Source organism: Micromys minutus, assembly GCF_963924665.1.
Source record: "Micromys minutus genome assembly, chromosome: X".
Classification (NCBI taxonomy): Eukaryota; Metazoa; Chordata; class Mammalia; order Rodentia; family Muridae; genus Micromys; species Micromys minutus.
In genome coordinates, this window is record NC_137970.1 from 54,353,417 (window position 1) to 54,497,595 (window position 144,179).

General features: G+C 36.8%; 2 protein-coding genes and 1 pseudogene across 3 annotated transcripts; all 3 read left to right on the top strand.

Annotated features, from left to right (window-relative positions):
* The first annotated feature begins 28,383 nt into the window (after positions 1-28,383).
* On the top strand, positions 28,384-99,479 carry SH3BGRL (SH3 domain binding glutamate rich protein like). The gene is made up of 4 exons (XM_080909869.1): positions 28,384-28,509; positions 84,281-84,466; positions 89,592-89,672; positions 97,267-99,479. The coding sequence occupies exons 1-4, from the start codon at positions 28,465-28,467 to the stop codon at positions 97,297-97,299; spliced, it is 345 nt and encodes a 114-aa protein (XP_080765995.1). The 5' UTR covers positions 28,384-28,464; the 3' UTR covers positions 97,300-99,479.
* LOC308415980 (glutamine synthetase-like) lies at positions 94,681-95,782 on the top strand (annotated as a pseudogene). Its single transcript has one exon. The product of its transcript is annotated as a glutamine synthetase-like (transcript).
* Positions 99,480-127,827: 28,348 nt separating the features above from the next.
* LOC308414749 (TLR adapter interacting with SLC15A4 on the lysosome-like) lies at positions 127,828-128,739 on the top strand (the record flags this gene model as incomplete). Its single annotated transcript, XM_080909974.1, has 1 exon — positions 127,828-128,739. The coding sequence occupies one exon, from the start codon at positions 127,828-127,830 to the stop codon at positions 128,737-128,739; it is 912 nt and encodes a 303-aa protein (XP_080766100.1).
* Positions 128,740-144,179: the final 15,440 nt, after the last annotated feature.

Consider the following 144,179-nt stretch of genomic DNA (forward strand, 5'->3'; position numbering starts at 1 on the left):
TATAACTTGCCTCTTTTCTTATTCTTCAAAGTATGAGTGTATTTGATAAAGAGTGAGAACTTTCCATGTCTCTATAGGAAACGGCATAGGAAGAACTCACACTATAAGGCTGAATGGGCAAAAAAGGCAAGGAAAGAAACTGTGTGTGTAGCATACTTCTTTGTATAAAGGAGAGGAGGTAAATAATAATGACATATGCCTTTGTTTCCTTGCATATGTGTAAAGAAATAGACTTAGTATTCATTAATTCAGAGCAGTCAACAAAGGCAACCCAATATCTCCCTTCCTCCCTCCCTCCCTCCTCCCCACCCCGTAAACACGATTATTTTGCTTTTGTTACTTTTAAGAAATAAAAAATATATAAAATATCATTATTTTAAATTGATAAAGTACCCCATTTCCCCTAACATTTTAAGTTGACCTTTATTTTACTTTCATACTATGTAAGGTAGTCTGTTTTATATATATTATTTTATAATACACTTCAAGTCTGCTATAAGTTTGAGTTTCTCTTTACTCATTCCTGCAAAGCTATGAATGATCTTAGTTGTGGAAATTCTGTGTTAATACATCTGTGGTGGTCTCATGAACACAGTGTCTGGCATGTGGCAGGTGCACAGCAGCTTGCATTTTGAATAAGTGTAGTTTCTGCAGATCTTCTTTGACTTAATGAGTATCCACCCACAGCAATTTGCTTGTTTCTATTTTGGTGGGTTTTCTTTCTCATGAACTACACATTTTTACTTAGCATATTTAATTTTATTTATTTTTTTGTCTTAGAGTTTGTAAATCCAGGAGATATAATAGGTGTTCAATTAAGTTGGTGAATTGTGAGACTTTGCAAAAGCAAAAAAAAATCATTTTTTCTACATTTATTACTAAGTTAGGAAATAGTGGCAGTACTGTAATATCTAAGATAACATTCCAATAAAATGAGAGCCTCTCATTGGATGAAATGAATTTTAATCATTATATATCCTACAGCACTTTATTCAAGGACATGTAGAAATGTGTTTGGCTATTAAAAAAAAACTTTTATTTACTTTCCAGAGTTTCAAGGATTAATTTTGAAAGATATTAGCAGCATTCATACAGACTTCCATAAGTTAAGGGTAGAATGACATTAATAAATACAAATCAAGTTACAAGACTGATAATGATATAGCACACAAATGCCAGCAAGGCATGTAAATTGCTTAACCCAGCTGAAATGCATTTACTTATACAGTTGCTCATGTAGTAAAAACTTGCATGTATTAATTTCCGTGTGTGGGGGGCAAGTATATAGATATGCATGCATAGTGAAAGTTGGAGGACAGCTTTCTGAAGTTGGTTCTTTTACTATATGGATTCTGGGAATTGAACTCAGGTCATCAATCTTCAAAGCAAGGGCTTTTGCCTTCTCATCCTACATTTAGAAAACACTTTTTGGGCAACTGTTATTCTTGTTATTTTGGGATAATAAGAAATAAGATAAGGGAGATATAGAGTTGGCTTACTGGTTAAGAGCACTGGCTGTTCTTCCAGAGGACCAGGGTTCTAACCTCAGCACCCACATGGCAGCCCAACCACTTTCTAACTCCAATCCCAGGATAGCCAACTTCTGGCTTCAAGGGCAGTGCACACTTGTGCATGTGTGTGTGTGTCACACATTAGACAAAAATAAAGGAAAAATAAAAGAAGGGACTAGAGAAAGAGAGAGTACTCTTGCTGTAGTTAAGAGTACTTGCTGCTCTGATTGAACGCCTGGATTTGATTGTGACCTTATGGAAGCTCAGAATTTTCTGTGGCTCTACTTTCAGGGAATTTCACATGTTCTTCTGGCATCCATAGGTACTAAGAGCACATGTGGTGCACAGAGATGAATTCAGAGAAACACACATAATGAAAATAAATAAACCTAAAGAAAATATGATCTTTATCTTTAGTGAAGCAGTATGTTACCATTGTTAAAATATAATTTAAATGAAAAAGGCATTTTTTTGGAAACAGTGCTTCTCGCCTTACTAATTACATTATCTTCAAGAAAGTTATTTCAAAAGTATGCTTCAGTTTTAGCCTTTGTCAACTATGGGCAGTTTTAACTGGTTCAAAGGTTGTTAGGAAAAGTTAAATAATGAATATACATACAAAGTACTATACATTGCTCGGAAAATCACAAACATTGTGAAAATGTTTATACTTAATCTTGTATAAAGTTTATTTTCTATAAAGAACCTTTTTATAATAATATCTTCCATATTTATAGGGTAAGTTCCACATGATCCCATTCCATATTCATGTAGATAGAATTAGTATAAAGCTAGCATCAACTGTTTTCCATTATAAAATGATTTTTAGCCTGACATGGTAGTCTATACATGTTCATCATCTTAGAAGTTGGGAAGTTGAAGCAGGAGGATCAGCAGCCTGAACTGCATGACACATCATAGGAAGATGTCTTCCAGATGATTTCATCGCTCTCTCTATCCACCTATCTGCCCTCCTGCCCATCCATCCATCCAACTACCCATCCATCCATCCACTCATCCATCCATCCACTCACCCACACATCTCTGTCTGTCTGTCTGTCTGTCTATCTACATGTGTGTGTTTTGTGATTACATATAGGAAGCATTATCCTCTTCCTCCCTCTTCCTCTGAACCCCATATCCTAGTCTCTCCTACTTTCTATCTTCTTGGATAGAAAGGTAATTGTAAGTATTCTAGTCCTTTTAGGTTACTGTTAGGGGAAAAATCTCTAGTATGGTATTTGCTTAGGTTTGCTGTTGTTGTTCACATATTTGAATAACATAAAGAAGATCTCTCTTTTTATTAATATTACTAATTTTATTTTTTTACAGCCCAGTTCTTGTCCCCATTCCAGTCAGCCGTCCCACAATTCCTCATCCCATCCCTTCTCCCCCTTGCCTCCGAGAGGGTGCTTCCCCTACCAGACCTTTCCATTCCCTGGGGCCTGAAGTCTCTCTAGGATTAGGCACATCTTCTCCCACTGAGGCCAAACAAGGCAGTCCTCTGCTATATATGTATAGGTGGCCTTGGATCATATATATGTTTATGCTGCCTGGCTAGTGGTTCATACCTGAGATCTCAGGGGTTGAGGTTAATTGAAACTGCAAGTCTTCCTATGGGGTCACCCTTCTTTTCAGCTTCTTCCAGCCATTTCCTAATTCAACCAACTTTAGTCCAATGGTTGTGTCTAAGTATCTGTGTCTGTCTCAGTCAGTTGCTCAGTCAGCTGTGTTTGTGTCTGTTTCAGTCAGCTTTGGGCCTCTCACAGGACCTACATACTAGGCTCTGATCTGTAAGCACAACATAGCATCAATAATAGTGTCAGGTCTTGGACCCTCCTCTTTAGCTGGATTCCAATTTGGGCCTGTCACTGGACCTCCTTTCCCTCAGTCTCTTCTCCATTTTTGTCCCTGCAGTTCTTGTAGACAGGAACAATCCTAGATCAGAGGTTTTGACTTTGCAATGGCAACTGTATCTCTCCAGTTGATGTCTTTCAACTGAAGGTGTACTCTACTAATTCTCTCTCCCCAGCTGTTGGGTATTTCACCTAAGGCCCCTCCCTTTGAGTCCTGATAGTCTCTCAACTCCCAAGTCTCTGGTACTTTCTAGAGAGCACCCCCACAAAGTTGCATATTTACATTCCTTCTGCTGGCCCTAAGGGCTTCTTTTCAGTCTCTTTCCTCCATAACTGATTATGTTCCCCCTTTCCCCCCCATACCTTCATTTCTGATGGGTCAGAGTCCTTTGTCATCCTGCTTGGATTAGGTTGTTGTAGTTTCCAATTGACTTTAATCACATGACAGTACTAAGAAATGCCCTAAAGGATCACCTGCACTCCAGATATATTCCTTCTTACCTCCATTGTGGAGAGGCAATTTAATTTTCCCCATGGTAATCTGGATATACCACGCCTCCTAACACTGTTATTCCTTTCTTTGCCTCTTGGTTTAAGGACATTAGAATCCCAAAATGACCAGGGTCAAGTCTGAGCTTCCAATTAAATGGAGTGTTTGTTATGGATTCTTGTGGGAGCACTCCCCTCTCTGGAACCAAAACTTCTAGGCCAGCATAACCTAGAGTTGTGGGGACCGGAAGCAAAAAATTTCCTAGAGGGTCACTAGGAGTGATACTGAGTGGAACTATTCTCTTTTCTCCCCCTTGATTCCTGGACCCTTAGATCCTGGTTATGGGAGAAACTCTACCATATATTAGATGCTGATTCACAACATATACTGCCTTCTGGTGAATTCTCCCCCAACCCTCAATGCTGCTGCCACCTCATTGGTGCTATAACTACTTCATTAAAAGTCCATCCCATCTTTTTATCAGATTAGCTGCTTCATGATGATTGGAAACATGGTAAGACCATTGGATTCCATGATCATGGTCCCACTTCTCTGGCTGTGAAATGTGTTCCTTGTTCAGAAGCAATACTGTGTGGAATACCATGACAATGGATAAAGAACTCTGTAAGTTCACAGATGGTGGTTTTGTCAGAAGCATTACATGCATAAAAAGAGGAAAATCCATAATCAGAAGAAGTATCTATTCCAGTAAGAACAAAGTGTTGCTTTCCATGGATGAAGTGGTCCAATGTAGTCAACTTGCCACCAGGTTGCTCACTGGTCAACTTGAGGAATAGTGCCAGATCTGAGGCTCAGTGTTGGTTTCTGCCATTGGCAGATGTGGCATTTGGCAGCAGCTGTAGCCAGGTCAGCCTCAGCAAGTGGAAGTCCATGTTGTTGAGACCAAGCATAACCTCTATCTTGGCCACCATAGCAACTTTGTTCATGTGTCCCTTGAGCAATGACAGGGATGTCTAGGGAAAGAGGCTTACTGTCCACAGAATGGGTGGTGATCTTACCCCATTGTTGAACTCCTCCTCAGCTAAAGTCACCTTTTGAGAAGCATTTAAATGAAACACAAATATCTTCACATCCTTTGTCTATTTGGAGAGATCTAACTACATACGTCTTCCCCAGAAGTCGTTCTCACCAATTTTACAATTATGATCTTTCCAAGTCCCCGATCATCCAGTCAATCGTTTGGCTACACCTCATGAGTCAGTGAACAATCATACTTCTGGCCATTTCTTCTTCCAAGCAAACTGTAGTACCATGTGTACTGACCGAAGTTCTACCCACTGTGAAGATTTTCCTTCACCTGTATTTTTCAGGGTTGTCCCGGAAAGGGCTTGTAATGCTGCAGCTGTCTACTGGGTGGTGCCTGCATAACATGCAGAGCCATCAGTAAATCAGGTCCTAGTTTTTTTCTTCTTCAGTCAGCCAATCATAGGGAACACTCTTGTGAGGCTATTGGTGCATGCTTAGCAGCAGATGGCATTGTAACAGGAATAGAAACCATAGGTATTTGAGCAACTTCTTCATGGAACTTGCTTATTCTTTCAGGACCTGCTCAGGCTCAATCACATATATACCACTTCTATTTGAAAATAGACTGTTGTTGCCGTGCATGACCTACTTTGTTACTTGGAGGGTCTGATAACACACAGCTCAGGATGGACAGTTCAGGTCATTTGATAATAACACACAGCTCATGATGGGCAGTTCAGATCACATGTTAACTTGATATGCTATTGTCAAACTTTCATTTTCCACTAAGGTCCAATAGCAGGCCAAGGGAGAATAGTTGTCTGTAGATGATGGTAGAGCTGTTCTCCAAATCTCAAAGGTTTCTTCTGTGATTCACCTACGGAATCCTGCCAGAGGCTCTAAACAGCATTTCTATCTGCCATTGACACCTCAAGTACCTTTGGGTCTGCTGGATCATATGGTCCAAAATGTCGAGCAGCCTGAACTTTTCGGAAAGCCTCTCCTGTTCTAGGCCCCTTAGAAAGCTAGCGGCTTTCAGAATCACTTGGTAAATAGGCCTGAGTAACACACCCAAGTGAGGAATGTACTGTCTCTAGAATCCAAATAGACCACTAAACATTGTGCTTCTTTCTTGGTGGTCAGAAGGGCCAGGCTCAATAACTTATCTTTCACCTTAGAAGAAGTAGCTCTGCATGCCCCACACCACTGGACTCCTAAGAATTTCAATGATGTAGATGGTCCTTGAACTTTTGTTGGACTTGTTTCCTATCCTCTGATATGCATGTGTGTTACTAATGAGCCCAAAGTGGTTGTTACTCCATGCTCACTTGGTCCAATAAGCATAATGTCATCAATACAGTGCACCAAGGTGATATTTTGTGGAAGAGATAAATGATCAAGATACCTTCTAACTAAGTGATGTTACAGGGCAGGAGAGTTAATATATCCTTGAGGCTAAACTGTAAAGGTATACTGCTGGCCTTGCCAACTGGAAGCAAATTGCTTCTGACCATCCTTATGGACAGATACTGAGAAGAAGGCATTTGCTAGATCAATAGCTGCATACCAGGTACCAGAAGATATGTTAATTTGCTCATGTAACAAAACTACATCTGGTACAGCAGCTGCAATTGGAGTTACTACCTGATTTAGTTTTTGATAGTCAACTGTCATTCTCCGTGATCTATCTGTCTTCTGCACTGGCTTGATAGGAGAGTTAAAGAGAGATGTGGTGGGAACCACCACCCCTGCATCTTTGAAGTCCTTGATAATGGCAGTAATTTCTGCAATTCTTCCAATGTATTAGTCAGGGTTCTCTAGAGTCACAGAATTTATGGTAGTCTCAAAATAGTAAGGTATTTGTTGGTGATGTACAGTCTGTTGTCTAACTCCCCAACAATGGTTGGAAGCAGCTATGAGCAGAAGTCCAAGGATCTAGCAGATACTTAGTCCCACAATGCAAGCAGGCAAAGAAGTGATCTTCCTTCTTCCAGTGTCCTTATGTAGGCCTCCAGCAGAAGGTGTGTCCCAGATGAAAAGTGTGTAAAACCACGCCTGGATCTGTGACTTGCTTTGTCCCAGATTACCTTGAACTCAGAGATTTCCTTGCCTTAGTCTCTTTGGATTCATAGTCTCTATGCCTCAAGATCTTCATACCAAGATCCAGGTCTAAAACTTGTATCTCCAAGCTTCAAGAATAGGGTTTCAGGTGAGCCTTCCCATTTTGGATATTGTAGTTCATTCCAGATATATTCAAGTTAACAACCAGGAATAGCCACTACACCTATGGTCACTTCATCTTTCACAAAGAAGCTAAAACCATCCAGTGGAAAATAGACAGGACTTTCAACAAATGGTTCTGGTTCAACTGGTAGTATGCATGCAGAGGAATGCAAATTGATCCATTCTTGTCTCCTTGTACAAAGCTCAAGTCCAATGGAATCAAGGACCTTCACATAAATCCAGATATGCTGAATCTAATAGAAGAGAAAGTGGGGAAGACCCTTGAACACTTGGGCACAGGGTAAAATTTAGTGATCAGAACACCCATGGCTTATGCTCTAAGATCAAGAATAGATAATCTGAACCTCATTAAATTGAAAAAAATTCTGTAAGGCAAAGGACGTTGTCAAGACAATATGGCAACCAACAGATTGGGAAAAGATCTTAACTAATTTTACATCTGATAAAGGCCTAATATCAAAAATATACGAAGAACTCAAGAAATTAGACTCAAAAAAACTAAACAATCCTATTAAAATGCGGGTGCAGAGCTAAACAGAGAATTCTCAACTGAAGAACCTAGTGTGGCTGAGAAACCCTTAAGGAAATGTTCAACATCCTTAATCATCAGGGAAATGCAAATCAATATGACTCTGAGATTCTTTCTCACATCAGTCAGAATGACTAAGGAAAAATCTCAGGTAACAGCAGACGCTGGCGAGGATGTTGAGAGAGAGGAACACTCCTCCATTTTGGTGAGATTTCTAGCTGGTACAATCACTCTGGAAATCAGCCTGGCAGTTCCCCAGAAAATTGGATGTAGTACTACCTGAGGATCCAGCTATACCACTCCTGGGCATATACCCCAAAGGACGTTTCAACATATAACAAGGACACTTGCTCCACCATGTTCACAGCAACCTTATTTATAATAGCAAGAAACTGGAAACAACTCAGATGTTCCTCAACAGAATAATGGATACAGAAAATGTATTAAATTAAATACATGACTTCATGAAATTCACAGTCAAATGGATGGGACTAGAAAATATCCTGTGTGAGGCAACACAGTCACAAAATAACATACATGGTATGTATTCACTGGTTATTAGGAAAAAGGTTTGGATTACCCATGGTACAACTTACAGACTATATGAAGGTCAAGAAGAAGGATGACCAAAATGTGGATGATTCAGTCCTACGTAGAAGGGGGAACAAAATAATCACGGGAGTTTGAGGGTGGGAGGGACATGGGAAGAATAAAGAAAGGGGAGCGGAAAAAAGGGGGTCAGGATTAGGTGTGGGAATAGACAGGTGAGATCAACAAAGGGTCAAGAAATTGAGCAGACATGTGTAGCAATGGGGGATGGGAAACAGGTGGTAGCCACCAGAAAGTCCCAGATGCCAGAAAAGCAAGAGACTCCCAAGACCCAGCAGGGATCACATTAGCTGAAATAACCAATAAAGGGGAAAGAGACTCTGTCAAGACCATATCCAGAGGTTAGGCATGGCCCCTGGTTTAGGGATGGGCCACAAACCCTTCACAAAATTTTAACCCAGAATTGCTCCTGTGTAAAGGAAATACAGGGACAAAGAGTGGAGCAGAGATTGAAAGAAAGGCTACCCAGAGACTGTCCCAATTAGGGATCCATTCCATATGCACCATCAAATTCAGACATGATTGCTGATGCCAAGACATGCTTGCTGACAGGAGCCTGATATGGATGTCTCCTGAGAGTCTCTGTTAGAGCCTTACCAATATAGATGGGGATGCTTGCAGTCAACCATCGGGCTGAGCACAGGGACCCCAATGGAGAAGTTAGGGAAAGGACTGAAAGAGCTGAAGGTGTTTGCAACCCCATAGGAAGAACAACAATATCAAGAGACTAATTCCCCTACCCCCAATCTCTCAGGGATTAAACCACCAACCAATGAGTACATATGGAGGGCCCATAGCTCCAGCCGCATATGTAGCAGAGGATGGCCTTGTCTGACATCAGTGGGAGGGGAAGCCCTGGGTCCTGTGAAGACTTGATGTCCCAGTGTATGGGAAAGATGGGGTTGTGAGGAGAGAATGGGTGGGTGGGGGCTGGGGAAGGGTGTGGAATGGGAGGTTTTGGGGGGGGGGCGAACCAAGAATGGGTATAACATTTGAAATGTAAATAAATAAAACAACCAATAAAAAAAAAACAAAAAAACCTATAACAATATTTTATTTTAATATTTGAATGGGACATATGCTAGCAAGAGCAATATATTTCCTCTTTACAATAATTTTATGCATATCTATGAAGTGACTAAAAACAATATAAAAAGGAACTTTATAATCCCCCCAAAACAAAATACCAATAGATATATGAAAAATCATATGCTGTATATAATGACATCTTTAAATATGTTCTTTATATTCTTTCTTGGGGATTATACTTCTTTTTCATGTTCACCATTCTATCAAGTGTTATCTGTTAGGTCCTTGGTAACCAAGCTACAATCCATGCTGCAATAGAGGTTAGGTATAAAGTAATGAATCAGGAGGAGCAGACAGATCTCTCTAGGAAAGGAAAAGAGAATAAATAGTTATGGATGGATGTCTGTGTGTGGAACAGGAGAATCAAGCAGAGAGTGGGGAAAAGGAATAAGGGAGCAAATACTGGGAGAGACAGCTAAAATTAAGGGACTTTTGAGGGTAGCATGGAAACTTAATATAAGAGAAGCTTCCATATATATAAAATATATAGTATATAACATATATCGTATAGAATGTAATATTAGTTACATTCTAGTATCTTTGGTGCTCTGCATGCTACGAAGAGAGAAACAAACATCAACCCAGACACAAATGCTTTGACAAAGGTGTCCTGCCTGCAAGACAGTTTAGTGGCACAAAGCTTTTGAGAAAGACTAAACATGACTTATGATTCCCATACCCTACACTGCTTGGGTGTGGAACCAAGAACTAGAGATTAGATAACCCAGGGACCAAGTGTAAAGTCAAAACCAAATACAACTGCTCTTTAAAAAAAAATCTATAAGATGATTCTTAGTGACATTAAGTTATACTCATAAATCAGTGCCTTTTTCAGCTTTCGTCAGTAGAACTTCCTCATGCAGCAGATAGGGACAGATATGGAGACCTATAGCCAGACATTGTGCAGAGAGTGAGACACCTTGGAACAATCTGCAGTAAACAGGATGTCTTTAAATTCTTCCCTCAGGACTCAAGGAACTCCAGGAAAGAGGAAGTAGAAAGTAAGAGCCAGAGGGGATGAAGGACACCTGGAGACCCTCTAAATCCTCTGATCAAGCTCATCGGAATGCACAGAGCCTGGAACAGCAGAGTCTCCACCAGGTCTTTTGCGTATGTATGTCATAGTTCACAGTTTAGTGGTTCTGTGGGATTCCTGAGTGTGAGAACAAGTAGATGTGTTTCTTGTGCCTCCTTTTCTTCTGACTGTCTGGGTTATTTCTAGATTAGTATTTGTTTATCATATTATACTTATTGTTATCCATTAGAAGCCTGTTTGTTTTCTAATGAGAGACAGAAAAGGGGACAGGAAGTAGGGATAGAGGGAGCAGAATCTGTAACTAGGTTATCTTAGGTGAGGACAAAAATAAATTTTTAACAAAAGGAAAAGAGCATATGGGTTTTTAAAAACATGAGATCCTCACTCTGCTGTGTACTATGTAAAATCTTGGGAAAGTAACTCAACATTGAAAGTTTGTTTCCTGAACCCAGATGATTAATCTGTATTAATAGTGTGTGCCTCATTTAACTGTAGCACTTAATCCAGCTTAAAGTCATAAGACAATCACAATATCTAGATTTCAGAACCCGATCTCTAGAGTCCATAAACTTGATCATTACACTGACAATCTGTAAAATGTAAATGTATGTGCTTGGGAGAGTCTTCAGAAAGACTAAATATGAAGTATTCTCTTTAGAAAATAGATTTTTTCCCTCAAGGTACCAAGACTCTTAATTAGTACTATTGAGAGGAGAAATTAGAAAAATATGAAATAATTATAACTGAAAATTTATCAACTTCCTTTAGCACAAGTCACAATTTTTTGTTTTGTCTTGTTTTTGGAAAATCTCAAAATTCTGTAGTAGTAGCATGGGCTGGCTAGCCTTATGTTAACTTGACACAAGCTAGAGTTTTCTGAATGGAGGGAAACTGAATTGCGAAAAATGTCTCTGTGAGATAAGGTGGTAAGGCATTTTCATAATTAGTGATTGAGGGGTGAGGGCCAGGGCCAAGCCCGAGCCCATTGTGGGTGTTGGCTCATCTGGTCTGGTAGTCTTTCTAGAAGAAAGCAAGCTGAGCAAGCCTTGGGAAGCAAGCCAGTAATCAGCACCACTCCAGGGCCGGTGAGTCAGCCCCTGCCTCCAGGTCCCAGCTCTGTTTGAGTTCCTGTCCTGACTTCCTTTGATGATGAACAGAAATATGGAGTGCAAGCTGAATAAACCCTTTCCTTCCCAGCCTGTCCTTTGTTCATAGTGTTTCACCACAGCATAGAAACCACAAGACATAACAAAATAAATATAAAATTAAACCTCAAAGAAATCTATAAAGTGTGTGGGAGGATGGGGGAGGGGAGTCAAACCAGACTCTTTGGAAGAAATGAAACCTAAAAAGTCATTCTCCAGCATGATGTTATTTAATCTGTTCTTATGGTAACTGAATTAACCTTTTTCTCTTGTGGACTCAATGGTGTTGGTGAAGAGGATTGTACCAATAGCTTTTTAATCTAAGTATCAGAGTTTCTCCCTTCCAAGTATCAGAACATTTTGAAAACTGTTGTTGATTTTGTCCGTAATCCTATTATTTGATGAAACCCTCGATTATAAGTGCTCTGGGACAATGGATGACAGAACATTCAATCCTGTTGAAAATTTGTGCAGAGCTGGTAAAAGAAAAAAAAAATTCTCGAAAAGTCTATGATTTCGTAACTGCCAGAAGTTTCTCTTCCATGAGCCAGTGGTGCCCTCTAGTGATTGTACCAATAAATCGCAATTTGTATGTGGTCAGAACCCTGAACCCAATACTTACTTGGAAGTGTCCTAAGATTGTTTTCTTCTCTTGCAGTCACTTCAGCCCAGGTGAGGAATAAAAGCTAGGAAGTACTCAGCCAAGCATTGTATGTTAATTTATCTGAGCTCTATTGCAGATAATTCTCATTCTCTTTACAGTTGGCAAGAACAAAAGGAGGTCCACCAAAATGTGTGTGTGTGTGTGTGTGTGTGTGCGCGCGCGCGCACACAAGTTGTGAGTGTATGATTCAAATATTTACATGTGATCTCCGTGTGTCACATGTCTTGACCTCCATATTTCAGAGAAAGCGGGAAGAGGACTTCAGGTGTTATGAGTGACATTGCTCTTGATACACGTAATAATCAAGGATTTTTGAAGGACATCAAGATTATTTTTCTTTTGAAACAACTAATGTACACACAAATCTAGTTAAATATACATCTGAAATATGTTTATTATTTCTAGTTTGTTATTACCTGATAAATATGTGGTACCTATATGCAAGGGAATTTTATTCAGCTATACAGAAAAATAAAGGTTTTCAGGTAAATCGATGGATTTAGAACTAATCATTTTGAGTGGGATAACAGCCTCTAAACAACAAACTTTACGTGTTTTCTAGCATATGTGGATCTTAACACTTAATATTTAAATTTATATTTAATTTAGCATAAAACTAGAACCTATGAAAGTAGAAAGAAACCATGGGTGGGGAGCAAGAAAAAAGGTCTTGGGGGAAGGTTGAAAGTCATAGTAGTATGAAGAAAGGGTTGGGGTGTGATTAGTACTTTTTTTTTTTTTTTGAACAAACTTGTCATGAGCCAGGGTCTTCTAGGAAGAAGAAACCTCTATCAGATAGGACAGTAGGCAATTCTGTGGGGAATTCTTAATTAATGATTGATGCAGGCAGGTGAGTAACACCACCCTTTGGGCAGTGGTCCTGAACTGTATAAGAGAGTAAATTTAGAACGACCCAGGAAGCAAGCCACAAAGCAGTGTTTCCTCGTGGTCACTGCTAAGGTTCCTGTCTTGGCTTTCCTCAATGATAGGCTGTGACTTGTGAGCTGAAATTAAACTCTTTCCTCTCCATGCTGCTTTTAATCATGGTGTTTTCCTTTTAGCAATAGGAAGCAAACTAAGATAAATGGAGAAGGAGATATAAGTGGGGAGAGGAATGTGAAACCTTGGCTCATGTCAAGTTTTATTTTATTTTATTTTAACTTACTAATCAAAGCGTCCTGGAAGAGGGGGAGGAAAGAATATGAGAGCAGAGATGATAGGACTGTAGAATGGGTGTCTTGTGTATGTAACAGGGTCACTGCACTCATGAAATCACAAATGTTGTAGTTACTTTCGTGGAAGAGCTGCAAAAAATCAAGACAGCCAACATTTCAGCATGGAGGAGGTGTTGCTTGTCAGTGGTAATGCTTAGTTAAGAAGCTATTGGTTCCTAATAGGCTAATCACGATCCAGTGGATCCAATAATATATAGGCAGTACAAACTGAACACAGTGAGTTAATAAAAAAAAAAACCAGATCATTTGACAGTTGGATGTCTCTGTCTATCTATCTATCTATCATCTATCTATCTATCTATCTATCTATCTATCTATCTATCTATCTATCTATCTATCTATGATTATGTATGTGTGTCTGAGAGACAGTATATGTGTATAAGCATAAGTGTGCATATGTGTGTGATTATGTGTGTGTGAGAGAGAGCATATGTGTGTGTGTGTGTGTGTGTGTGTGTGTGTGTGGCATATGAACATGAGGGAGTTGCATGTGCATGTACATACAAGAAGAGGTCAGGGGGATGTGTTGGCTGTCTGAATCCATTGTTCTCTGCCTTATTCCTTTGAGGCACAATTTTCTGCTAAACCAGAATCTAAAATTGAACTCAGCAAGCTCTTGAAATTCTCCTGTCTCCATCTCTCACAGCAGGAGGCAAAGAGAAATGTGGCCTCCCCAGACTTTTTTTCTCCTGGAAAGTCACAGGTACTTGGATCACAACTCAGGTCCCCATGTTTGCACAGTAAGTGCTCTTACCTAGTAAATAATCTTTCCAGCTCCCCACCCCACATTTTCAATTTAAAACTAATGTTACATAACAGGGTACCTACAGAGAAAAATTCCCAAGATACCTGAAGAAGTCATATGGTGTCTTTATTTACCACAGGTCAAGATGTTCCAGAAGAAAGAGTGGGAACAACCTCGACCACCAACTTGTTTGAGTTTTTAAAGACAAAACCTACAGTTGCGACATATAAAGGTAGCTCTGTACATCTTCTGTAAACAAGTGTTGTTTACAGAAGTGAAGAGATAGCAGTTAAATAGGCAGTTCTCATAACCTTTAGGTCAGGAACACATGGTATAGGAATTTATGGCTGGTCCAAAGACCAGATTACTTAAGGAGTTTATGGCTGGCTCAGAAATCAGATTAGTCTAGGGGTTTATGGTTGGTCTGGAAAGCAGTTTACTCTAGGAGTTTATGGCTTATTTAAGTGACCAGAGACCAGTTTACACGAGACAGTTTTAGCACTTAAAAGTATTCTTAAGAATACTTTCATGAGATGGCATAAATATAGTTCAGTAGCCCACTACAGTTGCAAACAATTTTTAAGAATAGATGTTTTTCTTTATTAAATAAAATGTTTTATTGCTTCTTGAAAATTCCACACAATGTACTTGATCATATTCACCTCCTCTCCATTCCTCTCTTTGAATTCATGACCTACTCTTTTAAAAAATTTACTGAGTACAAATTATGCCAAGCATATATACTTCTAAGAATGAGGATATGCACTAAAATGTGATGACTCTTTCAGGAATAACAACTGTAAAAACTATTTGTCTTGTGGAAGCTATCAACTTGACTCCTCAGAAGGGAAACCTCATGAGCTCTTCTATTCATGTTAGAATGTTGACTATAGCTTGATTCTGTGCAAGTCTTATGCAGCCAAACCCAGCTACTGTGAGTTTGCATGTTGTTGTGTGTAGCATATTCTTTCAATTGTGACATTTTCTCAAAATTGAGACATTGGCTCAAGTAAGAAAGGGGCAGCTCAGTATTCTCAGGTGATAAACAGGAGATGAATATAGGGTCCTGTATCCCATGAGTATGGAAAACAAGTACTTGGAGTATTCCTGGGCTCTCCTAACTATCAGAAAATCACAAGAAATACAGTTCCTTGGCAGAGATGGAAAGAGGAGACTCTGAGCAGCCAAACTGCAGAAAGGAATAATGATATTGAACTGTTAAGCTGCCAGCCAGCTGTGGAGAGAGCTCCAGGGCTGAAGTTTTGGGGGGTTGTCACCCTTGTTGAGGTTAATTTCTGGTAATGGGACTGCTTCTGTGTTACTCCTGCTCCTATTTAGTAACACTTCACCCATACTCTTGTTGCCATCCCCAATTCAAAAAAAAAAAAAAAAAAAAAAAAAAAAAAAAAAAAAAAACAAACTTTGGTTCAACAAATTTTGGTCAATTGACGTATTTTTTCCTAGGGTAAGTAGACTTGTGTGTGCCGCCTCTCTCCAAGAAAATGCCTAGTACATAGTACTTTACACTCCAACAGAAATAGAACCAAAGACACGTTTCAGAGTAGTGATTGCCTGCTTCTGGCTATGGCTATAGAGACATCCAACTAAGGCATAGCAGCCTGAAGTACCCTCAGAGGAAGTTCCAATGCAGATATATAGTGTGTATTAATGTACCTTTGTGCTATGAGAATGGTTTATTAATTAATTAATTAATTAATTAATTAATTAATTAATTTGCTACTGGCAGTGAAATGAGCAACTAAGTCTAAACCATCAGTATTAGGAGCATCTGTGGTAAAGATCTCAGGATCTCAGGATGGCAGTCTTCAACTAGGTGGCATGGGATGGCATGCTTGCACGATGAATGATATTCATCACATGAGTGCAGAGATGTTCTGAAAACAGTTAAAGGTTTGGGAACAAGTTTGCAGTCAGTCATACCCATGGATTGGAATTATTGGTAGACAGGCTCAGAGACTGCCTGGCCACTGTTGTGTATAGTAAGAAATGCAATGGAGGCCAAGCAGGAACTTGTTTGTTTAAAAAAGAAATGACAACAAGAAAAGGGACTTAAAGCTAGCATCCTTTCAGTTAACCTATATTTTAGCAAACAAATTGGATAAATAAAAGAATAAGATAGAGGTGTTGTGCTGGATAGTTTCATGTCAGCTTGACACAAGATATAGTCATCTGGGAGGAAGGAGCCCCAGCTGAGAAAATGACTCCATAAGGTACAGAGTATTTTTTAAATTACTGATTGATGGGTCCCAGCTCAATGCAGGTGATGCCATCCCATGACTGGTGGTCCCAAGTTCTATAAGAAAGCAGGTTAAGCAAGCCAGGGGCAGCAAGCAATTTAGCAGTATCCCTTTATGGTCTCTGTGTCAGCCCCTGCCTCCTGGTTCCCACCTTCCTTGGCTTTCTTCAGTTAACTATGATCTAGGATATGTAAACCAGATAAACCCTTTCCTCCCCAAATTGATTTTGGTCATGTTTTTTTTTTTTTTATTACAGTAATGATTACCTTAAAACTAAGTCAGGTGTTTCCCCATTTCCTAAGACTTGGAGGCTGAAGGTAGAAAAGAGTACAAGTTAAATCTGTGCTCAAAAACCCTTTCTGAGATCCAATAACTTGGAAAGAATTAGAGTGAAGAGGAATAGAACAAGGTAGAGGTGATAGATTTCCCTAGTTTGAACTTTATTGAAAAAGGAGAGAAGGAGGAGGAAGAAGAACAGAAGACAGACAGAAGAGAGAAGAGAATGAAGAGATCTGTGATCCAACATTCTTATGGGAGCCTTACCAATGGTCTAGTACAAGAAACTGTGGTATCCAAAGAATAAATAATCAGCACTTTAATTGATGGAATCAGATAAGACATTTTTATATTTATTTTTATTTTTTCATGTGTGTGTGTGTGTCTGTGTGTGTGTGGGTGTGTGTGTTTTGTTTGCATGGATGTCTGTGTAACACATGTGTGCAGTGCCTACAGTGGACAGAAGAGGATGTTGGGTTCTCCAGAACGCATGTTACAAATAGCTGTGATCTTCCATGTGGGTGCTGGGAATCCAGCCTGAGTCCTGTGGAAGAACACCCAGTTCTCTTAATCTCTGAGCTATGTTCCCTATGGAAAATTTTTAAGCACTGAAATAGATGATCACAGACTGTCTAGTGATGCCTTGGAACATGGAAGCAGAAAGGATTAGTGTAACTGCTTGGAGGCAATACAAACAAACATCTGAGCACTATAACTACCCATCTCTCCATAAGGCAAAAACTGCATAATAGGAGACAATATGGGGAAAATCACGTCTTCATGGACTAGCTTATCAGAGCCATCAGGAACACTTTGTTACACTTAGTTAGCTCCATTTGAAGACCTTATAATTATAAGCAGCTGGAGGAACATGGAGGAGGGAGAGAGACTACAGAGGGAGCTAAGTAAAATAAAGGACACGCATGAGGCCCAGTTCACTGAGCCAGATAGGATAGTATTCACCATAACTTTAAGGGAGAACATGGATCTGGAGACTGATATGGAGCTTTAATGGTTTTGCTGAGACCTTTGGTAGGGAGAACTCTCTATAAAGTAAGAAAGGCTTTGGTGGATCCAAAGAGAAGCAAGTAAAGAATGTTGGCAAGTAAAGATAATCCTAGGAAGGGATAAGAGAAAGGTAAATCTTTTCTTTTTTATCTGAGGAAGAGATTTGTCTGGGTTACTCAAAGACAAATGAAGCAAGATTTGCATCAGGCCAGAGTTCATGAAGAAAAAAAAATATTGGCAGAAATTCTGTGTGCTAAGGAGCTTTTGGAAGACTTTCAAACCCAAGGGGCAGTTTACATAAGACATCCATGATAAAACAATACATGTAGAAAAAAAAAAAGCTGTCCCTGGGGTGGGCAATTATCTACCCCAGCCCATCCCCCAACTGAGAGGGTATATTTTTTCTCCTGCATAAATTTATGCTGAAGGTGAAGGTGATTTGCTCAACAAGGGCCTCCCCCAGCAGCCAAGTGTGGTGAATGGAGTTAGAACAGCTATGGCTACAAGCACAGCACCAACCCAAAGCCTCTTGGACTTGGGCAACCAGCATATACAACAAAGGTAGTGGGGCCACATATCCCCTTAGCCCTGAGGAGAGCATAGCAGCTTGAGTCAGGCCCATAATGTGTATCAGAGTTGGAGAAATGGAGGTCGTGAATGAATTGTTCAGAAAGACTAAGAATTGGGCAGAGCTAAGTAAGTTATTGCCTTTCTAGCCATGCTATTGTACCCAAAATTGATTGGTTGAGAAAACAATTAATACAAATGAATGGAACTATTCAATTCTGTGCTAGACCATGCTGTGGTTGTGTTTAGTATCTCCTTAGCTGTGAAATTCTGGGATCACTTGACACTCAGAACAGATGACAATGGCCTTAGAGTGCTTCCCCAGTTATTTTTGTAACCCCTCTATTTGTTTTGGGATTGTGGGTTCAGGGTGTTGCTTTATCCTGCGCATGTTCTGAAAAAGGTTTGTTATAGAGATGACATCATACTGGTCTCTGAGTGTTTTACAGATGTATAGCGCTATTAAAGCATGTAAGCCAGCCTGAACAAGCAAGCACAAAAGATCTGCTCCCAGAGAGTAAACAGGGTATCCTGTAAGTCTTACAACATAAGAAGAGAAACACATACTCGTCAAAGCCATAATGGTGTTAATTTAAACTCCCAGTACCAGAAGTCAGTTACCTCCCTATTGATTTTTAGCCAAGGAGGACATAGAAGCTCACAAAAGATAAAAAAAAAAAAATATTTCTATCATTGTTGGTTGCATTATAGAATAAAATTGTAGGACCATATGCTGAAGATGTTGCACAGTTTGGTTGCTGGACTAGGAGAAACAATGCAAGGACTAGATAGATTGATCCTCTTCCTGGGAGTTCCCTCCTATTTCCAGAAGCAGCTATTAGGGATGCTGGGCAAGATTAAAGTCGAAAGTTCCACTCAGTTGTGATCTTCCTGCATGTTTCACGATAGAGTAAAAAGTGAGATACTGGTAATAGTGGCACCAGTGGTCAGATATACAAGCAACTTTCTAATTGGTTATAAGGTCTACAGCACAGGGAGAAATTCACTTCTGGTACTGGAACTTCAACAAAACCATGGCTGAGGAGGTCATAGGCCTCAATGGAGAAGCCATTGCTGTTGTTTATTAAATGGATGCGATATGCCCATTGAACCTTGTTCTAAACATTTGCACCCACACCCATGATCACTGCTGTAGTGAGCCTCAACTCATCATATAAAAGATTCTTTTCTTTGTAGATGGTGTTTAATAAGACTCATAACCCAAAATCCAGCTACTCAGAACAAGTGACTGTTGTTTTGGTACAGTGCCTAATAGTTAGTCATAAATGAACATCTGTATCCCCCACTTTATGACTCAGAAAATTTTGTGGAAGGAGTCAGAAAGATTGTTAAGAGCCACAGGAGGGGATGGACGGCATGGTTAACTACAGAGCTACCTGTAATATGTGTAGAAATGTATAAGGTTACAAGCTTTCCAGATTCATTACTTTTGTTGAGGTCGACTTTCTGATGATGCAGCTGCTTTTAAGTTATCCCTCTTCCTAAGTAACCCTTCACTCATATGCTTGCTAGTAACTTCAACAAAAAACATACTGATTCACAAAATTGGACATTGGTGCAATCATCACTTTGGTCTGTCATGTGCTCCCTTTCTGGGGATAGTAGACGTTTGTGTGTTAAATCTCTACTGGAAAAGTCTATTACCAAACATATTCAGAAGATACCTTCTCAAAAGTCCTCCCTGTCTACTGGCTCATATAATATTTCTACCCCTCTCCTGAAATGGTCCCTGAACATTGAGTTTATTAGTTACTTTTCTATTGCTGTGATAAAATACCATTACTGATGCAAGTTATAGAAGGAAGAGTTTATGTGGCTTACAGTTCCAGAGGGATGAGAGTCCACAGTGGCAGGTATTGAGCAGGAAGGTGAAAGCTCACACCATGAGCCACAAGCACAAATCAGAGAGGGCTAACTGAAAATAAGAGGCTTTTATATCTTAAAGCCCAGCCTAAAATGCTATACTTCTTCCAGCAGAGCCAAACTTTCTATACCTTCCCAAACAGTACCAATAACTAGGGACCAAGTGTTTAAAGGACTGAGATGATGGGGACCATATTTCATTTAATTACTTTCAGACAGAGAGGGTATAATATAGTTGTCCCTTTTTGGATTAAATATCCCACAGGTACTTATTCTCTGCACTCTGGCCAGTTTAGAGCTTGTGCTAGCTACTAATCTGTGCACAAAGAAACTGAGGGATGCACTGGTCTATGGGTATAGAGACATGTATTTAGAAAGTAGTTTTATATTGTTTTTATTTAGCAAAATAACAGCAGGTTTATCCCTTGAGTCTATGGGTTCTTTGTTACGATTTACAGCACCATACATGAATTTCCTCTTGTCAACCTTTACTCAAGTGCAATCAAAAAATAGCTCATTACCCCCATAACATTTATGCCTTTTCAGTATACGTGGACAAACTCTGTTAGGCTGGTAATTACTAAGGTCAGCAGGACTCAAAGCTTGAAAAAATCCGTGGATGACATCTTCTATTTAGTCTTACATTCTGATATCGTGAATGCTATCCACCAATGACAAAGCTTCCAGGCCCGTACCAGATTAAATTTTGCAGGTCCTATGATCAAAGGTCTTCAGCGAAAGAAACTTACCTTTAAGTTCTGGACAACAAGCAGGAGGAACAGTAATAGGCTGTATTATTTGGAAGTCCTTTGGCATACCCATTATCTAACAGTTCTAGTTTTAGGGGAGTTATATCAAACCTGGCACTATGCTTTTTATTTAACAACATATGGACTTTGTGTAGAGTAACTCCAACCATGTTTGTGTGTGTGTGAAAGGATAAAAAATAGAGCATAACACCTCTAAGGACCGCAAGCTACCTCACACTAACGGAGCCTTAACCCCCACACCTAAGAAGCCCTGAATACCTCAAATTCCAGATCCTGCTCTCTGCCAGTAAGTAGATATAAGGTCACACCCCTTGGTCTTCCAGAGCCGAGCCGCTTTCTGTATGAAACTGGGTTAAAGGGCGTAGGACAGGCCCTTGGATACGTGAGCCAGGCCTAGTAAGTTAACAGGAGATAAGCTGACTAATAGCTTACCTAGCTTCTGCAAACTGCTCTCACCATAGAAACCACACCTCTCACCCCCCACCCCCGCGCAGTGACGTATCCTGACTGCCACTGTCACTCCCACCCAGGAGACCGCGAAAATACAGTCCTCCAAGACTATAGAGACTATAGGGAACTGATTGTTCCCGTGAGCACAGGCTTAGATAGTTTAACACGATTGGTCCCCGGAGCACGGGCTTAGATGGTTTAACATGATTGGTCTCTGGAGCGCGGGCTTAGATAGTTTAACGCGATTGGTTCCAGGAGTGAGGGCTTAGATGGTTTACAATGATTGGCCTAGAAAGTACGGGCTTATATAATTTAAAATGATTGGTTTATGATTCGCTGGCTTTGCTATGATTGGTTTGTGACTTGCAGGCTTTGTTGTAAACTCTATAAAAGCTGTCCTGATCCTGCACTTGGGGTCCACAGTCCTCTACCCTTGTGTGACATACGACTGTGGGCTTCAGCAGGCTTGGAATAAAAGTCCTCTGGCAGTTTGCATCAAGATCGCTTCTCGTAAGTGATTTGGGGTGTCGCCTCCTCCGAGACGGGGCGTGAGGGTCCTCACTGAGGATCTTTTGTGTGTGTGTGTGTGTGTGTGTGTGTGTATGTGTGTGTGTATGTGTGTGTGTATACAAGTTTCCATATAGACTTTTCAAATGTCCTCAGTATTAGTTAGTTTTCCCACATGATACCATCTATTCTACTTTTCCATCCACTTCTACACTTTATTAGATCTTCTTTGACATTTTCCTTTCTCCTTCATACCACCTGTATTTTCATTTACCCATGTGTTAAGATTCACCTGCCCCAGTGACTTCTTTCTATTTTTCCGTCTTCTCCAAGGTAGAACAACAGTTGCTAAAAGCAATTTAAAATACTACAGGATTTTGAAAATACCAAAGATGAGATGAGAATGGTGGTACACACCTCTAATTTCAGTACCTTGGAAGCAGAAATAACAAATTTCTGTGAGTTTTATGATAACTAACAACCTGGTCTACACAGGGAGTTTCAGGCCATCTGGGACTGCATATTAGGATCCTTTATCAAAACAAACAAAAATATCCAGGAGTGTTGGCGGGTGAAATAGCTCAGCAGAGAAAAGCGTACCTGCCTCTAAAGCCTAATGACCAGAGTTCCAGCCACAGAGCTCACACAGTGCAAGGAGAGAACCAACTTCCACAAGTTGTCCTCTGTCCTCCACACATGTGCCATGGCACGTGCATGCCCACATATACACACATAATGCACACACAAAATAAATAAAAATGTAATTAAAAAAGTACAAATACTGAACACTTAAACAAGGAAGAATTTGGTTACTTCGATTGAAAAACAAAACAAGACAACACAAAGTAAAGAAACAGAAAACTGAGTTGTCTTCAGGACTGTGTCCCCTAATATAATTCTTAAGTTTCAGTGGGCAGTCAAACCCCATCTACATATTTGCAGAACTAACTGGACTTAGTGGGCTAATCCCAGCACTCAGGAGGCAGAGCCAGGCAGGATCTCTGAGATTTAGGCCAGCCTTGTCTACAGACTGAGTTCCAGGGCTGCAGAGAAACAGTTTCAGAAACAAAACAATACTCCCCAAAGCCCAAACCAAACCAAATCAAAACAAAACAAAAGCAAGAGAGAGAGAGAGAGAGACAGAGAGAGAGAGACAGAGAGAGAGAGAAAGAAGGCAGAAAGTTGGGAGGGGAATGGGGACAGGTTTGTGAGGAGTTGAAAGGGAGAGTAATGGGTAGATTTGATCAAAATACATTATAATCATGTCTAAAATTCTCAAGGACACAAACAGATATATACATATGTAGATTGTCCTAAAGCTCTTTTTATTTTAATGTTAATTCCACTTCCACAGAAGTGTTATCTAGTCTTGAGACTACAGCTGAATGGTCCCATTTTAATTAGCAAAATAAAGGAAAGCCAGTGACTGGGCTGAGCTAGGGAGGTGGAGAGAAAAAAGGTCTAAGGTCAGAGGACAAGAGGTCAGAGGTCGCAGGGGCAGAGGAGGTGAGAGGATGGAGTTTAGAGGTCAGGCAACATGGAGCTTCCCAAGGACCAGCTGGACCTAGGTGGGATTTATTGGTGTTAAATAGCTATGAGCATTAAGGATTTTACAAGTCTAATATCTCATAGAGAAGGACAGTTTGTATCTTTGTCTATTTGGTTCAATCTTGTGAAGAGGGTTTGTGGATTGAGAGTTGAATATATAAATCTGTATGAAAAGCTATCTAGCTGTAGAGTTGTGTTTGTGAGGTTTTGGGGTACAGAAATACCCTGGGACAGAGTCAGAAAACAGGCAGTAGAAAACTGCCCAGGGAAGGAAGTTGCATGGACGGGTTGAGCGGTGTTGGCGGCTCAGACCTGTGCCAGAGGAGCATGCAGCCCTGGACTAAAACCGGGCTTGAGGAGTGAGACCGCAGGGCCGGTAAAGAGATAAACTCGTTCTGTTTTTTAATATTTACTGCAACATACATATATACACATATTTAATTTTTTTATTTTAATATGTATAGCTTTTTTGTCTGCACATATGCCCATGTATTGTGTTTATGTCTGGTGGCTGTAGAGGCCGGGAAAATGCATACTCTCTTAATGCATACTCTGGTTCCTCGAATAAGGGCTCTGGCTGCCCCTACAGGAGACCTGGGTTCAATTCCCAGAATCCACTTGGTGGCACATGAGGGTCTTGTAAATCTGTGACTCCAGTTCCACCTATCAGATGCTCTCTTCTGGACTCTGAAGGCTTCTGGCATGCAGGTGGTGCACAAACCAACAGGCAGGCAGGCAGGCAAAATTATCATATACATAACATGAAGAAAACCTTTAAACAAACTCCTTTCCTTATGTAGTTCAGGTTGCTCTCAAAATATTTTTGATTTTTTTTGTTATTAATTTGTGTATATGAATATTCTTCATGCATCTCTTGGCACCATGGGCATGCAGTATTCATGGATACCAGAAGAGGGCATCAGATCCCCTGCAATTGGAATTACAGAGTGTTATGAGCTGGGAATTGAACCTAGGTCCTCTGGAAGAGCAGCCAGTGCTTGTACACTACTAAACCATCTTTTTTGTCCTCATCAAAGCAATTTTTAAAAAGAAGCAAAAGGAAGGAAGGAAAAAGGAGGGAGGGAGGGAGGAAAGGAGGGAGAAAGGGGAGGGTTGCACTCAAAAGGAGATTAGGGATTATTTAAAGCTTCTTCTGTCAAGGTGGTCAAAAGTTTGGAATGAGTAAAATAATAATAATAATAATAATAATAATAATAATAATAATAATAATAATGATAATGATATATCTTTAGGCCTAGCAAGATGGTTCAGTGGGCTAAGGGGTTTGTCACTGAGACTTGGTATCTGATCTGTTTTTGTTTCCTTGGATTTACATGGTAGAAGAAAAGAGTAGACTTTCACCCTACAATTTCATGTCATGTTATGAGTGTGTGCTTATAGTTGCACACACACACACACACACACACACACAGACATACACATAAACAGACACACATACACACTCCCCCCAACAAAGCAGGGGGGCACTCAATAAACAAACAAGTAAATATAGAAAAGGATAAAAGAAAAGGTTTTCTTTTCCCAGGGTGTTTGCCTGTAAAGTTGAATCTCCCTTGGGGTTTTTAATTCTAAGTAGGATATCAAAGTATAGAAATGGTCTCTGCTTGATAAAGGAGACATGCTATCCTGAAGAGACAATCAGTTCAGACAACAAAATGGGAAGAATATTCAGGGAAAAAGATCAAAGTAGGAGGAGAGGTATCTCATTATGAAGTAGACTCTCAAGTGGGTATGGATAATACTTTACTAGGAGTGATAAAATGAAATTTGAAACACAAGGTAGAGTCTCTGGATGGAAGGTTTCCTTTACTTCTTGGTGTGGGCCAAATTTACAAATCGTTTTGCAGAGATTGAGATTCTTCTCTAGAGAGTCCTACTTCATGAGAGAAACCTTCAATTTTAATGCTTTTAAAAATTCAATTCTATTCCCTACAGGCACATGCCATATACCCTGTAATACTCACTGTATGGTGAGATCACTGAAATTGTCTTAGTATACACCTGTACAATCACTGGATCAACAATCCAGGACAGGGAACTAAAATATGTAGTTTAAGAAATGCTACACTCATGACCATTGACACAATGTGATCTACTTCAGCAAATCAAATTTAGAATAAGGAAGTACTAACCTCTACCTTAGAAAAGTGCAGTCAATCTTCAGGTCAATCAAGGGATGTTTGTGGGAGGAGAAGCATGTAGAGTAAGACATGTTAAAAAAAATGTCCTCTGGGCTGACAAGATGATTCAGTAGATGGATGTCCTTGCAGATGGACATAATGACCTAAGTTTGATCCCTGGATCCCACAGTTTGGCAGAAGAGAACCAACTACTACAATCTGTCCTAAGACCTCTCCTCTGTGCAAGCCAGAACCCACAAACACTTATATACATACATGTTCCCTCACCACACACATGCACAGGTACATGCACACCCACAGTACAAATAAATAAATATAAAAGGATTGTATTTAGACTATTCTACGCGGTCAAAACTCAAATCTCCTCAATCCAATAATACTAGGGTAACATTAACCAATTCTTCAATTAGCATTCTTTTTCCATCCTAGTCAACAGTGATTCTGGGCTTATATGATAGTATTGTAACTGTAGTCTCTAGGGTCTATTCAGTTTATCAGCAGTTCAGCATCAAATAATAAAAAAAAGTAAATTGTGTCTATTATTACTGTATATGAATGATGTGCATGGCATGTGTGTGTGGGGTGTATGCCTGTGTATGTACACTTGTATGGTTTCCATGTGTGCATGGTCATACATGTACTATGGTGTATGAGTGGAGCCCAAAAGACAATTTTTAGGAGTCAGATCTCTTGATCCACCCACTTCAGTTGCTAATCAAGAAAGCACACAGAGACTTTCCTACACGCAATCTGATTGAGGCATTTTCTGACTTGACGTACATAATCTTTCCACATAAATCTAGCTTGGGTCAAGCTGTCAAAAAACTAGGCATGACAATTGTTTGTATAACTTTGATATTGCTATAAATTTGAAACACATAAAATCATTCAAAATCATATTTTTAACGTGGGAGAAACATACAAGTATACTTTTTGTATGTAGAATTTTACAAAATAGCATTTTATAATATAATAAAAATTCAAAATACCCTCGCCTTGCATACCATTACCTTTAACTTTTTGTCACCTGCTCTATCTCCTCTAGCTGGAAAAGCTGACCTTTAGCACAGTGGTAATTATCTTTAGGTATCAGGGCTGTAGTCAATTACATATGATCTCATTAAGTTGTTTGTGCTGGCTTGGAACTCCTGAACCAACATAATCTTAATTGAGTAGCAGGGATTATGGGCCCATGGCATGGTGGTGTTCAGTGTTTTCTGAGTTTTCTGCATACTATTTGGGTTTATTTTTAAGTTTTGAAAGACACTGGCATTTGGTTATAATTTTCTAAGGGAATGGATTATAAGTGCTATTTGTAAACTCTTTGATCCAACCCAGTTTATTTGAACTGACTGTGACCTTTCCAGGCAAATAAGAAAAACAAATGATCTAGTACAGTTTCTCTATAGAAAATTTAAGCAGATATGGTCATTCTACGATAAATCCAACTTTGGGTCTTATTGTGATCTATAAGAGAACTACATGTCCAGCCTAATTTCTCTAAAGTATAAATAAAGCCCATCAGATTCTCTGCTAATACTACCATTCAGTTTTCTTGGAATAATTGATTGCATTCAATAGTTTATACACTAATTATAATTAATTTGTTCTTCCTGTTTTTTTTTTCGTTATTTTAAGAGTCTATAAGTCCAAACAACTAATGTAGAACTCCAAAACAAGCTGTATATCGATAATGTAATAAAAACTATATAGTTTTTCAAAATCATCATTATGCTTTTGATTTATGATTATAAAGATTTTTCTTGTCATGTGAATTGGCAAGTAAAATTAGCAATAGTCAAGATGTTGCTAACAAAGATGGTGGCTAGATTAGTTTAGTTTACTGTACTTGATAATTTGTAGAAAGTCTTTTTTAAAATTTGGTTGGTTTTGTTTTTAATAGTTTCATTCTGTAGCATAATCTAGCTTCTAATTCCTGTCAATCATGCCTTACTATTCCAAGCGCAGAAATTACAGGTATGAGACAGGAAGGGCAAAAAGTACTTCCAAAGTATGTTTAGATGATTTTTTTTCCTGCAATTTCTCCCTCTATTTTGGAGTTGTTGATTTTTTTTTTTTTGTCTGCAATTTCCTCTCTCATTCTAGGGTTGTTGACTACTTTTTTTTTTCTTTGTAATTTCCCTCTTCATTCTAGAGTTATCACTTAGGTCTCTGCAAATTCTCACTAAAGGATTGTTCCATAGTTTAACAAAACTCTGAACAAAAAGAAAACCTATTCTGTCCTTTCCGGTTTGGGGAAACTTGAAACTTCCCACCAGCCCTCCTCCTCGAGCAGCAGCTTTTTAGCACTCAATTCCTGCTGCCAACTAAGGTTAAAAAAATCACTCAGTTCATTATTGGTGTCTTAAAATATACAAGACTTTGATAACATGGGTTTAAAGAAATTTAAACTAGTGTCTGGATTCAATACAAAGCTAGCTTTCAGCTGTATTATTTGCATACATTTCTGAGCAGTAAGTAACCCACAAAACTTCTGGTGTTCCTGGGAAAGGGTCCTTTATTCCGAATGAAATGATTTTTTTAACCCCTTCTTTTATTTCTCCTTCGCCCCCTTCCCGGAGAGGGAATAGTCAAAAAGAATTGTTTCAACAGATCTCGCGGTGCTGTTCGAGATCCCGTGTGTTTTAAAAAAAACAATTTAGAAATGATGCAAATGAGCCTGAGCCTTCCGGGTTTGGGGCTGGGACTGCAGTGCTGGAAGCTCATTGAAAGCAGCCGCTGGTGGAGGCGGGGCTCTGGCCAGTTCTCTTTCTCTTCCCCCACCCTCCTCATCCAACCTCTGTTTGGCCCCTAGCTCCGTTCCAGCCTTTGCTGCAGCTGTTTCCCAGCCCTTTCAAGACTCCAGCGACCGACCAGAAGCCCTTGTTTCCAGGATGGTGATCCATGTATATATTGCATCTTCTTCTGGCTCTACAGCGGTAAGGAGAGTGGGAGTCCACCTTTGTTGTTTTCCAACACACTAGTCCTTCTCTGCCCAGAACCGTTAAATTGCAGAAGTTACACTGGAAGCTTCTACTTAGAAGATCCAAGCATCGCCCACAATACCCCCCTTCTTTCCTTTCTTCCTTTGTTGCGTCGATTTCATTTTTTTCTTCCCTTGGAGTTAGCTTTTGTTTGCCTTGAGACGCTAGTGCCACATTTCATTTCTAAAGGAAATAGAAAACTACCAAGTTTAGGAGGTAACTGGTAAAGGGACTTCACGTTTAGGTGCGGTCAAGTAAAATCAAATCAAAACAAAACAAACAAACAAACAAAAAACAAGTGGCTTTCAGGCTTATTGGAGGGAGAAGGTTAACAAATATGCTCTAAGAACCGAGTTCAGGGGAAGTAGTGCATTTCTGTAAAGGATGAGAGTACTGATGGGAAGGGAGGGCAAGATTCCTGAGGTGCTGAAATTATTGTGAAACCACTGGAATGGAATTATTTTGAGGGCAAGCAGGTGGGGTATATAATTTTAAAAATAGAGGAGAAAGTCAGGAATAATGGTAAAAATGTCTTTTTTCTTCCTCCTCCTCCTTTACCTCCTTCTCCTTCCCCCTTCTTTTTTCTTCTTGGAGTGTGAGAGTTTTTTTTTTTTTTTCTCCTTTTAATTTAATGTAGAAGATATGCCCACTCCCTTACTCACATTGGTGCTTATTTTGAGTTTTTCGTTTTCTTTGAAAGATATCCTTTCTAAAATCCACTTCTTCAAGACTGGTGAAAACTGGGGAAAGAACAACATGTGGTAACTGAGTTGCTGCCTCTTCTTAGGATTTGGTTTTCTTCTTTGACTCCTTTGCCAGTAGTTAACTTAGAATAACAGTTTTTAGCATATCTGAGGAGCATTGGGTAAACTGAGGTGAAAGCTGAATGCATACTCCTGTTAAATGAAAGAGCCTCTGTTCCAGCAACTCCAGGAGGAGAAATAAAGGCCAGCAGTGGCAGGAACAGATGTGTGGGCCCAGAAATTGGAATGTAGAAAACTCCTCTAGCTTTAGAGTGGCAGAGATACTGAGTTGTTGGGTTGTTTATATTTACATTTAGTAGGAATTGGAATACAACTAAAGACTATATGATATCACAAGAACCCTGAACCTTGAACTTCGTCTTTTGCCAACATGTGTGGGTGGGTTTAAACTGCGTTTCAAAATATAAGAAAACTTACTCTTAAAGTTATTGAACGCTTTGTTTGAAAAAAAAAATAGAAATGTTTACTATTTTCTTTGGACCGCACTTTAGAAGCATCCTGTCTTCCACACCTAACATTCTGATATTTCAAAGTAAAACATGGGTTACTGAATATCAATCTACTAAAATAACTGTATTTTCAAAAACAGCTTACTGCCTTTGGTTAATCCTCATTAGATTGATCTTCTCAAGCACTGAGATTTGTGTTGTTGTTTTGTGAGGGCATGTAGTTTCAATACTGGTATTTGTTCTTTGCTTTCTTTCTCCTCTATTTTTCTTCCAGGAGAAAACTCAAGAAGAAACTGCTTTAAGAATTTCATCAAATAATATCCTCACACCCCCTCTTTGTTAAGACATAAAATTTCTAAATGCCCTAGAAGAGATTAAGAGTTTTATTAGATTATTCAAATGACAGGTATTTATGGTGTTTGTCTTTTGATTCTTTTGTTTCTATTGATAATTAAGGATTTGTCCACTGTTGAGCTAGTTACATTTTTAATGAAATTATCAAAATTAATGATTTTTTATACTCTTGTAATTTTTGACAAACAATCCTAAAATAATACAAAGATGGTATCTTTAAGAATCATATAAGGTATCATCCTTTATATGAATGGGGTGGTGGCTATTTACTTGAGAAAGGAAATTACAGTTTACAGTACCGAAATTTTCCTTTAAGATAGCAAAAATTCATTGTCTTTTAAAGAAATGATTTAGAAATTTGGGGGCAAGTGTTCTCATGAAATCTAAAAAAACAAGAAAGAAAAGGTACATACCCGTAAGTTGTTATGTGTGTAATGATTGTTCTAAGTGTTTGGCTTTGGCTTGATAATATGTATGTATTGAGTAGTTTGCCTGCATATGTGTACTATGTGAATTTCTGATTCTCATAGAGACCACAAGATGTTATTGGGTTGGTTTGTGAAGCTAGAATTACAGATGGTTTTGTGGCACCATGCAGATGCTGGGAACTGAACCCAGGTCCTTTTTATGAGCAACAAATGCTCTTGATTATTGAGCCATCTCTCCAGCCCTGAATCTATTTTCCTGACTATTACAAACATCAGCAATATTAGGTGGTCAGTTGTTCTAGATATGATCTAGAACAGCAACAATGGACAATGTTGTATCAATACACGAAGACTTCTTATATTTCTCAGCCTGATTAAAAATAATCTTTTAAGATGTGTTCTCGGTTTCTTTTTGTTTTGTTTTGTTTTTGTTTGTTTCTTTTCAAGACAGGGTTTCTCTGAGTATCCATGGTGGTCCTAGAATTCACTGTAGACCTGGCTGGCCTTGAACTCAGAGATCCACCTGCCTCTGCCACCCCTGTGTTGGGATTAAATGTCTGTGGTACTAACACCCACCTCTAGCGGATTCTAGACAGTCTCAGGTACTGTCTTACATTTTCTCAACAATAATGCCATTACTATGTTTCTTTCAGAAAAGGAGATGTAGATATAGAGAAGTTAAGTAGCTTCCCAGTGTCACCCTGCTCCAAAGCCACAGAGTTTTAATGCAGGGAAAGCTGCTTAAGTTCAAATGTGTATAACCATAAAAAAAATTCATGCTGACAGTGATGCAGAGCAGCTACTAGGCATGAAGACGCAAATGTGAACATGACCTTAGATGTTTAGAGAATGAGTAAGTCCTGCAAGTTTAAAAGACTGAACCATCTAGCAAGGATTCAGTTTCCACTTGTTAACAGAAAGTGAATTCTGAGTGTTCATATTTTATTTCTTATCACTTTGTAGTCCAATTTAACATCTGTTCTTAATTTTTTGAGACAAGAACTCATTGCCCAAGTTAGACTCAAGCTCAAAATCCTCCTAGTGCCTTCCAAATGTCTGGACTACTATAGATTTGTGCCACTACATACAGCTTTCTGTTCCCTTGTTTGTTTAAAATTGTTTGTGCCAACTATTGATGTAATTTCATGTAGTAGCATGTGTTTCAATTCAGATAACAATGCCTTTTAAATTTATATTTAGAAGAAAATGGTAAACTAAACCCAGTGTCTACATAACTTAACAAATTTCTGTAATTATTAACAAAAAACAGCATTGACCTTTTGTTAAAATTAATCAAACTGATGAAAAATTGGGAAAGTTTTAGTTGGATTAGGATAATTTTACCCATCTTGTAGATCCATATTAATTTATTTTATGTACTCTATGCATTCTGTGGGCATTGGTATAGAATCTTGTAGGGTACAATAGATGGGAGGTTTCTCAGGATTTCATTTAAGGGCTAGCATATACAATAATTTCTCTTTCTCTTTCTTTTCTTTTCTTTTTGTCTTATAACTACTAAAAACAAAGCTAGTTTTAGGATAGATTCTATGCTGGTACTCACAAGTAAAAAAAGACTGAAATGAACTGAATACTCTTGTTCAAGTCACAACTCCCTAGTCACACTATTTTCATCATTCGGAATTTGTACACAGAGCAGGAAGACACTGTTCTTTGTCATGTGATTCTTCAGTAATTTTATGTTAGGTGACAGAGTTCCTTGCTGTTCTGTCTTTGTATATATAAATTGAACCCTGGCTTAAAGCATGCTTTGGAGCATACCATAACTGCCAAACTTTGTTGGAGTGGTATTATTTAATGTTATTCATAAACTAATTAGAAGATCAAACTCAGAAACCACCAAATGAATAGGTGTACTTTTCATAAACCCCATACTTTCAAGTGCCAAGTGCAAAGACTGAATGAAGAATTAGTACTTTCAGTTTGGTAACCAGTCCCTGAATGCTGATTTCCCTGCAACAGTAGGAAAACCACTGGAATTATTTAGCCCATCTTGAAAACATATTTCCCATCCAAGTACTAATAGGCCTCATCCTGCTTAGCTTCTGAGATCAGATGAGATAGGATGTGTTCAAGGTTGTATAGCCATAGACAGGAAACATCTCAATAATATTGGCTCTCATGACCTGAACGTGTTTAAAAGTCTAAGATCTATTTTATGGCATAATGTATTATGAAAGGCAAGCACCATAACCTCATAGAAGAAAAGGGCAATGTGAATTTATCTTTAGCATAAAGACTCATTATTCTGTTAAAGAAAAATAATATACTTAAAAAACATTTCTCCCAGAATGCTCTGTGTTAAAGTCTAAACATCGTCAGGCTAAATGCTCCAATTCTTTGTGTCTATTTTTAGGTGTGTGTGTGTTTTTTTAAAGAATGGATTGCACAATCAACTATGTATCTTTATATATATATACATATATATACACATTTATATATAAAGTATATATATATATATATATATATATATATATATATATATATTATTCTTTGAGAAGTTTATATATGCATGTGATGTATTTTGTTCATATTCATTCTCTCCACTTGTCCCCTTAACTCCTCCTGGTTCTTACTGCCTTCACTCAAAATGTCTTCACCTTTTTAAGAACAAAATAACCTATCAAGTCAATTTTTTTTTTGCTCTTATATGAATTGATGTGGGTCTTCCACTGGAGCATGGTAAACCTATTGAAGACAGCATCCTTAAAGAAAATTGACTCTCCCTTTGCCAGCAGCCATCAACTGTCAGTACCCCCTCAGCTAGAGGTAGGGACAGATGGGCTTTGCTCACATCCATGTTACAATATTGATTGGCTTGGTCTTGTGCAGGCAACGCCAGCTGCTAACAACTATGTGTCTTTATTGAATATGTTTTACTTTAATCTAAGGTTAATTTTATATTGTGTTTTATTAGTAAAATTAAATAGGTTAGAGGGGATCTGTTCACCTTCAATTCTAACTCGCTACCTTGGTAGAGACCTTTTAAAATTACAATTCTTCCTATCTAGACCAAGATGAAACAAACATACTTTTAAACAAAATGGGCAGATCTTTTATGACAACTGCTTTTGTTAGCATGAGAGACAAAGGAGACATTTAACACTTGGCCAGCCCAGCAGAGTTTTAAACAGAGGAATTGTTTTCTAGCCCACTGCTTTATATTTTGCATATATGGCTGTGGAAAGGACTGTAGACTTGCAGAACATAATAAAAAATTCAAATAAAAATTTAAAAATACCACAGCAAGTTCAGACTCTGTACCCTCAGAGTGTGCAGGACTGGTGAGCTTTTGTTGTCCTTGTTCTACCTTCTTGGTAGCATGGCTGCTCGACATTTGGTTGTAGTAATAGTGACAAACTGGCATTGCACATTCCAGCACTGTGCTTCGAGCTTCCCATATATTATCCCTTAATCTATACTCTTATAGTAGGGAAGTGCTCTTATTAGATCCATTTCTGTGTTTGGACAGATTCTAACTGAGATTCACAAGAAATATTAGCTGTATATTGACCAGGCCCAAAGAGCTAGAAAGGAAAGAGCTGGCATTACAAAGTAGGGTGTTGCCTTCAGAATCCTCAGCATTGTTATTTGAATACCCTCTATGTGTAGATAGTGCATAGGAATTATATCTCTAGCACATTAAAATTTTGATTTATGATTACAAGTAAAACTTCGGGACCAGCCTGGTCTACAGAGTAAGTTCCAGGACTCAGGGCTACACAGAGAAACCCTGTCTCAGAGAGGGGGGGGGAGGGAGAGGGAGAGGGAGAGGAGGGAGAGAGAGAGGGAGAGAGAGGGAGAGAGAGAGAGAGAGGGAGGGAGAGAGGGGGGAGAGAGGGAGAGAGAGAGGGGGGAGAGAGGAGAGAGGGAGAGAGAGAGAGGGGGGGGGAGAGGAGAGAGGGAGAGAGAGAGAGAGAGAGAGAGAGAGAGAGAGAGAGAGAGAGAGAGAGAGAGGAGAGAGGGAGAGAGGAGAGAGAGGAGAGAGGGAGAGGGAGAGAGGGAGAAAGGGGGAGAGAGAGAGAGAGAAAGAGAGAAAAAACAAAAAAAAATCGGAAGAAAGAAAATATAGAGTTTGAGATAGGTCAGTGAATAACAACGGTACTGTTATCTATACTAATGGCCTGAGTCTGAGTTGTAGTTGGAGAAAACCAACTTCTGAAATTTGTCCTCCAAACACCCACCTGGAGGAGCCTACATTCATACGTATACATCACATAAATGCACATGTTCACATCCAATGGGGGAAAGAAAACTACTTAGGAGGTCGTCTTATTGGTAAGTGTATCTCTAACCTGGACTTGAGAAGAATGTGGTTGGGAGATTAGGGCACAAGAGGGAAATAAGGTGAAAAGAGTGAGGCCAGCGCTAGCTTTTTCTTTTACAACTTGATATGCTAACATGCATGCACACTTGTGCTTTCCCAGGGTCATATTTTAAGTACTCTTTACCCCCTTTTGTAGTGGCTGCATAGCATATTAAACTTTGATGATTTTGATTCTCTGTTTCAAAAAACTATCTTGTTTTTTTTTTTCTCAGTATGGCTGTGCAAACTGATAATCATAGCACTGTAGAGTTTGAGGAACATGTATATTAAGTTTGAGGGCAGACTAGGCTCCATGTTCAGAATGTGTGTCAAAAAAACAAACAAACAAACAAACAAAAAAAACAAAAAAAACCCGAAAAATAAAAGGGAAAAAATTAAAAAACAAAACAAAACTAAAACATACCCATCCAACCCCTAATTACAGGAACAACAACAAAACCCTGTATTTTGTGGCTATACACCAGCATGGTAAAAAAAAAAAAAAAAAAAAAAAAAAAAAAAAAAAAAAAAAAAAAAAAAGAAAGGCAGATTTTTATGAGTCTATGATTAAGTTGGAAAGCAGTATATTTATAATTTATAAAGTCTGGTTTTGGATTCTCATCTTTGAATTATATTCTTTGGTTTAGCTCTTCTGTAAATAAGAGCCTGTGACAGAGTTGGGTTGGAGCCAAACCTTTCTGCTTGGGTGATTTCCAACAATGAGTCAAGACTAATTAAACTTCAGTTTTAAGCAGCAGAGAATATCTATCTCAGGTAACAACTACTGTGAAACAATTTGATCTGTTTATGTTGCCATCACCTCTCATACAGGTGTTTTATTGGAAGTGGGACACATTCTCACTGTTATGATTTCATCAGTCTGTATTTAATCAGAGTTGTATGGATTAGGAAATTGTCATCTCCAGTATAACATTTGCAAGTTGACTTTGAAGGAAGACAGGGGTGGATAATTACTTATTGTTTTAAAAATATCATAAAGTAACTTACTTTAATTGTAAGCAAAAATAATTAGTCAGCTTTAGCTGACAGCATTATGAAAAAATAAGCTCAGTGGTAGAATGCTTGCCCAGTATGACTGAAGCATTGGGTTCGAAGCACTGAAAAAAAAAAAGAAAAATAAAGGCTAGAAAGTAATTTTACAAGCTGCCTTGATGCCTTTTCATAGAGAACTTAAAATATACCTGGCATGGCAGCCACAGCTTTATATGTAATTTGTTATTTAGTTCCCTAAGTTCAGAAATGACAGTTCTGTGGTGCCACACCAGGGCCTACCATCCATGTTTTATTTTGACTTTTAGCCAAAAACAATTTTTTTTTCAATTTTTTTATTAAACAACTTTATTTTAAAAAATCAGAGATGAATGTACAGATTTTAAAAGTGTTTTTGTATAAAGCTATGTGAATATACTTTTGTCATTACCTGATTTTTTTTAAAGGTTTGATGGTATGAATTGAAATCTTACTAGTTACAATGATCATAAAGTACATATAAAACAAACCATAATGTGGAAATAGTCAAAGTTTTTTTGGTGTGTAAAGATTAAACATAATGATTTTTAAATGTGGAAGCCTCAGTCCTTCTTAGAAAAAAAATAAGTGTATAGTACCCTCTCAGAGTGTGGTACACTTAGACCTTAAATTATTAATAATTCAAGAGCTAAGAATGTAGCCTTGTGGTAATTCTTGGTATTTAAAAATCATTATGTTCACCATCCACACTTTAATTTGAGGTCACTGTGTAGCACTAGCTCTCCTGGAACTCACACTGTAAAGACCAGGCTAGCATTGAATTCCCGAGAGCCATCTGCCTCTGCCTTTTACAGGTTGGGATTGAAGGCATGCACCATGATGTCTGGACCCCATTATTTATTTATTTTATGTATATGAGTGCTCTATCTGCAGGTACACCTGTGTGCCAGACTAGGGTATCAGATCATATTATAGATCAGCCACACTTGTTGCTGGGAATTGAAGTCAGGACCTCTGGAAGAGCAGTCAGTCCTCCTAACTGCGGAGCCATCTCTCCAGCCCCTTGGCCCCAATCCTTAAGAAACAAAAGCAAGTTAAAAATATAGCAAGGTCACATAACTAGGAACCATTCTCACAGATTTGTCAGATGAGAAGCCATTGACTTTAACCTCTTTGTTAATCTGCCTACAGATTTGCTACTTACAACGACTCACTGTATTTTTCTGACCTTAGAAGTCACTACAACATTTCCTTTCTGCTGGTCTTGAAAAATAATCATGAAAATATTTCATAACTAATTGGCTTACAACAATATCAGGGACAATTAATTCTAAGGGTCCATTGTACCAAGTAAAGAAAGTAGAATTCTTCAGAGCAGAAAAACAAAGTAATGATATCTCAAGAAGGATACTCATCAATTAGAATATAAAATATATAACTTAGGTTATTATCAGAAACTCACCTTGTATTAGCTGTCTTAACAATAGTAAGGAAAAACAAATTGATTTTAGAATGGATTTTATGGATGAGGGGCGTTATTGTTTATTTGACATGAGTAGGCTACTATATTTTTCTTTGTTGTTATTCTCACTAACATAATATGAGCCATGTAAAATGAATGGTACCATCGAAGAAAAGCTTCCATAAATGTTATAAAGAACTCATTATTGAAAGTTATTGAATCTGATCTCATTATTTGAGAAATTTATATATAACTGGCCTTTTTTGTATTAGCTAAATCTTTTGAGTTTCTAAAAGAGATAGTTGAGAAGCCAGTCTAGTGAGTTTCTACTTAAAAATTAAGAATAAAGAGGTTAAATTTAAAATTTCTAAGTACTTTCGAGGAAGCAAAGTTGCTGGTAGTATGAATCTATCAAGTGATAAGGCAGGCATTTCCTAAGGTTTAAGGGCAGTAAGGAAGACTGTGATGAGATGAAGAATAGGCCAAACACATTTGAATTCATGGGACATTATTTTTAAAAGGATGTTGAAAGACATAGATGAAAAGTATATGAAGAAATAGTGGTAATGTATTTAGTTATTATTTAGGCATAAGGAATTTTGATTTAATTTGGAAGTTGAAATTGAATAAAGAATTTTATCTAGTACATTTTTGAAAATAACATTTCTCTTTATAGTTTACGTCATATTATACTATTATATGCTTATATGGGGTGTTTATATTTACTGTATATATTACATTGTATTGTTATATATTTATGTATGGTGAGTTTATAAGAAGAATGTGTATTACATTGGAATTTAATCTGACATTATCAAAAACAAACAAACAAACAAAGCAAAGAATGTGATCACTAAGGGATCCTAACATTACTCAAACGCCAGAGACTCGAATGAGAGGCCTGCCCTGCCAGCAAAGTAGCACCTGTCTACTTTAAAGCCAGTGTTTTTACATTTTGTGAAACTCCAAGGAAACATAAGCTTGGCTATAATTTATGCTTAGATGTTCAAGTAGATTTAGTACAAATCAATATCTAATAAACTTTGAAAATCATTTGTAGAGTTTTTCCTCTACTATTGGGCAGAGAATTCTTAAGAGTTTTGCTTTAAGAATAGTTTAAGCAAAATAATTCAGAGGATACTACTTGTAGTATAGAGGACACAGCTGAAGAGCAACTATTGGAAAAATGCAATGCTATAGCATGTAAAATCAAAATCTAAGAGATTCATGCAAAGTAAACTAATTGGCCTCCTTGGATTCTTCAAACCAGGACTGCTCTGAAAACAGAAGTAAAAGTTCTTAGATGATCTCTTACTATGTGAAGTAACTGGGACTACCCCCATGCTTGAGGAAAGGGTCATCATTTTCTTTTATTTTATGGGTGTAGGTGTTTTGCCTGCATATATGCCTGTGTAGCACATGCATGCATTGCCCACAGAGACCAGAAGAGGACATTGTATCCTCTGGAACCAGGCTTACAGATGGTTGTTAGTTGCTGGGTGCCGGAAACCAAATTGGTCTTTTTTTTAAAGCAAAAAACACACTTAACCACTGAGTTCATCCACAAGGGCTACAATCAGATATCACAAGGTTTCTTAGAAATATTTGAAATTGGAATGCTAGTCTATCTTGTTTGTTTTCATTTTTGATTTATGACAGAGTCTCTTCCTGTGTAACTGAGGCTGGGGGTAACCTTGAACTAATGATCATTGAAAGTGCTCTGACTACCACATATGTGTCACCGTAAATTTCTTGAATTTGTGATTCATCTTATGTGAACTCAGATGATAAAAAGACAGGAGGCATATTGTTTGATATTATTAATTTTTTTTCTAAAACTCTTCTCAAGTTATTGAAATTTCCTTTGTCGTAGTAATGGCTTCAAACCCTAGAAGAAAGGTCCCTGTATCTAAAAGAGCAGATTTTGAGGCTAGGTTAGTACTTTTATTTCTTAGATAGATTCTAGTGATGGCCTGCTGAGTATTAGTACTAGGTTGGAGGGCCCTATTTTGATATGAAACAAAGAGCCATGAATAACAATTCATTTACTTGCTCTACTTCTTATTATCCAGAGTATAATTAGAATGAAGTAGGATTCTAAACATTAGCAGATGCTTCAATAGATGGCATGGTGCAATTCAAATGCAAATAGGCTACCAACTGGAAATTTGTGGTTGGTATTCAGAAAAGTATGATTAGAGTTGAGAAGTAGTGGTTGCTCAAAAGTTAAAAAGTGTAGGAACCATTCCCATTGGTTTTATTTGAAACTGTGGAAAAGAAGGAATTAAGAGGAAGGAATTACAAAATGATAAGAGGGCTGAGGATAAGGTTAAAACCTTGGTGAAAGTTTGCATACAGGAGGTTGTGAAAGGAACAGGCAAAGGAGGAAGATCCATTAAAGAAGAAAAGAGGTCTAGAATGGAAACAATGGAATGGTCGAGATAGAGGCAAGTGTTGAGGGAGCATTGTTTGGTAGTGCCGTACAAACCTTGTGAAAATTGATAAAACTACATTGAATTAAAAGGAGGAAACCTTGGACATAGTAGTTTCAGTGACATGCTGAAAGCCATATTATGATTGAAAGGTATAAGGAATAAAATACACATAGAAGAAGGGATATGCATTGTCTAGTTTTGTACTAGTGTGATAAAAGGAAAGGCTATCCAAATGTACATAATGAGTAACTGGTCAGTTAGGAATATACAGTGAAATACTATTTCAAGTAACAACGGTAACAATAATAAATAAATATCCTTAATAACTTAAGTTTTATAATATATATTGACCATGCAGAGAATTCTTTTAGTTTAATTGACCAGATGTGCATTATTTTTGTAAGAGAAGAAACAAGAAAGTCACAGTTCTTTAATAAAGTATTGAAAGGCTGGACAATTTCCAGTACCCTTACTTGCCAAACCAATTGAAAAAATGACTCTTTAGAATATACTAGTTTGCTGGCAGGGTTTACCTAGTATAAGCAAAGATCTGGATTTGATTCTAAGCAATGAAATAAAAAAAAATACTTGTGCATGTATGTGTTTTACACTTTAAATCTTTTCTAGGAGATGGATTATTTTAGTTATAAATGTAATGTTTCTTTCGTTTGAATCATTTAACATTACTTTCATCCCCAAGGTTAATGAAGTCTTTTTGAAGGCCGCCTAGTATAGTGTTGTGAGATCAGTAAATTGATGCTTCTAAAACCTTAAGATTCGTGGGCTGACTTGAAATTTTATGAAAGAAATTCAAAGAAGACAAAGAAATAAAGGCAATCATTTAGGATTCCATATTAACAAAATGGTTACACTCTAGAGTTGAGAGTTTATTGAGCTTTGGCTCTAAACTTGTACATGGACCTAACATGCAAAACTATACAGACAACTCAGAGACATGAATGAAGAACCTTGCAAAGTGTGGACATTTTGAATAGATTTAGCTAGATTAGGTTCTGTTAGTTCTCAGCCTATGATTTGTTTGTGCTGTGAACATTTTTTCCTTTCATGCTCTAATTCACACATTCATTCAGAAAACATTTATGCCAATCACTAGAATAGATTACAGACCTTGGTTCTCAGGGCCAAGAAAGGACCTGGAATAAATGAAATGCCTCTCAGACTCTTGTATGATCCAGAATGAAAAAAAAATCTGCTATCATTTTGGGGACTAAGTTGCATGATCTGCAAATAAATAAGGAGAATATGTGAGGTGCTCATAGGCTGAGATACTTTTGGGATATCTCTGCTGGTATAGTGATAAGCTCTCACTGGAGTTAGTATCTTCAACAGTTGTTCAAATGCATTTTTGTTTATTTTCCAGTCACATCTCCTTGAATAATTTCTAAAACAATGATAATTTATTATTTCAAATGAACTTTCACCCAGTTTGTTCATTTTTATTTTTGCCATTTCCCTGAAAGGGTGTGGGAATTAGATCCTAAGTAAAATGCACTATTTCAGTTTTTTTTTTTTTTTCTGTACTTGAACTTGTACCAGAGGCACGATTGAGGCCAGTTCGTATTAAAGTCAAATGTAGCTGTGATGACAAGCTGAAAGATTTGTATTTTTTCTGCTGAACTGGTTCTATGAGTTATTTTGGAATTCCAGAGGAAAACACTAGAGGAGTCTTTTATTTTCTGACCAATCCTATCTAGGCTTATCTAGATTCCTTTTACCTTGGGATCCACCTGTCCTGGACAGTTTGTATGAATAATTATGCTTCACAAAAGCTTGGGGTGTATTTGTTAAGTACTTAAAAAAGCCTAACTCCCCTGGTCTAGTCTAATGTTTCCCTCTTTCTCTGGCCTTTGCCTTTCTATGGCTTCTAGGTTTCCCAGTTTTTTGGTTGGAATTTTAGCTCAGGTTTTGTACATCAGTTTGCTTCACTATGTCTACCACTGCTAAATTGAATATATCCTGCACAAGAGTTTACAGAATGGGGCTATCATTTACTATGCTGACTAAATACTGAAATAATTTGTATGTTTTCTTAAGTTTCCACCAAATAATGGGAACAATACATAATTTTATTTTTTTTCTCTTCTCAACATATTTCTAGCTCAGCTTAATGTACTGATTCAAATCTGAGAAAAAAATTGCATTATTCCTGGGAGTTAATACATGTCTGAAATCAGGTGTTTTGGTAGATGGGTTTCCTATTACAACCATATCTGCTTCTTTTAACACAACATTTCAAATATCAGTTTTTTTTGTAAGACCACTGCTCTTGGTAGACTAAAGCAACATTATATGGTTAGCAGCATCATAGATTGAAAGCAATTTCTTTTTTTTTTTTTTTTTTTTTTTTTGTAACAAACACTCCATGACTATTTCATAGATTGTTTGGTGTCTACTGGATAAAAACCAGCTTATATTCTATTATTTTTATAACCATCAAACCAAAAACAGAGTTTTAGAAACATCTATCTAGGTGATGTCATAGAAGGTCATCCAACCCATCTATGCAAGGGACTGCTTGGGAGCTTGCCCAGAAAGATTATGATCAATTTTCTCTTAGTAAACTCTCCAGAGAAGGAAACATATCCTCTCCCATGGCGATACACTGGAGTACTACTCTGTGTTCCTTCTTTCTCTAGACTCTAAGCCTATGATGTGGAAATCTGGCTGACAAGTGAAAGATAGCATACCCTGGGAGACTCCATCTCAGAGACCGGATTTTTGAAATCAGAAACATAGGAAGTAAAGGACTGTGTACTATATAAACATTCACCTAGTATTAGTTGAACATTTTTTCTCAAGTATCCGCTAAAATAATATGCCAAGCCCTTTAAAATTGTTTTGGAAAAGGCCTGTAGCTGTTGAGAAAGTTAAAAATAAATCCCATCTTTCCTTCTGCTTTTCTTTTTCCAGGAAGCAGTCCGGATATTGGCCATGCCTGTCAATCGGTATATAATGAGGTTCTATCATAAAATGACATTACCATTACCACGTGATGGTTATTTCCTGAGGATTTACATAAATTTCAAGATAGATATTTTCAACCTTTTAAATGTGTAGGCCTTTAAAGCTCAAGCACTGGGCATAGTTGAGTGGCATTACTAATAAAGAAAATGACAGGACAAGACTGATTTAAAACCCAATGCAATACCTTTAACAGGTTCAATTGCTAGGAAAAGAACCGTTGTAAAATTCTGAACTAAACTGTTTCAGTTGTAGAGAAAAATACCTGCCTGAGGACTCTGAACTGCAGGCGGTGACTTTTTAAGGTAGTTAATGATACTTTGCTAGCAGTCTTTCATCTCATCATGCCCCACTCAACCAGGAGCCCCCAGTTGAGTCTGGGAAAGGAAGGAGCTTAGAGAGTGCTTTAGCCCCTATAATGACCATTCCTTGTGGAAATAAAAGACCTTAAACTTGCATCCTGGGGAATGCCTAGACTATTTTTTTTTAAAATAAATGTGTAATAGTAACTGCTTTGAATTTTGTTGAAAAAAGAAAGAATTTTACCAGCACTATAATAATTGGTTAAAATTGTTAGCTGAAGAAAATGGCTTTCCTCTTCTATATAAATGAAAAATTTGCCTGTGTTTTTACTCATTGTAGATGTGCCTTCACAAGATCGTCATTTACTTGTTTTATTTGGACATACTAATATTAGCAGAAAAGGGAGGCCTGTTATTTGTTTTCCACTGAAAGTAAATTATTCTCTTGAGGGAAGAGTCTCAATATCCTTTCCTTCTTCCCTCCTTCCCTTTGTTCCCTCTCCTTCACTCCTCCCTTCTTCCTTCCTTCTCCCCTTTCTACCTTATTCACTCTTCTGACTCTCGATTCTGGCTTTTTTTGTAAGATTTCTTTGTAAGAATGCAAAATGTAAGTGGTCCCAGTGGCAATCCTAGAGACAGAGGCAGATAAAAGGGAATGGAAGGAAGTTAGAAGGCAGACCAGTTTGCATAGCTGAATTGCAGTACATCCAGAGCTATTTAGTGAGATTGTCTAAAAACCAAACAAATAATTTTTAAGATGTTAAGAGTACTGGATATTATCCAGAGTACTTTTTTGGGAAGCTCCAAATTCAATCTTCCCAGTGCTTGAATGAAAGGGAAAAGATAAAAATGCATGTTGATTTGTGATTAGTTGAATGTGACATTTGATTCAGAGTTCATGTCCTAAAGAAATTATACTTTAGGAAAGAAAAACAGTACTAAAGTAATTATACAGAGTCATAAAAGTAAAGAGGGCAGGAGAAGGAAGAAGGGGATAGAAGGAGAGGGAGTGAGGGAAGGAAAGAAGGAGGGAAGGAGGGAGGAAAGGGGGAAGAGATGGAATGAGGGAGGGAGATTGGGTCTCCAGAAAACAAACTGCTGTGCTGCTGGTCACAGTGACATTTCTAAATCTTTGTTTTCTGGTAGGGAATAATATGCTATTGAAAACTTGCTACATGTTTTTCATTGTTAGTCTAATTTTTGCATGTTTTCTTTTACATCCTCTATTGCTCCAGAATCTGTTAGCTATTGTTTCATCTCTAATATTAAACATCTTCTCTTGATGAGTGTTTTTCAGTTGCTTCAGGCACATCTGTGATAGGTCTCACTCACTGTAGACTATCTTTAAATTATTTTTCAAAACTTGACTTTCTACTGTACATGTCCTAAATATGGCAACATAATTTTCCTAAGCTATGGCTGGATATTTGTGTGTATGCTCAAACAGAAATGCCTTGGGTTCACTAAGCATTGGGCACTTGTATATTCAGAAGCTGTTATTGTTCCTAATCTTTTCATATCTAGTGCATTCAGTTAAGTACGTTCAGTTGCCCAGAGGTTAAGAAGCTGGGTGCTAGAGAAATACTCCACCACTGAACTACATTCCCAAGCCATGGCTTTTTAAACAGTTAGGCAAGAAGACAAACTGAGGCATAGATCATGTACTTAACCCAAAACCAAACATTTGGAGACAAGGCTGAGGATGGATGCATCACAAATGGATACTAATGCAATTGTTTCTAGTCAAAATTGAACTGAAATTAAGATAATTGGTATTTACTAATTTTATTTTATATAAAATGTTTACTTTGATCCTCATTTATAATTCCCTTATATTTACACTGAACTCTGTTTTTGCTATAATATAATAAATGAACCATGAATCATTCTTTGTTCAGATGTTTTATAGTCAACACTCTGTTTTTTGTTTTCCTTTTCTTCAACTCTGGAATTGGGAATACTTGTAAAGAAAGCTGTGCATAAAGAAACCAGGCAGGGGGAGTGTTACAGCTTCTTCTAAGATAGTTTTTATTTCATGCTGACATGATTGTCCATGAATGTAATTCCAAAGCCTGGGATGCTGAGGCAGGAAGATGGCTTCCAATTGTGAGGCCTGTTTGGGGTACAAATTGAAACTCTATGCAAAGGAGAAAAAAAAAAACTGATTTAACTTTAGACTTTTCTAAAAGAAATGGTTCAAGTAGCAGCCAAATGGATTATATTAAATGGTTAGAATATCTAGCTCCCATCTCAATTGTATGAATACATACATACATACATACATACATACATACATACATACATACATATGAAACTGTATTTCATTCATGAAATTTAGGCCATATCCAGCACCAATTATAGTAATATTATATAACCAAAACTAAGGTGATCACAATAATTATAGTTTATGTTTTAACCCAAAGTATATGCTATTTTATTTTGTATTATCGACTTGGTTATGGCTCAGGTGAAGGCCTCATAAAGAAGAATGTGATACCTTGATCTCAGCATGAGAAGTGAATTCATTTTCATCTGTAGAGTTTCTTTTTTAAAAATTATTGTAACATTTTCTTTGTTTATTCTCTCTGTGTATATGCATGTGTATATGCTCATGTGCATGCCTTATGATGTACATGTAGGGGTCAGAGTAAAACCTGAAGGAGTTAGTCTTTGTCCTTTCACTATATGGCCCCAAGAGTCACACTGAGCAATTTCCCTTGCCCAGAGTTTTGTTTTAAAATAAGCCTTTATCAGACTTTTAGAGATCTACATTCACCTCAGGTTTCTTTTGGATATTCCTTGGGGAAAAAAGTAGATTTTTAAAAAAGTCAGGGTGATGTTTGCTGCTATAATAGTTTCCTTTTAAAGTGGTGTGTGGATTTATATTGATACTGCTAAGTGTGAGAAGGACATGGCTTATGACTGTTAGCCACCATTTTGTAACACTTCCATTGCTGAGAACTACTGACTGAATTGCAGCTGAGTCAACTCTTGAGTCAAGTATTTTCTGAGTTGTTTTCCTCTGCAATTCATCGAACCCAGATTTCATTTAGTAACAAAAAGTACTTTAACCATCTCTAGAGAACTCCATGGATTAAGTGTATTTTACACTCTAGTTGGGTTGTGTTTAAAATTTTCTCTGTTATTCATTTTTTTCCATTATAGTTTTTTCTTACAAACTTGGAAAGTTTCTGATGTTAATCTCTGTTGTGTTTTCAGACTATCACACTGTGCTCAGTCATTGGCAAGTATATAATGAATATACGTTTATGGAATTTGAATGCATGAATAAATGCCTGCATGAACAAAGTGATTTATCTTAAACAGTAATATAGGTGAAATTGTGGAGTTGATGTGGTAATTGCTCATCTTTCTTTTACTTATTAATAGAAATATATTCAACTGAATAAACATGCTCATTCATGCACTAAAATCACCTTAGCTACTGGCAGTGCAAACACTGCACTAAAGGCACTGTTTGATCTAGGCATCTGGCTATATTACTTTTGCATAATCAAATTTTTTCTCACCTCTGCGTTTTTGCAAGTGGATTGTTCTCCCCTTGTGTCATAGTCCTTGATCTTATCCATTTTTAAGCTTTCTTCTCTAATAAACTAATGCAATTCTCTTTACTTTCACTCTTTACCTTTTTTTTTCTTTTTGGTTTATTTCCCTTTATTAGATTAACTATTTAAATTTTTCTGTCAGCTACTAAATTAGTATTTATGTACTATATCAGTGGAGCACTAGTCAACTGTTGCACAGATCAATGTGAGATAACCTTCAGGAGGAAGTTCTGTCGCTAGGAGGTATTAATACGACTAATCAGGAGATGAATTTTGAGTTTGTTCTTGCCCTCACCCCATGTTCTCTATGGCTTGAGGACAGCACAAGGAAAGAGAACTGTTTCCCTAAGGTTTTGGTCTGTACTTAATTCTGTTTCTACTTGTCACACAGATCAGAGTTGGTATCACTTCTAATCTCAGCCTGCCTGTTGAGGTGGTGTCCTCATTACTTTCCCAGGGCAAGGGCTGTGCTTAATGTGATCATGGATCAGTGGTGACATGGAGGCTGACAAAGGGGCCAGGGTCTCCTTGTTGGTATCCTAGAGGACCATCTGGCTGTGGATCTCTTTGTTGCTTGGATGGCTATCTGAATCCCGGTAGCCTATCCCAGACCTCGTTTCCTGGCTGTTGCCAGGCTGGTAGTGATTTGAGTGGCTTTTGAATAATGTGAGCCAGGTGGTGGTGGCCCTCTTGGTCCCAATTGCTGCCATTATCTTCATATACCACCATCTGTTTGCTTTGCCATGGTTTCTATAGAAACTGTCCCCCTACCCCCACGTTACTGTGGTAGACCTAGATAATGTCTGAGGGGATGTTATAGTTTCAGATGATGATAAGCTCTTCTAAGGCCCAGGCTGAGACCTTTGATCCAGGCCAGTACACACAACAGAACAATTTGGGAGAGGAAAACCTGAGCCCAGAAGGGCGAGAGCTTGTGTCTCTGCAGAAGACCGAGGAAGTACAAACCTCCCAGGAAACAGGCCTCCAGAGGAGGATAGAGCAGACATTTGAAGCAGACTACATTGGTGTTTATGGTCTATGAATTTCAAAAGAGGGACTAATACTAATGTCAGTCTTCTCATGGCTATTCAGTAAAACTGTAAAAGTGAAACTGTAAAAATGAGATAGGTAGTTAAACTGTAAAAATGGACTATGTCAGGTGTCATTAGTTGCTAGCTTGGAAAGGATGTTCTTTGGTATTTGTTGATAAACTATTTAACTTTTACGATGATGTTGCTGCCTTAATAGACTGAGTGATATTTGTGGAAACTTGTGTGGAAATACTGAACCTGTTAAGTGTGATTTTAAATCTACAGAATCTTACAGATGAAATGGACCTATAGTATACTCGATTAGACATCTTATCTATAGCTGTGAATTGTTTTTGATACAGGTTTTATTTTCATTTTTTTTTTTTTTTGTTTTATAGTCTAGGCTGGCCTGGAACCCACTGTGGAGCCCAAGATGGCCTCAAATAGACAAGAAGCCTGTGTTATCCTCCTAAGTGCTGGGATTACAAGGCACGAGTACCACCTCACCTGGCAATTTGTAGCCCTTTAAACATTTATTTTCTCTATTCATATTCATAATAATTATTCAGAAAGGAAAGTTTACCCACTGTTAGATAACCTGGTTATTAAAATGATTTAGAACTAAGCCAAAATGTCTTTTGAACCTCTACCTAGTGCTCTGGAATTTTAGATTCTAAGGTCTGAAACGTGACATTTGAACCCTTTATCTAACATAAGACCCTGTCTTGTCTTCCTAAAGTTTTCTTTGCATGTGTGTGTGTGTGTGTGTGTGTGTATGTACAAATGCATGCATGTTTGCATGCTGAGTGTGGCATTTGCATATATAAGTGCATGCATATGGGGGCTGGACGTCAGCCTCAGTGTTGTTTCTCAATAACTTTCTACAATTATTTTTTGAGACAGGGTCTCTCATTGGGACCTGGGACTTTTTGATTATATTAGGGTAGCTGGCCAGTGATGCCCAGGGATCTGCTTGTCTTCTCCTAAATCAGCACTGGGATTATAATCCATTGTGCTTGTCATTTTATATTGATCCTGGGGATTGCACTTCATCCTCATGTTTGTGTGGCAAACCACTTTACCAGTTGAGCTGTGTCCCCAGCATTCAGTTTTTTTGGAAACAGTATTTGATTATCTCCCTGATGATATGGGGCATGTGCTTTATATCCACCATTATAGGTGCCGTGTTCGAATTCATATTCCTTCAGAATTTATTTGGAGATTCCTACCAGAGAACTGCAGTTAATTTTTGAGTTTTTAAAAGATTTATTTATTTACTTCATGTGTGTGAGTATACTGTACACTGTTGCTGTCTTCAGATGCACAAGGAGAGGGTATTGGATCCCGATTACAGATGGTTATGAGCCACTATGTGGTTCCTGAGAATTGAACTCAGGACCTATGAAACCAGAATGTAGTTACTTGTATACTTATGACCAAAAAACAGTTCTTCTCTATCATGAAAGGGTGACCTTGTTGAGTGTGGAGGCATGTGAAAGAGTAGTGAATGAAGAAGGATCCACCAGCAGTGCAGCTGGTTGAGGTGGTAGATGTTGCGAACAGATTGTCTTCATGGTGAAGATTTTAATTCCCGAATGTAACTCCTAACTGCAGTTTCAGTCACTCTCTTAAAATCTTTTAATCTCCCCCCTCTCCTCCTCCCTCCTTCCCTCTCTCCATCCCACATACATAGAGAGAAGGGCTATATTGAAAATTTAACTAAATAAGGAATCACACATATATTGAGGGAGATATACAGAGAAATATTTCATAATGTATAAACATGTATTAAGACAAATGGTGTTCTTGGAGTTTTCCTTATGACAGGCAAAAACTAATGACAATGATATATAGAGTAAATGTTATGGTACAGTAAAGAGTTTTGTCTGTGCATGACCTGCACAGGTTCTAGCCGATGATCCCAGTAATGAGAGGGAGAGAGTGGACATGCGGGTTCTGCCTCTAGCCTAGAAGTTACCTGCAATTTACAGCTACTAGAAAAGTAAACTTCTTGCCACTGGAGTGTCACTGCATCTATCCACCACACTCTGGTCAGCTCCTGTTTTCAGGATTCCCAGGAGTACTTAGCCAATGCAAAAGAAACCCAGTGTATTTTGGTTTTAGTTAGGAGGAAGCATAACGTTGGATGGGTAAGGAGATGGGAAGATTCAATAAGCCATTGGGGGAAAGGAAAACATGGTCAAAATATATTGTATGAACAGTTGTTTCAGTTGAGAGTGGTGCTTGTGATTAGTTAAGTAGAAAATTATTTTCATATATCTTATTTTTTTCTTTTTGACTATTTTTACTTATTTGACAACTTCATACAGATAGATACACAGTTTATTTTGATCTCATCTGACCTAAATTCCCTTTCTTTCTCCCAATGGACCCTCAAATACAAAATTTCCCTTCCACCTTCATTTCCTTGTCTGTAAATAATTCACTGAGTTCCGTTAGTACTGCCTGTACTTCTAAAAGTATGGCTCCATCCACCAATCCTCAAAAAAACCCTGACCTCCTACTCTAACTAGCCATCAGTTACCAATAGCTCTTCAGCATTGGGCAGACCCTCAAAGCACCTGTATCATTTCATGGTTGAATGTTGAACTACTTGATCTTGTGCAGGTCTTCAGGTAATCACAAGTGCTTTTAGTTCATGCGTGCTGTGGTCCTTTCATGTCAGAAAATAGCATTTTATTGAATTCCTCTCCATCCTCAAGTTCTTATATTCCAAACACTCTTATGTACTGTTTCCTGAGCTGCTTTTGGTGGGGCTGATGAGGTAATATAAATCACTTATTTAGGGATGAGCCCTCAATAGTAATTATGCCTTGCACTTTAGACAGTTATAAATCTTTGCACTGGCCACTGTCCACTGCAAAAAGAAGAGGTTGATAATAGGAATTATGTATGCCTATAAAAATAAAATGTTTAGGAGGCAGTTTGATAATGTCCACTAAGTAAAACAAGAGCAGTGAGTTTCCCTTAGGGCCTGTAACTTTCCATAGCCACTGGCTAAGGACTAGATTTAAAGAGGTATTAGTTCCTTCCTATGGAGTACATCCCAGAATCAGTCAGAAAGCAGCTAGTTATCCACAAATACTTGTGCTGGCATTACACCAGCAAGTAGCCATACCTTGTATAGTAGCTTGCTATTGTAACATGCAGATTCCATTGGATAAGACTATTGATAGCTTATGTCCCACGGTGTCCCCACACATTACTTTATGGCACTATGAAAGCTACTCAGCAGAGAGGATATTTCCAAGAAAGGTCAAGCTTTATCTCTGCATGTCCTGCAACCAGAGTGTGGTGCCTTTAGCAGTAGGATTTTATTATCTAGTTTTAGTGGGCAACTAAGAGCAATTTTAATAGCTGTGTTGTTTTGGGAGCCTCTAGGGCATCTTGTCTTAAAAACTTAAGGTGGTGGTAGTGGTGGTGAGGTTATTCCATGTGTGGAAATAAGTTTTTCATTTATTAACCCATGTTTTTTTCCCCATGAGAATACAGTGTCCACCCATGTAGGGGCATTTTTACTTAAACTCCTGATTTAAAAATATATACTTTGTAACTAGCTTAAAAATCTGTGAGCTTTAAGTTTCCTTATCTCCTCAGTTTTAGTTACTATCCTTCTCTTGAAAGCTTAACTCTTTGGTTCCCACACCTACTATCATATTATATATGTTTTACAGTCCTCTACCCTTTCGAGCCTCCTGGCCTCTATGTACATGTACCCCATGTTAAAAATCTAAATCTAAATCTAGGTTTAAAGGATTTAAAATTAAGATCCACTTATGAGAGAAAATGTGGTATTTGTTTTTCCAGACTAGGTTCTCTTACTTGGTCATTTTCTAGTCCTATATATTTTTCCTTAACATTCCTAATTTCATTTTTCTTTGCAGCTGAATAAAATTCCTTATGTATACCATATTGTTACCTTCCATTAATATAGACCGATTTCATTTCTAGCTGTTGTGGATGGATCAGGAAGAAATACAGATGTGCAAGTATCTCTGATATGATATGGATACCTTATATATTCACAGGACTGGTATAACTGGTTTTAGATTTTCCAATATTTCTACACTAGTTCCCATAATGGCTCTACCCATTTCTCTTCCACCCAACAGTGGATAAGTACCCCCCTCCCTACAACCTCACCAGTGTCTGTGCTCATTTGTTTTTTGGTTTCTGTATTTTTTCAAATAAAAATTTAGAAATATTTTATTTTATGTGTGTGGGTGTTTTACCTGCATGCATGTGTATGCATCCCATGTGTACCTGGTCCCACACAGGCTAGAAGAAGTTATCAGACCACTTGTTTTCTTTATAATAGTTCTTGATTGGGTGGGATAGAGTCTCTAAGTACTTTTATTTTCCATTTCCCTGACTTCTGATGATATTGAATACTTGTAAAATCTGTTTATTGGTCTTTTGTGTTTTCTTTTTGGGAATTCTGTACAGTTCTATGGCTCATTTACCTTTTTTTTTTTTTTTTTGTCTCTCCCCCTCACCCCGGAGCTAAGGACCAAGCCAGGGGCCCTGTGCTGGCTAGGCAAGCACTCTACCACTGAGCTAAATCTCCAACCCCCATCTCATTTACTTTTATTAATTTATTTGTCTTGAAGTGTTATTGGGTCCTTTGCACATTCTAGTTACTAATCCACTGTCAACTGGTTAGCTGGCAGAGGAATTTTTCATTCTATAAAATCTATGGTTCTTTTTTATTGTACAGAAACTTTTTAATTTCATGACATCTCATTTGTTGAGTACTGTTTTTATTTCCTGAAAAATTGAGGTCTTACTCAGTGTGTCCTTACCTGTGCCTGGGCACTGAAATGTATTCAGTTTTCCTCTAGAAGTTTTACATCTTGATCAATACCACTTCCTCCATCTTGTCTTCAAGGCTACCTTCTCTGTCTTCCCTTGAGCCATTCTGTTGGTGAGAGTTACCAAGGAGCTCTTTATTTGACTTACTGTGTTTTTCAATTCCATCATTTCCCATTGTTTTTTTCTTCAGAATTTCTATCTTTATTTAGTTCATCTTTTATTTGGTTTTGGTGTTTGTGTCCTTGAACACACTTTAATCTTCCAATTCACTGTCATTAGATGCCACTACAGTAGGATTATTAATGTTTGGAGATGTTATGTTTTTGTGTGTGTGTGTGTGTGTGTGTGTGTGTGTGTGTTTTATATGTAACTACACTGGGGTTTATGTATCTGACCTCATTTCACTTTGTGTGTGTGGATTGGTTATGGTTATATTCTTTCAGTTGAAGCATTCACAGTGGTCAAGCTGTACTTGAATGTTGGCACGCTTAGTCAGGTGCAGGAGCTAAGGGTGTCACTAGCTCTACAATATTCCAAATAGAGTAGAGACTGAGAAAACCCACAATTGCTTGATTTTCACACCATGCCAATGCTATACTACCCTATTTACAACAGTGCCCCATTGCCTCCAATAACTGAGGATAAATCAAGGATAGAATGAAGTACAATGGAGTTTTAGTAAGTAAGTTCAGGATTGGGAGATGAGTAAAGTGGTGGGGATAAGAATAAGTAGTGTATAAACTCTGAAAAGAATAGAAAATAAATCAGGGCAGATGAAGTGCCCTGGAGGGTAAAGCTGTGATATTGCTAGGGTCTTAAGGGTTATAGATTGTTAAAATCATTAAGAAGTAAAAATAAAAGGTGATAAGGATGGTGGGGGAAAAGACATATAAATAAAAGGGAAAGTTTATAAGATATGGGTGAAGATTGTTTAACAAAAAGTCAAAAGAATGTCTTCTTTGAGACTAGGTGAAGAAAGACAGCTATCCTAAAACCTCACTGAGCAATATGCACACAAAAGCAAAGCAATCACCATCTTCATGAGGCACATCTTTAAGAGCGGAGACTAAACAAATCCAAGATAAGAAATAGAAAGGTTGCTTCTGGGATGAATTGCTAGCATGGCTTCAGTGAGTTGAAAGCTGAAGTTCTCCAGTCCTTCTAGCTCTGAAAGGTTCTGCTGTGTGCTGGGTTGGGAAAGGCAATTGGGAACCCTTCACTTCTGCAGCCTATGGATTTTGTGCCTCTATCTTGTGAAGAATCAAAGCGTTAAGGCCTTTCTTGATAGGCCCCTTTCACCTCTGCACTGTTCTGTTGTTTCTTTTGGTCTTTCATGCACTATGTATATGTCCAGAAGCACACTCCCTTTGTTGTTTCTGCTGCTTCTTGGGGTACCGTAATTTGGCTATTATGTCTATGTAAGAGGGCCTGCAGTTGATTTCTAATTTGGCTCTCCTACCTGCGTTCCTACAGGGAGCTCCCTTGCTTCATTTCATTTCCATTTCAACACTTTATCTCACAGTATAAGAGTTTCTTATGTATTATTTTTGACTGTTTTCTTACAACAAATTTCAGTGGTGTGTATTCTAATCTACTGTCATACTCCAAACTACTTCTACTCCACTTTCTATTATAAAAAATAGGGGAATATTATTTGTGTGCATGTAAATGCTCACATGTATATAAACATGTATTTTTTTACATATGTGTATTTGTGTGAAAATATATGGGGATGCCAGGAATTCTTCCCTATTGACTTTTTTCCTTTCTTTCTTTTCTTTTCTTTTTTTTCTTTTTTTCTTTTTTTTGGAGATAGGGTCTAGCCCTATACTAGAGCTCACCAGTGTAACTGAATTGGCTGGCCAGCAAGCCCTTGGGACCCTCCTTGTCTCTATTTCTCTAGCAATGGGCTTACAGGTGCATGCTACAGCACTAAGCTTTTTGTGTAGTATCTGGGGACCCAAACTCAGGTGCTCATAGTCCCACTGGGACACAAAAGAGCCATTTCTCTACTTAGAAAGGGATTTTTTTTTTAATGATCAGTGCCGTACTCTGGTTATATCTATTGGTTAAATTCATTGGATAAATGTTCATAATCGAATATTTCTATACAATTATGGTGGCTTAATTATTAGAGTTAGGGTCAATTGTAGCAGCCATAATAATAGCTTCTGAAATATGTCTGTATCTTAATCCCTGGACCTTGTGATATTATTGTTAATCATAGAAGGGATTTTTTTCAGACATTAAATTTAATGTTTTAGATTACCCAAGAGATCTCAGTATCATTACATGTTCAATATATATATATATATATATATATATATATATATAGAGAGAGAGAGAGAGAGCGCAAAATGTCGTTGTCAGGGTGATAGTACATGAGAAGAAAACCTATATGGGCTTTTGATCTGAGAATGGAGAAAGGTGGCTTTGATCACAGGAATGCCAGTACTCTGTATAAGCTGAAAAATAAAAAAAATATAAGAAAAATTGTTTTCTCTACAATCTCTAAAAAAGAACCTAGCTGCTCTAATACCTAAATTTTAGCCTAATAAGACCAAGATTGGAGAATAGTTCCTCAGAAATTCAAGGTAGATTTGAGTTGTCTGTATACTTTTTACTAAACAACAGAAAACCAATACATCAATGTTCAGATTAATATGTTTCCTCTGCCATACTTTTGGGAATTAAAATCAGAAGGTTTTAGAATCTTACCAGTGTTCATTTTCTAGTTGTCTGCACAGGCCTATGGAAAAATCTCAAGTATTTAATCTGGGATCACATTATTGAGACTTTTTATGACAATGAAACATAAGTTTAGAAACAGTCAATATTTTACTGATTGCCAATGCAACCTAACGTTTCTAACCTAATAATACAGATAGTTATAATGGCAGTTTTGCAAAAAAAAAAAAAATAATAGAATATTGGCTAGTCCCTTCTTCCTCCTTTCAATTTTATGGCCACTTCTGTAATTACTAGTGTTACACACAGGAACAACAGATACCCCCTTCCCCTTTTCTCTCTTTCACACATACACACACATGGGGGGGGGTGCAGAGACAGAGACAGAGACAGACAGACAGAGAGAGAGAGAGAGAGAGAGAGAGAGAGAGAGAGAGAGAGAATACTGAGCCCATTTAGTGTTGAATTTATGAATAGGACTTAAAGTCTCGTGCCATTTTATTTCTTGGGGGAGACTTTTAAGAAGGTCTTTTTGTTTTGTGTGTTTATGATCTTCATAAATAAATTAACATGATATAATTATCTTATCAAAGACAATTGTCATTCTGTATACAAAGGAGTTGATTTATTACTGAATGGCAGAATCTGGGATATTGTTTTTGGAGACAAGTAGCTCAGGCTGGTCTTAAACTCCAGGATTTACTGCCTTCACCTTCCAAGTGCTGGGATTGCATGTAAACATCACTATGCTTAGTCCCAGGCCTAGTATTCTTCCAACTATAGTAGCAGATTGAGGGCTAGAATTTGTGATGGTAAAATGAATATTTTGATTGCATATTATTTGCCATAATAAGAAAATTCTTGATGATCACCTATATTATTCACAGTAACATTTTTTGATTGAAGGTGAAGATTTATTTTTATTAGATTGAGAATCATCTTATCATAACTGATGCTGAGTCATGCTCCTTCCTGCGCAACTCCCCTTTGAGATAGGATTTCTCTTTGTAGCCCTGGCTGTCTTAGAATTTCTTTGTATACCAGGCTAGTTTCAAACTCACAGCAATCCATCTGCCTCTCTGTGCTGAGTGTTGGGGTTAAAGACATTTGCTATCACTGCCTGGCATGAAATTAAATTAAGTTTTATATTTTATTTTTTATTGGATATTTATTTACATTTCAAATGTTATCCATTTTCCCACTCCAGAATTCCCCTATCTCAAACCCCCCTGCCTCTGTGAGGGTGCTTCTCCACCCACTCCCTCCTACCTCCTAACCCTAGCATTCCCCTACACTGGGACATCAAGCCTTCACAGAATCAAGGGCCTCCTCCCATTGATGCCCGATAAGGCCATCCTCTGCTATGTATGCAGCAGAGCCATGGGTCTCCATGTGTACTCTTTGGTTGGTGGTTTAGTCCCTGGGTGCTCTGGGGGGTCTGGTTGGTTGATACTGTTCTTCCTGTGGGGTTGCAAAGCCCTTCAGCTCCTTCAGTTCTTTCTCTAACTCCTCCTCTATTGGTCACCCTGTTCTCAGTCTAATGGTTGACTTCAAGCATCCGCCTCTGTATTTGTCAGGCTCTGCCAAAGCCTCTCAGGAGACAGTTGTATCATGTTCCTGTCAGCAAGCACTTCTTGGCATCCGCAGTAGTGTCTGGTTTTAGTGACTGTATATGGGATGGATTCCCAGGAAAGCTCAAGAAGAAGGAAGGCCAAAGTGTGGATGCTTCAGTCCTTCTTACAAGGGAGAACAAAACACTCACAGGAGGAAATATGGAGACAAAGTTTGGAGCAGAGACAAAAGGAAAGGTCATCTAGAGACTGCCTCACATAGGGAAATTGAGTTTTATAGAGAAGGAAGTTAGTCAGAGTCATGTAGTTCATTGGCTATCAGCTAGAGAACTTATATATGTTTCTGATGTTAAAACTTTATTCCATCAATATGACTCAGATGGAATGTCTGCAGTTATTTTACAAATATGGAAAAATAAAGATATTTGGGGGATGGAGTAGGGTAGAGATAGGGAATTTTCTAGTTCATCTAAATTTATTTTTAAGTTGCAATATCTGAGCTCATTAGATAATTACTATCCATCTGCTTTACTTTTTGGTATATGGCCAGATTTTTACTTACATAATGTAACCTGAACTATTGGCAACCACTTTGAAAGTATAATTTAAAAGAATCTGTATCTACTATGAAAATGCTTTTCTTAGTCCCTTGAGTGTTCATATTTTCATTATTATGTTTTTATCAAAAGAATATTTAAAATTTTACCAATAATTTGCCTTCAAATAGTATGTGTGAGGGATTTGAGGGATAAAAATGTTCTTTTGTGAGAATCCCAGTCACATAGGAAACCAGTAACAACTTACAACAGCCATATGGCTGTAGGCAAAATACTCATGGCTTTGTGGATGCATCCTGTGAGTGTACATCAGTCTATTCTTATTCTGCAGCTTGTTTTAATAATGCCTGCCAGAGATTGCCAGGTCTTAATTTTTGGAACCTGTCTCTGTGTCTTATATGAAAAAGGAAATGTTGAAGGTTTTATGGAAGATTTTAAGATAGGATATTATTTTTGGGTTGTCTATGTGAGCTGTAAATGTAATCAAGTATTCTTATAAGAGGACACAGAGAAATTTATTAATAGTAGGGAAGTAGATGATATTCCTCTGGAGGTTAGAGGATGGAGGATGTGATGATGGGGTCCCAAGGTAGGGAGTATAACTGGTCTCTAGAAATTAGTGAATGTAAAGAAACTAACATTTCCACCAGGGCTGTTAGAAGTTCACAGCTATGGCACAGTCTTGATTTCAACCTTGTCAGACTAATTAATTACAAACCGACATTGAGAACTGTAAGGGGATAAAATCTGCATTGGTTTAAGTCATAGGGCAGGTGGTAGTTTGCTAGGTAGACCAGAGCTGACTAGTTTAGTCATCTTAAGTGGTCTGGATGTAACTGGAACCCTGTTTTAAAAATAATGTAAACAACTAATAATATTTTTTAAAAAGAACTCTGGGACTAGAGAGATGGCTCAGCAGTTAAGAGTGCTTGCTGCTTTTGCAGAGGACCAGAGTTTGGTTCCCAGCACTTTGTAACTTCAACTTGTTACTCCAAGGCCAGAATCTGATGTCTGCTTCTGGATTCCACAGTTACCTGCACACACACACACACACACACACACACACACACACACACACACACACACATGAATAATAAAGCAAATCTTAAAAAATAACTGTGTGGTTTGATTTCATATCTACTACCTAGAACTAATTTCTGGAGACTCTGGAAGTTGTCATGGATTATATGATGTGAAGTTGCTAGTAACTAGGGAGATTTTAGTTACACCATGGTGGGAAGGACTGTGGATAGGGAGGAGGAAGTTTAGTGGTTGAGTTTCAATTCCATGATTCATAAGTTCCGTAGTTTCTACTAACACCCATGACTTTATCTTGAAAAGGAGAATACTAGCACTTCCATGCCTATTCCATGAAAATGTTGTCATAAGCAAGTGTGTTTTAAGTATTTGTACCATTCTTGCTTTTGTGTTAGGTCCTTGGGATTATCAGTGAACAAGCTTGATACAGTCCTTAAATTGAGTGTACATTCCAGAGGAAAACATAGACATTAAAGATGGAGACACAGAATGAAAAAAATGTGATTCCAACCTTATAGTTTCAACTTGTGATAAGTGCCACAAAGGACTAGGACACTGCTTAGCTGAGAGGATCATAACAAGACACTTGTTTTTAATAGCGGGGTCTGGGAAATTCGTGCTGCAAAGGTGATATTTAAATCTAATAGGGAAGCAAAGAAGGAAGAAATTAGGTAAACAGTGTGCAGTAAAGTTAACACTTTGGGTAAAGGAACCACAGCTCTAGGGAAGAAAATTAGCTTGAAATATTTGAGAAATATGAGCACTATCATTGGCTGGAGGAACTTGAAAGACTGGAATAAAATTGGTGTGGAAGTCAGAGAAGAGCTCTGTAGAGTCTTGATAACATAGTGGCAGACGTTAGAGGCTCTAAAGCTTCCCATTCACTTAAAGAATTGTTAGTTCTCCTGGTGTTTCTGCTGTTTACATAAAGCTGTGTTCTTTCCTTTCTGTAATGTTTGACTTTTATTGACTCTTGACACATAAGGTAAACTAGTGGATTCCCGTGTTTGTACTTTGACTCTGAGCCAAGTTAGAGACAACTGAGTTTCCTTCACTGATGTAAATTCAAGTGTCCTGTATTTAGTCTGTTCTGTTCCCCATATGAATTTTGACACTGGGGGATTTCTGATTAGGTTGCTGACGTGCTTTTCCTTAAAACAATATATTAATATGATGAAATAAGTCACTTACTAGTTGGTGTTCTGTGTTTCTTCAGGAAGAAATTAGGAAAGTCATGTTGGATTGTCATGGAAATTTGTCATGTATAAATATATTCAAACTTTTAGTAAAACCTATCAACAGAATCTTTGGTATCTCTTACTCTTTCAGGATTTTTTTTTTTCTGGTGAAGAGAATGGCATTTCACAAGACTCATATATAAAAGATGGACTTGAAGTTGAAGATCTGTTTGTATTTTTTGGAGTCAACAAATACTCGTAACTCCTAATTTAGTTTATCATTTAAAATAGCTGGACAATAGTGTTATCCATCTATTTACTATCTATCTACTTTTAAAACAGAAGAGGTGTATTTTCTTTTAAATATACTACTAATTTTTTGAAATGTGAGTTTCCATAGTTTTAGAATGGAAGAACTAAGGTATCATTCTGGGAAATTCTTTTCATGAGTGTGATCAATTACTTCTGGACCTGGGTATCTAAACAAACTAGTCCACTTAACTGAATTACTTTCTGTTAGATGATGATAATCAAGTTCTCAATGAACTAGTCAAAATTTTTATGAAAATGTTCAATTGTATTTTAAAAGTTTTTAATGTGTGTGAAATTAATGTGTTAACACTTTCAAAGTTACGAATGCTTCAGACTGCCTGTGTGTGTGTGTGTGTGTGTGTGTGTGTGTGTGTGTGTGTGTGTGTTCATTCCTAGTGTCTGATAAAACTTTTGAAATTTTCTTAGGGTTAAGAGCATATACTGATTTTTTAAAAAAAAATTATGACTTTATTCTAATAAGGAAATGGTGGAGTTATCGCTTTATAGCTTCAAGGTGGGGATGGACTTCAGAGGATGACTGAATTCAGACATATTCTACTTCCAATGACTCCATATGCTTGGAGGAGGAAGTACCCTGACTCTACAGGTAGCCTCCTGTACCTAGCCATCTGGCTGATCATTTTTCTTAGTGAATTGTAATGGTAAGTAGAACATTTTTTTGAGTTCTGTGAGTTGCTGTAGTGGATTTTTAATCCTAAATGGAGGCTGTATTAGTTACTTTCCTATTGCTCTGATAAAACACTATGATACAGTAACTAACTTATAAAAGGAAGAGCTTGTTTGGGCTTATGGTTCCAGAGGGCTAAGAGTCTATTGCTAGCATGGCAAGAGAACACAGAAGTAAACAGCATGCTAAGAACATTAGAACAGGATGCTAAGGGCTCATACCTTGAACTGTAAGTAGCATGCAGAAAGAAAATTGGGACTAAGAGGTTTTAAAACCTCAAAGCCCTTTCCCAGTGAGATAGTTCTTCCAAGAAGGCCACACTTCTTAAGCCTCCTAAGGTGACACTATCAACTAGGGGGGGTGGTGTCAAGTACTTAAATACCAGAGCCTATGGGGAGGGGGCATTCTCACTCATTACCACAGAGACTATGGAAACCCTTGCATATTAATTGTGAGGCCAAAGTATGGTTTATAAGACCATACTTTGGGCTCGTGTGTTTTTAAGTCGAGGCAATATCATGACTGAACCTTTATGCCTGTGGAATATGATATTCACATCAGACAGTGTAATCTGATTATTGGATGCCCAATTGGTGGTAGAGAAAGGAAATTTGGCTTGGTAGTATAGCAAAATAACACATATTTGGGGTTAGGGAAAAAACCAGACAATATATATGGTCATTTAATTTGGGGTTAAAGAGGTTAGGTTTTCCTTCTAGTACTAGTGAGTAACTCTAGGCCATTACACATGTTATCAAAAGGCTGTACTGCTGAGCTACACCTACCTTTCTCTTCTTGCCAGTCTGCCTGCCGGACTCCCTCTTTCCCTCCCTCCTTCCCTCCCTCCAACTCTCTACTTCTCTACTCCCTCCATCCCTCCTTCCTTGTTATTCTCCCTTCTTCCCTTTCTCCCCCCTGTGCCTCCATGTGTCTGTCACTCCCTCCATTTTGTTTTCCTAATTTGTTCCTAGATCCTTGTTCTCTCTTGGAAGCTTAAGCATTCTTTGATTTGGGATTCTTCTGCTTTAGCTTCAGGCATGAGTTGCCAGGACCACCAAAACCTACATTGCATTTAAATCTGAAATGTCTTCTTCAGTTCTGGTTGTGTTTACTTTATTTCTCTCATAGGTTACAGTAAGCCCTTTAAAGATAAATGAAGGCAGAAAATGATTACTAGAGGTCTTCCAGAAGGTTCTAGTTATAAAAGTAGTAACTTTGACTAAAAGGTACCAACTAGTTAGCTTCATCTGTGAACTAGACTTAACTGAGTGAGTCTCAGTTGGAGAATTGCTTTTATTAGATTTGTCATGAGTGTGCTTGTATGGCATTTTATTGATTGCTAATTGATATAGGTGGCCCAGCTCATTGTGGGCAGTCTACGACTAGGCAGGTGGACCTGGGATGTATAAGAAAGATAAATATTAAACAGTGTCTTTCACTGTATATTTTCTGCTTCAGTTCCTGCTCTGGCTTTCCTGCATGATGATGTACTGTAAGCTGTGATCAGAAATATGTCTTTTTCTTTCCAATTTGTTTTTGATCATAACGTTTATACAGTAACAGAAGACAAACTGGAAGACATATGACAGCAACCTTCTGCAGGTACTGTCAAGTATAATTAAACATGATTTATGCATACAATACAGAAAATGCTAAATATTCACATTCATCTTCATGAGTATATTACTGTCTACAATTATGTGTTATACTCCCCTGTAAACCTCAGTAAAATGAGGATACTTTACTGTTAAAATGTAAAATCAGAAAATATGCCCAGCATAGTGCTTAATACAGTAATTGTTCAATAGTGTTACTTGATTTTGTTTTGGTTATTGTTATAGGTCTATCTGAAAATTTTGTACTGTTTCTACAGTGTCCAGATACGGCTGGCATCATTACACACACACACACACACACACACACACACACACACACACACACACACACAGAGAGAGACACACGGTTTCCCTCTAGAACTCAGTAAGGGGAATATAGATAATATACATATTTATCACAGTATTGGAGAGATTAAACAAGATTAAGCTTGCTGTGTAGTTTGTTGCCCCCAGCTAGCACCAAATAGTTTTAGTGGTGGGCGGAGATGATGACAGAGCAAATGTATTGATGTTTGCCTTCCAGAAAGAACTGTGGGCAACCTGGCAGGCTTTCTGAATAACAAGAGTTTACTACTTAATTGGCACTTTCCCTGAGCTGTTGCCCTTAAGAACTTGAGCTTTCCACAGAAGTACCCAGCCCTCCCTCCTCAGGCTGCCTCTTGTCTCTCCTTTTGACTTTCTTGCTGAAGGAAGCCTTTTCTCCCTGAAAGCACCTGTGCTGTGGATCAGCTTACATTGTGGAGGTCCAGCTGGACATCCTACTTAGCACTTTTTGTATTGTGAAATGTGACCCAGTTTTTCATTCTGTTTTAGGCATTTGAGGTCAAATCCTCAATAGATTTATGAGCCAGGATAGAATCCTCTTATCTGACTCACCTCTCTCACCTCATCTTATGGTGGCTTTGCCATACCAGGATCTTAATATTTTGTAGCTTTGTTCCATATTTATTTTTACTTTATTTTATTTATTTTACTTTAAAATTCTATCTCTGCTATGGTTTCAGCATTGATAATTTTCCAATTTCTTGTTGAAATCTGTCATTGTGATAATGTTAAGAAGGATACTTTCAGGAGCTCAGGAGCTCTCTGCTTCTGTGCATGGGTAGATGTTATGATAAGGGTGAGTGATACATAAAAGGGTGTGTTCAGTCCTCTTTCTCCTCTTCTGTTCTCTAATTGCTTCTTTCCTCTCTCCTCTCTTCCTTATAATTATTCTTGCAGAAGCAACACAAGGCCTTTACCAGATGCCAATGCTTTGATCTTGGACATTTTAGCCTCCATAATATAGGGAAGTAAATTTGTTTTTATATACTGTTTGTCTGTGATATTCTGTTATAGTAACACAAACTAATTAGTCACTTGCTTTAAGATATTTTTATCTGATTATTGAATCTGATACCTTTAAATATTGTGTTCAAGGTGACTGTCTCAGGACTCTCTCTAGAGAGCATAATACAGCCTTATACTTGTATACTGGAATCCAGTTTTTCTGAAATTAGAAAGTCTCCCACAGTTGTTTAATTTTTATGATCTATTAATTAAAAGAATAAATACTAACATAAAGTTGCCATCAACATTGTAAATAAACATTTCTAAGTAAATTTGGAGTTTAGTTAATATCACAATGTATATACAAATTAGAAATAATATGCTTTGTGTATATAGAGCTTTATAATTCCCATATAATAACTTGCTTCTATCTCCATACTGTCTCCCCAACTCCTGTCTGTCACCATTATCTATATAAATATTGCAGTTCTCATGGCATAGCCTCCAGAGTTGCTGGCATTATAGATTAGAAACCACTGCTATTATAACCACAAGTTATGCTTTGTTTGAAATGTTATAATGGTATCTAATGTATTATGTGCTTAATTAAGATGAAAACAAAAATAATAAAGGGAAGGCTAAAAATAATTTATACAAGTAACATTATACAGTCATAGCAGGGTGCATTTATGCATTTAGGAATGCACACACACACACACACACACACACAGACACAAAGTAACAAAAAAACTATTAATAAAAAGGCCATGAAATTGAAAGGGAACAATTGGGAAGGCTTAGAAGGAGGAAAGGGAAGGGGAGAGTGGTGTAATTATAGTATTAGAAAACCTGTTTTTAAAAATAATCCAGAGAAGGGAAATCAGTATATCTAAATATGGTGTAAGGATGATGGGACTTTGGCAAAAGATGGAAGCCCAGGTAGGGGAAAGGAGTAATGAGTGTGGAAAGACTCCGTACTTACTGAGTTCCTTTCAAGTTCTAGGCATGAAGCCAGACACTTTCCATTTCCCCCCTCATTTACTCCTTGCATCTGTATGGATTTCATACAAAAGAGAACCGGCTCTCAAGAGCATTTAAGTTGCCCCAGGAACTTACAGACAGTAATAGCAAAGCCAGGATCCATAGCTATGATTTGGCATTGTTGAAGTTAGCACTTGACTGGAGTTAGCTACAGTTAATGCTGGTAAATAAAGTATTACTTTGAACTGATAAGCCTGGAATGTGCAGAAATGAGAAGTTGTTTGCTTTTGTATTTTCCCATTTGGCAGACACATCTTGCCTCAATGTTTTTGAATATCCTGTTTAGACATCTGTTTTTCTTCTTCCATCACTTGATGGATTGTTTCATCGTCCATCCGCTTTACTGGTAATGTTTAACTGCTCCTGAGAGTTGAATATAAGCCCTCAGGCTTGCTGGACAAGTATGTCATCTGCTGAGCCCCAGCCACCTCCCCCATTTCTTTTGAGACAACATCTCACTATGTAGTCTGACCAGTTTTAATAAACTCCCAATTCTCCTACTTCAGCTTTCTAAGTGCAGCTGGTATTACAGGCACAGGCTACCACCCTCAGCAACAGTTTTCCTTTCCTTTTTAATTTTCTTTTTGGGTTTTAAGTATAATAGACTGAAATATATATCTCCAACTGCAGTGGTGTACCATCCTGTCTGTCGCTTCTTTAGTATTTTGCATGGCTTAGAATGATCTGGCTTTTGATAAGCTATTTCAACCAGGTCATAAAAATGTCTATGCTTCCTCTGTTAGCCTTTCTGTATTCAAATTACAGTTCAAGGAGCAAGTTCCCATTACAAATCATTGAGCAATTCAGAAACAATTTAATATTCTTAAGTCAGCGAATTGATAAACAACATAAAATCAATTTTGTATTAAGTACAAATATTTGTTCAAGATAATGTTTGACAATTTAGCTCTCTGTCTGTCTGTCCTAGAACTCACTATGTAGACCAAACTGGCCTTGAACATCCTTTTGCCTCTTCTTTCAAATTCTGGGATTAAGGAAATGCACCACTGTGTCCAGCTTCCTTCTAATTCTTTTAGAAATTGTTCCTGTATTTGGTTTATTTGGTTTGTGCCTGTGTATCATAGCATGTGGACAGGGGGGGGGGGGAGGCGGGAGAGGGAACTTGCAGGAGCCAGCCCCCTCTCTTTCTGCTGTGTGGGTTTGAGAATGAACTCAGGTAATTATATCTTGTGGCAATCACCTTTATAAGCCATCTCACTGGCCCATCTTTTCCTTTCATGACTTGCACAAAACATTTATAAACAGTTTAGTGTAGCTTTTATTTTTAAGATTTTTTGGGGGGGTGTTTTTTGAGGCATTCTCTGTTTTAACCCTGGTTGTCCTAGAACTCACAATGTAGACCTTGCTGCCTTCAAACTCAAAGATCTGCCTGCCTCTGCTGACAGGATGAAAGGTGGGTACCACCGCACTTGGCTGTTTCTACAATTTCAATAATTCTCTTCTTCAGGTGTAATTTTGATTATCCTTTAATAAATGTGGCCAGCAAAGGTAATTGTTAATACTGTTTTACCACTTATGTTAATAGCAAAATGTTCTTTATGGACATTTAAATCCAATAATATGAATAAACTTGTAAGGGGAAGTGTGCTATTGAATAAGAGCTGACTACAGGAATGTCAAAGTTCTCAGATGAGCCTCTGCTACAACTTTTTATTTTTGTTGTTGTTGTTGTTTTGAAAAACATGTCTCCCTTTGAAATAATTAACACTTCTGGATTTAAGGCACATAGCAATGTGACCAGGAATGTATGTAGGTTTCACCAATACATAGCTAGTTATGCTTATTTCCAGAGTATGTTTAGATATCATGAAGGATTATAAGTTGGGACTTGGGGCTATGTCTCTTTGTTACCCTTCAATATTTTAAAATTAATTTTAGCTTAATTTTTAAAGTTAGCACACAGTGTAATTGGCTTTATGATATTTTCATGCATAATATGTAAATATGTTTATTCATCCCCCCTCATTGCCTTGCCCAAACCTACCTGGAATCTTCTAGACACTGTCCTTATGGTATAGTGAAAACAGATTGATCTGGGCTCAAATCTTCATTTGGCCCCTTGCTATCTGATCAGTGGACTCTGTCTCATATGCCATAGACTCCTTTGTTCCTGCCTACTTGTTCTCACATTTCCAGTGTCATCATATAACCCTTATTAATTATATGTGTGTGTGTGTGTGTGTGTGTGTGTAGTTAAGTAATTTCACAGTCTAATTTCACAGTCTGTTGCCACTTGCCTTTAGCCCATCAAAGGATTATCATCAACTCTGCCTTACTAAAGTGGTATAGTTTTCTGGCTAATAATTCTTTGTTATTTCAGCTTACCATCTTATGTCTTTGGTCTTGACATACATAGCTTCTAGGTGTCTCCTGTTTCTTTGCTGTTGGAGTTTCTAACCTGACCAGTCATATGACCAGCATTAATATTCTTTTATTAGTATATCTGATTTAGAACACTACTAATCAACTCAAGGGTACAGATTTATAGTCAGTCATTCCATATTTAGTTCTTTGTGCCCCATGTAGACAATGTCCTGTATCTTGTTCAGTGTGAAAGAACACATTCAAAGAGTGTGTGAGAAACGACCCAGGAGGTTGAATTAGAATTGGCACTAAGAAACGGAGGAAGTCTTATATTATTAAGTGATAAGAATGGATATTACTGAGAGCAGAAAACAAGAAAAGCAATATTGCATGACCTATAAACATTCCATTGTCTCTTACTGTGTATTATGAGGACCATCTGTTCTTGGAATCTTGGATAGAATATATTCAAAATTCTATTCATAAATTATGTAGAACTATTAGATTAGGATCCATGGGAATGTGACTCACCTGTTTGTGTTTTAAACAAGAGATACATCATGAAAAATATCAATTACTTAAATTAGTCTCTTATGTGTGCACACCCACCCACCCACCCATCCACTTCCCACCCCCACAAATACAGAACTGAGTGAGGACCTGAGAAACACAGACCATGTCTCCAAGATCAGAGAACAGTATTTTTTCTGGAACCAGTGCTAGTACTGGCTTCTTAAAGGAAGGGTCCATGTTTGGAATTAGTATTGTCTGGGAGAACATGTTGAGATACGGTCTGTAAGACAAAGGCAAAGAAATTATTCTAAATAAACTCAATGAAGATCTGTGGTAGTGGTGGTGCTGATAATTAGAAAAACAGTACAAAGAAGCCTGCTGTGTTTTTAAACAGTCAGGAAATGACTTATAAAAGGCAGAATAGAATGTGCAGCGAAAAAGATAACATCTGAACAAGACAGAGCTGTTGAACTGACCTTCCTGTTGCTGTAGTTACCTGTACAATACTTGCATAATACTGGGCCTATAAACATCATGGATAGACCAGGAACCCAGTAAGCCCCAATCCTGTATGAGAGAATATTGGGAATTAATGTTTTCTGAGGCAAGGGGCATCATTTTTTTTTTCTGTGACAGAAACACTGATTTTTGATATTTGCTCAGGGCCTAGCAAATAGCTTCCCATCCCTGCTTATAGAAGCTGCTCCAAGTTCAGTGGATCATGTGCATACACAACAGACAGGAAAATAGAAGAGGAACATGGCAGGCCATTTATAATATCTTAAGAAGGGTTACAGCAAGAGCAGGAAAGCAGGCAATAGTATAATGGGGACAAAAGTGACAGCACTTCTCAATTTAGGCAAAATAGGTCATTCAGTATTCCATCCTTTCCATTTTTTCAGTGTTTGGAATTGAATACCAGGCACTATGCTTGCTAGAGTAGTGGTTTACTATTGAGCTATGTCCCTAGCTCATGGTCCCCACTTTTGTTTTGAGATAAGGTCTCCCTATGTAGACCAATCTGGCCTAGAGCTTGTGTCAATTTTCCTGCTTTAGCTTTCTTAGTGCTGGGATGCACTATGATGTTCAGCTTCTCTCCCTCTTTAAAAATAAATTAGTTATAGCATACATTCATTGATATTCATCAGCCTGTGTTATGTAAAGGCTACAAAGTTTTAAATTTTTCTTTCTAGATTCAATTTTTAGGGTGAAATTCTGCTTTATAAGGATCCATAAATGCATTTTGAAAAAAATGCAGAATTTACTTTAATTTTCTTTTTTCTCAGTAAGCCATATTCACAAACAGGTATGAAACATGTTTTTCGCAGTGGGACCAGATTTCTAGGTATTAGGTATGCAGTGAATATATCCAAAATTGTCCCCTCTCTTGATTGTATAGAAGAGTGTAAGAAGAGCCTATTTCTGTGACTGACTATGCTAATGAATCAGCTGAGACTAGAGACATTTGCTTTCCAAAGTAGACCATTCTGAGAGGAAATGGATTCTCAGTCCTGAGGGAGTTGCGTTTCTCTTCTCGTGTAAAGTTGAAAGGGAAAGTTACTTCAATGTGCAGGCATCTTGGTAGAAAAGGACAAAGTAATAGCAGCTGTTCTTTGCATGGACAAATTTATAATATTACTAATAAACTCCATACACATGGAGTAGTGACAGCAAATATCTGTGCTGTAGCTTTTGGTAAAATTGGTGCCGTAAGAAAGAATTTTTCAGGTCCTCACAAATCAGGCCTTTATGTAAATGAATCCCTTAGGGATGTAGTGATAGAATATCTATCTGGACTATTCATCTTAACTGAGTACTTGTTATAGATGAACTCTGAATCTTTATAAAGTCAAAACTAATCAAGGCAAAAAAAAAAAAAAATCAAAACCAAAAGCAAACCACTCTTTGTATGAATACCAAATATCAGAGTCCCTGAGTCATAGGCTTTTACTTTTCTTAAAGATTTTGCAGTGAGAACGGTCAGGTCAGTTGTTTTTCTTTGACTAAAAAGTCTTGAATAGAATGTGACTTATTTCAGCAAACCACTTTCTGAATGTGTGGAATGTGTGTCTTTATTTGGGAAATGAATGTAGTCAGTGTACACTTGTGGTTGGGGGAGTGTATTTCATAGCATACCACTAGGTAAAGAGTAAAATAAAATTATTTGATTATGCTAAGCTCCTAATCTCAATTTTTTGCTATAGATCTTAAAATCTTACTGGATTTAATGAACACCACACAATTAAAGAACTTTGCTAGGATTTTCCTGAAGCAAGTAGCACCTAATACTCTTCTAGTTACCATAAAATGAGTTTGGTGGATGATTTTATGCCATAGAATTCAAAATTTATTTTTAGTTTCAAATGTGAGCTTGAAAATAAAGTAATCCTGGAGAAACTGATTTGACAACATGTATATTAAATGTGAGTAACAATTGAAAATGTTATTTTCAAGTAAACATGACAACTTTTGTTTTCATTGTATGTTTAAGCATTGATTTGTTTGGTTTGAATTGTTTTTTCTACCATTTTCTAGCTGTGCTGTTTTTGGCAAGAGAGTTAAGTACTGTGCAAAGTGTTTACTCATTAACTAACATGAGCTATGGAAAGTGCTCAGTGTAATAGCAGGCATGTAAGTATTTATAAGTATTTTACTGAAGTATGGCAAATTGAAATTTTAAATGTTTATGAAACTTAAACAGCATTTGCATATTATGTTCTCCCTACAGAATATGGGGTTGGTGGGTACTTTGCTGGATATTGCATAAAAAAACATGGACTGAAAAAAGAATATGAAAATTGTTAATTATATTTCAAGCTCTAATTTAGGTAAGAATAGTAAAGCAGGGAATCTTAAGTTAGTCTTTTAAACACTTTCTGTGTTTTTATATCAAGATACAGAATATTTATAAGGAGTTTAATTCATCCTACAAGGTTGTTGCCTTTGTTCTACTTTCTACAAAGTTAACAAAATGTCACTGTTAAAAGCTTGTCATATTCTATAATAAATTATTAACAAATATTTGTCACATTGATCTTTACAAAGACCCATACATGTTTAAGCAAACTGTACATTTGCCAAGAAACAGAGTAACATAACTTTTTAGAAACTGATGATTATCTGAGACTGTCTATGGTTAATTATACATATGCTACTTTAGATATATTTCAGCAAATTTAGTATCATCAGATCACTAGGTAATACCTTAGAATGAGTCACTTCCTTAGTGTACTTCTTAATGAAGAGAATGAATTTCACTGTCTTACTATAAAACTAGCATATACATATATGTAAATATGTATATATTTATATATAATGTATATTCATGCCAACCTCTCTCTCTTTGGGTATATGGATTCTTGTTGGAACATAAACAGATTTGGGGTACACTTATGACATTAAGATGAGCCCTTTTAAAAACCATAATATAAAATGCATATTTTAATTTTCTGCAATTGTATTCCCTAAGGTATACATTTTCTTATTACTGAAAAAATAAAAATTAAAAGAAAAAGTTTTATTAGCATAACATTTCAGTTTTTATATGCTCTTTCCTAGTTATTATTATTAGTTTTTATGATGCTGGGATGTGAGACTAGGGCCTAGAGCATGGTAGGCAAAATGGACTACCACTGCTAACCCTGTGAACTATATATTTAATAAGGTTTCTCTTTGATAATTGCATGTTTTTTTAACTTGAATGAAATTAGATTTATTTCAGCAACTCAACACTGAAGCAGGATCAAAATGCCCAAGACAGAAGTGTTTATAGAGAGAATAAATGGTTTTCAGCTTGTCTAGCTTTTCAATGAGGTCATGATTCACATTTGTCTTTTGGCAGACACAAAGAGATTTGGTTTAAAGAGTAAGAAAAGTTGAAGCTGTAACATCACTCACAAGAATTGATTTCACAAATAAAGATTTCATAAATAAACAGCCCTCCTCCACCAGGGACTGTCAGGTGAATGCATTGGTTCTAGAGGTATAAAGTTCAGTCTGCTCCATGAATTTTGAAAGTATCTAGGATTTATAGTTTTTAATTGAATTGTTATACAAATTCATTCCCATAGGGTTTTTGCTTAAGCAGGTGGTAGAATTATAGGCTTTCATCACCCAACATAGCATTTGACTCTCAGATGAGCTTTACCTTGGAAAACCTGCAAGACAAGAATGAGATGCTGTTTTATAGCCAAAGTATATTATAAGTGGTAGGTGTTGGCAACAATATCCTTTGTTGATCTCTTGCTTTCACACACATCTTGTGGGTAGAGCCACTGATCTCAGTTTGCTCTTATACAGAGAAATGGCATTGAAACATGCTGTAATTCTCTCCAGAACAAAGGGCAAGTTTGCTTACTGCTCATTATAAAAGATAACAAGTCTCTTAGTCAGACTGTTTGTCCCCTTGTAGAACAGGAAAGAGGTCCAAGGACACTGGGATGTTCTCTCACAAGTTCTGTGCTTTCTTGTAAAGCCTTACAAATTAGGACAGGATTGATTACATGACATCAAGTAGGATAAAGTTTCAGACCCTTTAGTAGTTTTGCTAGTAGTACCTGTTGGTGGATATGGTGGATATTCTATTGTTTTTGGTAGTTGTTCATATAACTATGTCTGTAATTATAAAGTGCCTAGAATTCTTTGTCTTAGCTCTCCTCCTCCTCCCCCTCCTCCTCCTCCTCCTTCTTCTTCTTCCACTTCCTCTTCCTCTTCATTTTCTTCTTTTTGCGCAGCAATTCACTAGCTTACTAACTTTTTGGATTATTTGAGTCTACTCTTGTTTAACTAATTAGGCAATATGTGGCTGTGGCAGCTATTCTCCGCTGGACAGTTTGGAACTTGTTTTATTGGCTTAAGTGTGGGTGTACATTCATGGAGTTCTCTGGAATGTCATCTGGGGCACTCTGTTCAGCTCAGGCCTGGGACTTGATCTTTTTGCCTATAGCAAATGAATTTGTTATCATAAGAACACAGAATTTTTTGGTCTATTGAAGTAAAGACCTTCAATTTTCTTTGTAATGACAGCACCTAACCAAATGTCAATGAGGGATGGTGGAACACTATTGTAGCTAAGGTAGTCCAGAAATAATATTTGGAACCCTTGTGTGCTCCGAGAATGTAGCAGATGGACTCATGAAGCTGCAGGATGCTGTGAACTCACCAGATAGTGGTAATGCACACTTTTAATCCCAGTACTTGGGAGGCAGATTCTTATGTCTACAGAGTTCTCATTTAGTAGATTGTAGATTGTCCTCAAACATGACTCTGAGGATATCTTTGAAATTCTCATCCTCCTGCCTCAAGGTACTAGGATTACAGCTTTCTGGTCAGTTTTGTAATTCCATTGGTGTATTACAGCACTGTGGTCCTCCTTCCTCTTTTAGTAACATTCAAGCAGCAATTAATAAAGATCAACCGGCCAATCCCAAGAGTATGCCCAGATTTTTTGCAGCATTGATTGTATGAACAGCAAAATGTATTGATGTTTTGATAGATTGCTTACACAGTGAAGAAGAGTCTACAGCTGCTTTATGGGCTGGTAGCTTATATAAGCTAGAAGAAGAAAATCACGAAGCTGCTACATGTCTGAAGGATGTTGTTTATCAGGGAGAAATGATTCTAGAAAAGAGCCAAAATGCCCTTGTTCACATTGCAAAGTCACAGGTTGAAGACCAGAAGTGTTACCCATAGTAAGTCTCTCCCAGATTCATAGCATCAATAGCTAAGATTTGACAGAGAAAAGAACTGTTTGAATGGCATTAAGAATGCTACATCAGATAATGGATATAAGCCCTACCAACAGCTATAGAACATCATATGCTATGACTGTGTTGCCTTTTTAGCTAGTTTTCATTCTTGATAAATAAAAAGCGTTAAAATTGTGACTGAATCATCTTCAAACATTATTATGTCATCATTTTTTATCTGAGTAGAATTTTCAGGATAGATACTGTACGAAGGTTCATGATATAATTAAAAAGATATACAATAAACATAGTATTTGGTATTTTATTTTTGTTTTCCAAAAAATGCTTTCTGTTCAAATGCATAGCCTTTTAAATATGAAGAACATGATAAAGATTTGCTACCAGTTTGTGTGTATTTATCATTTATTTTCCAAGAAAATCCTGGGGAGAGCAGAATTACTTTGGACATGCAGAATTTTTTTTTTTCTGAAACAGGATCGCACATATTTCAAGTTGGCTCTTGATTTAATGTGTGGCTCTATATGACCTTAAATGCCTGATATTCTTGCCTTCATCTTCAGTGATCGGCAAACCCACTGTATTCCATTTATTCTTGTTTGTGAATACCTTGCCCCCTCTCTGTGTATATGTGTGTAACTGGATGAAAAATGGTTTCATAACTCAGTCTGTACAGTCTTGACTGTATAGCACCAGAATAAAAAAATAGATTATTAAACATTTATCAGTATATATTTCCCTGTGAAGATTTTTGAACAGGTTTCTTCCAAAGTAAAACAAATTGCAATGAGAAATGTTTGCATTAATTCACTTGAACTCATTTATCTTAAATCAACAAAATGAAGCAAACAGATAAACAAAAACAAAACAAAACAAAACCCAAAAAAATCTATGTGTTTAAAAAAAAGTCTTGTTTCTTCTTCTTCTTCTTCTTCTTCTTCTTCTTCTTCTTCTTCTTCTTCTTCTTCTTCTTCTTCTTCTTCTTCTTCTTCTTCTTCTTCTTCTTCTTCTTCTTCTTCTTCTTCTTCTTCTTCTTCTTCTTTCCTTCTTCCTTCTTCCTTCTTTCTTCTTTCTTCTTCTTTCTTCTTTTTTCTTCTTCTTTTTCTTCTTATTTTTAACTAGACAAGGTTTCTGTTGTTTGCAATGGTGACCATGTTACATACAAAATCTGAAAGAAGTGCTTGCAAATATTATTCATTTGCAAAATGTTTAGAGAGATTTTTGGTATGCATGAGTTTAATCTTATCTTTTCCTCCTGAGGTTAAGGTGGAATTGCTGGGAGTCTCAGAGGATCCAGTTTATTTGCAAACTATGGATGGCTAGCAAAACTTTGCCTTACAAACAAGCAAAAACCCAAACAACAACAAAAATGGATTTGGGACTGTGATCCATTTCTAGGAATTTGATCATGATGGTTAAGATTGTAATTTGCATTTGATTGTTTTCTGCAGAGTAAGTTGACCGAGACACCTCTCGATTCTGATTTGAATGATACAATTATCATTTTTTCAAATGTCATTGAATCCCTTTTCTCTGATTTGCCTCTCTTTTTTTTTCTTACTTTCTATGAAATTGAGAAACCTAATGATTTAAAATAAGTCTATTATGTTTGGGAAGCTTTTGTTTATGGGCAAAGCATTTTACAGGGCACAAAATGCACTCAGACAAATGTGAAACTATTTTTCTTTCCCATTGAAAAAACAAAGGACAGGGATTACATTTCTTTCAATGGAAATAACTAAGAACTGCATTTCTGAGAACTTGCATATGGTGCATTAAGGGTGTTATTGGTGTTGTTCACAGAATGGTTTGGGGAACTTTTTGAGGTCAAGACAATGACTTTCTAACTCTTTGTTATTTCACAATATTTTCTGTTACCTTTTCTTCTCACACATGAATGCTGGTGGAATTTTACCGTGAATGCAAGTGACAAATTGCAATGGTAGGTTTTGAGCATTGAATTTTAGATTGACTTAGGAACTTGTTCTACTGTTCCACACTTGTTTATGGGGGTGAGTGGCAGTTCTTTTCCTTTTGGAGGAAATTGCCACATGATGTAGCCAATTTAAGAAAATATAGCAATTTTAAAATGTGACTAGATAGGTTTTTTTTTCTTTTGTTTGGCCTGGTGATTGAGTTGGAGGCTTAAGAATTGTTTTGTTTATCAAAAGTATTGTTTGACAGTATTTAACTTTCAGTCATCTTTGAGGCTTAAAAATGTATTGTTTGACAATGTTCAACTTCAGGTCCGCTTTCTCATAGACTGTTTTATTCTAACTTCCTTATGGATAGTTGTTTAAACAATATAACTTCTGAACCTTAATACTTTAGGAATTTTGCTGTAACAGAGTAAATACTTGCATCTTTCAACACTTTAGAGAGAGTTTGCTTTCCTAGGGGTCCTTTTTTGTTTCTCAGATATGAGTGAGGAAACTCACTAGTCTCTGTGACTGCTCAGGCATTTGCCCAGCATGTCACATATCATGTGCCTTATAGAGGCTTCCTAGCAACTGTATTGATTTCTTTTAGCACCTTATAACTTCATGTGTAGTTTTTTATTGATACTGATAGCACCTTCAGAAAGGTTTTATTGAATTGTGCTCAAAAACCTTAATATATTTATTTGATTCTAGTGCTTGATTCCTCATCTACACACTTTCATTCTCACAATACCACAAAGAACCTTTTCTGTATTGTGACATTTGCATCATGGCCTCATTCATTATGTTTAGTACCTTAAGGGCAGAGATTCTCTTGTGATGTTCTTTATTTCACACACACACACACACACACACACACACACACACACACGCACACACACACACACACACACACACACACACACACACACACACACAATCTTATTTTCATTGGTTTATTAATTCTTTCACTGCAAATTTATAAAATCAGTGAGTAAGATAACATGATGAGCCAAATAGACGAAGATCGAGTCACACGAGAACTTACAATTTATGATTTAGACAATTTCCTAGCAGGTAATGCAATAGGCCCTATAGCTTCTCTTATCCAGGAAGTTATTTTTTTCCTGAGAAACATTTCTGAGAGGTGGGTACTATTATTATTATTATTATTATTATTAGTAGTAGTAGTAGTAGTAGTAGTAGTAGTAGTATTTGCAATAACGAAAATGAGATTGAGACAGGGTTAATCAGCTTGCTCAGCTATACATAAAAGGAATTCTCTGAGTTTCAAAGCCAAGTCAGTTTCTCCCTACATTGGTTTTCTGTGCCATAGAGCAGATTATTATAATTTTATCAATTTAAATCAACATCAATTTATTATAGTACAGTGCCTATGGATCAGAAGTCCTTGCATAATTTAGCTGTAAAACTGCAGTCGAGATGTACTGACTTCTCACTGGGATAGTACCCTAAGGAAGAATCTTCTTATATATTACTTGGTTGTTGACGGAATTCTTTACGGTTCATTTCATTGTAAACAAAGGAGACTCTAGCACAACCTAACAATGACATCCTGTCACCTTTGCCATATTTTCTTTAATATAAACAAGAAGTCCTACCACCCCCAAGTAAGTCTCTGAGGAAGGAACACATTTGTGTGTGTGTGTGCCAAAGGGTCAATGGTGCACAGCCTTACCTCTATGCCATGCTACCTCTCAAAAGGCCTTAATATATGTGATGTGTTTAACTTATGAAGCAATCATAATACTGTTTAAATTTTTGATAGTCTTTTAAGTCTTTTTTTTTTTTTTTTTTTTTTTTGCTTTTCACAGTTGGAATTACAAAAATATATAATTTTCTTGATTTTCCTCTCCATGTCGTAAATATTTTCCCTTGTTGCTACATAATCATACAGCATGTGCTTGCTTTCACTGTGCATGCAGTATTCTTTCAAGTAATTATTTCACAAACATTTACGCAAGTCTGAATGGGTAAATATGCAGACAATTTTCAAATCTCTTCTGTCAAAAAGAAACAAATAACAAACTCACCAGAATATATCACACACAATTTCTTCAGGCACATCATTTAGCTCTCTTGTTTATTTACTTGAGACATCTGGACCTGAAATTACAAGATTAAGAACTATGAATGTTTCCATGGCTATTACCACATACTGGAAAAGAAGAAGCTTCTGATTTTACTTGACTTTGTCTGAATTAACACCCTTCAGCACTAGCAACATACTTGATCACACTAATAGGAACACTTTGCTCGCTGAGAATAAAAATGATGTCTATCTGTACTCTTTAATTCTCATGTTTGGCTGGAGAGGAATATGGGGTAATATGGTCTATCAGGTTCTACCCTGTAATTGAAGAGGACATGGATCCCCTTAGGAATTAGTTTTATCGAATTATGCCAAACCTGAATTTCCCTCCCTGATCACAGTAAGCTTTTCTTGTAGTGGGACAGAGCTAGTTTCCCGAGACACTTGGGAACTTTATTTGCTTCTTTTAGAGGAGGTAGTGTGAATGACTTTACTTACTCACATTCATCTTTTTGATGTTATATGCATACCCTCTGGCCTCACATTTCATAATAACCTGTCAGTAGAAGGAGATGGCCAGTTAATGTGACACACTGCAGTCTAGCTAATGTTTGTCATCTGGTTAACACTAGCAAGCTTATTGCTTTTTTTATGATTCAAGAACTGATACAGTTGATGGTTACAGCCTTCTTTTTTAAAAAAGGCATCTTGTGAGCTGCAGATTTTAGCTACCATATTTGGTTCTCGTATGCCTGCCCTGTGATTTCACCTCAGCCTGTTTGAGGATTTGTGTTTTTGCTTATCCTTATATGGGAAGGCTGCCTGGTGACTTTGTCTGACCGGAATTAGAAGCCGTGTAGCATTCACAGGAAATGGCTTTAGGACACAGTTTTCTTACTGCTGGAATTTGGTGTGTAGTAAAAAGAAAGATGGGTTGGAAACAGTTTGTTGCTCATAATGTTTCTTCTAACCATTCAAGTTACCTTTATTTTATTATAATGCTATTCTCTCAAAGAAGATTGAAATTTATACAGAAAGCCATTATATCTACTTCTTAATGACAATGATTAAGGCAGGAATGTGGGGACTGAAATGAACAGATTTATTTTCAAAAATCTTAGCATGACGCCAGTCTGACAATTTGGAATGGAAGATACTTAATGTTAGAATAGCACATCTACATTGGTTTATTGAGCTTTGATAGTTGCTGCTAACGGTATAATGTGATTTTCTTTAAGAGTACTCCTAAAGTTTTGAGAATAGCCTGGGGTGTCTGTTAACCCTATTTCCTCTAAAGAGCCATTTCCTGTAGCCTGGTGTAGTCATAGGCCACTGGCTCTTTTGCAAAGCATATCATAGTGCTCTTTTTTTAACACTTGCATTTATTCTTGTACATGTGTACATGAAAAGCTTTCACATAGAGATACCTTAATATACAGGCAGTATTGAGGACTATGGAGAAGCAAGACTCTCTTTATCTCTCCCTCCCTCCCTCCCTCCCTCTCTCCCTCCCTCTTTATATATGTGATTCAGTGATAGAACACTTACTTATGGTATGTGAGGCCTTGCACTTGATCATTAGAACTGCAGAACAAGAGCAACAGCAACAAAAATCTTAAAGGGATAGGAAAAATGCTGCAATTATATTACGTTATCAAAAATAAACAAAAAAAATGATACTAAATATCAGTCTCGGGGGTTTCTTGCTGTTACTTTAGACCAGGCTTTGAAATGAAGACTAATATAAAAGTTATTACGAGCCACATCTGCGCTCAAGAGAGCTTCAGTAAGTCAACAGATGATCTAATTAGCAGGAGGCATCAAGCATGGCAGTACATTATTTGTTATTCTGTATATTTAGTTTTTAAATGGTGATTTTTATTCTGGCAGAGATTAGACAAATAACTAATTTGGAACAAGTTTCCTAATCCATCTGAGCATTAGTTTCTTAGAGTGTCTGGAATGAAAATAATAGCAGCTGCTTCTGAAGATTACTGTGGGACTAAAATAAAATAAACATGTAAAGAGCTTATCACAGTGCCTGGTTCATAGGAAATACTTTATAAATAATAATTATCACATTATATTTTACAATGAGATCACACATGGTGTGTTGCAAAAGGGACCTGATGCATATAGCCTCTTGGTAGCAAATTCAGCGAATCTATTCTTTTTCCTTATTATTCTCACCTTAATTCTTCTGCTTTCCTGCAGCAGAATTATGGCAGACTTTGATTAAGGGCTGGTTAAATCTAATCACTTAAAATCATAGATTAGTTTAGCATTTATATTTTATAATTATATTGTACAAATTCCTTCAGATCATAAAACTGCTATTGTTATCTTTAATGTATAGAATCCTTGAGCCTTGGATTGTATTGAAGAGTTACATTTTAAATCAACTGGAAATCCCATAACATTACCAGATCAGGTCAAATACTCTATCAGTAGAAAATCTTGAGTTGGAAGTGGCTATTTCAGATGTCCTTTCTTTCTTTCTTTCTTTCTTTCTTTTTTTTTTTTACTTTGAATGCTGTGGAAATTTGTTCACTTGTGCACATACTCTTTTGAAAAATAAGATAAAACATACCTTGTTACATAGAATTCAAAATTAACTTCTCTAGCAAGAACACAAAATAGTGCTTTGGAAATAAGTGTCTCTCACTCTGCTGCCCAGGCTGTTCTCAGGACTTCTCTCAAGGACCTGAAAATAAATGTGCCATTAGGTACATTTCCTTTATTTCCATGAGTCTTGGTAATCTAATCTATAACCTGAAAATCAGGGTACCTTTTCAATACGAAGTGGAAAAATACACACAAAGCACTAACTATAATGTTAGTTAATTAACTTATTCTTCATTGCCATTTATCTACAGTAATAACTAATATTGGTATGAATAAGAAGCCAAATCTGTTTCCCTGGAATGAATGAATGAATTAATGAGTGAATGAATTAATTAATTTATCTACCCATTTATTTTACTTTTCTATCTGCATGGGTCTTCCTCATCTGTTTGTGTACAATGTGACTGCTTGGTACCTGTGGGGTCTGGAAGAAGGTGTTGGATCTCCACATGGAAGTGGAATTATTTGTGGCTGTGAGCCACTGTGTGTGTATGTGTGTGTGTGTGTGTGTAAATGTAGGTACTAGGAAGTGAACCTGTTGAGCCAGGTTTCTAACTCTTCTCAGTATTTTAAAAATTAGCTTCAATTGGAAATCTGGTAAATTTAGAAATAATAGCAGTGAACTCTTTCTGATACCCCAAAGTTTCTCTCTAATCCAGGTGGACTTGTAGCATTTATTCATTTATTTATTTATTTATTTATTTATTTATTTATTTATTTATTTATTTATTTATTCATCTATTTATTTATCTATCTATTTATTTATTTATCTATCTATTTAATTTTTACACAAGCAGTTTTTTTTTTAACTTTTTAGACAAGCCAATAATTTTTAAAAAAATTTTTAGACAAGCAGTTTCCCTGTTGTCGAATATGTTAACATTTCGGTACTATATAGAGCACTGGAGATGTGTAAGGTACAAATTTTTCATCGGCTTTGTTCTAGGATTCAAAAGTGTTATTTTGGAAAATGTAAGGATGGAGGAAAATCTGTTTGCAAACATTGATTATTTCTATTATCTCTGTATGCAAGAAGTCTTGCTAGAAGAAATGTAAGTGGGCCTAAAAGGAATGTAATTTAAGTACAAATCACTCTAATATGATACTTCACATGGTTAATCCAAGGACTTAAAAAAAAAAGAGAGAGATGTTTTCAAATAAAAATTGAATTACGACTTCTGGAGCTCTGCCAAATGTTTGGCTGTGGGATTCTGGTTCTGCTCCCATTAGTTGCTGGATCAGGTCTCTCTGGTCTCTCTGTAGACAGTTATGCTAGGCTCTGGTCCCAAAACACTCTAGATGCAGGACAAACCGTATATAGGTTGAAGGTTCTGTGGTCTCTGTAGGCAGGTCGAAGGTTATGCAGCTGGCTTGGTGTCCCAATCTCTCCACTTGAGACCTTGCCTGGTTACAGAAGACAGCCAGTTCTAGTGTCCCCCACTTCTAGGAGACTTTCCTAGGATTACTCTCATAGATTCCATGGACTTTCCATTGCACTGGGTTTCTACCATATTCTGGAATACTTCAGTCTTTTCTCCTAGTATTTTCTCCCTCTCTTCAACGGGATCCCTCCTGTTTCCAACCCCCCACCCAGACCACTGTACAAAGTTATTCTGTTTTCTCTTTCCAGAGAGATCCTTGTTCCCTGATTCAGTCCTCCTCACACTTAGCCTCTCTGGGTCTGTGGACTATAGCATTATTGTCTTTTGCTTTGTAGCTGATATCCTCTTGTAGGTGAGTACGGATTCAGGGACACCATGAAATCATGGGGCACAAAATCAACTGACTAGAACTCATGGGGGCTCTCAGACATCAAGGATCCTGTAAGGATCTGATTAAGTTCTCTGCATATAGAACTGAAAAGCTCAATGTTCTTGTAGGAATCTTAACAGTAGGAGCAGGGGCTGTCCCTGACTCTTTTACCTACCTGTGGGACCCTTTTCCTCCAACTGGGTTGCTTTGTTCAGCCTTGGTGTGACGCTATGTGCCTGGTCTTATTGGACCTTGTTATGCTGTGTTTGGTTGATTTCCCTGGGAGGCTTGCTCTTTTCTGAGGGAAGGTAGAAGGAAGTAGATCTGGGAGAGAGTCTGCAGAAGAGGCTTTGGGGAGGGGGATGAAAACTGTAGTGTGGGTGTAATATATAAGAGAATAATAAAAATGTTGAATTATGAGAAAGCCACACTAGTATACACCCAGTGATGGATGTATATTACTTTTCAGCAATTTCTCACATGTTACTGTTTCTCAAATTTTCTCAGAATCTCGAAGACCTATCATTTTCACTATGAAGTTGTAGTTTTATAGTGAATACTTTGTTCAAGTATAGACTGGATTTACTAAATCAGAGAAGCCTTTGGTCCTGTGAAGGCTTGTTTCCCCAGTGTAAGGGAATGCCAGGGTGTTGAGGTGTGAGTGGGTAGGTGGGAGGAGGGTGCATCCTCATAGAAGCAGGGGGAAGGGGCATGGGAGAGGTGGGAACTGTTAAATGGGATAACATTTGAAATGTAAATATATAAACTATCCAATAAAAAATAACCCTAAATAAAGTAGGTTTAAGAAATTTAAAAAAAAAAAAAGAAAAAGAGTCCCCAAGTTCCATCCACGGTTTGGCTATGGGTATCTGCATCTGTCTCAGTCAGCTGATAGGTGGAGCCTCTCAGAGGACAACCTTGCTAGTCTCCTGTCTGCAAACATAACAGATAATCATTAATATTGTCAAGGAATGGTGGTTGACCATGATATGGGTCTCTCTCTATACCCATCCCTACATTTCTTGTAGACAGAATAAATTTTGGGTTGAAAGTTTTGTGAGTGGGTTTGTGTCCCTGTTGTATCACTGGGATAGAGCTTTGTTCTTTTACATTGGAACCTTCTAAAGCAGAAACCTCATCAATCTCCCTTTTAAACAGAAACTCAACCTTTGACATAACAGATAAAGTTATAATTAAAGTTGTCTGACTGTACATACTGATAGCAGGTAAGGGCACTCAGGATGGTGTTCTCAACATAAAGAGCAGGAGAGGCCTCAGAGGACTATTTCTTTTATACCACTTCTGACCTTTGTCTACACAAACAGGATAGTAATAATCCTTTAGAACTGTGTATAATTTTTATTGTTGAAATTCTAGGTTCCTAAAAGTACCACATTTTATATCTAGTGATATCTTTAAATAGTCTAAACATTTACATATTACTTGATACATTTCATGTTGATTGAACCTCCCCTACTATGCGACAAAGCTTGAAAGTCACTAACTTGAGACTTCCTTCATGTAAATTACTATGCTGAATGATTATACATACTGACTCTCAGTGATGTTTTCCAAATGTTCTATTTAGAAATGGAAGTTTAATTGCATATAGCAATGAGGAAATAATATTATTAGAAAAATTAATTTGTGGTATAATTAATTTTATTGGATTATAATTGATCTTTTTGAAAGGACTTTTAGTATTTAATACAAATAGGTACCAGAAATTCAAGATTTTACTGGAGTTGTGTATGATTTAAACCGAATTATGTAACCATAACAGAAGTAACTAGGATGAAAATATAACCCCTGTGCATGCATACAGGGGTAGAAGAGGGAAGTGTGAATTTAAAGTCGCCTGTCAGTGAGTTCCTTTTTTTGACTGCCATTGTGTAGACTCCTTCTTTTTAATATATTTGACTTTGTTTTGTTTTTAATGTTTCTTCCGTATGTGTCCTTTGACTACATTAAAATGCTGTTTTCTTACATATTTTTTATATAGTTCATATATATTATGAAGAGGTTTAACCATAATTATATGGACATAGGTGTGTGAAATAAGGTTATTTAATAAATGCATTTTACAGGAAAAGCCTAGGAAGTTTTAATTTTACTATTTCCAAAGCTCTTTGGCTTTGATGTGTTAAGGAGACAGTATACAGTATACTAATAATATAATGAGGTAGCATAGATGTGTGAAAATTGTCCTAAGTATTCATATCATGAGCTAATGAATAATATACATTATATTACACACTTAGTATACAAACAGGCTTAGCTCTTTTACATTGCCGATTTTGATCTGAACCATAAAAAGGATACTTTGCTTCTGATTAAGATGCTTGAATTTACCATATTTTGTACAGTTTATAATATGCATGAGCTAGAATTACATCAGCATGATTAGATACTGAGCCTTTAGTGCAAAAGGAGTGTTAGATAAAAAGCCTTCAGGCTTTTCACTTGTGAGACATCATCAACAAGACAGTAATAAGGGGAAAACGTATCTTTTGTACTGCAGATTTGATCTATGTCCAAATTCATGTTTGCTGACTCATAAGCACTAACTTTGTTGAATCTGAAAAATAAAAACATTTTCTCTAGGAGCTCTGATTTTAATCTCTGTCACTAGAATTGAATGCTAAATTATTTTTACATCCTCATAAAGAGCTTTTCAGTTTTAAGAAGGCTGTAATTTTTGTTTATTTTTGAGACTGTGACTGACATTCCTTCTTTCCCTGTTCTCCCTCCAAACACTCCCATGTGCATCCTCCTTTACTCTCCTTCAAAGTCCTGGTCTCCTTCCATCAGTTATTGCAGGCCTATATGTATTTGAATAAACATATATTACCAAATAAAACCTCTTGAGTTCAAACAAAGAAGATGAAAAAAAGAAACAATAAATGCTGTTTGCTTAACAGTATTGTCCCTGACCCTTCCTCTTGGCTCCTAGATTAAGAAGAAACAGCAAGATGTGCTTGGATTCTTAGAAGCCAACAAAATAGGATTTGAAGAGAAAGATATTGCAGCTAATGAAGAGAATCGGAAGTGGATGAGAGAAAATGTACCTGAAGACAGTCGACCAGCCACAGGGTACCCATTGCCACCTCAGATTTTCAATGAAAGCCAGTACCGTGGGGTAAGGAAGCAATTTAAATGGTTGTTTATTAATAAACTACCTCAAATGAACTTTCACCTTTCATTTTCTCCTCCAAGCCTATGTGTAGTTATTTCTTCTTTATAATTATTTGCCCTCTGCACCCATCCTAAGCAGCTAAATGGTAGTTTTTTTTCTAGGATAAAAATTCAAACAAACAAACAAAATGTGAATGTAACTTTGGCTTTATGTTTCTTCATTTTGGTTCCAACCACATCAATGCAGATAACAGTGCCTGGTTATTCGTTGCCATCACGACCCTCTCACAGCCCTTTCTAGGCTCCTGGAATGCAGTTTTGTCACTGGAAGTTCGTCTGCTGTAGAACTTCCTCTTTGATGAGCAGTCCTATTCTCCCCTCTGGATCTTCCTTTCTCAGTCTAGCTATCTAGCTGAGGCTGGCCTCACACTCCAGTATTGCTGAGATGAACCTGTACTCCTGATCCTTCTACCTTAATCTCTGATTACTGGGATTTCAGAAGCTTTTCACTGCACCAGGCTTAGAACAAATGTTTTTACTGGTACCTCTACATCACTGCTTTATGTAAGACTGAAGAGGACATCATTCCTTAGAGAACCTCTTACTGCCAAGTATCACTATCTAGGCAAAAGGTATGACCACAGTGGGAAAATTCATTGATGTAATTTTTCCATCAGTAAATTTTCAGTTCTTTTTCAGATTTCATGAGTTGTTGAGTATAGGACAAATGTGTAAATTTTATTTTAAGATAGGTGAAGGCTCTGAGGCTATTCTTTTTAATTTTCTACAAATCATTGAATCAGAAACTAGAAGGAGCTGTAAAGGGCAGTGAGTGGGAATGTGGAGGGAATAAAAACTGCAAAATCAAAAGAGAAGGTAACAGAATTGTGTGAGGAGAGATGGGGCAAGCAAGTTGGGGAAGAGAGGAGGGGAAGCAAAGCAACAAAAATCCCACAATGCAAGACTGGGAAGTGACTTCATTAAGTTCTCACTGCAGAAGCATGAGAACCTGAGTTCATTTCCTCAGTTCCCCAGTGAAGACTCTAAGGAGGGCAATGAATGTCTGTAATGTCCCAGCTTCAGTGGAAGACTCTTGCAAGATATAAGGTAGAGGACATCTGATGACTACAGCTTCTACAAACATAAGTATCTGTGCATGCTCTCTCTCTCTCTCTCTCTCTCTCTCTCTCTCTCTCTCTCTCTCTCTCTCTCTCTCTCTCTCTCTCTCTCTCTCTCTCTCTCTCTCTCTCAGGACATCTGATGACTACAGCTTCTACAAACATAAGTATCTGTGCATGCTCTCTCTCTCTCTCTCTCTCTCTCTCTCTCTCTCTCTCTCTCTCTCTCTCTCTCTCTCTCTCACACACACACACACACACACACACACACACATACACACACACACACACACACACACACAAACTTATATAGAGCACACACAAATTCCATAATGAAATCTATTACTTCATATATTCAATAATGCTAAGCTTATATGCTTATATGTAAATTCAGAAAATCAAAAGTAGAAAACACAAGGTATTTGCATTTCTGATGGCATATTTTGCTTAATGTGTTCTCTGGTTCATCCATGTCACATATAACAGAGTTTTATTTTACTTTAAAGGATGAATAATATTCATCTACTGCAGAATGCAGGCTGCTTTCATTTATTGCTTGTTGTGATTTCTGCTGCAGTAATATCTGATTGTAGAAATCTCTTTGACAGACTGATTTCATTCTTTGTTTCTTTGATTTTTTTTTGTAAGCTCAGGGTTCCCTATAGACGATTCTAGCCTTAAACTCAGGCAATTCTCTTGTCTCTAACATGAGTGCTAGGACTACAGGTGTAAGACCTATACCCATAATCAATCACCTCACTTCCTTTGGATATGTGCCATAAAGGGAGAGTGCTGGTTCATGGACTACTGCTGCTGTTGCTGCTTCTCCTCCTCCTCCTCCTCCTCCTCCTCCTCCTCTTATTTTTAAGACAGGGTCTCTATTTATTCCTGGCTGTTCCAGAGCTTGCTATATATACTGGCCTGGCTTAAGGTAGTTCTTTTTCAATGGTTTAGGGAACCCCTACATATTATTTTCCATGATGGTTATACTAATTACACTTGTATGCAATATTGGGGAAGGTTTTACTTCCTCTATGTCTTTCCCAATACTCACTACATTTTTGTCCTTTTGAAAATACTCATCCTTGTATAGTTATAGATGACATCTCTCTGCTGTTTTAATTTAGAACTCCTCAATAATTCATTGTGATGGACATATTTCGTAAGCCTATTGGCCTTTGTAGCTATTCATTTGAGACATGTCTTATTTGGATATTCAGTTCATTTTTAGTTGGATTAGCTTGAATTTATATATTTTAGTTTTTGTCATTTTTCTTTAAAATGTAATTCTATTTTGTAAGTTTAATGTTGAAATTTTTAGTGTATGATAGAACATTTTTTTTGGTATGTGGTTTTCTCTAAATTTTAGCACATGCATTGGTTTGTGGAACTAGTGCTACAATAAAAATGCAGAATCATCTCTCAAACTCTCATGATATTTCTTTATAGGTATATGCTATGCCTACCCCTAATCCCTTGCCAACACTAATCTATCATCATCACTATAAATGTCTTTTGGATAATGTCATATAAATGGGTTCATACGGTATGAGGTCTTATGATGCTAATTTCTTTCTATAAATGGGATGTGTTTGAGATTTAGTTGTTTTCTCCATCAATACATTTCTCCTCATATAGTTGGGTGATGGCATATCATTACACATTGGTAGACATTTTCTTTTTTTCCAAGTCTGAGCCATTGTAATGATAAGTGCTCTGTGCATTTGTTTCCTGATTTTTGTATAAAAGCAATTCTCATTTGTCAGGGATAAATCCCAGGGATTTGTTTACTGCTTAACATGGTGATTATATTTTTAATTTGTAAGGACTTTGGAATATTTTTGAATTGACTAGATCATTTTGCACAGGTTCCTGGTATTCAGTCTTTCCCTTCAGCTCCTGACATTGTCAGAAGTTTTTTGGCCTACTGGCCTTTGCCTATGTTGCTGCATATTTTACCCCATATTGCGCACACACACAGTAGACAAAGGCCGCAACCCGGAGCCACTTCTCAGACCTATATCAGCCTTTAAACCAATCCCAAATAGCTTGGTGTCTTGGTAGCTTCTAATCATTATAATGTTTTTATGTAATGATCAAAATTATGATTTTTAACACACATTTTTGTGCTTATTTGCCATACTTATATTCTCTTCAGTGTCTGTTTAGGTAGTCTCACTTTTAATTTTATTGTTTTATTGCTATTTTGCCATGCTTTTTATATATTTTAGAAGTGAATCTTTGCCTCTTACATGTTTTGAAATTCTTTTCTTCCATATTGCAGCTCATCTTTTTATTCTCTTGACATTGTTCGTCATAAAGCAAAATCTTTACATTCAGACTATGAGGAATGTAAGAGAAAGAAAAAACTATATTATTTTATTTTATTTTTCTTATTGTTTCATTTATTTACATTCCAAATGCTGCCCCCCTTTCCAGGTCCCCTGCAAGGGTTTATCACCCCCTCCTTTTTGTCTCTGAGAGGGTGACTATATATTTTTAAGACTGAATCTCACATAGCCCCAGATGGTCTAAAAACAAACAAACAAACAAAACAAAAAAGACAACCAACAAAACAGCAACAAAACCCCACGTGTTACTATGTAGCTGATAACCCTGAACTTTGGATCCTCTTTCCTCTTCTTTCCAAATGCATATTACAGATATGTAGCACCACGTCAGGCTCTATATGTTCAGGTATTTCTTGAGGTAGGATCTAAACTGATGGGGTCACCTGTGCCCTTCATGGCCAGATTCTCCAAGGGCTGAAAAGAAGGAAATGTGCTTGAGAGGACCCCTGTGCCAGCAATCTGTTGGTGAGACATTCTCTAGGGAATTCATCAAGGTTTGAGAATCTTGACTTTACCAAATTAACCAGAATGCCAGGCTTCCTGTGTGTATCTAGAAATCACACCAATCAAGGCCACTTGTAAAAAATAGACATTTAACTATGTTTCTTGTTGATTATAAGGCACAATTCTAGACAAGTCCACTTGTTACTTTTGGTGAAGTCTTAGTGGCTTAGGCGACAACAATGTATAGTTGAAACAAATTGGGACATGTCAGGATTCTTTTGTATTCTCAGGGTTAAAGCTTTCTTTGCTTGTATTTCAGGAACACTTTACTCTCTTCACAAAGACCACACAGCCCCACTGTCCTGACCTTAAGTAGCTAATACTGGTTTTATTCTAGGCTGAGAAAATCACTATTAAATTTAGTAAGGGAAGAGAAATATGGAGAATAAGAATGAGCCTCCCACTGGAAAGAAGAATCTACTGCTGAGAAATGCTTGCTCTAAGTGGTGGAGGAAGAAGCAAGCAGATATAACTCCTGGCTGATGTGCCATAAACCATTTGGCATTTTCTGACCCAAAAACCATCTTACCTTCTAGTACACAATGAATGGTATCCAAATGCCATTTCTCCCTTCCCCGTCCTTTCTTCTTCGTATTTAGTTGGTTGTTGACTTTTCCTTTCCCAAACTCCACTCATGCCTTCTCCATTTCCCCACCCACCCAAATCTATACCTTTTCTTGCTCTCTATTGTTAGAAAACATACAACTACCTTAAAAAATACATCAAAGACAAAAGCAAAGAAACCATCAAAAGACAAAACAAACAAGGAAAACTACAGTCAAAGAGAAAGCACAAAAACCACATATGTAGCTTCAGAGATATACACACTCATATACATGCAGGTCTCATAAAAACACAAAACTAGAAGTTATTACAGAACAAATTTACTGAATTTTTTTTTTGAGATAGTTTTTCTGTGGAGCTTAGTCTGGCCTGGAACTAGTGATCCTTCTGCCTCAGCCACCAAAATTGGTGTTACACATGTTTAGTCTCAGAAGCCTGCCTTTCAGTTTATTACTCCTTCCAGAATTTTCAGCATTATGGAGCTTAGGTCCCAAGGAGATACCTGAACCTGTCAGCCAGTCAAGTCATTATGAGCACATCTCTCTCTATTGGGTTGAAGACTGCTAATTTTTCTTGTCTTCTTTTCACAAAGGATTATGATGCCTTCTTTGAAGCCCGGGAAAATAATGCAGTTTATGCCTTTTTAGGCTTGACAGCACCACCTGGTTCAAAGGTATGATTCCTCTGTTTCCTTCATTGCTGACAATCTTATTGCTGCTGTTTTTTTTTAAATCAATAAAAGGCATGAGTGTTAAAGATTCAGATAAAGTCTAGAGCAGTGTTGGCAGTAATACACTTAACCCCTAATGAGCCAGACACTTGTGCATAGTACACTTAGTGAAGTACACTTAGAGAAGTGAACTGAACGTCTGTATCAAGCTTCCTGAGGCAGCGGATATATTGTTATTCATTTTCAAAGATGTGACTGCCACCTTTAAACCTCCAGTTGTCATGTGCAGTCCTCCAGAGTCATCGAACATTTTAGTTCATGGTCATCTCCTTAGCAGCAGCTCTTAGATTTCTGTGAGAGTAAATGATAGAGTCAGCTATTCAAGAATGATAAGAACATTTGAGTTACAAAACTGCTCACTAAATTGCTAGCTAACTTTGTTTTTTCTTTTTTATTCCTTGCCAAGACAAATTAATTTTTCAAGTGACAATGTTCCCAAGGGAGTCCAAATAAAGAAGGAAAGCAAAAACAAAATTACTTGTCCAGTGAGAGCTATGGACTTTCAATAGACCTTTGCCTTTTCCATTTGATCTTTTTCATACAAGATCACTTAATCAAAATAGGTTTCTCCAGTAGCACTAATATGTGCTCCACTCTCAAGAGTAGATTTTATGTTCAGCAACTTATTTAAGCTCTAGTTTCTTCTTCAATCTTGAGAACCTATAATACCATCTATGTTTTTAACAGACAGGCTTTGCAAATATGTTTGTTTCACTCTGAAGTTCCGCTTCCTTGCCAAACATTCCTTTCCCATGGATAAACGTTATATTTTAGACTTCATGAAAACTGAATCAAACCAGAACAGTTTTTTCATGTTGTTGTTGTTTAAATAATTGGTAAGACCAAGTTAAGCCATTCAATTTAATGCAGATCAGAGAGTGAAAAAAAAAGGACAGCCTATTTCTTGTGGCTGGTGACTTTGTCCCCTTCAATTAAAATTGAGATTCATTTATTCAGTTGTCAAGTATTGAAATCAATGGTAGAGCAAACATAACATATGAAATAATTCTTACATTCTAGTTATAACCTAATGAGTATAAATGTGCAGAAAGTTATATAATAGGTATGTGTATAAGTAATTATAATTGAAGATATACTATGGTCAATTTTATAAGACTGTCATACATAAAGGACATAGGGATTGAAGGAAATAATCATTATTTCTTATTGAAGATATTGGAGAAGTTGTTGAATAGAAGGGTGTTATTATATCTGTTGGAAATTTCAAAATATTGAAAGGATACTAAGTCATTTTGAAAGGACAGCAAAGAAAAGCACTGCAGAGGTGCATATACATGATGATGTCATGTTGAGTGGACAGAATCTAGTGCAGTGTGATTTCAGAACTGGGAAAATTTAAGTAAAGGGCTCTGTGTTAGAAGGTTTAAGATTAGCTTTGGGGCCAGGTTCTGATTGCTCTATCAGGTTGCTTCACCTTTGTCCATTAGGTACGAAAAAGTCACCATGGAAAACTGGTGAAAGCAATGGTCTGAATTTGGTTTCTTTGTTTGGTCACTGTCAGACTGTATAACCCTAGCAGGCCTGGAAGTCACTATGTAGATCAGTCTCACCTAAATTCATATTGATCCTCCATCCTCCACCTCCCAAGGGATTAAAGGTGTGCACCACCATACTCATGGGATGATTATTTTAGTAGTTTAATTTAATTTAATCTACATATATTCCATTCTTTCCCCTTTTCTCTCTTCTCCCTTACTGTGAGTCAGGATCTCATTCTAGTCTTCCCTGACCTGATCAGAGCAGCTTGACTTTCCCTGTGATAGGATTCTGACACTCTGCAAAGAATATTTGTCCTAAGAAACTAAATTTGGTAGGTGTGTACAGTGTGAGCATTTGAAGGACACGGTATAGTAAGACTTCCACTTTAGAATGCTTTAAAGTCCACAAAAACAATCAAGAGGGCCTTAAGTGAAATAGTTTTAAGAAATGAATGATGAAGTAAGAAGTCAAATAAACCAAGTTACATTATAAACATTAACAATTAACAAGGTCCTTGGGTAAAAGCATGATTTAGATTATAATCCATAACTTCAAACCTTTAGGCAAATGTTAAATGTTTCAAAAGATTGTCAATTAAATTAATTTATCATTGAACTTTATGGATAAAACATGAAAGTCATATATAATTTAAATATATATTTTATGTGTATGTCTATTATCTATAATGTTGGAAACAAAAATCCAACAACAGAGCCTACCAAAAATATTACTCCCATTTCATAAGCTCATGTTGACATTTGAAACATAATATCATGGCTTCCTTTTATACTGTCTCATTTCCCATAGTTTTGTCAATTCTGGTATGGAAATATTGAGAATTCTAGAACAAATGATTTATGGGTTTTTGTCACTCTGTGTAGTAGGATGAAATTGTTCCTCATCCCAGTCCAGGCCATGCTGTCTTGCCAAGCTTGCCAGTCCATATGTACCACCTGCTCAGTAGGCAAAATAGAGGGAGGTAGAACCAAATTCACATAAATTTTATTATAGTCTATTGTCATAATACACTGTTATTAGTTATTGTTGGTAATTGCAAACTGTGCTTATTTTCTAAGTTATACTATATGTGAAAAAATCTAGTCTAATTAGGATGTCTGTGGCTATTGATAAAAAGGAACTATGTAGCTTGTGGAATATAAAATGAGTTATAGATATGCATTTATTTACTGGATAATTCTCTATTTACATTTAGAACCTGTGCATGGGGCAAAAAAGAAGCCTGGAAGGATTACTAGCCAATAAAAATGGCCTTCTGTCTTCCCTTAATATCCAAATCACCAATAGTGCATACCTTTTATGACTGTTGAAAATTAATATATTGGAGAGATTGATGCTTAAAAGTTCTTCTCTGCAAATATTTCCATAAAGTACCTTCCTGTGGAGGACAAATATTAGCCATTGGTGTGCCCAGCGTACTTAAAAATGATAATACTCATTTCTTGCTTCTGTCAATTCAGAAAGTACTTCTTAGCACCGGTAGTGGTTACTTTGTAGTGAATGGGATGATTTTAATATAGGAAATAATAAAGTCATTTTTATTTTGATGAAAATATAAGTCCAGTGGCATTTGCCTTTGGGTAGAAAATGGTTTGGCTAGAAAAACCACTTGCAGTAACCTTTTAATATGGTAGAGAGTTATTGTTGGAAAGATTAGAATCATTATGTGTGGAAAGTGGCCATGAAGACTGCATTAGCTGTGGTATGTGCAATAATCCTATTTTCATTGGAAACAATCTATCCAAGAGATTAATAACCAAGATTAATATCACCTAACTGTGAACTTAGTTCTAGTCAAAAACAAAAGAAGAGGAAAATCAGAAAGAGTTGGTACCTATAATGGGGTCACTCACTAAGCCCCACACTCTGTGTACACCCCTCTCATCCTTTTATCCTTACATGGTTTTTATGAGCTAAGTGTCTGCAATGAATATATTTTATGGATCTTGTTTACTTTCTTTAATTTTCTTTTGTTATTCAGTGTATTTGAACATGTGTGTGTGTGTGTGTGTGTGTGTGTGTGTGTGTGTGTGTGTGTGTGTTGTGATGGTGCATTAGTGCTACAAGCACATGTGTAGGTAAGAGTTCTAAGATTTGAACTCAGATCATCTGGCTTGCATCCTAGACAACAGGCACCTTTGCCTTCTGAACTGTCTCACTGGTCCTCCATTATATTTTATTCCTAAAATTAAATATGAACTGGTTCTGTAGACCAGGATGACCTCAAATTCAGACACATCCACCTGCCTCTGCCCTTATCCCCCAGTACAGGGATTGAAGTGTCAGCCACCAGCTCTGTTAATATGCATTCTAATGGCCAGTTACAGACAATGTAGAATTCCCATTCGTTTTAGATGCCTGTTAGTATTTTTTTTTTCATTAGGAAAAATGAAGTGTGACTTGTCACTGGAAATAGATGTGCACTTATGTGAAGAAACATTGACAAAAGCTTATGCACATTATTATATAAGTGCTTCCCTAGCTATATATGCTAATTACTCTTTCATAGTTTTGTTTTGATTTGGTTTTCTGTCAAGTTTTGTTAAACCATTTTGTATTTATTTTGATAATTTTATATATGTATGTAATGCTTTCATAGTTTTGTTTTGATTTGGTTTTCATCCAAGTTTTGTTAAAGTATTTTGTTCTTATTTTGATAACTTTATACATGTATGTAATGGTTTCTGATCATATTCACCCCAATACCTGGTCTTCCTTTTCTGAACTGCTCCTTTCCATGTAGTTCTATGTTCAGTTCCATGCTCTTGTAAATGACCTATTGAATTTACAGAGTGCTGCTGATGTGATAGGGAGCCATTTACCAGAGCCATACACCATTGAAGAACATTTACCTTCTATCCCCTAGCAACCATTAACTGCAACCATTGACTGTTAACTGCCACCTTAACTAGTTAACTGCCAATAGCTTCTCAAGAATGGGCAGGATCTCAGAAGCCCTTCCCTTATTTCCATGAGAGGATATCCTCAGTGCCCCATTTTCTGTAGGTAACCTCACTATGAGTTCATGAACTCTGAGTTCATGAAATGAGTGTAAAGGCTATGTTGTACCCAAAGACAGCAATCTATAACATTCCTATATGGCTCTTTTTGTCCGTTTCCTTTTCTCAAGTGCTTTCAGGCTTTGAGAGTGTTGTACAGATGCCCCATTCATGAGTGAGCATTCAACAGCCACTTTTCCTAGTACTTTGATTAGTTACCAACTACTGGTCACAGTGTCTCTGATCAAGTTTATAAGCAGCACTACATAGTCATAAATACAATCATTCAGAAGACAGTGTGATGGCAGAGCCGAGAATGGGAGTAGGGAAGAGTGTCTGAGCAGCACACCCATCTCCTTTCTGCTCTTTGTCTTGCTCTGGTGGCCTGTACACCCATCCATCCATCTTCTCGCCTGCCACTGCTCTGAACACCTTCTACCATGGCCACCTCAGCAAGTTCCCACTTGAACAAAGGCATCAAGCAAATGTACATGTCCCTGCCCCATGGTGAGAAAATTCAAGCCATGTATATCTGGGTTGATGGTACTGGAGGACTACGCTGAGTAGAACTTTCATGACTCTAGTACCTTTCAGTCTGAATGCGCCAACAGTGACATGTATCTCCATCGTGTTGCCATGTTTCAAGACCCCTTCTGCAAAGAACCCAACAAGTTGGTGTTCTGTGAAGTTTTTAAATGTAACGGGAAGTCTACAGAGACCAATTTGAGGCACAGTTGTAAACGAATAATAGGCACGGTAAACAGCCAACATCCCTGGTTTAGAATGGAACAGGAATATACTCTCATGGGAACAAATGGCCACCCTTTTTGTTGGCTTTCCAATGGCTTTCCAATGGTTCATATTAATGTGTTGTGGGAGCAGACAAAGCTCATGGCAGGGATATCGGGGAGGGTCACTACCGGGCCTGCTTGTATGCTGGAGTCAAGACTGCAGGGACGGATGCTGAGGTTATGCCTGCCCAGTGGGGATTCCAGATAGGACTCTGTGAAGGGATTCCCATGGGAGATCAACTTTGGATAGCAGGTTTTATCTTGTATCCAGTGTGGGAAGAATTTGGGGTAATAGAAACCTTTGACCCCAAGCCCATTCCAGGGAACTGGAATGGTGCAGACTGCCAAACTTCAGCACTAAGGCCATGTGGGAGAACTGTCTGAGGTGCACTAAGGAGGCCATTGACAAGCTGAGCAAAAGGAACTGATACCTCATCTATTCCTACGATCCCAAGAGGTGCCTGGACAATGCCCAGCATCCGACTGGATTCCATGAAACCTCCAACTTCAACCATTTTTCTCATAGCGTTGTCAAGCACAGTACCAGCATATGCATTCCCCAGACTGTCAGCAAGGAGAAGAACGGTTACTTTGAAGGTTATTGGCCTTCTGCCAATTGTGGCCCCCATGCAGTGACAGAAGCCATCATCCGGATGTGTCTCCTCAAGGAAACAGTCGAGGAGCCATCTAATACAAGAACTAAGCAGATTAGATTTCCTGTAACTTTGAGCCCTTTCTAGTTCATCCCACTCCCAACTCTTCCTCCTCCTACTTGTCCTCATTGTAACTCAAAGGATGGAATACCAAGGTCTTTGTATTCCTTGTGCCCAGTTAATCTTACCTGTATTGGTGAGAAAAGAGGGGCCAAGTTCTTAATCTCTATACACCCAACCCAACGCTTTCTTTTCTATCTGGCTTTCTAGTGGGGAGAAGGATAAGGAGGAGAAGGGTAACCATTGCTTCATCTCATCAGGAATGTCCGGTAGGCATAGCTGTCACAAAGTGGATGTACTTGTGAAGGAGGGCTTTTTTTTTTTTTTTTTTTTTTTTGTCATTTCTTTTCGTGAAACAGACTTTTTGGTCCACATAGAAGTCAGGTGAGGAGTTGGAGGTTGGTCTTTTGTGCCATGCTTCCTCAGCTTGGGATATATGGATGTGTGGATATGTGTCTTTCTAATTGAAAAAACCATCCTATTCAATGGGTACCAAGTTTGAGGGAGGAGCTTAATTTAGAAGTGAGGCTCTCTTAAGGTAGGGGTGGGGTTGCAGTACTGGGAAAGCTGGTTATCTTGGGGACTCTCAGCTTCATTACTCTTTAGGGTTTCCCTGCCCTCTCTGCAGGAGCAGATGTTGGACAGGTAGCTAGTGTGATGACACTGCTTGCCTCCTCTTATCCCTGGGCTTCATATTTAGAGGATGTGTGTACTTAATCTACACACAAGTTAGAAGAAATATGAGTTGTCTGGTCAATTTGAACATTGTTACTGATGGGTGGGTGGGTGCTACTAGTGTTATTTTTCGGTAGGGCTAGCATGTCACTAAAGCAGGCCTTTTGATATATTAATTTTTAAAAGCAAAACAAGTTTAGATTTTTATCAAATTTGTAGGGTTTCTAACTTCACAGAATTACCTGTTTGTTTCAGTGTTTCCTTCCACTTGGCTCTTAAAGGAACTAAAGACAGGCCTGGAGTTAGAACACTTGTGATTCTGTGTCCTAGCATCCTTTCCCCCAGCAGACTGGTCTTTCCTTCTGAGAAAGCTGATAGGCAGTGTGATGAATGCAAAATGACCATTTAGCAAAACAATAGTGGGTTTCCCCAAGTACCTGTGACCTCTATGCTCATCGGCTTTTCACCAGGCTTATAGAACCAGATATGAATTTCCTCTTATGGTGCAGGCTTCAAGTCCATTTAGAAAAGTTGCTAACCTCTATAAAAGTCACACCATCACTTTCCCAGGGGCCTATCTTGCCTGTGAATTGGTTGTGTGTTGTATAGGATCCACATTGAGTAAGAATCTGATGCTGATCCTCTCCCAACAGCCTGTATAACACTATTTGGCATGATGAAGGCTTCTGCTAGTTACTTAAACCTTTTTTTTTAACATTCATGGAAGTAATTATTATATTTTTGAATATCCTAGTCACTTGAGATAGTTTATTTTAACCAAAATGCACAAGAGTATCTACCTTCTGATATTTAAATGTAAGTTTTGTTTGTTTTATTCCAGGAAGCAGAAGCCCAGGCAAAGCAGCAAGCATGAATGTTCCATGTTCTTCCTTCAGCATCTTGAAAAATAATCAAATTTCCATTGCTTTTATAGAAATCCTTGCTTCAAAAGAAATAGGCTTACATGTTGAAATAATAGATTAGTTGATGTTCTCGCATGCAATCAAGCATAATGAAAATGTGAACATGGTGGTAGGAAATGAGAGATGAAGTTAAAACTTTAAGTAGATATCATAGAGTAGTATTGTTATCTGCCAAGCATTTCATGTTCTGTAAGGATTTAAAAAAACCAATATGCTTCTTCTTTTATATTACTATAGAGCATAAGGATATCTTCATTTCAATTTTGAGGAATTAAAAGATGACAGAAGGAGAGAGAGAGAGACTCTGAGAGACTGAGACTCTTATTCCAAAAATGCCTCATTATCTTTAGTGAACATGAATATTTTGATGTGATGTTACTGTTGTTGAATTGTATTTACAGGTTGTGTTCATGATATGTTAACCATTGTAATTTCCTATGGTGATTGTGACATTCTCTTTTTATAGAAACAGCATGAATGCCCTGAACCACAAGTTTTCCAGCCTTCTAAATGTTACCTTTCATTGCATACTCAATGATCAAAATAGTTGACTTTCCACAAGGCAAGCATTCAGTGCATTCAACTGACAAATTCCTTGCTTATGCATTCAGTTATAATCATGTTTCTAAGTTGCTTACCTCAATAAATGTGGAAGAAGAAAAGTCATGACGATTGCAGTTTATTTTAAATTGGCTATTCCTTGCAAAGAACACTCTCATTGTTTAAGATTAATTTTCTTATGGTGTTTTCGGAAAGAAGTAGTAGAGTCTCTTGTCCTCTGCTTTAACATTGTTGGAGATGATGAATGGTATTGTTCTTAATAGGTAAGCTTTTAGTTTCGATTTAGTCAGACTGTGTCAACACATTGGTTCAAGTAGAAAGATGCCTTGATCTCTTGAAGTAGTTTGAAGATAAGCATGACTCAAAGCATTCAACCAGAAGATGTTGATATTCTACCTTTGTCTCATACTTAATATTTAAAAAAAATCACCTTTTACTTCAAATTACTATTATCATCATATCTGCTGTTTGCTAAAGTGTACCCAGCAAAAATTCAACATATAATAAAGCCATGGCTTTATTTACTGAAACTCAAACGTGAATTGATGTTTAAAATAAATGTTTTTAAAAATTATGTGTTACTCGACTCTAAATGTTATACGGATATTTTGATGAGTAATTGTTGTTTAAAGGTGTTTAAAAAGGAGAACCAAACCAAAGTGAACAAAACCAAACTACAATTAAAAAACAAATTTGAAGGCAATTTTTGGGGACATAAACTTTGAACTATGAATTGGATTCAAAAGTATTCCAGTTTTTCTTTTTCTTTTCACAAAAAGAAAACAATTTTCTGGATGTCTCTATAGATGGCAGTGCTTTAAATAAATTTTCAGTGAGCAAAATACTTTTAGCCAACGTTTTTCCTCGACATTGCTAAATGATACAAGTTATACTTGCAATATTTTATGTGGGCAATGTAACTTTTGTTTTGTAATAAATAATTGTGTTTGAATAAGCATTAATCAAAAATAGATGCATTGGAGGATGTTTATGCCCATGGAATAATACCCCTAAGACTGTAGATTTAAAGTAGAAGTTTGAATTGAATCTTCTCTGACTGAAGTCTCTTGTTTTGTCAACTGAGAAACATTCCTGATAGATGAAAGAAAATAAAAGTCAGAGAATTATGAGTTTTGAAAAACAAACAAAAAAAAACCTTCCACAGTATGTGATTGGAAGTAAAATTCTTGCTGCTTTTCAGTATATCTTTGACATACTTGTACTTCTAAATCAGACCTGGTCATTTGTGAATTTCATATTTTAGAGCTGATTTGCCTTTTAGAAAGTTTGATCTTTAGAAAGAGTTCCATTTTCAAAAACACTATAAATTGTTAACTGTATTGCTAAATGTGGACACTTGTTTTGGAACTTAAGCATAGGTGAATAGAGAATTTTGAAACAAAGATCGTTTTGATTGGGAAAGACTGAATACAGGGAGTTTTAGTGAAATCAGACTTTGCTTCTTAAGTCAAAATCATCAAAAAGTAGAACTCACATAGATTTTGTTAAACAGTTTTTCCTGTTTAAAATATTCAAAGTACAACAGTAGTCCTTATCTATGGAGCACAGATACTACTTTTCATCTGATGAATTTCAATAAAATCAATTAAGTGACTCATGTTTGATTACTTTTAATTGTCTGGTCTTCTGTCTCCCCTTCTACAATCCCTGTTTCTGAATATTGCTAGCTATCCTTTTGTAACTATTTTTTTAAATTTCTTTAGAAAGAGTAACTATTTTTTGGGGGGCTGGGGAGATGACTCAGTGTTTATGAGCACTAAAGGCTCTTCCAGAGAAAACAGGTTCTGTTTCTAACATACACAAACATGTTGCCTCACAGATATTAATGTTCTTATTACTTTGCTATGATTTTTAAACGTGTTAATCGAGGTATTTACATACCTTAAAATTTATCTATTTAAAATACAAGATTCCATGAATTTTGTGCAATCATCAGCACACTGTGAAACACTTCAGCATTGAACATACTTCCTTACTTACCTGTTAGTTCTTATTCCATTAGCTATATGCAACCAGTAATTTACTTTTAATCTTTGTGGAGTTAACAGTTCTGCAGATGTCACATGAATAGACTCATAAAGCATTTGATTTTTGGTTCATGGTTCCTTTGGTCACCATGCTTTTGATATTCATCTATGCCACATCTTGTAAGTCATTGATGAATAGAGATAATATTTTATTATGTGGGTAGAATCACATTTTTCTTTATTAATTATTTGGTGTATATTTTATACATATCTACCCTTTATCATGCATAATGTTACTATGAATACTGATGTATTTTTGTTTGAACACATGTTTTCGATTATTTTGCATATTTTTAAATGTTCATGTGGCAATTCTGTTTAAAAATTTGAGTAACTACCACAGGTTTTCAAATTGGCTTTAATATTTTACACACTAGCAGGGTACTAATGTGATAAATTCTCTACTGCTGGGGAAATGTTTGTTATTTTTATATTTTTTATTATAGCCATTGCAGGAGCTATTTTATGGCATCTCAGTAAAGTTTTGCTCTACATTTCATTGGTGGATAAATATGTGGAACATTTTTCTCATACAGTTATGGCTGTTTGTGTGGCTTTGGAAAAATATCTTTTTCAGTTCCCTGTTTATCTTTGATGTCTTTATTACTGGATCACATTTTTCTTTATTAATTATTTCTTTTATCATAGGATTACTTTATTAGTGTAGAGATGATCTGAAATGTTATTTTTCATTTCATGGGTTTTATTTTCAAAGATAGATAATTGATGTTTAAGTTTTAAATTTGACAAAGTCAATTTTTACATGTTGCCCATTTATTTTTATTTCTTTTTTGTACTCATAACTATTTTTGCTATCATAACTAAGGACAGTCCTAAACCAAGGTGATGATAATATCATTCCTATACTTTCATTGAATACTTTTGTAAAGCCATGATTTATATACTTACTTGTGATATATTTTGAATTACTTTTTGTGTGAGCTAGAGGGTAGGGATTTAAGGTCATTTTGTTTTGCATTTGGATTTTCATTTGTCCAAGCACCATTTGCTCAAAAGCCCTTTTTGTCCCTAAAAAAATTCTGTTTCTTCCTTTCCCCAGTTTTACTTCTACTTCTTTACTTTCATTATGCATATCCCCTAAATAATTTTTGTCTACATACAACCCATCATTTACAGATGAAAGAAACAAGCATGTAATATCTGCCTTTCTGAGGAATATATATATCTCTATAGGCATTCACCCATTGATGGACACCTGATGAATCAGTAACAGCTCTTTTGAGTAGTGCTGCAGTAAACAACAAAATACCGTATCTCTGTGGTCTGTTGACTCAGGACCCTTCTTTGTATGCTGAGGAATGGTATAGCTGAGTCATATGGTATTTCTTTTAGGGTTTTAAAGGATATTTTTTATATTTTTTGTAAAAGTAGATACAGTTTAAGCATTTCAGATTACATAGTTCAGATTTCTTGTATGGAATAGAACCATTTGGGGACTGACAGATTGTCATAATGAAAACTGAGCCCTGAAGCTTCACGCAGTACATCATCCCCATTATACAAGAGGCAACCAGCTACCCCTTCACTTTGGCACCTGCAACTTCCTACAGAAGGAAGGACAACTGTGCTACTGTTTAAGTTCATCAAAAATGAGATACTATCTTTGCGTTCAAAACTTTAACATTCAAGAAAATAAGCTGTGTTTAGATGAAATATGGTTACAGAAAATAACCATCTGAAAAAAATGCAACCAAATCATTTTCAAAATAAAGGAAAATATATAATTTGTTAAGAATTTCTAGTAGGTCAGCTATAGAATATATTCACATTTTCAGAGCTTAATATTAAATTTTAGAAAAGAGCTCCAAAAATTAAAAAAAAATCCTCGATGTAAATTTTATTAATATTAGGAACTATAGACTTTCCTTCAAGTATAATACAATTAATATACCTTGTCAAAAATGTTACTTCACCCAAAATGAACTGTAATTAGCCTGGTGGTATTTTAAATGTGGCTCTCAGTGCTTGAAAACTTAATACCACCCTTCCTGTAATGTCCTCATTACCACGTTAGGGTTTATTACAATGTGTTCACTTGAAATATCTAAAGCAATGGGGATCTAACTCAAAAAGTTCCAAAACCCTTCAATCTCTTAAAATTAATTTCAATGATTCCTACTAGAACAGGAGCTACATGCTCCTGAATATTACATTCATGATATAGAGACCCACTATTTTTTTTAACATTTTGGAAGACTGAGAAAGTACGTGATATTTACCCCAATATGTCTTAACAGAGCTGTGATGTGGTTGCCTTGTGAGTACCACCCATTCTTAGTCATGCACAATAAATAGCATGGCTCATGACACTCCTTCAGCACGGAGGACTAGAAGATACACAAAAGTCAAAACAATATTTAGTTCTAACAAATGGAATTTCACCTTTCTCTTAAAAAACTATATATAACACATCACTTTTATGAAAGCACATGCACATTCTCCCCTCCAGAGTTGTTCAGTATAGAAAGTTAGGCATCCCTGAATTCAAGCTAACCCTCTGCAATAACCTCAGAACAAACTGTGACAGCATCCAGTGCGAGCTAACACCGTGACATTTATTTTAGGCTATAAAAGTAAAAGTTAACCAAACAGAAAAAACTCAAAATAGCTTAAAATCATATATATTCATCTTTTCAAGGAAAGCAAAATGTAGACCCTGCCACAAAAAAAAGATAATTAATGGAAGTTAATTCTCAAGGTACATTAAGTACTATAAATTAACTTCTGAAGAGAACCTAGGGTTTGTTCACCTTGCTGTGATAATAAATTTGAGCTGACTTTTGTTATATCATCTAAAACATAAAAATGCCTTAATAATCTAAGTTATTAAGTTTTATCTTACTGGAAATTCTGAATCACAGTTTTCCTTCCTCAAATGATGACATGTCTTGGTGTTAGTCACCACATCCTTCAGGCGGACTTCAACCTGGTCTACCAGCTGAAAATGACTTTGGTTCTTTAGAAAAGAAACAGCCACTTTTCTTTGTTCAACAATCAAGTGTATTCAACACTTGATTTTTTTATAATTGTATTTTAATAGCTACATGATATTCCAGAAGAATCAAACTGCAGCAGTGAATAAATATGCATTATAGAAGTTTTATGCATTCAACATATCTAACAGAGCTATACTTAAGTTGTAGGTATAACAAATTCATCTTTGAATAGAAATAAGTAGCAGTGGGTGATTGGCAACTGGCGTTAGCCACTGGAATGCCCCAGAAGCCAAGAAAGTGAGAGGGTTGCAATTCCCAACCGGTGACTTTAGCCAAAATATGCAACACGGGAGATACAACCTGTAGATACTACTGCCAGTAAAGAGGCATGGCCCACAGTTGAGGAATGGGGACACTCATCCATCTCAATTTTTTCCCTTCTCAATAAGTTTAATATAGAACACTTATGTTACACTTCACTCTACATTGTATAATATTGTTGTGAATATTTTTTACATTTCCCTCTTTTAGTCCAAAAATGGCTTTTCTTTAATATCAATAAACTATATACAATAAGAACAATTATAAGAATTATTATGTAATAATTATATTTACAATGTCCAGTCCATTTGTATTTGGCAAACTTGGAGAAAGTTTTCCACTTTCCTCTTCTGGTGAGTCCAAAGTTGTACATCTAAATCACTTTCTTTTCTTATTGGCTATTCTCTGCATTTACATTTCAGATGTTATACCCTTCCCCCAATCCTATCCCCCCTCCCCTTCCCATTGCCTCCATGAAGGTGCTCCCTCTTCTAACCACCCTCTCTCACCTCAGCACCTTGTTATTCCCCTACACTGGGAAAACTAGCCTTCACTGGACCAAAGGCCTCTCCTCACGTTGATGCCAGACAATGCTATCCTCTGCTGCATATGCAACTGGGGCCATGGGTCTCTCCATGTGTACTCATTGATTGGTGTTTCAGCCCCTGGGAGCTCTGAAGGGTTTGATTGTTTGATAATGTTGTTCTTCCCATGGGGTTACAGACCCTTTTAGCTCTTCAGTTCCTTTCTCTAGCTCTTTCATTGGGGTCCCTGTGTTTAGTCTAATGCTTAACCGCAAGCATCCTCCTCTATCAGTATGGCTCTGGCAGAGCCTCTGAGGAGGCATCCACGTCAGATTCCTGCCAGTAAGCACTTCTTGGCATCAGCAATAGTGCTTGGGTTTAGTTGCTGCATATGGGGTGAATCCCCAGGTGAAACAGTCTTTAGATGACCTTTTCTCCTATCCCTGCTCCTCTATTTGTCCCTTTATTTCCTCCCATGAGCCTTTTCTTCTCCTAATAAGAACCATCTCAAAATTTTAAACCTGGAATTGTTCATGTTCAAGGGAAAGACAGGGACAAAAAATTGAACAGATTGAAGGAAAGGCCATCCATAGACCGCCCCACCTGGGATCCATCTCATCTGCAGACAATAAACCCCCACACTATTTGTGATGCCAAGAATCACTTGCTGCTGGCAGTACCTGGGATGTCTGTTCTCTGAGAGATTCTGGCTGTACCTGACTAATACAAATGCAGATACTCACAGTAAACCATCTGAATGAGCCCAGGTACCCACCCAAACTCACAGCCAACCATCTGAATGAGCCCAGGTACCCCAATGGAAGAGCTAGGGGAAGAACTGAAGAAGCTGAAGGATTTGTAATCCTATAGTAAAAACAACAGTATCAATCACCAGACCCCCTAGAACTCCAAGGTACTAAACCACTAACCACAGAGTACACATGGAGGGACCCATGGCTCATATATATATATATATATATATATATATATATATATATGTTATATATATATATATATATGTAACAGAAGGTGGCCTTATCTGGCATTAGTGGTATGGGAGGCCCTTTGGTCCTGTGGAGGCTTGATGTCCCAGCATAGGGGGATTCTAGAACTGTGAGGTGGGAGTGGGTAAGTGGGTGGAGAAGCACCCTCATAGAAGTACGGGGGGGATGGGATGGGGTTTATGGATGGGAAGCAGGGAAGGGAATATCATTTGAATTGTAAATGAAAAAAAGATTAATAAAAACAACAGCAACCACAACAAAAACATCAACTTTCTTTCCCTTTAAAACTTACTGATTCTATGAAAAAAATTATAAAAATGTAAGTCTATAAGAAAATGAGTCATCTTTAGACTATCACATTGTCCTCAAGACTAGACATTCTGGGGCACTGTTGCTTGCACACTGCTAAGCTTTGATCCTTCTTTGGGTTATAGTCAGATGGTTTTCCTCATCTCCTTCTTATCCTTTCTCATCAGTATCCTCAACTTCATCAGACTCATCATCATTGTCCTCAGTAGCTTCTCCAGTAAAGTATAACAGTGAGTGAGGTGAGCTTGGAGCAAAAGCAAAATAAATAAATAAATAAATAAATAAATAAGAAAAACAATCAGTAGTGAAACTAGTGAAATTCTAAGGTAAAATCCATAGGCTGGCCAGCATCTGAAACCTTGACTTTAGTATCTTTTAAGTGTTTCAGAATACGCTCATTATGTTCCTAAACCATATCACTGAGCAAATCAACATTCGTAAAAACTGTCAACCAAAATTCGAGACTTCGTTTAGGGTCTTCTGTTCCTCATCCTTTTTTCTCATCTTCAATCTTTACCTTTTCTTTCAGCTAGATTGAAGCTTCATCTTCCTCATCTGGTTTCCATTCATAGTTTTCTGTAGGTTCATAAACTACATTAATGATCTCAAATTACATATTAAATAAAGCCTAATAGAGAACAACACACTTTCTCTCCGGATCATGAAATTCCTCATAGAGTTTGGCTTCTATCTGTGCATATTTAACTTGAAGTTTCTTTAACTAATTAATTTATGTTTTACTTATTTACTTTATACCCTACTCACTCACTGCCCCCTCCTGGTCACCCCTCCCACAATTCTCCCCACATCCCCACTCCCTTTCCCCTCTGAGTGTGTGCTGTCCCCTCAGGGTTTCCCCCAACCCTGGCACTTCAAATCTCTGAGGGGCTAGATGCTTCCTCTTCGATGAGGAACCCCAGCTAGAAGGACATATCCCATAGACAGACAACAGTTTTTGGGATAGCCCCTGTTCCTCTTGTTCAGTACCCATGCGAAGAACAAGCTGCACATCTGGTTTAGGTACAGCTTGTGTATGTTCTTTGGTTGGTGGTTCAAACCCTAAGAGCCCAAAGGGTCCAGTTTGGTTGACTCTGGTATTCCTGTGGAGTTCCTATCTCCTTCAGGACCCACAATTCTTCCTCATATTCTTCCTTAAGAATAATCAGGCTTAGGATAGAGAGATGGCTCAGTGGAAAATCTGACTTTTTCCAGACATCCTGAGTTCAAATCCCAGCAACCACATGGTGGATCCCAACCCTCTGTAATGGGATCTGATGCCCTCTTCTCATGTGTCTGAAGACAGCTACAGTGTACTCACACATAATAAATGAATAAATATATTTTAAAAAAAGAATCCTCAGGCTCCATCCACTGTTTGGCTCCTGGTGTCTGCATCTGTCTGAGTCAGCTGTTGGGTGGAGCTTCTCAGAGGAGAACCATGACTCTTGTCACAATCAACAAAAGCCAGGACAAAATGACTTGAAGATATTTGAGAACATTCACTCATCTTTTGACTACCTTAGGGAAGCTTTCAATGTTTCCTGTTGGTGTGTCTAGCAGACCGTCAAGACTCTCCTGGCGGGCTGCAAGAATCTGTGAATTTCACATCATCAAGTTCAGACTGTTCTTTGTTGTCAATATCTGCCATCTTGTAAGAAGTACTCCAAATATTGTGCCAGGAGGCTGGGACAGCAGAGCCTGGTGGCCAGAGCTGCATATGCAGTGACTCAGGGAGGTAGTGGTAGAGGATCTTGAGGTGACACTATGAGAAAACGGGGCTAAATAAGCTTAAGGCTTTATTTTTAAATTATGTGTATATGTGCTTATGTGCTTGTGAATATAGTAATGACAGAACTTAAATGTATGTATGTATATATGTTTAATCAGATCAACTTATATGCACTAAATTATTTGTTAATGGAAAATACTTGAAACATTTTAAATGTAATATGCACTGGGTAGTAGTGTACCATGACCCATGACATATCACTCCTGCCAAACTATATGTTCTACCAATTAGTAAACATCTTTCCATTCTTTCCTCGTTCCCAGTGTCTGGTTCTGTCGTCTCAATTCCAGTGTGCTCTCTGTCTTTTTTTTTTTTTTTTTTTTTTTTTTTTTTTTTTTTTGACCATGGCATCTTTTGAAAATTTTTTTTTTATTTTTGATATTATAATATAACATTATTTCCCTCTTCTTGACTCCCTTGAAACTTGTCTGTGTACCGCTCCTTTCTTTCTTTGATTATTTCAAATCCATGGTCTTTTTTTTTTCTTTTGATTTCATATATACATATAACCAATAGGTTTCTGATTGTATTTACAACCTGTTTAATAAAAGGAAAATTTTTCTTAGTACTGGAAACCCAGACAATGGCCCAGAGCTAGTGAAATCCTTGTTCTTGGAGGAGGATCCACAGCCACCAGTTCACTAAACCAACATAGTTCCTAACTACATTCTAAATAATGTCAACTTCGGATTTTTTAGTTTTATAAGATTGAATATTTAAGTGTTGGTGGTTGAGAGGCTTTTGCACATGAGTGTGGGTGTCTCTGGATATAAAAAAGCATTAATCTTCTTGGATCTGAAGTTACAGGGAGCTGTGTACCATGTGATGTAGGTGTTGGAGACTGAAACACTGCCCATAACAGGAGTAGTATATACACTTACACACTGAGCCATCTTTATTTTTGTTATTATTTGTTATTTTATTTTTGTTATTATGAGCTATTATTTTTTGTGTAAGAGAGGACATGCAGTCATGCTGCCCTACATATGTGAAAGTCACAAGACAACCTGAATGAATTTCTCTCTCCACCATTCAATTTCTTCTGGGAATTTGACCCAGGTCATCAGATTTGGCCACATTTGTTTCTCTATTTCTTATATCTCTTTTGCCACAATTAGAGTCTCTTTCAGTTTTGGTTGTTTTTCTGTTACTATAATAAAGTAACATGACTAAAACAGCTTAAAGAAGAAGTTTATTTGGGCTTACAGTTCCAGAGGGTTATAATTCATAGGATGACTATATCAGGGTAGGTAGTACCTGGGAGCAGAAAACTAAAATATCACATCTTCAATCACAAAGCCAAGAGCAACCTGCAAGAGAGAGAATGCTATAAACTCTCAAAACTCATTGCTAGTGATGTACTTACTCTAAGGAGGCGCCACCTCAGCCAGCAGCACCAGCAACTAGAGATAAAGTGATAAAATACCCAAGAACACATGGATTATTTGTTTTTAAATTCAAACTTCTAAGTTCTTTTCCTTGATTCCTATAGGCTTATAGCCATACCATAATGCAAAATGTATTTATTCCAACTTCAAATATCCCTGTACTCAGTCACAGTCTTAATACTGTTTGAAGACTTGATATCTCTTCTAAGGCTTAAAACAATCTCTTAGCTATAAGTTCCTCTAAAATGTAAAGGCAAATGACATGGTTCCAATATATATCTTTGCTATGTTTAAGATACTTTTCATAGTTTTTGCTTGTGTAAGCATATTTCTCTACATGGTCTTCAAGTCTTTATATTCTACTTTCTACTTTATCTAGTCTGATTTTCCTCTAAGTTATTTTTTAACATTTAAGTCTCATTTTATTTCTTTTCTTACAATGTTAATTTAAAAAAGGGGGATACATATACAGATTTTTAAAGGCATTTTTGCATAACACTATATAAATATTTTTGTCAGTACTTAATTCTTTTAGAGGTTTGATAGCATGCATTGAAATCCCACTAGTTACCATAATCATAAAGTACATGTTGGACAGAACGTAACATGGAAACATTTCTTGGTGAGTATAGATTAAGCATAATGATCTGTGAATACCAAAATTTGCGACAAGGTTATAATCTTAGCTCTTGGATTATTAATGATTTAAGGTCCAGGTGTACCACACTCTGAGAGGGTGCTGTATATTTTTTTTTCCTAAAAAGGACTGAGGCTTTCATTTTTTGGCCTTTGTTTTTCTTGAGTTTCATATAGCCTGTGAGTTGTTTCCGGGGTGTTCAGAGCTTTCTGTGGTTAGTATCCAATTATCAGTGACTGCATATTACGTCTATTCTTTTGTGACTGGGTTACCTCACTCAGGATGATATTCTCTAGATACATCCATTTTCTTAGCAATTTCATAAAGTCATTGTTTCTAATAGCTGAGTAGTACTCCATTGTGTAAATATACCACAATTTCTATATCCATTCATCTACTAAAGGACATCTGGGTTTTTTTAGTGGGTTATTGAATTTTTCAATCCCATGTTTAGTTGAACTTCAGAGGCTTTTCTTTTTAAGTATGCCTGCCTTATTTTTGAATTCAGTCTTTAAATACTGAATTGTCTCTACCATTTCATTATTCATGTAATTTTTTTTCTCCTTAAATTAGTAGATTCTTACCATCCTTAAGTCCACTGAGATGTTTTTGTCTTCTTCAATTTCTTTGAATTCTTCAAGGACATTTTTGATTATTCTTTTAAATTCCCTGACCTTAGGTTTATCTAGGAAATTCTCATTGGAGATCATTTCTTAGTCTCATTTAGCTCATTCTTGCTTGAAAATACAGAGCTGGTGGGTTCAAGGAAGGGGGCATACTATTTTGTTCATTTGTATTTGTGTGAACTGCATTTATTAGTTGTATGTCTGTTGCATGTTTTAGGCCTATCTCTGTTAAATGAAAATTTGGTTTTAATTTTGTTGTTGCTCAAACTTCTTTGGTCATATATGAAGAGTTGTTAGGTCTATACTTCAGCCACTCAGTGTTAAATTTTGATTGGAAGGTTGGGGATTATTCCACTTCAGTAGTAACCAAGAAAGTATGTGAATGGGGCAAGTGGCTGGATCTGCCTGAGATGCTACATAAGCTGACATAGTAGAGCTGTGCCTAAGAATGGGAGGATGACATTGTTGAACTGGGTTCTTGAGCACTCCCAGGATATTCCAGCACAAATACTGCAACTGAAGATAAGCCTGAGGATAGAGTAAGGTTCTGAGAATTCCCATCGCTGGATAGGTGAGTGACTAAGTATAAATCTTGGGTTTGAGGGAGGCATGGAGACACACCAGACTCTATTGGAACACAGGCTGCACAACTAGGGCTAGGCATGGTTAGGGGTTGGTTCTATCAGGTCTACTTTTATGAATGCTGCAAGAGGGGTATTGTCATGTTTCTGTACTTGACTCATGTCACAGTTTGCTGCCTTGTTTTTGTTGTAAAACACCAAACAAATGAACCTAGGGAAAGAAATATTTTATTTTAACTTACAGGTATAACCAATGTTCAGGGAATGGACAAGCAGGAATCTGGAGGCAAGAACTTAAACAGTGGCTATGGAAGAATACTGGCCTTATCAGCTACCTCTCATATAGAGCCAGAACCACCTGCCCAGGAATGGCAATGCACAGTAATCTGCATCAAAAAAAAAAAAAAAAAAAAAAAAAAAAAAAAAAAAAAAAAAGACTCACAGATTGCTACAGGCCAGTCTAATGGAGGCAGTTTCTCAACGAATTGTGTCTAGATTTGTGTCTAGATGAGAATAACTAACCAGCACAATAGGTTTTTTATGCTGATAATTTTGAGGTGATTAGTACATACAGGTATATTTATCTGCATGACAAATTAAACTATTTTTCAATTTAGATGCCTGTCATTTATTTTACTAAATAAATTATTCTTGCCAGACATCTAACGTTGTGTTGAATAAAAGTGATAAGATCAGATATCTATCTACCTTGTTGCAGGTGAGATATCAGATTTTCACATCCAGTACAATGTTCATTGTGTGGGCTTGTTATAAATGGCCTTCATTATATTCCTCCTATACTTAATTTGGGAAGTTTTAATTGGTAGGGTACTGATTTTGTCAGGTGCCTGTCTATATGGAATCATATTAAGATTAAATATTGAAAGTGTGTGTGTGTGTGTGTGTGAGAGAGAGAGAGAGAGAGAGAGAGAGAGAGAGAGAGAGAGAGAGAGAGAGAGAGAGAGAGAGAGAGAAAGAGAGAGAGAGAGAGAGAGAGAGAGAGACAGAGAGAAACAGAGACAGAGAGAGACAGAGAGAGGGAGAGGGAGAGAGAGAGAGAGAGAGAGAGAGAGAGAGAGAGAGAGAGAGAGAGAGAGAGAGACTGAGAGACTGAGAGACTGAAAGATGAGAGACTGAGAGACAGACACAGACAGAAAGGAGAGAATGCACACATGCTGTAGTTCATGCTAAAGTGCATAAATTGAAGTCAGAGGACAACTTGTAGAAATAGATTCTCCCTTTTTAACCTAAATTCCTGGAAACTGAACTCAAGTCATGAGACTTAGCAGCAAGTTCCTTTACCTGCTGAGTGATCTTACAGGCCCAATCATCGGAGCTCTGTCTTTAATTCTGATGATATACTGTATCATATTTACTGACTTATGAATGGTGAACAACTTTATCATCTCTCTGATAAATCCTTCATCATCTTAGAATTGTTATATTGGATTGGATATAATTTTGGTGAACCTGTTAAAATTTTTAATTATTTATTTTATGTAAATAGATGGTTTGTCTACATATTGTCTGATCTTGGAGGCAAGGAGAAAGTGTCATAGTCATGGAGTTCCAGACAGTTGAGTGCCAACATATGTGCTGAGAGTTGAAACTGGGATCCTCTGCAAGTGCTTTTAAACACTGACTCATCTATCCAGTCCCTTGGCAAAAATTATAAAATCTATGTTTATTAAAGATGTCAGCACGTAATTTTCTTTTTCCTTTGTTGTGTGCTTGCATGATTTTAGTTCAGGATGACTTTGACCATATTGAATGAACTTAGAAGAGTTCCTCCTCTTCATTTTTTGGAAACAATTTAAAAATAGATTATAATTGCACAGTGTTGATCTGTTTAAGCTGTCGTTTAAAATTTTAGTTTATTTTTCCATTTGTATACTTTACATCCCACACACCACCCCATTCCTGCTCACAGCCTCCCACATTCCTTTTCCTAACCTTGATTTCCTTCTTCTCTAAAAGGTTTGGGGCAGCCCAGAGTATCCCTGACCCCTGGCATCTCAAGTCTCTGTGAGGCTAGGTGCTTCCTCTCTCACTGAGGCCAGACAAGGCAACCATGCTAGAACAGCATATCCCACAGACAGGCAACAGTTAAGCTGTATATTTTTTATTTGTTACATTTTTGGATATTGAACTCAGGGTCTTTACACATGATAGGCAGTCTACAATTTAACTATCTTTGTTTGGTGTTTTATTTATTGTAATTCAGTCTCAGTAAGGTTTCCGTGTCAGGAAATTTGCCATGTATTTCTAGGTTGTTCAGCCTGTTGATAGGTACTTGTACATAATAATTTGTGATAGTCCTTAGTATTTCCCTGGTGGCAAGTGCAACAATGTAATTTTAACCTGATCTTGGAGAAATCTCTCCTTTTCTTTGCCTAAGAGTTTGTCTATAGTTCTTTATACTGTTTAAAAAATTAATTGTTTTGGGGTATTTTAGTGTTTTATTTATGCTCTAATCTTTCAATGTACATACTAAGGAGTATTATACTTTATCTACTAAGTTTTATAAGTAGTGTGATGTTCTTTTTCCAGTGGTTTGACAAATAGTAATAATTCATGTGTTTGAACTATCTCTGCTCTGTGAAATATAAGCATTGATCACACCAAACTTTCTTTTCAATCGCTATCATCATGTATCTTCTAATATTTCATAGATTGATTTTCCAATTTTCACTTTATTGTAGTTTTTAAAAATTTTTTCCTGTTGACTTTCTCAATATTAGTTTTCAACACATTCAAGAATCCATTGGTTGTCTAAAAGTAGATTATTTTACACAAATTTTTGTGGTTTCCAAACTATCCAAGCAAAGGATTTCTGGCTTTAGATTTATTACACAGAAGTCAGAAAAGGTATTTACAGTGCTTTAAAAAAGTATATTATGACTTAGCATGTGGCATGTGGCATTACCAATCATAGAAAATATTCAACTCATGAGGGAAAAAAAGTATGTATTTGGTAGTGCTCACTGGGATGTGTAGTACATGCATATGTTAGGGGCTTTGAGTATAGTTTAATTTCAGTTTGCTAGTATAGTGTCTAAATGATCTTTTCATTAATAAGAGGTGAATTTTAAAGTCACTAACTGCTACTGTGGTATATATTTCCTTTAACATTTATTAATATTTGCTTTAGATATATATGTGATCTGATATTGAGTTCAGTACATTATTTGTTCTTGCTGGCTTGCCTCAGTTAATTTTTCACCTTTTTATGCTTTTCTACTGCCTTTCTTTTCTGTTTATATTGTATAGTGAAATTATTTGTTCTGTTCAATTTTAGTAATAGTTTACCTTGTTTATGGCATCATAGATTGGCAACAAGTTTCTGCCATAGAAATCTGAAAAAGAATTTTTTATTGAATATTTTCTTTATTTACATTTAAAATGTTATGCCCTTTCCTAGTTTCCCCTCTGAAATTCCCCTATCCCATCCCCCTCTCCCTGCCTCTGTGAGGGTGATCCCCCACTCACCTACTCCCTCCCTCCTGCCTTCCTGCCCTGGCATTGTCCTACACTGGGGCATCGAGCCTTCACAGGACTCTTCTTTCACTGATGCCGGATAAGGAATCCTCTGCTGAACATGTGGCTGGAGTCCTGGGTCACCTCATGTATACTCTTTGGTTGGTAGTTTAGTCACTGGGGACTATGGGGGTCTGGTTCTTAATGTGGGGTTTCAAACCCCTTCATCTCCTTCAGTTCTTTCTCTAACTTTTCCTTTGAGGTCCCTGTGCTCAGTCCAATGGTTGGTTGTGAGCATCTGCCTCTGTATTTGTCAGGCTCAGAGATAGCTATACCAGGCACCTGTTAGCATGTTCATCCACAATACTGTCTGAGTTTGGTGGCTGTATATGGGATGGATCCCCAGGTATGGCAGTCTCTTGATGGCCTTGTCTTCAGTCACTGCTCCACACTATGTGGATATTTCCTCCTTTGAGTATTTTGTTCCCCCTTCTAAGAAGGACTGAAGCATTCACATTTTGGTCTTCCTACTTCTTGAGCTTTATGTAGTCTGTGTGAATTGTTATCTTGAGTATTCCGAGCTTTTAGGCTAATGTCCACTTATCAGTGAGTACATATCATGTGTGTTCTTTTGTGATTGGGTTACCTCACTCAGGATGATATTTTCTAGTTACATCTATTTGCCTAGGAATTTCATGAACTCACTGTTTCTAATAGCTGAGTAGTATGCCATTGTATAAATGTGCCATGTTTTCTATAACACTCCTAGGCATATACTCAAAAGATGATCCAACATATAACATGGACACATGATCCACTATGTTCATAGCAGCCTTATTTATAATAGCCAAAAGATACAAATAACACAGATGTCCTTCAACAGAGGAATAGTTACAAAATATGTGGCACATTTTTATTGCTTTTCATTTCAAGTCTATTTTATGTGCTACTGCTGTGACTATTCTTGCTTCTTTAAGATTTAGTCCATGTATGGTCTTAGAGATGAGATATACAATAAATAGACCTGAGTGGAATCACTCTGTGCTTGTTAGAGTGTTATATCATGTACTTTGATATGGCACTTGATAGAGAAATTATTGTGAAATGTGTAATTCTTATTTTACTTGAAATCTCCCTTTATAATTAATTAATTGGCTCCATTGTCATGTTGCTTCCTTGCTTATCATTTTTGATTTGTTTCTTACTAATTTTTGCTTTAAGGTTACCATATTCTTTTATTGTAAGTAGCTGCTATAACATTAGGAAATACTGAATGTGAATTTGATACCTTCAGATGTCTTTATCTTATAATCAAAATGTTTTTCCATTGATAAAACCTCTTTTTGATGGATAGGGAGAAGAAGATAGGACATGAATGGACTGGTAGAGCTAACTGCCTTTTCCCAGCATCTGTGTTAAAGTTTTTAAAAGATACATAGGACTTAAGAGTGCCCTTAGCCTAGTCTACTTATTTTTCTAACCATTGTATGACCTTGGGAATAGCTCTGTATCCAGCTTCTGAAATTGTAAAGGAGGATGTGACCTCATCCATAACTCTAGCATTTGGATTCTTTCTCCCTTTATTTTAAGAGATACGTTTGGTGGATGTAATAGGTACCTGTGAATTTGAAAAAAAGGGGGGGCACACAAACTAGTAACTTAAGATAGCAGACATTGCTTTCTGAGCTCTGAAGGCCAGACGTTTAAAAGTTGTGTGCCCCACCAAGGCCACAGGCAAAGGAAATTCTCCCAATTTCAGCTTCTGTTGGTACAGCAGTCAGTTCATTCTGCCTCTTTGATCCTTCTCTTTTCCTCTCTGATTTGTCTTCCTCTTCATGCTTAAAAGATGCTTGGAAATCAATGCTAGGTTGCACTTCGTCCATTTCTTTATTTTAAATATCAAAGTCCTAAATTATATTTGCAAAAACATTCTATTCAAATAAAGCAACTTTCTAAATTTCAGAAACTACAGGAAGTGTGTGTGTGTGTGTGTGTGTGTGTGTGTGTGTGTGTGTGTGTATGTACACATATATTCGGAGGTGTCCCCTTTCCATTTCTTATTAAAGAAGCTCTTCTCACTGGATTGCTGTTAGGTTGTTGCCTCCGAAAAACTAGTAAAATGTTTGTGCTACCCAGATTAAGTATCTTAAGGGTAACTTCACTGAATAAGCAAATTGAGGGTCCTTAGTGTTTTTTAGTTTGTTTTTGAAACTTGTGAAAAATAGATCTTAAAGAGAAAGTACTTATTAGTACATGACATTCATTTTTCTAAGTGAGAAATTGATTTTTTAAACTATGGCTGCAGTATTGATATACTTAATGGTTACTAGGGTCACAGATATTTTCCACCATTCATTTCCTGAACTTCAAGAAGACTTATATACCTCTCTGTTCTCAGACAGCAGTTTAGAGCCTCGTTGGGAGTGGCCAGATCTTAGATTAAAAAACAAAACAAAACAAAACAAAACAGAATAGTGGCCTATAACTTGTAATGATCAGCACAACCAAAAACCACAGCCTTTGTGAATCATTCATGAGTCTGAACCACAGTCTCTGTAGCAATCAGTCACAAACTTTCAACACTTTATCACTGTCAGCCTCCCTAACTTTGGACCTCAAGTAGAGAAAATCAGTTATCACATAGGATTTTCTATTTTCTAGTTATCCTGCTTCCAGCATCTTACAACCAATGGATGTTAATTGGAACATACCTGATGTCTTTAGTTTATAGAACTCATTCTTTTGCCTGCCTTTGAAAATCTCTGCAGAATATTAGTGATGTTGCCTAACATTGGTTGGTCTTCATTTAGTTTTTCTGGATGCATGGGAAATTTTGAAATGTTGTCTTACTGTAAAGGAGAAATGGGGCTCTGTGTGACTACCTTCAGTTTCCTCACCTTAGAATCACTTAGACACCATGGCTGTCTGGTAATATTTCAGTAAAATGTTATTGGACTTCTCTTGAAAGTCTTTTGAAATAAGACAAGAACCTCCTTTCTGTCCTTATTACCCCTAAAAGTAGCTATCTTTCGAGATTGCCAATCTTCTAACTTCCTGGGATTTTTGCCTAAGAGGAGGCTCAAGTTTGAATATAGAAATGGCTCAGCAGTTAAGAGAACTTGCTACTCTTTCAGATGAACAGGGTTTAGGCCCTATTACCTACAAGGAAACTCATGCCATCATTAACTTTAATTCCAGGGGATTAAATGATCTCTTCTGGCTTCTGGGGGCACTGCGTGTGCACAGTACACAGATGCATATGCAGACAAAAGTTTATATATATATATATGCATATATATAATGATACATCTTTTTACAGGGCTTGAACTGTAAACCTATTCTTATGTCTGTAGACTTATGACTCACTGTTTTCTCATCTTTTTTACTGGTTGCAGTCTTTTTGCAAATTTCTATTTTGCAGCCCATTTTCCTCATGCATAGATCATGAAATTGAGATGGTTAAATGAAGTTGTTATGTAGAATATTTTTAAGTGTGCCCAACACATGTTGTATAAGAAATATTGGTTATTAATATTAAAAATGTCAGATATCTGTCATTTTTCCAGATCTCTTACAGCAGAGAGTCTGATCCTTTGACTTCCTAATCTTTTCATTTCTTCTTCCACAACTTTCCTGGAACCTTGGGTGTATGACTTATATTGTAGGTGCATTACCTTGAGCTGAGCATCTCATGGTCAGCTGTTTTCTGTACTTTGACTAGTTTTTATAGATTTCTATAATGCTCTCCATCTGATGAAGAAAGAAATGCCTTTGATGATGGATGAGAGCTTCACTTATTATCTCTGGTTATAAGGATAATATTTCGAAAGCTGTTAGGAATTACTGGTTGTCACCATCCCCAATCCCTAGATGAAGAACTAGAGGCAATTAATAACTGCTGATCAAGGAAGAATCAAACTTTCCCAGAGATGAGTTTCCTAAAAAGTTATCCAATACCAAGTGGTATCATCCCTAAAAACAACACTAAATGGAGCCAAGCAGATTGTATTTACATGTATATATACAGGAAACCATAATAATATTTTGAAAAAGAAATTTCCCAGGGGAAGCTATCAAGCCAAGTAAGACTACCTGACAATTACTGTCAGTGAAACCATTGTTATCTTGTGAATTTATTATTGAACAAAATGTGACATTGTAGAAAGACATGAAAAAGTGTTGGCATATATTTTTAAGGGAGTCTACAGTTGTAGCCTGTTATTTGTGTTCTACGAGAAGTAGACATTAGGTTATACCTGAATCCGAAAGGAAAATGAAGCTACATTCTGGTAGGGAGAAATCACCAAGACCATCATGAGAACTCACACCTGAAAGATCAATAAATAATTCATTGTCACCAGATGGCAGGAGGATGTATGACCTCAAAGTGTAGGAAAATGGCAAGAAAATGCAAAACTGATGAATTTAGGAAGCGATGAGGGAACAGAGTAAAGACCTTTCAGGAAAGGTAATTAAAATGTGGGAGAAAATGACCTGTAACTATTAGTTTCCAAAAATGTGTATGCAATTTCCATCTGACCTATATTTCTGAGCTATTACTATGCTTTAGAACCACCAGTAGTAACTTTACTAGATTTCTATATCTTTATTTCAACATAAAAATGTAAGAATTGATTTAGCATCTGAAAATTCAGTAGCATTCTGGATAATTGTAAGGAATATGATTTTTTCCACATCATATAATTTCAAACTTTCTGTTGCAGATTGTTAGACTTGAATAACCTTAGCTTTTACAAATGTCTCCACAGTGCTTTTGTCTTTAATTTTATGAACGATTGCAATCATTAGGTATGAAAATATATGTTGAATATAGTGACAAACATTAAAAAAGCTAACTGAAAATTGTACTGTAAGTCTATTTATGGGCAGAGTTAGTTACTAGTGAATTTTTAAAAGTTTCATGTTGATGGGTGCTAGCACATTTTCTTTTCTTTTAAAGTGTTGATAGTTAGAGCTGAAAAGATGACTTAGCAGTTAAGAGCCCTTATTGTTCTTTCAGAAGACACAATTTTGGTTCCCAGAGCCCAGCTGTGTGTAACTCTAGGGATCCTAACTCCCTCTTCTGCTTTACAAAGGCTCTCATGTGTGTGTTGGCACAAGCCCCTCCCCAATATAAACATATGCATGCACACACACACACACACACAGAGGGAGAGACAAAGAGAGAGAGAGACAGACAGAGAGACAGAGAGACACACACGGAGAGAGAGAGAGGTGGGGAGAGAGGCAGACAGACTCACACGCATACAGAGAGAGATAGCAAAAGCAAACTTTTAGGACATTTACAGTTTAAGAAATAGTTTTTAACTAAACATTGAAATAGAAGGAGCCCATTAGTTTTGGTGGCTACTTTAATAGATTTTTTTCTTTTACAGTTAAGATCAAATGTTGAATTTATCTTTTATCATAAATGTTTACTTACTCCATTTTCAGGAAACTTCAGAATTTCCTTATTCTCTTTGGCATAATGTAAATGCATGAAATCCTAAAAATAAAAACATAGTTAATCAATTCTGACCATTCTCAATTACTAATTAAATTCAAGCATAAACTGGTAATTATTTGCAGAGATGTTTACAAACCTCTGTTAGCTAAGGAAGATGAATAATTTCCTCATAATACCAGTTATTCCATATTATAATAAATATACCTAATCATCTCTCAAAAAGTTGTGACAAACTTTATACTATTAAATGCCCATTTTCTTGTCAGAAATACGATTAGTTATTCTGTTGATGAGTAAACCTGACTTTCATAATCCATACATTGATTTTTACCCACATATATGACTATAAATTGTGAAATACAGTTAAGATGAACAGTCATGCTTACACCACAATATTCTTGTCCATTGAATATCTGAGGTGGAATGGCCTTGGGAGAGGCAACCTTAGTACACATTTCTTCCAGCCCTTTGGCACTGACTATATCAATTAATTCATGACTATGCTATATCAATTAATTCATACTTAATTTTGTGTCTAAAATTCTCATAACTTCATCTTGTCTTTGTTTTACCTAGATAGAAAAAAAAGAGTAGCAAGTTAATGTACTCTCATACTTTTATGTATTCTTTTCCTACCTATTCCTTAAGTTTTGAAAGAGATAGGCATTATTGGTGACAAGAATAGGTGCAAATATATATATATATATATAATATGTGTATATATTTGAAAATTTTGAAATTGAACAGGACAACAATTTTTTAAAGATGTGTAGCAATCTAAGAAAACACATACATTTATGTATGCATGCATGCATATGTTTGGACAGTCATACATCCCATCCCAAATAATTAAAAAGATGGCCAAAATGAACAATTTCAAGGCATTAGACCTTGCTTTGAAAAGCAAACAACCTGTGTGTGTGTGTGTGTGTGTGTGTTTGAGTGTGAGGGAAAAACAATGATCAGTAATCAAACGAGAAAATGGAATTAAAAATTAAATACCTCATGAAATTAAGATATAAAAAAATGAATGGTTAATTTTTGCTGTGCTTTTCAATTGCCAAATTTGTACCTGGTATTAACAGACTATATCTAATGTTTAACTCTCTTTAAACATAATAGTTAAAGTACAGTTGTAACAGCTTGGTTTTTAAACTTCCTTTGTAACTGAAAATTGAATAACTATAACATAAATACTAGGTAAAATTGATATTTCTTTGTTTTTATGTGATCATCTTGAACAATTTTGTCAAGTAACACCTCTGATACTAGAATGTGATAACAATTTGATGACCCCCAAACCACAACTTATTGAAATGGGCTTTTTGTAAAAATTTGTCAGTAAGATTTTTGTTTGATGTTCAAAAAATGTAACCCAGTTATACTTCAAAAATAATTGTCTATATGCAAAGGACAGCAAAGAAATTTCTAAACTTTCAAAATTTAGTGTTCCTATTTTCCCAACTGAAGCTCTGAGGGCCATCAGAAAGAATGGAATCATCCAACCTCAGGAGGTAGGAGGTAGGAGGACCCTCTACAAAGTACCAGAGACCTGGGAGGTGAGACACTCAGGACTCAAAGGGCCTTATTTGAAATGCCCTAGAGTTGGGAGAGGGAACGTGCAGAGCCTATCTCCAGTAGAAAGATGGCATCAAGTGGAGAGATGCGGTTGCCATCCTACAGTCAAAAACTCTGACCCAGAAATATTCCTGTCTAAAAAATTGCAGGAATAAAAATGAAGTGATTGAGGGAAAGGAGGGTTAGGGTTAGGATGACAGGCCCAAATTGGGAGCTAGCTCAAGGGGAGGTCCCAAGGCCTGACACTTATTACTGAGGCTATGGAGCACTCACAAAAAGAGACCTATCATGACTGCCCTCTGAAAGACCCAACAAGCAGCTGAAAGAGTCTGATGCAGATATTTATACCCAACCAATCAACAGAAGATGCTGACCCATGTGGTTGAATGAGGGGAAAGCTGGAAGAAGCTGGGGAGAGGGTGGATAATTAACATTCTCAACTAATCTGGACCCCTGGGATCTCTCATACACTGAGCCATCAATCAGGCAGCACACACCAGCTGATAGGAAAGACCCACAACACATATACAGCAGAGGACTGCCAGACATAATCAGATGACATACACAGAGAAGATGCACCTAACCCTTAAGAGACTAGGAGGCACAGGGGAACTTGGGGAGGTATAGTGGGATGAAGGGGTGGGGTGGGGTTGGGGACATCCTCTTCTAGATAGGGTTGGGTTAGGAGACAGGTGATGAGAAACAGTCAGAGGGCAGATCTGAGGGGGACAGACATGACTATAAAAAAAAAGGTTAAAGAATAATAAAAAATGAATCTTAAAAAAGTTTTTAAAATTGCAAAACATGTTGCATGAGACCTGAGTCATCTTTCCATAGCATTTTCTAAACCTTTCCAGAGAAAACCATTAAGAGAACAGTTACATAGAGCAGTGGTACTCACTCTGTGATTCACAGACTGGCAGCCTCAGCAGCATTTCCACCTCAAATCTACAGTATTCAAAATGCTGAGGGCAATACCAGGAATAATCATTTCTAGCATTCCTGCCAGATGATGGTTATCCAACGGTTTGAGTGTCATAGATCAGCAGTTTAGTGTTGCATTATTTGTCATTTTTACTTGAAATCGTTCCTTGCTGTAGGGTGTTATGCCCAATAGCATATGAGTCACATGTTGTTTATTTGTTCTTGCTCTTTTAAAACTAGGGAAATATCTTATAATTTACTTCTTTAAAAACTGCTTCTTATTTTTATGCAAACATAGTAATCTAGTTGACCAGGCTTTATATGAGAGTGATCTTTTGCTAGGCTGAGATCAAATCTCATTCTTCCCTTCACCTGTAGTATGTGACATACAGCAAGGACGTTATGACTGCTTGGCAACCATTTATTGGTTATCCTGAAAGTGAAACTCTGAAGGGTAAAAATTCTAGTCCTTCAGTCTTTATATGAGCACACTGCATGCTGGCTTTTGAAGACAATATGATAAAAGAACATGCAACATATCAACATTCATGATTAGATTTTGCAATACCACTTTGAGTACTTTTTGTTATATGAATACAGTAAAATTAATCTTGCACCTTTTCTCTTTTAAATGGCTAGTAATGCAATTTAAAATACTTAGGTACTGATCGTTGTGCTTCTCTTGGACAGGGCTGTTCTGTAATACTTCCTAAATATTACTCAAAATAATTCATCTAAACTTTAATTCCTGTAAGAAATATGTGACCTGTGAAAATATACAAACTTACTAGAAATAAACAACTGACCCTTTTATGGGTTGCTTGGTCTTCTCTGGGGATTTGATCTATACATGTACTGTCATTTTTTTTCCCTCTCCCATACTAAATGGAGTTCACTATTCCTTGTCCACTTGAAATATTGACAAAACTATTGAATTCCTTAGGGTTCAAGATACCAGAAACTTCTAGTATTTTTAGAGCACAACCATATTAAAGGAGTTAACCATCTTGGTAGGTCCTTAAATGCCCCACTTTCATCCATCATGATAAAATAAAGTAAAATACAATAATATTTAAAAAGACAGAAAGGGCATGAAAATTTTAACAGAATCTTGATGTCCCCAACTTTGGTGTTTTACTCCAATCCCCCCCTGTTGCCTGCCTCCAGCTGAGGCACTTCCTACTCACCTCCCTAGAGCCTGACACACTGGCATAGTAAATTATAATATTATTCATGGTTTTCCGTCTGCAGTCGCTCTTCAAATAAATGTATTGGGTCCAACACTTTACTGCTGCATTCCAGTCAGCTCTCTTTATGGTTATCGGCTTCTTGAAGTATCAACACAGAGCAGAACGGGGCTAAGCTTTTTTTTTTTTTCTCTGAGGGTTGCTAAGGGTTGCTCTGAGGGTTGCTCAGAGTTGGCTAAAGAGCAAGTGACCTTTGTGGTGCAGGCTGGTGTCCATTCTAAAAAAAGCTGGTGCCTAGTGACCTGAGGGCAGAAAGCCCCGCCCCCTGCCCCCCCCCCCCCCCAAGGAAAGGGAGATTGTGCTCCCTAGAGTAATACACACTAGCTAACACCTCTCTTTTTGGCTCATCTGCCAAGTTCTGTGGTCAGAGCAGGAAAAACTAACGTACTCTACAGCTCTGCTCTTTCCCGTTTTCTGTTTAAAAAGGGAGGCTAGCTACGATTTTGTTGACCATTCCTGCCTCCTCTGGCACAGAGAAGAGGGAGAAAAATCATTAAAATACAGTGTGGCATGTGAATAAAAGAAACAAATAAACCCGTGTTGCCTTAGTTTGTAAGGTCAGTACAAACAGATGCAGGCAGGACATGACCAACATAGCAACATTTCCCCAACACTTGACACAGGAAAGTTCTCTTTTCCCCTCCCACCGGGCTCCCTTGTTGAAATGTGCTTTGCAGTGTGCCCTTGTTTTTTCTTGAGGTCAACCTTGCAATGTGTGCAATAGTCCCTGCAGCTCCTGGGACTTCCTCTTCTCTCCCCACCCCCACCTTCTGCTCACTGTGTAAAATGTCTGCTTCCTCTTCCTTATATCCGTAGTTCATTTTTTAGTGTACATTGTCTAGTTACAACTTTTTAAAGATTAAAACGTATTTTAATTATAGATCCGCACCTGTGTGAAGATTTGTGCACTAATTATGTTATCTGTGCTTATCTGAAGGTAGGAGGGTAGGCACTAGAGGCCTGGCGTTATAGGCAACCACTTGGGAGCCACCTGATATTGATGCTGGGATTCAAACTCTGGTCCTCTTGAAGGCCAGTACACTCTATTTAACAGTGATCTGTCCAGACCAAAGTGATTTTTCTCTTTGTGTTTTGTGTTTTTTGTTTTTTTGAATTTACTGACATACTTGTGCCTTGTGGAGTTTGCCAAAAGTGGGTCTAAAATAGAAGTTAAATTTGTAAGTACAGTGTCCTAATTATTTTCAAAAAGACAATATTGTATTACATGGCTCTACTCACTAATAAGAATGAATTTGTGGCTGGCTGAAGATGCAGCTCACTTGGAAAAGTGCCTAATATTTTGGGTGTCCTGGCTTCATGCCTAGGAGCACATAGAGTAGGGGTCATGACATCAGCAATAGTGTCATGGTTTAGTGTCTGAGGATGAGATGGATCCCAAGGTAGGGCTATCTCTCGATGGCCATTTATTAAATCTCTGTTCCCTGAGTTTTCTCTAGACAGGAACAGAGAATAAATCATTTTAAGGTAGAAGAAAAAGTCAAGAATGACATGTTTGAGATAGCATCTGGAAAAAGCCAGTAATGTATAGGATGAAAACATGTTTACTAATGATATCTACCCAAGATGAAAACAGTAAAATTGGGGATTTATTGAAATGCACTACAGGGACATAGATGATGTGTTCATAGCAGAGCTCACAGGCCATGGGAGTTTTGGGGAATCTTACAGCAAATGAGAGGGAAGTTCTTGGTCTTATTTCAAGGGCTGTTAGTAAAAGTACCCTATCAAGAGGTGGGTATCTCACTGTCTCTTTAGTAGTAGATTTTACCAAGTAACTTATCCTTTTTGGAGACTGGCCATGTTTTATTTATTTATTTTTTTACCACTGGTAAAGTAAAAGCTAGGCTCTATAATTTTACATGAAACGTTGAGAGTCAATGATATTGGGCTCCAGGTAGATGGTAGAAATGTTAAAATGTGAAGCTTGCTGACATTTTGTCTTTTCAGTTAAGTAAGCTGGTTACTGGAGATCTAGGAGCACATAAAAATTAAAAGATGGAAATTAGGATAAATGCAGGAAATCATGTCTGGTTTTACATTGGATTTTGATTTTTAATACTTCTAGGGCTTTTTACTAATGTAAAAATTGCAGATAATTATAGTTTGAAGAATTGCTGTGATGCTTAAATAAAAAAAAACTTTCCTGTGATATTTTACTTTGAGGCATACAATATATATATATATATATATATATATATATATATATATATATATATATATACATATATATATATATATACATATATATGATTCCTATCAATCTAGGGGTAAGCAGAAGGCTTTGAAGACATTAGGTTTGTATGAAAGAAAGATCACCTAGTGTGACTAATATATGTATGGAGGCAAGTTTAGAATCAGCTATTGCAGTCCAAGTATGGAAAGGGAATGCTAGTTTTGAAAGGCAGACATTTTAAAGACAGGGCATTGGGTACAACTTGGACCAATAAAATGTGGGGATTAAGGAAAACTACAGGGAATATAACCCGTCTTTTGTGGTATAATTGATAAAATAAGCATTTTAAGTTTTTGTATTACCTTCTAGTGTGAGATGTTAACCTATTAAGTTCATCGGGTGCTCTTATAATGCAGTACTTCTAACAAGAGGATAATTTTAACAACCTAGAAATAGTCCTCCAATTTGTCATGATAGCCAATGACACCTTAATAGTAGGGTTCTCCAACAACTTCTTACACTTCTCTGAAATTGAATACCCCTAACATCTCTCTGTGCCTGGTTTTTCTCATAAGGAATCTTAGGAAGATCAAATTGCTATGAGTGGACAGTCTGAAGAATGTTTGACACATCAAACACACAATTCGTGGTGGAATCCAACAGTGTATATTCTCTTGTAGAGTACATTACATATATACATAACATATGCTGCTGTGCGTAAAGCCATGGAATCTTAATCCAACTATCTGCTGAAATGTCTACTTTTATTACTTACTAGTTTGTGACTGTCAAAAAACATATTCCTTCTCTTTTCCTTTGTTTTCTCTGTAAAATGGATAATGATCTGTTTCTTAAATAATCAACATGACATTTTAGAATGCTTGTCACACAGCCAAATGTGTTGACACATCTCAGCTCTTGGAAGGCAGAGGCAGGAAGATTGTCATAAGGTTAGGGCTATTCTAGTCTCCATAACATATTCTAGTTCAGCCAGTGCTACATTGTAGGACCCTGTTTTAACCACAAAAATAAAATATACAATCAATTTAGTGTCATAAAATGCTACGTATATTCAGGGACCATCGTAGAAGAAGGCATGGAAAGATTATAAAATTTATAAGTGAGGAAGGAGCAGGGGGAAACAGTGTCTTCTGAACAGGACATGACCATTGCACACCTGTACTCACAGCAGCTGTGAGTATCTGTGTAAGACCTGTGCAATGGCAAGCTAGTCAATATTCAATCGTGGAGGGCAGAGTAGCTAAGGATCCCACACCCCATAACTGAAGATCTACTGACAGTGAGTGGCTTCTAGAGGCACGGAGAAACAATTATTAAAAGATGTAACCCCTGAAAGAATTAATAAAAATATGTTTAAATGAATATATAATTTAGTATTTCATCTCATGAGTGTATGAATTAATAAAAAATGTTTTGTAAGAAAGTCTTTAGCATTTCCTGTCATAGGTGTATCTCAATCTATTCAATCAGTTTCTTTTGAAACTCCTTTAGTTTATTTTAAATTGCTCCTTTTTACAAAAGATGCTGAGGCTGTTCCAACTTTGTCCTACTTTAAAGTGAAAATAACCTTGTCTCTGTCTTTACATACATTAAGAACTCTACTACTGTTAACATTTTCCCACCCATTGTCATTGGAAACTTGAAGAAACACTTTCAAGATCCTCTTTTGGTATATGGTCATTACCATACCACACATGTGACCAGCCCACATCATTTTCCTATTAGCGTTTTAGTCCTGGGGTAATAACGGAAAGCAGAACCAATTTATGCGATTAAAGTTGCCATCCTTTGTAAGATGCAAGCAGACACCGAAAAGCAAACCGGACAGAAAGAACTTTTTTGGAGTTTGGACTGTTGGCATCTCAGAGGAACAAATTTTAGGCATCCTGATATTTGAAAAACGTAAGTCTAAACTCTTACTTGGTTTTATTTATGCTTTATTTTCTTCTCAAATTCTTTCAAATAATAACATAGATAGGTTTCATGGATACATGTATAATATATAACATAGACCTATGAGATGAAAGCTTTATCTGGAATGAAGGCCACCGACCTTGTCTATTCTTATAGAGTTGATGTTTAATTTTGCTATGTAAAAGGCATGTTTTATCATTTAGCTCAGGCTGACCTTAAATTTAAGATACTATTGCTTCAACCTACTGAGTGCTTTGATTACAGGTGGAAGCATCATGCCTTGCTTTTTACATAGATTTTACAGGGAAATTTGAAACTCTTAGAATTGTATTAATAACTGATATAAAAGCATGAAATAGCAAATAAGGAAGAAAGCATAGAGTCCAAATAAAGAAAAAAATTAAGAAGAAAGGAAAAAGACAAAACAGAGACCTAAATTGTTGAAAAGAAATAGATAGCTATGATTATAGTTTAATTCAGAAAATTTTTATAGGTGCAAGTTTTATTTTAAGTGCACTTTTGGACAATAAAAGGCAACACATTTTGGTAATTTCTAAATAAATACTAAAAAGCAAACAGCTCAATATTCCATTATACATGTTCCAAGACTTCGCAATTTTTAAAAATTTGCATGGATGCCATGCAATACTCTCATAATAGTCCAATGAAAAGGAAGGGGGTATTATTCTAATTTAATTGCTGAGAAAGTTGAGAGCCAGAAATAAGAAAATTCTTCATTGCTAAACAGTAGTAAAAAGGAATCCAGGTATTTCTAGTTTCATTCTTTGTTTTTTTAAGGAACAGTTCTTCCTTAAAACATAGTTCATGTCAGAGGAAAAATATATTCCATTGTTTTAACTAGTTATTTTACATTTTAGGAATATAGTTCACTCATATAACTTGTCTAGGAAAATGCTTGGAGAAGCCCTCCTAACTGAATTCTTCTACAAAGAACAGAGACATGCAAAACTTTACAAACCCCTAAGATGTAAGAAGACATCAAATGACAAAAAGGAAAATTGGGAAAATAAGCTTTTAGATGTACAGGACAATTTACTTCCCCCTTTAAAGACTGCACATCAAGAGAAAGTTATAGAAGGAAGTCTAACTGAACAAGACAATGATGCATCTCAAAGGAAATCTATGGATGAGCTTCCTGTTGCAAAACGCAAAAATACACCTCTTCCAGGAAATGTATCTGTTGCATTGCCCATTCCAAAGAGGGGACATGATGAAACTCAACTGGATTTATATCGATCCTGGTCATGTACCAGTATTTGCCAGAATTATCCTGACCTACAGATAGGAGGTGACCGCATTAGAAACATGTACGATTCCGGCTGTTTTGTGGAAAACACACACAATGATGTTTGTAATGGTCCCCTTTTACTTTCAGTGGATGTACAATTGGAACACTCTCCTAAAACTGAGTCTCTAGAGAAAACATCTACGTCAAAATTATTCAATGGTGATGAAATTCGAGAAAAAAGCATGCTATTACATAAGCAACCCCTCTCTAATTCTATGCTTAATAATTATATGGAAAAAAAGGTGGATGAGCTCTATAAACAGTTTTTAGAAGAAAATCTTACCAGGTGCCTCTCTGTAACCAACCTCATGGCTTCTAGCATACTGATGAATAATGTCAATCAAATTAGCTTTCAAATATCTCAAGAGCAGAACATAGAGGCATCCAAAGCCCGAGAAGCCCTCCTCCACTCTTTAGCACTATGCAATCTTCGTAATGTTTCCAACCGAAACAGTACAGAATTAAGCACTCCTAACTTACAAATATCAAACCAGGCAAGTCGTGAATTTGTATGACATCTATAACGGGAATGATGTACAGACTGGGTCGAATAAAAACCTACAATAACAATTGTGTTCTTTTGCCTTTTAGGTCTCATAAGTTTTCCATTGTGGGGGTATTACTTTTTGAGAAATCATTTTGGTTCAGAATTCTTGTAGGAGATAAGTACAATAAATAAAATTTGTGATCACTTATGTTCTCTGTTTTGACACCTTTAGTAGGTTCCACACTCGAGTTAGTATGCTGTGTATGTCTATATTGTCACTAAGCTTTGTTTATGAGGAAGGAGCTATATCAAAAAATTTTATAGGCACATGATCAGTGTTTCAATTACCTTCCTCTTATTTATGACCATTTACACTGGCAACTAGAATAACCTGGCAGAATTTTTTTGCATGTGCATAAACTATTTTTGTATGTAGATTCATAGACCCTATAGAAAAAAATACAAATTAGCTAACATTTGTAAGAGACTTTGATGGAAAGATTAAAGAAAAATTGGGGAATTTAGTTGGTTCCATTGAATTAAACTTTATTTTATTTTGAGCACTAGTGGCACAAGGGTTAACTCTTTTATATTATTGTTTTATCACTGTTTTTTTTTTTTTTAATCTGAGAGAAAGGAAGCTGCACAGGCTGAGAAACTGAAGTGTATAGCAAACCATTATCGACTTCTGAGATTCTCTTGTCAATATTTTACACTATTTAGATTTTCTACAATCACGATCTTGACATAAGATAAAAGAAAATGTGTAAAATTTGGAGTTGAAACTAAATTAACATAATACACCTTTTAAAATGTTATATTCTATTGCCAAAGGAAACAAGGTCTCATAGTTAACAGCTCACATTTCTCCTATGGATAGTGAAATGATCACTACACATCATTGCTTATAAATAGTTACAGGCTTCTGTTATAAACTTCTTTTGAATGTATGATATGTTAATAAGTTTATGTACTAATAATCCCCTCAGAACAAGCCTTTGTTCTTTATTAAATTCTGTAGAATGAGCCAGTTCAATCTCCTCATAACTTGTGATTTTCCTAAGTCACACATTTTCCTTCAGTCCTGTAGCTTGAACTACTTAGAATACCCTGTTTTTCTCTCCTTCACTCCTCATCATCTGCCATATTTGTTTAATCAATTTCAATCATTCAGATGTTTGATTTTAAAAGACAATGGGCAACAGTTTTGAAAAACTGACTTACTGTCATGTAGAGACTGAAAATATTGTATATGTTGTCTATTTCTTTGTTCAATTATAGTATTTCAATGCACATTATCCAGTTGAAAATATATTTTATTAAAACCTGTACATTAAAAAATGATTGAAATATATTTAGACAGCATCCTTGTGGGTAATTTTCTTAGGCACAGTAGTGAGTAGTAATATTTTATTTATGTAGCAGATATATCCATGGTGTTGAGATAATACTATATAAAGCAATAATGTTTAGATAATATAAAATTTGATACTGTATTTATGGCTTCAGATTTAAAAATTCCACTTTTCTATGCTTATTTTTCCATTTTATCAAAATCTCTATTATATGCTGATAGTCACATGATTAAAATAACCTAAAATCAATGTGATAAAAAGATGCTATATTCGGTGTACTGCTTTATTGTGACTTCATAACTGCTTAAGTATTTGAATAAAATATTCATAACTAAATTTGATTTTGCATAGTTTGGATTTAAATAGTCTTCATATTATTTTTCATTATGTGTATTTCATATATGACAACATACTTCATTTGGGATATATATCTATCTCATTATTCTAGGTGTAGAAAACATTAGTGTTTTTATGAAAATTAGAAGTATTAGTGATTCAACAGAAGAGGATGATCATTATGCTTCTTGACAGGGAATAACTTTACAAAGTTATGAAATATTCCTACTATACTGCCTGGTTGGGCCTCAGTGGGAGAGAATGTACTTAGTCCTACTGAGACTGGATGTCCCAGAGTGGAGTGGTACCCATGGGTGAACTTCTTCTTTTCTGAGGAGATGGTGAGGAGGTAATGGGGGAGGGGTTTATAATGGTGGATCTGAGAGGAGAGGGGAGATGGTAGTCTGAGATCTAGATATAAAGTGAAAAAATAAATAAGTTAACTAGTGAAAAAGTAGTCCTAATGCATTGTTGTTATGTGTTTGTATAGGTCAGTATAATTTATACTCATCTTTGGATTTCACCTACCAATTGTAGGACCCAGAAAAGGCTTTATCCAGTCTTGGGTAACTTATTTTTGCCAGGAAACTCTGGAGCAATGACCATGAGGGACATACTATATTCCAGATTCTTGAAATTTTCAGACTTGATTCTTTTCATGGGTTAGTTTTCCAATGGAGCCAGTCTCTCTGAGAATTCTAAGACTGAAGGTAACATTGAAACAGTCAATCCAGTTAATGTAGGATTGCTAATAATGTGTGCTTGGATGAATAATGAAAGGTTGGTGTGATAAGAATAATTATGGTAAAATGAACCGGAGTATAGTTATGTCCACAATTATTTTTAGTTAAAACAGGATGAAAAGAAATCAGCTAAAAAATAAAAAAGTATTTAATCGCTAATGCATGTGTGAAAACTATGAAAATTAAAACATTATTTGTAAGTAAAATGATGAAGGACTATTGTTTATGAACTTATCAGTATGTTTAAACTGATATAATTATCATATTAAAAGTGCCCACAGATGGTGTAAAACATTAGATCCCTAGTCATATCATTGTGTGCTATTACTCAACGGCTAGCAGAGAATGTCTTTTTGTCTTTGTGTATGTAGTATAGGCATCATTAGACTAGGCAAGATCTCTTCCACTAAGTCATATCTCTAGCTCCAAAATGGTCTTATTATGTATTGATTATTAGTTGTAAATATTCAAGATCACATTACAACTTTACAAAACAGCCATTAAATAAGTATTCCCAATAACGTATCTAAAATGATGAGATCCAAATCAAGGCATACTGACTTTACCTTCGAAACAATGAACCATTGTTATGAACAGCTAGGTTCTTCAATCATTCTGTAATTTCTCCTTAAAACCAAGAAACTGGCACCTCATAGACTCATGATATAGTTCTTGCTTTCACTTCCTAAAATGAACTTATAGAAGTTTATTATGTGAAGTATCAATTGTCAGTGACCTTGTTTTTATATGAGAGTTCCTGAGATTCATGGATATTTGCTGAATTTCAACTCTCCTCTATGGTTGCAAATGGGTCAAATTTCTAGTAAACAGACTTTGAGTAGAGTTAAACAAGTTAAAGAAAAAGGTCAGACTCCTAGGGACTTGCATGGTTCTTATCCTTTCCTTTAAGAATTCTGCTTTAGTAAACTCTGCTTTAGTAAACCTATAGAATACTCTTGTAGTATTCTCATTAGTAAACAAACAGCAACAGGACATTTCCCCAAGTAGTTGCTGGCATTTTTCCTTTAGTCCAGGTACTGTGTCTTAAGGTTCAGGAGGATGGAGTTAGATGCCTTTCATGATTGCATGACATCATTTATGCTCTAGAATAAAAAAAAATTTTTTTCCTCTAGAGGACGAATAAATCAGCTATTATATGCCATTAAAAGCCTTGTGGCAATTTTTGGCATTTGAAAACCATTATGTTTAATCTTTACACACCAAGAAAACTTTGACTATTTCCATGTTACATTTTGTTTTACATGTACTTTATGCTCATTGTAACTAGGAAGATTTCAATGCATCTATCAAACCTTTAAAAATCAAGTACTGACAAAAATATATTCATATAGTTTTATGCCAAAATGTTTTTTAAAAAGTTAGAGCATTGCAGTTAAAGATATCACAATAATTTAACTGCGAGCCATAACCCAGGCTTTCAGTGTGTGCTTTGATGGGATAAACACAGCTTGCAAACTTTAGGCTCCTTTTGCATCTGAAGTTTCATTATTTGAGCAAATATGGAGAATTGAACTGTGAAAATAAAAAAAAATATCAATGCATTTTTTATCCTTTATAATGGCTAAACACAGCACAAACCTGAAAACTTCAGATTGAAAATATTTGAACACATCATGTCCATATGGGAATTGTGTTCTGGTCTATAGTACAGGCAAAGGCACTGGGCAAAAAGAGGAAGAGGCAGAGCTTCCAAAGGAGAAGAGAGACAATGGCAGGAGGAATGGGAGGAAGAAAGGACAATGGGAAGCTGTTGAGTCTTGTTTGCACAGTTGCAATGACTCAGTAACAGGAAGTGACAATGGTTTATTGAGCCTTTAACATGCATGAACAGATTGCATGAGCCAGAAAGCATGTATATTATTATCCAAATTACTCAGTGAACATTTAAAAATAATTCTTAATAAAGCAATGGAATACTGCTGTTAAAAAAATAAAAAGATCATTGTTTTCTATATTAGCTATTCAAGAGTTCTAGAACAACACAGACATGTGGATAGTCTAGTTTGATTTTTCACTTTGGCAAATGGAGAAAACTAAACACCAAGCTTTTCTCTCTCTCTCTTTTTAATATGCATGCACATGAACTCATGTGTTAGTAAACAGACATTATTTAAAAAAGGGTAGCAGTTACTTTGCTCCTTTTACCACATTTTGAAAATAATTGAGTGTTCATAGTCTAAAAAATAAAGCTTTAATCAAACCCTGTTATTTTATACATGAAAGATAGATTCCCAAAGAGAAGGAAATAAATTTCCTACAGAATTAGTTACTGATCAGAATGGCATTAGTACTCAAGGTTTCTGAGGTCCAGTCCAGTGGATTCTTCTCAAATCAATCAAATTCTCAGATTTCCATATACTATCTATTTGGTAATTGGATAGACGCATGATGCTTATCTTATCGTTCCAGGACCATTGTATCACTGCCATCACCGTAACCATTACCACCTACCATCATAGACAGTATAATGTTGTATCATGCAGGCTAGAATTGCTATGTGGCCTGCAGTATATACACAAATCCTGTTTCCAAGATTAACTCCAGAATAATTCACTCAAGTGCTGCTTCTAGCCACCAACTGCCATAGGCATGGCCACTATAATTCTGCCCCTAACAGTTATTATCCTAGTACTGTAAATAAAGGTTGACACACCATGTATTTATTCAGCTTGATGAGGGATTCTTCTAATAAAAATACCAATGTGGAATGTTTAAATTGTTTTGATCTGGTTGTTTTGAGAAAATAATTGAAAGGAGAAATTCAAAATGAATAAAATGGAAATAATGTTCATATAAAACAAATACAGGTTTTTCATAGAAAAAAAGGAAAATTTACTATAAATCAATATAAGTACCATTACTTGAGTAAATACATTTATTTTGATTTTCTTTCTGGCCACTTTAGATCATTAAATTTTTCTTTAATATATAGATACAAATGAAAAACTCTTGTTTTTAAAATCTGTGCATTTATCTCTATTTTTAAAATAAAGATGTTTAATAAAAAAGGAGACTAATATCTTTATTGTTGGGTGCATATTTCTTTATGAGTACCTCTCTACTAATCCTCATTTTAAGCCTATGTTAACATACCTTTAATAAAGTCTCAACTCTGTTTCAAAACAAAATCCATAAAGGAATCATTCACTATAGAATTGCTAATTAGACAAAATAGGATGAAATAAATTTTATTACTTGTCACAGTTAGCAGTCTACATATTCTTACTATGACAAATGATGTCTGTTAAAATATCTAGTAAGAAGAACACACAATTTAAATAAAGATCTGATTAAGACTTGAAAGTTTTCAAATGGTTTATGGAGAAATTACATGTATATACACTGGTAGATTTCCTGTAACCTATGTCCCAAGGTAGTATCTGTCTCAAAACAATGAGAGAAACTTTTCTGAAATAAATTTTCTTGAAATTCACTTCTTAATCAATGTTCTATTGCTTTGAAGAGACACCATAAGCATGACGACTCTTATAAGGGAAATCATTTAATTGAGAGCCATTTGCAGTTTCAGAGATTTAGTTCATTGTCATGGAAGCATGATGGCATGCCTGCAGACATGGTGCTGGAGAGGTAACTGACAGTTCTTACTGTAACCGGCCTGACCACTCTTCTTGTTGGTGGAAAGTGTCTGTGGGTATTTTAGATTAGGAAAGCAGTTGAACTCTTTAAGTGGGGCTTAATTGGACATACTCATAGGGAACACAGTGCTGTTTAGAGCAATGTAGAGTATGACAGTGGTCTGGCTCATGAAGTTTAAAAGGAAAAATATAGGAATAAGTGGTATAGTGATCATTTTTTTTGACAATTTGGCAAAGAATGTGGCTGTTTTATGCTCCTGTCCAAAATACCTGCTGAGGTTAAATTGAAGAGTTTTGAAATAATTGTATTGGCAGAAGAGCTAAGGAACGAACAGACACATAAAAACTACCTAGTACTTACTGTGTAACTTGCTTTATTATTGATGTAATCAATTAAGCAGATCTCTAATGAGAGGGACTTATCAAGCTAAGCAAGGAAAAATACAAAATGTGTAGTGTAAGGAGAAACGGAGCAACAGGAACTGAAATGGAACTAAACCCAGTATTCAATGAGATAAAAACATTAAGGTAGCATTTGACTCACCTCTTGTGTGCAGCTCTTTTTCTGGTTTGTAAGACAACTGTCTCCCCTTACATGGCAGAGGAACTACTGTGTGTCCTTATGCTTTGTTTTTTTCCTTTAACTTTTTCATTCTTTTTATTTTATTGGATATTTTTTCTCTAACAACTTTATTTTTTAAAATGAGAAATACATGTTCATTTTTAAAAGCATTTTGGCATAAAACTATATGAATATATTTTTGTCAGTACTTAATTTTTTTAAAGGTTTGATAGTATGCATTGAAATCTTACTAGTTACCATAAGCATAAAGTACATGTAAAACAAAATGTAACATGGAAATAGTCAAAGTTTTATTGGTGTGTATAGATTAAACATAATGATTTTATCTACATTTCAAATGTTATCCCCTTTCCTGATTTCTCTTCTGGAATCCCCCTATCTCCTCCCCCACCCCCTGCCTCTATGAGAGTGTTCCTTCACCCAACCACCAACTCCCTCCTACTTCTCTGCCCATATATTCCCCTACATTGGGTATTGATCCTTCACAGGGCCAAGGGCCTCTCTTCTCCTTGATGCCTGATAAGGCCATCTTCTGCTAAGTATGCAGCTGGAGCCATGGGTCCCTCTATGTGTACTCTTTGGTTAGTGCTTTAGTTTCTAGGAGTTCTGGGAGTCTGATTGATTGATATTGTTGTTCTTCTGATGGGGTTGCATACTTCTTCAGCTTCTTCAGTCCTTTTTCTAACTCCTCCATTGGGGACCCCATTCTCAGTCAAATGAGTGGTTAAGAGCATCCAAATCTGTATTTCTCAGGCTCTGGCAGAACCTCTCAAGAGACAGCTATATCAGGCACCTGTCAGCAAGCACTTTATGGCATCAGCAATAATGTCTGTGTTTGGTGAGTATGTATGTGGTGGATCCCGGGATGGAGCAGTCTCTGGATGACCTTACCTTCAGTCTCTGTTCCACACTTAGTCACTGTATTTCCTCCTATGAATATTTTGTTCTTTCTTCTACGAAGGACTGGAGCATCCACTTTTTAATCTTCCAACTTCTTGAGCTTCATGTAGTCTGTGGATTGTAACTCAATTCTTAATATAGTTGGAAAGAGCAATTTACAAATTCGTCTGGAATAACAAAAAAACCTAGGATAGTGAAATCTATTCTCAACAACAAGAAAAATTCTGTGAGAATCACCATCCCTTACCTCAAACTGTATTACCAAGCAATTGTGTTAAAAAACCGCATGGTATTGGTACAGAAATAGGCAGGTAGATCAATGGAACAGAATAGAAGATCCAGAAATGAACCCTCATACATATGGTTACTTGATCTTTGACAAAGGAGCTAAAAGCATTCAATGGAAAAAGGACAGCCTCTCCAACAAATGGCGTTGGCTCAACTGGCAGTCAGCATGAAGAAGAATGCAAATTGATCCTTTCCTATCTCCTTGTACAAAGCTCAAGTGCAAGTGGATCAAAGATATTCACATAAAAACAGGCACAGTGAAACTATTAGAAGAGAAAGTGGGGAAAAGCTTAGAACACACAGGCACAGGGGAAATTTTCCTGAACAGAAACACCGATGTCTTATGCTCTAAGATCAAGAATCAATAAATGGGACTTAATGAGATTGAAAAGTTTCTGTAAGTCTAAGGACAATGTCAAGAAACAAAACAGCAGCCAAAAGATTTGGAAAGATCTTCACCAATTCCATGTATGATAGAGGTCTAATAGCTAATATATACAAAGAACTCAAGAAGTTAGACCCCAGAGAAACAAATAATCCCATTAAAAATGTGGTACAATATTCATAGCAGATTTATTTATAATAGCCAGTAGCTGAAACGAACCCAGATGTCTGGAGTACCACTCAGCTATTAGAAACGACTTTATGAAATTCCTAGGAAAATGGATGTATCTGGAGAATATCATCCTGAGTGAGGTAACTCAGTCACAAAAGAACAGACATAATGTGTAGTCACTGATAATTGGATACTAGCCCCAGAAAGCTCTGAATACCCAAGAAATAATTCACAGACTATATGAAGCTCAAAAAGAGGAAAGGCCAAAATGTGGAAGCCTTGGTCCTTCTTAGAAAGACAAACATACAAACAAAAATACATAAGTCTATAGCAACTCTCAGATTGTGGTACACCTAGACCTTAAATCATTAATAATTCAAGAGCTAAGAATGCAGCCTTGTGGTAATCCTTGGTATTTAAAAATTACTATGTTTAATGTTTACACACCAAAAAAACTTTGACTATTTCTATGTTAAAAATTTTAATATGTACTTTATGCTCATTGTAACTAGTAAGTTTTCAATGCATACTATCAAACCTTTAAAAAAATCAAGTACAGTCAAAAATTTTCATATAGTTTTATGCAAAAATGCTTTTAAAATCTGTACACTTATCTGTTTTTAATAAAATCGTTTAATTAAAAAACATAAAAGAAAAAAGAATAATTCATTTACAGCTACTATATCAAAGATGAGAGAGACATAGTTAGCACCAGTGCTCCAACGTGTGGCCTGACGTTCTGAATGCTAGTACTTTGCTAAAAACCATGTCTCACCATAACTAGCCTAGTATAGAATATTGTTTGAAGTTACTTCTCTATCCCTGTCTCAGGCATAAATTTCCTCTCTTAAATCTGAGCTGTTTGTAGTTGAGGGAGATAAGATATGGTTCTTTCTTCTTCCTTTAATTCTTTCACTCTGCCATACTGAGAGCAGTCACCATGATCTCTTCACTGATTCTTTCAACTTTTACAAAGGTCAACATATGGTGCATAAATTTTGTGTCCCTGAAGAGATATTCTTTAAAAAAATCTTACTAAGCCATCAGTCACTTTGTTTATATCCTGAATTATTTTTGAATTTTGCATTTATCTGTGTATGAGTATGAATATGTGCACATCAATGCAATGTGAGCTGACTAATGTGAATGCTGGATAAAGAACTCTGGTGTTCAGTGATAGCATCATGTCCTCTCAACCACTGCTGTGCCATTTCTTCAGCTTCTATTTTTCTTTTCTTTTCTTTTTTTTTTTGTTCTTCTCAAAGCACTTTATTCAGGAACCTTACAGCATGCAAGTTAAAATCTTTCTCTCCCCTTTCTGTCTCTCGTTTCTCTTTCTATTTTTCATGTTACAAAATCATTCTCAAAGCTATGCCAACTAATCTAGTTTCTATATAGATCACTTAGTCATTTAATAAATATGCAAACACTGCCATTCCAGGCACAGAACTAGCACCGGGAGATAAAATATGCAAGTATAGTAAAAAAAAAAAAAGTCAGTCTCGAAACTATAGTGAAGAACTTGAATTTTTTCTTGGTTTTCAATAGTCCTGTTTTGCAAGTGAAATTACTTTTTGTTTATTTTGAGATTATAATTAAAATATTTCCCCTTCTCTTTTCTTCCTCCAACCACTGCCCCATATACCCCTCCTGTTGTCTCTCAAATTCATGGCCTGCTTTTGTCATTAATTCAACAAGCGTTTATAAACAAATATTTGGCATGATAATTGAAATATTGTTTCATTTGCCAATTTAAAAATTTATCAATTTCATTTACCATAAATCTTCATTTACCAATTTAAGGTAAATGAAGAGTGAAGATCTGTGAAGTACAATGAATAGAAATTAGTCAGAAGACTTAGTGGATTGTTCTTTAAAAATAAATATGGTGGTGATATATTTTCATAAAGACTCTAGAAAGTTAGAACATTGTGAGGAACAGGATACTTGTTACAGGTGGAAAATTTTGTGGGTCACTTCAGTGATGTCATCTCTGTCAGTAACACTGTAGCTGATTTGGTCTTTCTGCTTCCAGTTGCCAAGAATAAATTTTTACTCCCCTTACAATTGATTTTTAAAGTTATAAAATCTCTGTGGTAGTATTTGGAAGTAGAAGCACTGAGAAGTAATTTTGTTTACACGTGGTCCTGTATAAAATGTTATCATGATGAGATCCTCTTAAGAATAAGGACATACCTCCAGTAAAACCAGCACCAATTTTTGAAAATGCTATCTCTTTTCCACTGAATGGATTTCGCTCCTTTGTCAAAAATCAAATGACCATAGGTGTGTGGCTTAATATCTGGGACTTCAATTCTATTCCATTGATCTACCTGCCTGTCTTTGTAACAAAATCATACAGTTTTAATCACTATTGCTCTGTAATATAGCTTGAGGTCAGGGATGGTGATCACCCATCCCTAACGTGCTTTTATTGTTGAGATTACTTTTCAATATCCTGAGTGGTTTTTTTTTTTGTTGTTGTTGTTGATAATGAATTTGAAAATTGCTCTTTACAACTCTATGAAAACTTGAGTTGCAATTTTGATGGGGATAGCAATGAATTTGAAGATTGATTTTGGTAAGGTAGACATTTTCATTATATTAATCCTGCCAAGCCATGAAAATGGGAGATCATTCCATCTTTTTAAATTTCCTTCTTCAGAGATTTATAGTTCTTGTCATACAGATCTTTCACTTGCTTAGTTAGGGTCACACCAAGGTATTTCACATTATTTGTGACTATTGTGAAGGGTATCTTTTCTCTTATTTCATTCTTAGCATGTTTATCCTTTGAGTAGAGAAACACTACTGATTTGTTTGAGTTAATTTTATATTGAAGCACTTTGCTGAAGTTATCAGCTATAAAAGTTCTCTGGTGGAATTTTTGGGGTTACTGAAGTATACTGTCATGTCATCTGCAAATAGCAATATTTTGACTTATTCCATTCTGATCTGTATCCCTTTGGCTTCTTTTTGTTGTCTAGTTGCTCTGGCCAGGACTTCCAGTAGTATATTGACTAGGTAAGGGGAGAATGGATAGCCTTGTCTAGTCCCTGACTTTAGTGGGATTGCTTCAAGTTTCTCTCCATTTATTTTGATGTTGGCTGTTGGTTTGCTGTATATTGCTTTTACTATGTTTATGTATGGGTTTTGGATTCCTGCTCTTTCCAAGACTTTTAACATGAAGGGGTGTTGAATTTTGTCGAATACGTTCCCAACATCTAGTGAGATGATCTTGTGTTTTTTTCTTTGAGTTTGTTTATATAGTAGATTACATTGATAGATTTCCATATATTGAACCATCCCTGAATCCCAGGGGTGAACCCTACTTGATCATGGTGAATGATCATTTTGATGTATTCTTGGATTTAGTTTATAAAAATTTTATTGAGTATTTTTGCATCAATGTCCATGACAGAGATTGGTCTGAAGTTCTTTTTCCTTGTAGGGTCTTTGTGATGTAGAAATGATAGTAATTGTAGCTTTGAAGAATGAGTTTGGTAGTGTTTCAGTTGTCTCTATTTTATTGAATAGTTTGGAAAGTATTAGTATTAGGTTTTCTATGAAGGTCTAATAGAATTCTGCACTGGACCTATCTGGTCCTGGGCTTTTTGTTTGTTTGTTTGTTTGGAAGGCTTTTGATAACTACTTTCATTTCTTTAAGCGTTATGGGACTGTTTAGACGGTTTATCTGCTCCTGATTAATGTTGGTTCCTGGCATCTATCTAGAAATTTGTCCATTTTCTCCAGATTTTCCCGTTTTGGTGAGTATAGGCTTTTGTAGTAGGATCTGATGTTTACTTGAATTTCCTCAATTTCTGTTGTTATGTCTCCCTTTTCATTTCTGATTTTATTAATTTATATACTCTCTCTTTGCCCTCTAGTTAGACTGGCTAAGGGTTTATCCATCTTGCTGTTTTTCTCAAATATCCAGCTCCTATCCCAGAGGTCTGGCCCCACCATGGGCTGCAGGGGCACATTTTGTGCGTGCTCTGCCTAGACATCTTTGCGCATTGGTTACTCACAATGTCGTATCACCAGGCCTGTGTCCCCAGACCTCTGCTGTTCCAGGTGGCCGTTGTATATTATTATTGATCTGAGTCTTCATACCCCTTTTTAATGGGTCCAATTCCTCCATCCCATTGCTGATCTGACTCTCCTCCTCCTCCCCCTTCTCTCTTTTGTTGGCAGAAGTCCTATCCTATTCTGTATTCTGCCCAGCCACTGGGTAATTAGCATTTATTGACAAAGCAGAGAATAAATGGTAAGGACTTTTTACACAAATTTGAGACAGGAGATTTTTGGTGTAAGCATTACAATGCCATATTCAGTTGGAAAGAAGATAAGAGTGCAGAGAAGTAAACATTTGAATAATCCATGTATAAACTTTACACAGCATACAAAATATTATGCCCACAAGTAGCAGATAAAGGAACATGATTTCTTTCACTGGGGAGCAGGGTACAAATTTTGCACATGTGCTCTCTATTACAGTGAGATCCAGCACTGAATAGAAGGCAAGATACATAGGCAAGAGCTCACAAATCAAGGTTCTAAACCAACACTAGCATCAGACAAATGTCTTCATGCCAGTAAAACAGACACATTGACAATGGGCCTAGATAGAAAACACCTGTCATTCTACTGAAATCCGGAAAGTGCCTATGACTTTGAGAAGCAGTCAAGATCAGTAACATTAGTCTTGATAGCTAAGGGATTATCTCTACCACCCATCTCCAGTCAGTGCAGGTAATATCTGGAGACTGTCTACTGACAACACTAAAACTACTGTTATCAGTGTCTATCTGCCTGGTAGAACATATTCATATTTATGGTAGAACATATTAATATTTATGATACTTGGGACTTGGTATACCCCCAAAACTCTGTGGATTTCTGAATCTATAAAATTTATGATTAATTCACCTTAGCATCAGCCTGTATCTGTGAAACTCAAGATCAGTTGACTTTAGAGTCAGCCTAAGTGTTCAAGTGATTGCCTTCACCAACACTATCCCAATCTTGGACATAAGGGTTACAGAAAAAGACTTTGCTGTGGAACTGTGCTCAGTTGATGAAACCCAAGACAAGGGAGAACCTAATGTAATGTTCAAACTTCTAGTTTCTTTGTAAAGTTAGTTATGTCAAATGTTGTTTTCTGGGACACACAGATAGAAGAATGTCTTGCTAAAGCAAGCATGTGAAAGACTGTTTTTCTAAAGCAGCCACAGGCAAAAGGGTGTTTGGATATAGCAAACATGTGAAAGGAAGCTTGATGAAGGAGTATAAATATGACCTCACAGACAGAGAGAGATGAGCACTGAGACTTGACTTAATTTACTCTGCTGTGCTCTTCTTCCTTAGTGACATGCATGCATTGGTTTTGCCTTTCATAATGTTGTTGAACTCAACTTGTGATAATGCTGGCATTGAGAGAAACTCTCCTAATAACTGCTTCAGTGACCTTGCCTTAGGAGGGTTGGTGAAACTGGCAGCTTCTTCAGAATTAAACTACAGCTGCGGGTTCATGCCTGGTGTCTGCCTGCAGAAAGAACTGAATTGTAGCTACCAGTTTGTGTTTGGTATTTGCCGCCTAGAAGACTGATGTGCAGCTGCTGAGTCTTATTTAATGTTTGCTACAGGACTAAACTGCTTGAAAAGAAGATCAGGCTCACTTCCAATGAACTATTGCTGAAGAGGCCCACTTCCCCCATATCATAATAAGTTCTGCCACTACCTCTGCTGGGTGGTGGGATAGAGGAGAAGTTAAACCCTTATTAAGAGTAGGTTTCAAGGATATCATGGTATTTGCAGGAAAATGGATGAAACTAAATATACTGAATGAGGTAACTCAGACCCAAAAGTACATGCATGGTATGTACTCACTAATAAGTTGATATTAGTCCAAAAGGCACATAATACCTAGGATACAATCCACAGAACTCAAGAAGGTTAAGAAGCAGAATGCCCCAAGTTAGGATGCTTCAGTCTCAATTGGGAGGTAGAGGAATATAATCATTGGAAGCAGAGGGATCGGGTGACCTGGGTGAGAGGGGGAGAGGAGGACAGTGGGACATGATCAGGTATGGTGGGAGGCAGAAGAGAAGGCCTGAAGGCCAGAAGAGTGAATAAAAATAGGTAATCTTGAGGGGTGGGAGAGAGGGACCTCTAGTACCAGAGAATGGGAGGTAAAGTGCCCAACACTGGGGAAAGGGAACCCATATAGTCTACTTCCAGTAGAAAGATACATATATAGCAACTGGGGAATGAGATTGCTATCCCACAATCAAAAATTCTGACCCAGAATTGTTCTTATCTAAATGAACTACAGTGACAAAAATGGAGAAAATACTGAAGGAAAGGTGGTACACTGACCAGCACAACTTGAGATCCAGCTCAAGAGGAGGCTCCAAGGCCTGACACTATTGCTGTTGCTATGGCATGCCTACAGACATGTATGGAGCATAGCATGACTGTCCTCCGTGAGGCCCAACAAGCAGTTGACTGACACAGAAACATACTTACACTCAGCCATTAGACTGAAGTCAGGAACCCCTGTGGTTGAATTAGGAAAAGTCTGGAAGAAACTGAGTAAGAGGGATACTCCCTCCATAGGAAGACCAGCAGTCTCAACTAACCTGGACCTCCAAGATCTCTTAGACACTGAGCCACTAATCAAGCAGCCTACACTTGCTGATATGAAGCTCCGACAATTATACAGCAGAGGACTGCCTTCTCTGGCCTCAGTGAGAGAAGAAGCATATACCTTCAAGAGACTTGAGGCCCCATGGAATGGGGAGGTCTGGAGGGGACATCCTTTTGAAGATAGGGGGATAAATGAGAAACTGTGGGAGGGAGTACTTGGAGGGGAGCAATGACTGGACTCTAAAAATATAAAAAATAATTTTTTTTAAAAGCAGATTGAAAAAAAATATGCTTATTCTAATGACCTTCATCCTTAGGATGGGGTCTCTATAAACAGCAGCCTCTTGGAATGTATGAAACCCTAAGTTAAACTATTAGACTACTTAGCCTTATCTGTGGTTGATGAGGCTTATGTGGCCTTGTTGAGTTCTGTAACCACATC

Excerpts from the sequence above, each read along its gene's own strand:
- SH3BGRL (XM_080909869.1), top strand. The coding sequence starts at position 28,465 with ATGGTGATCCATGTATATATTGCATCTTCTTCTGGCTCTACAGCG. Across the intron at positions 84,467-89,591 it reads ATGAAAGCCAGTACCGTGGG|GATTATGATGCCTTCTTTGA; the intron begins GTAAGGAAGCAA and ends CTTTTCACAAAG. Across the intron at positions 89,673-97,266 it reads CAGCACCACCTGGTTCAAAG|GAAGCAGAAGCCCAGGCAAA; the intron begins GTATGATTCCTC and ends GTTTTATTCCAG.